This window comes from Drosophila miranda (genome assembly GCF_003369915.1).
Source record: "Drosophila miranda strain MSH22 chromosome Y unlocalized genomic scaffold, D.miranda_PacBio2.1 Contig_Y2_pilon, whole genome shotgun sequence".
NCBI lineage: Eukaryota > Metazoa > Arthropoda > Insecta > Diptera > Drosophilidae > Drosophila > Drosophila miranda.
Window position 1 is genome coordinate 28,738,740 of NW_022881614.1, and position 144,179 is coordinate 28,882,918.

Here is a 144,179-nt window from a genome sequence, read left to right on the forward strand (position 1 = left end):
GTTAACGCAATATATAACTCTTTATTGCAAGGAATGGGTCTTAGTTCATCTTTTATTGACGTAACAAATAAATGTATATCATAAAGAGACAAGTTATGAAAAACTACCGGGAAAAAGGGATCGCTTAATCTAAATGTCTGTTTACACAGCTTATGAATAGGACCTACATATTGTCCTGTAAACTGATCAAAGAATTTTTCTCGATCATCATCAGAAATTTGTTTCTCGCAGGCATAGCAATCACCGTGTTCCTGATAATCCTCATCCCAAATGTTAAACTGATAGATTGGTTTTTTATAGGACTTCCAGTACTTCTCATAAAGTCCATCGGTTTTCATCCTAAGTGCTTGACAAAATTTTTGGATACAATCCGGTCCTGAAATAACGAAATCATAATGTTTATGAGTTTATTGCCTTTGCTGGAATGTTAAAATATTTACCTTCGTATGTCCACATCTCATTTAGATGTTCATTGTATTTATGTACAATATAAAATGATGCTGCACATGCTGTATGCCTCTGTGCCATAGTAGTTGATGATTTTGATGGATCATTAAGATTTATATGGTAATTTTCCAAAACTGCTTCGATGTCAGCATAAATTACTACTGGTGGAGATAGTTTTTTAGAAAAACTTTTGAATACAGTTTTGGTATTAGGTTCAGGATACAAAGCAGCAACTTTTCCACACTCTTTAGAGTCATGTATAGTATTTGTTGTACTATAAAATTGCAAGCAGTTCTCGCAATAATATGCAGTATTATGGGATTTACTATGTTGTGAATAACATAATTTTCTCATGCGCGTTATATATGCATAATGCATCATTTGCATATTATCACTATTAATTCCAAGCAAGTTTATGGGGTGAGTCCGAATTTTCTTAGTCCTCACTGTGGGTCCCACAACGTTTTTTCCATTCTCATCGACTTCATAAACATTGATGCTAAAATCCTCATTTGCTGATTCGAATCGCTTGATTCCTTTGCTTGTTATTGGAAACTCAATTCCGGAAAAATTTAATCTTACTCCTTCATAATAAATGATGTCTTGCCGTATGTTTCCGCATCGATAGGATGATGGTATTGTTAACTTATCTCGGTAAATTTTTTTTAATGCTGCTGTTTGATATATAGTTTTAAGGTGTTTTTCATAGGCCAATGATGCTAAAACACACCACTTGAGACAAAAATCATCGTCATTTTTAACATTTATGAGTGCATTTCGTGACTTAATTTTTTTGGGAGCTTGGATAAACCTGTTTGCAGCGATATGCTCTAGTTTTATCATGGTAAGTTCAAAATATTTAAAACACTTTATTGCCCAACCTGAATCCTTCTCCTGGAATTCACTGCTGAGAGCTATCAAATTTTCTATGGTATCATTTAGATGATCATCAATCAGCTCGTTTTCATATATTGGTTTGTATGGAGTAATGAAATGCTTCATTGTTTCTGTTAAGCTTTCATCATCAGTGTTTTTAACGTATAATCCATATACTTTTAAATTGTATTTTATGGATCTGTACTCACTCATGCAGTGACGCAATAAATTGATAATATCATTTTTGCAATCATGAAAAAACTCTTTTAAATCAATCTGTTCACTTTTATTTGAGTGAACACGATATGATTTTAAAGGAAATCGCGACTCCGTTGAAATTAAAATAACGTTTTCATTTTCCTCTAGTTGAGCTGCTCTTGCATTCTTATGTTTGTCCGACATCATATGGCGTCTTTCCCTAGACGAAGGGTAACTTTCACCGCAAATTGAACAGTCAATAATCCTTAGTTCCATCGGAGTATCCAATCGAGGCCGTTTTGAAGCTCCTGACGTTGAAGGACCTTGAAGATCACTTGAATTAGATCCTTTGCTCATAAGAATCTCAAAAGCATTCCTAGGTCCCAAGCATGCTTCATAATGACTATCAAACTCTATTAAGTCGATGGACTTAGAGCAAAGATCACACACCACATTATTACGATAATCAGAGCATCTCTCATAATGAGATTGAAACTCTGAAAAGTCAACGGAATTATCACACATGTTGCACTTAACTTTTGATGCCATTTTAAGTTTTTTTTTTTTTTTTTTTTTTTTTATCGAACTAACCACTTTCACTATTGAAATAGGACTAAGGGTTTCCTTTTTAAATAGTATCTTTTTAGGCCCCCAAACACCTTCTTAATCTTTTATATCCAAAACAAACAGTACCTGCTCACAAACCTGTTTCAAACGATTCCTACTGGGTCAATCTAATAATATGAGGGAAAGGTTACAACCTCTATTCTACCTGAAATCCACTTATTCTTTTTATGTAATCCTCACTTGGAAGAAACCTGTTTAAAACGAATCCTATGATTCTCTTGTAATAAGAGGAAGTGAAATTCAACCAATCAAAAGTAAAACAGCAAACATTTAAAATAAATAGTGGTTAAATGTGTTATATTTATTATATACATATGTTTATATTATTTTTAGAAAAATACATAAAATATTCTTATTATATAAATATGTATTCGTATTATTAAAATTTCGCCTCAGCTAATTTTACCGCAGCAATTAAGTCATCATCATCTTCATCCCGAAGTAGTTCCTGGAGTTGAGATCTTTTATCATCATCCTGATTATCTACTAAATCGAAAATGTTGTCATCATCCGGGAAAATGTATGATGGATTATCATTATTAGGCGTTGCATTCCTTGGGTCATCGTCGTCATCATCCCATTTAATGTCACTTAACCAGGTCAAGTTGCTCTCGAGATAGGTTTGGGTCTTAATCCCAAAAATCAAGGACAGGTCTACGGAGCTCGGCTGAGAGTCCAGATTTATGGTCGATTCCGGTTGGGAATCGATAAAAATGATTTCAAGGTCATCCATCGTTGTTGAAAGATTACTAGTTTATGTACTAGCTGTTAGCTGTGAGTAGTTATTATATAGGCATTTTGCTATGGGACAGTGTTAGGTACACAAAGGAGGAATATAAATTATAGAGAAAGTAGAAAGGTTCAAGGGCATCGAATCCGTTTTTCAGGAAACACTTAAAAAATACCTCTAAACTATCACATTAGATTCATTGCAAAGGGATGACCTACCTGTTTGAGGGTTGTTTGAATCGCAACACGGGACCAATCGTAAAAACAGGTTCATTGACAGTAAGAGGGAGGAGAGAGAATATAAATGAGCGAAGGATCGATTTGAGAGGATTTTACATGGTTGAGAAACAGGATTGAGTTAATGAACAAGAATAACATTAACCATTACCACACATATACACACCTTAAGGCATCTATTTGTGAACGTTTTAATAGAACATTAAAAAATCGTATGTGGAAAATCTTTAGTATGCAGGGTAATCATACGTGGATTTATACCTTGCATGACTTACTAAAAGATTATAATAATTCATATCACCGTACTATAAAAATGAGGCCTAGAGATGTAAACAAACAAAATGAAGAGTTTATTTTGAAAACAGCTTATAATATTTGTAAGGTATTTCCTAAACACAAGTTTTCCATTGGTGATCCTGTTAGAATAAGTAAATATAAAGGTATTTTTACAAAGGGCTATGATCCAAACTGGACAACCGAAGTTTTTAAAATTTTAAAAGTAAAGTCTACTAATCCTGTAACATATGAACTGGAGGACTATAAGGGGGAAATGATCAAAAGCTCATTTTATGATCAAGAACTCCAAAAAGTTAAAGATGAAAATGCTTTCTTAGTGGAAAAAATACTCAGAAGGAAAAAAGAACAAGTTTTTGTTAAATGGTTAGGTTTCGATGAAACACACAATTCATGGATAGATAAAAAGAGTATATTAAAATAATTAAGCACGCAAAATATTTATCAGATTTAATTTATTTTTGTGTATTTTTTACATTGAAATATAGTTTTAATTATACACAAATTAAAAAATAATAATAATATAATGTTAAATTTACTTATTCCATATTTTGTGTATTATTACTAGCACCTAAAATATTTTTAATTTCATAGTGATTATGAGCTAATGTTGAAATACTATCAGGTAATATAAATCTATTGTCATCCTTATAATTTAGACTTATCTTATTTACAATTTCAGTATAAATTTTATGACCTCTACTTCTAATAACTCTCTGTTGTCCATAATAAGTTTTTTTATGTTTAATGCATTCAATATAATGAGTATGAGTTAATCGTTTCACTACTGACTTTTTTACGCCTTTAACCTTTTTTACGTTATAGTCAGTGTTATCATCTTTAGCAATTAAATATGAGTATGCTTTCGCTTTTAATCCTGCAAACGACGTCATTATTTTTCCTGCATTTTCGTCTTTCATTAATCCAAGCTCTTTGTTATTAGCGAGATTGATACCGAATCTGTTTGAGGCTAGGTAATTGGTTGTATCAAAGCGATTAGGATTGAATTTAATTAAATCATAAAAATCTTCTTCTGATGATATAATAAATGAATCTGTATCCATATAGAGTATTTTTGATGATGGACATTTTACAGAATGAAAATTATAGAAATAGTCATACATTAACCATTTTGAAAGTTCTAGTACACTAACTCCAATGTATATGGGCTTATCATAAAAAATTCGGGACTTAGTTGATTCAATGGCAGCCAAATTATCTCCAAAGATTTCAACACTGTGGAAATTATGTCTTGTTTTGCGTTGTCTAAACCCTGCTGAGTTTTGTCTTGAATCATAATGCTTAACTAATGCAACCTCACGACGTTTTTCTACATTCTCCATTGTTTTACCGTAAACGGCATTAACCATTAATTTGTAAAAGTTTATCTCAAAGTCATTGCTAGCTAATTTTCTAAGAGATGTATTGAGGTCAATATAAGGTTTCAGCCAACAGGACTGATTAAATGATAAAACTCTAGATATTTTTTCTAAAATCATACCTTGCTCTATACATAACTGTAGCTGCTTCAAATGGATTATATAGTTCTTTTTATCACTTAAGTCAGCTATTAGTTTTGTCTGCTTTCCTCCTGGTGGAATCTTATTTTCGGGGCAAAAAGGTAAACTATTATGCTTATTATGAATATCATCAGGATATCGCTAAGAACGTTGAAAGATGAAATTTCATCGTTACTTAGAAATTTAAAATTAGAAAATGGAAGGGGTTGACTCATAGCCCATCCATATAAGTTGTTGGCGTCAATATATGAAAGGAAATTTATGGGTTCAGTAGGCTTAAATTTATTATTTAAATATTTGTTATTTGCTGTTGCAATCCGTTGAGTACATTGGGTCAACCCTCCACGAACAGCAGTTTTTAAAAAATTATAAATGTCAGGATCACTAACAAGTTCTAATTCTACCCTTGTGTATTTTAACATTGCATCCCATGAAACTGAAGGAGCAGTAACATAATTAATGGGGTCTAACCTGTACACTCGGGAACAAAGAATCCTAAAATTCTCAAATACATCAGCAAGAATTAAAACATCGCTTTCCAAATATAATTTTAAATAATCTCTAATAGATTTGCAATTAAATGCGCTCCAAACCTTCTGAGCAAAGTTGTAGTCTTCAACACTACATTCCTCATCATTCAGTGAATTATAAAAATTATCTCGCGAAGGAAGCAGGGATTCATCAAATTTTTCAAAACTATCCAAATAATCATAGGGAAATACTCCCTTTCATCGTAGCATATCAAATTTTTCACCTTGATATTTAGTTTTCAAAATTTTAAAATTCGCTATGTTCATATAACTAGCGAGTTTTTCTAAGCTTGAATTTAAAAATCTATTTGAATCTATATATCTAATTTTATATTGATGAAGATAAGATTCATCGAGCTTACAATTTTGAGTTAACGCAATATATAACTCTTTATTGCAAGGAATGGGTCTTAGTTCATCTTTTATTGACGTAACAAATAAATGTATATCATAAAGAGACAAGTTATGAAAAACTACCGGGAAAAAGGGATCGCTTAATCTAAATGTCTGTTTACACAGCTTATGAATAGGACCTACATATTGTCCTGTAAACTGATCAAAGAATTTTTCTCGATCATCATCAGAAATTTGTTTCTCGCAGGCATAGCAATCACCGTGTTCCTGATAATCCTCATCCCAAATGTTAAACTGATAGATTGGTTTTTTATAGGACTTCCAGTACTTCTCATAAAGTCCATCGGTTTTCATCCTAAGTGCTTGACAAAATTTTTGGATACAATCCGGTCCTGAAATAACGAAATCATAATGTTTATGAGTTTATTGCCTTTGCTGGAATGTTAAAATATTTACCTTCGTATGTCCACATCTCATTTAGATGTTCATTGTATTTATGTACAATATAAAATGATGCTGCACATGCTGTATGCCTCTGTGCCATAGTAGTTGATGATTTTGATGGATCATTAAGATTTATATGGTAATTTTCCAAAACTGCTTCGATGTCAGCATAAATTACTACTGGTGGAGATAGTTTTTTAGAAAAACTTTTGAATACAGTTTTGGTATTAGGTTCAGGATACAAAGCAGCAACTTTTCCACACTCTTTAGAGTCATGTATAGTATTTGTTGTACTATAAAATTGCAAGCAGTTCTCGCAATAATATGCAGTATTATGGGATTTACTATGTTGTGAATAACATAATTTTCTCATGCGCGTTATATATGCATAATGCATCATTTGCATATTATCACTATTAATTCCAAGCAAGTTTATGGGGTGAGTCCGAATTTTCTTAGTCCTCACTGTGGGTCCCACAACGTTTTTTCCATTCTCATCGACTTCATAAACATTGATGCTAAAATCCTCATTTGCTGATTCGAATCGCTTGATTCCTTTGCTTGTTATTGGAAACTCAATTCCGGAAAAATTTAATCTTACTCCTTCATAATAAATGATGTCTTGCCGTATGTTTCCGCATCGATAGGATGATGGTATTGTTAACTTATCTCGGTAAATTTTTTTTAATGCTGCTGTTTGATATATAGTTTTAAGGTGTTTTTCATAGGCCAATGATGCTAAAACACACCACTTGAGACAAAAATCATCGTCATTTTTAACATTTATGAGTGCATTTCGTGACTTAATTTTTTTGGGAGCTTGGATAAACCTGTTTGCAGCGATATGCTCTAGTTTTATCATGGTAAGTTCAAAATATTTAAAACACTTTATTGCCCAACCTGAATCCTTCTCCTGGAATTCACTGCTGAGAGCTATCAAATTTTCTATGGTATCATTTAGATGATCATCAATCAGCTCGTTTTCATATATTGGTTTGTATGGAGTAATGAAATGCTTCATTGTTTCTGTTAAGCTTTCATCATCAGTGTTTTTAACGTATAATCCATATACTTTTAAATTGTATTTTATGGATCTGTACTCACTCATGCAGTGACGCAATAAATTGATAATATCATTTTTGCAATCATGAAAAAACTCTTTTAAATCAATCTGTTCACTTTTATTTGAGTGAACACGATATGATTTTAAAGGAAATCGCGACTCCGTTGAAATTAAAATAACGTTTTCATTTTCCTCTAGTTGAGCTGCTCTTGCATTCTTATGTTTGTCCGACATCATATGGCGTCTTTCCCTAGACGAAGGGTAACTTTCACCGCAAATTGAACAGTCAATAATCCTTAGTTCCATCGGAGTATCCAATCGAGGCCGTTTTGAAGCTCCTGACGTTGAAGGACCTTGAAGATCACTTGAATTAGATCCTTTGCTCATAAGAATCTCAAAAGCATTCCTAGGTCCCAAGCATGCTTCATAATGACTATCAAACTCTATTAAGTCGATGGACTTAGAGCAAAGATCACACACCACATTATTACGATAATCAGAGCATCTCTCATAATGAGATTGAAACTCTGAAAAGTCAACGGAATTATCACACATGTTGCACTTAACTTTTGATGCCATTTTAAGTTTTTTTTTTTTTTTTTTTTTTTTATCGAACTAACCACTTTCACTATTGAAATAGGACTAAGGGTTTCCTTTTTAAATGGTATCTTTTTAGGCCCCCAAACACCTTCTTAATCTTTTATATCCAAAACAAACAGTACCTGCTCACAAACCTGTTTCAAACGATTCCTACTGGGTCAATCTAATAATATGAGGGAAAGGTTACAACCTCTATTCTACCTGAAATCCACTTATTCTTTTTATGTAATCCTCACTTGGAAGAAACCTGTTTAAAACGAATCCTATGATTCTCTTGTAATAAGAGGAAGTGAAATTCAACCAATCAAAAGTAAAACAGCAAACATTTAAAATAAATAGTGGTTAAATGTGTTATATTTATTATATACATATGTTTATATTATTTTTAGAAAAATACATAAAATATTCTTATTATATAAATATGTATTCGTATTATTAAAATTTCGCCTCAGCTAATTTTACCGCAGCAATTAAGTCATCATCATCTTCATCCCGAAGTAGTTCCTGGAGTTGAGATCTTTTATCATCATCCTGATTATCTACTAAATCGAAAATGTTGTCATCATCCGGGAAAATGTATGATGGATTATCATTATTAGGCGTTGCATTCCTTGGGTCATCGTCGTCATCATCCCATTTAATGTCACTTAACCAGGTCAAGTTGCTCTCGAGATAGGTTTGGGTCTTAATCCCAAAAATCAAGGACAGGTCTACGGAGCTCGGCTGAGAGTCCAGATTTATGGTCGATTCCGGTTGGGAATGGATAAAAATGATTTCAAGGTCATCCATCGTTGTTGAAAGATTACTAGTTTATGTACTAGCTGTTAGCTGTGAGTAGTTATTATATAGGCATTTTGCTATGGGACAGTGTTAGGTACACAAAGGAGGAATATAAATTATAGAGAAAGTAGAAAGGTTCAAGGGCATCGAATCCGTTTTTCAGGAAACACTTAAAAAATACCTCTAAACTATCACATTAGATTCATTGCAAAGGGATGACCTACCTGTTTGAGGGTTGTTTGAATCGCAACACGGGACCAATCGTAAAAACAGGTTCATTGACAGTAAGAGGGAGGAGAGAGAATATAAATGAGCGAAGGATCGATTTGAGAGGATTTTACATGGTTGAGAAACAGGATTGAGATCGAAGTTAGTTCACATTATCACCGATAGGTGGCGCCACCAAGTAGTAAAGGATAAGGGACGGCTGTATATTTAATATAAGTAGCTTAATTAATTTTTATGTCTTCCTATTATAATTTTATTCTTTGTGTGCTCCTGTATATATCTCCATTAATTTGTGTTCTCTTACCATTCAACCCTCTATACTTATAAAATATCCTATAAGTATTTATTTAACTTGACCAGTTAATAACATAGCAGAAATTGTTTCCCAATTCAATGTTAATAAAATATCTTATAAGTATTTATTTAACATGATCACGTAATAACATAGCAATATGATGCACATTTACATTCAACATGCGCCAAGCTGCACATTCTTAAGCATATGTTGCTGCAACATGTTGCGAATTTGGTAATTCAGTCTAAAATATGACCGTCCCTTATCCTTTACTACTTGGTGGCGCCACCTATCGGTGATAATGTGAACTAACTTCGATCTCAATCCTGTTTCTCAACCATGTAAAATCCTCTCAAATCGATCCTTCGCTCATTTATATTCTCTCTCCTCCCTCTTACTGTCAATGAACCTGTTTTTACGATTGGTCCCGTGTTGCGATTCAAACAACCCTCAAACAGGTAGGTCATCCCTTTGCAATGAATCTAATGTGATAGTTTAGAGGTATTTTTTAAGTGTTTCCTGAAAAACGGATTCGATGCCCTTGAACCTTTCTTTCTACTTTCTCTATAATTTATATTCCTCCTTTGTGTACCTAACACTGTCCCATAGCAAAATGCCTATATAATAACTACTGCTATAATGACTCGATCCAATTTAAATCACACCTTTTTATACGATTTGTCTGGGGTTTTTATTTATATTCAGCTATTGAATTCCTCCACTTAGCATACTAATATTAACAAATTTGTTTGGGTCTGAAACAGTTTTCTGTTGGTGGGATCAAGGGGCACAGCTGCAAAGCATTGCTACGCACAACCATTCCTTCTTATTCCGCCGACACTCATTATTGTTGAATGGGATCCAATCCTTGGACACCTTGGGATCCGATACCATGTGTGGCAAGATACCTTCCTCCTACATCCGACACCTCTCATGCTTAAAACGATGGCACTCGAAGAAGTACTGAAGTTTTCGTGAGAGATGAAGTATAAACGGAGCAGAAAGATAGTGACTTTTAAAGGTCCTATTGCTACCAATGCGAACTTCGACATCCACTTGTCTACTGCCCCAAGAATGTGGTATGGCTATAAATATATATAACATATATAAATATTGAAGTGTAATACAGTTTAGCTAAGGCTATAGCGGATGCGCTTTAGTTCGGGCCTTTTAAACACCGAATAAACTCATTAGATCTCCATGGATGCACCCGTAATCACCTGAAAGCAATGATATATAGCATGATTAAGGAAGACTTCACCAAATTTGTTTAAAAAGGACATGTCCATTTGGCGTGTGATTAGTAGCACCGAAATGTTTGACGCACTTGTATCTGGCCGGTGACATTTTCTGGCCGCAGCTGTTGTGCTCTGCTCCGTTCTGGGGTGCGAGGGTTGGAGGTCGCTCTCCAGATTCACCCACCTCCAGTGCGAGTCGTATGGCGAGTCCTTTGTGACTTTCTCGAAATGCAAACTCAATCTCCTCGGCAGGGGACGCGCGGGAGTCAATATACACTGCCAAATGCACAAGACGCGCGTTACAAACGCGTGGGTGAGTCTAGAATCCTGATTGTGGCCGAGAGCCTTGGGGTTATTTGGGGTTTGCCTATGACAGATGAATTGGAGCATGTATCGTCGCTACAATGGCTGGCGTCCATTTCTGTACAACGTCAGCAAGGATTTCTGCCAGCTCATGGCAAATGTGAACGATGTTTCTTTTGAAGGACTTGTCATCAATGCTATAATGACTGGATCAAACCTAAGCCACACCTGTCCATACAATGTGGGTGTTAGCATATCATCAACAAAGTGAAACAGTTTTAATTGGATCCATTTATTGCCATCATTTAGCATGATATCATACTGGATAATTTGGAATTCACAGACGGTTTGCTGAGAACTTTACCACTCCCCAAAGGCGACTATAAGATCCAACTACGATTTGCCACTGAAAAAACGTGGAGAGTGCAAGTGTCAGTGTTTTTCGCAAGAGGTTCTGTATTTGATATAAATTTGGACATATGATATGTGCTATCATATGTCCAAATTTATATCAAATACAGAACCTATCGTTTAGACTTGTGAAGTTTAATGGAAAATTAATAGATATTTACATTTTAGCTAAGCTTTTGCTGACACTACGCATAGTCATTAGGCAGTCGTAATCACTTCAATATTTGTTATTCGCATTGGTTTCGAAGTCACTAAACTATAGCTTCATTACCCGTAATGTGTAATCGGTTTTTGGTTGAATGGAAATGGTCTCGGTACAGCGTCAACTAGAATCTGTCTTTGGAAGGACTTGCCATCAATGCTATAATGACTAGATCCAACTTGAATTATACCTGTCTCTACGATATGAGTTAGCATAAGTATCATCCATAGCACGACATCTTACTAGATAATTTGGAGTTCGGCGAGGAGTTTGCTCGTATGATATTGCATACTCTTGTGCTGTAGAAAAATACATGAAGGTGGCTTTGATTTTATTTTGAGCACACATTTGGGCCGCTATATCTTCGGCGTAGTACCTGCTGTTCAATCAAAATCTCGATTTTATTGAGAATTTTTTGGATGAGGGGGATGTTTTTCTGATGTCAATCAGTTGGCAGGACTATCCCAATGAAAAAGACGTAAAGCTGTCTAGGCTAGACATTAATTCCCCTTCTTGGACGTTGAACGAATTCCCCTTGAGATTCGGTATTCGGGGGCAAACAGGGCTAGATCGGCATACATTTCTGTAATCCCCTTTTTCCTGTTTTTGTGGACTACACAATACATAGATTAGTATAAAAGTTACGTTCCTAGGGACATAAATAGTACGAAATTTAGCTTAGACGTAGATGCAGATGCTAATGCATATGTACTATATGAATACAATATGTAGACTTAGAGAATAAAGCGGATCTGCATGCGTATGAAATGAAGGTGCTGCAGTGTGATAAATATGAAATGTCGTGTGGTAGCCAGGAGAGGCAGCCAGTTCAGTCAATCCTGCACACAATGAACGCACTTCTGCACTGGCTGTATGTTTTTACACAGTTTTCTTGTTGCTTAATCGTTAACTAACTATACTATGATGCTATTTATAGTTATGGATGTGTGTATCTAGGCTTAAATATGTATATGGCGGCGTCGTTCGTATTTACAGTTCTCGTAATTCGATCGTTCATTCATTTGCAGGTGCCGCTTCACTGTTAACACTCGAACTCGTTGGCCGTGATGGCGCTCAGATCCTTCATGAGACCCTCCAGATTGGCCATCTTCTGGTTGAGCTCCTCTGTGGATGTGCTCGGTGCCAGTCTCTGGATCTCGACGGTCGAGTGTGACACCGACCCGCCGCCCTGCAAGCGATTTGGCGTGGCGGCCGAGAACGATGGCTTCTTGTAGGGCGACTGGTTCTGTGGACGTATTGTTATGGCAGGAGCTGAAAGAAACAAGGTCGTTTGAGCGTCAGTGGCGCCACAAGATCGCCTTTACGGACCAGATACTCACTGTGCTTGTTAATGGGCGTGGCTCCCCCAGTGGGCGGTGGCCCTGGAACGATGAAACTCTTGAGCGGATGCCCGCGCTTGGCACTCTCGATGGTGGACACACAGCCATTGCCAGCGGCTCCATTGCCGGCATTGCTGCAACAGTTCAACAGGGAGGAGAGAGCAAAGACAAACAATTAGATCTAGTTAAGGTTTTGTTTTGTTTGTGCTTTATATTGCTAACAAATTCATTTGATTCGAACGAATTATGGCCCTAGTTGTGGGCCAGGGCCCTCCTGGCGATTACTCGACTGACGCTGTTGCCCTGGAAGTAAAGCTTGCGCGCGTTCTGAATCTGCCTGGCTTTCACGGCCAGACGGGTGTACGGCAGACGGTCGCTGGCGGACATAATGCTCCACGTGTAGCTGGCCAGTTCGGTAACGGTGGCCGAGTCGCGCATGCTGAACACCCCTCTGGCCTGGTGGTTGATCAGAATCTCGTCCAGGCGGAACTTGTTCATGAAGTTAACAAACGGCACCGGCGACGACATCAGCATCAGCTGGTGGTCCACGCGACGCTCCAATGTCTGCCGATTGAGCTTGATCATCTTCATCGACGGCTCTCGCACCAAATTGACCGTCACACGGGAATCAATACGTCCCCATCGCGATCTCGTGCCCATGCCTCTGCTTCAACTATAACTATATATCCCCAAGCTCGCAAGACCGGAGACACAACAACTGTTTCGAATTTAGATGAGAATTTTGTGGTGCTTCTGAATTGCTCTGAACTAAATTGAATCGAGTGCTTGACTAGATTTTGGGTGTGTGTGTGTGTGTGTGGGGTGGGTTAACTAACCAGAAGCTGGCATCGTAGCCCCCGTAGCGGTGCTCGGGCGTTTGGGCCAGCTAGCCCGGATACTGCGGGCGCTCCATCGTAGAGTTCATCGAAGTGGCTGCTGGCGGGGAATGGCGTTTGATGATCCGGACAAAGAACCCAATGGTCTGCTACTCACTCATGTAGCCGGGCACGTAGGAGCGCTTGTCCAGCGAGTTGGTCACATGCCCAGGCACTCCGCCAGGCGTCTCCACCTCGTACTTGCTGTGGACCACCGAGCGGGGCAGGGTCAGGGCCCCACTACTGGAGGCCCCATCGCTGCAAACGGGCGTGACCGTGTGCGTCTGCAATGTTCTTCAGCTCCATCTGTTCGTGATGGATCCATAGATCTGGGGGCTTTGGCACTCCCACGTTGTTCTTTTGATAGCTGCAAATCGAAAAACAGGTCAGAAAGTGGGACAGGGTCCGTAGCTCTTAGGACTTTACCTCTTTTTCGTATGCTCCGGTGACGATTGGGGCTTGCTGCGGCAGAGAAATAGAATGGCAAAGAGGACAACCAGCAACACCACGACCGTGGCTCCGATGATGTACAGCAGCTGCTCGTTGTCGATGCCCTTGGCAATGGTGTCCGCCTCCTGCATGATCACCGCAGCCGTGGTCGTGTAGGACACCAGAGCGGAGAAGGGGGCATTGTTGTTGCCCTGCTGCTTGCTGGTGCGCGCCTGCACCTTGAAGTAGTAGGTGGTGTAGGGCTTCAGGTTGGACAGCATCAGCATGGTCTCCTCGCCGGTGAAGGCCTCAATGGACCAGTCGCGCTTCGTGGTGTCCGTCGTGTAGTAGATGTTGTAGCCGGTGATCTGGCCCACCGTGTGCTTCGGCGGCATCCACTGGATGATCACCGTGGGGGGATTCTCCTCGTCCAGGCGCACAGTTACCTCCCGCGGCGGCGTCACTGGCACATTCTGGTAGGTGCTGTTCAGCACCGACATGGACCAGGCGGACTCGCGGCGCCCCTTCACCACCTTTACGGCGAACTCGTACTGGGTGCTCGGCCGCAGGTCTTTGATCATGCAGTTGAGATCGGTGGTGTTGTGGTAGCGATAGCGACTGGATCCCGTGATGCCGTAGCTGACCGTGTAGTGGCGGTTGTCGGTCACGTGCTGGTTCTTGCTCAGCATCGTGTCGATCCAGTAGACAACGATCGAGGAGCTCGACATGGTGATGGCCCTCAGGCCCACGGGCACCTCCAGCGGCACCGGCACGTCGATGGGCTCCTCGTCGCGGGTCTTGATGTTGTCGTAGATCGGCGGGCCATCGCCCATCACATTGCGCGCCCTCAGCGAGACCACATACTCCGTGTTCGACTCGAGGTTTTTGAGCACGTGGTAGCGCTCGGTCTCCTTCAGCTCGATGGTGTTCTCGTCGGGTATGCCTCGGCCCCAGCCCAGCACGTAGTTGCGTATCTTGATCTCCGGCTGCTGCGGCGGACCCCAGTGCAGGCCGATGTTCTCCGCTCCCGGATGTATATTGATCCAAATCGGTTTGCCCGGCACCTGCGTCTCGTCCAGATCGTTCTCCAGCGTATTGACGCGATACCACTCCGTGAACGGCCCGGATCCATTCACCGTCATGGCCGCAATCTTCACCTGGTACTCGGCAATGCGGTCCAGTCCGCTCAGCTCGAAGTAGCGTATGTTGGCCGGCGTGCTCTTCACCTGCGGCGCGTCCTTGAACTTGCGATACCGGATCTTGTAGCCTGTTATCTGGCCATTGCGATCCTCCTCGGCGGGTGGCTCCCAGTGAACTGTAATAGACTGCCCAAAGAGACGAAAGGGTATACTCACGCTGGAACTGGTCACCTCCAGGGTGACATTGTTGGGCGGCTCCGACGGCGTTGAGGAGTACGTCTTCACCTTGATCTCGGCCGAGGGATCGCCCATGCCGTTCCGATTGAAGGGCACCACACTGATCACGTAGTCCGTGTAGGCACGCAGCTCGGTGAGCAGTGCCTCCATGGCGGTGCTATCGTGGTACAAATCAGCTCCGCTTTCGTTCTGAAACGGGTTCAAAGGTTCGATTAGCCTGTGGTCTGGGGCGACTATGGCATCGGGTGCGTGTTCCACCTCCGAGTAGTAGACGCGATACTTGAGTATCTCTCCGTTGGTCACTGCTGGCTCCTCCCAGCGCACGTAGATCTCGCTGTGACTGCGCGCATGGCCCTCAAAGGCCCGCGGCGGTCCGGCTATGTTCACCTCCGGCTGGGTGCTGACCTCCAGCGGGGCAGAGGACTCGCCGCTGCCGAAGTTCGTGCTGGCCACCACACGGAACTGGTACGTCCTGCCCGGCAGCAGCGATTGGATGTTCACCTGCAGGTCGTCGTGCGAGTTGGTCACCATTTTCTGCTCCCTAAACAGAAACAGAAACGGAAAAGAGTTTTAATTCCGCCAAAAGGATGCCAGCCGTCTGTCAAAAGCAGGAAGCAATCAGATACCCACCTCTCGCTGTTGTTCATCTTGTAGTAGACCGTGTAGTAGACCACTTCCCCGGCATTCTGCAGGGGCTCCGCCCAGCTGAGGGTGACGAACCGCGGCTTGACTATCTGGGCCGCCAGGTCGCGGGGCTGGCTGGGCAGACGGGCCAGGAGTCCGCTGCCCAGACTTTTCAGTGGCACTCCACTCCCGGCGGCGGCATTGGCGCTCGCTTCCTGCTCGCTTGAATCTGAGGGGGACGCAAAATTGAAGGATGGGGGCAATGGCAATTGCAGCTTCTGTTGTTGCTGTGGCTGGGATTTCTTGTGCTTGTTGCTCTGCCAGGAGGGCAGTATTTTCTGGGGATCATCGCCGTGCTTGTAGGCAGCGATCAGTGCCTCCTTCGTCTCGTCATCGTCGTACTCGTCGTCATCGTCGTCGTCTTGGTCGTTGTCATTGTTGCTGTTGCCCCTGTCCCCAGCACTGCTCTCCCGCCGCAGGGCGCTGGCCTCGTTCCGCCCAAAGTTGCGATCGTTGAGCGGCTGCTCGGGCCGTGAGGCCTTCCCCGAGTGCTGCAGGCTGTCCAGCAGGGTCTTGGAGTACAGGAGCCGCGTGGTCGTCCCACTGTCCTAGGCGTCGTCGTCCCCGTCCTCGTCCTCGTCCAAGTCCTCGGTCGAGCACAGGCTGGCCCCCGATTTGGTGCGCAGCGGCTGCTGCTCTCCCGAGCTGTACGGTCGTCGTCGTTTCACTGGACTGCCGGAGGTCTGCAGGGACTTGGTGGACTGGCCTTGGGGTTTGCGTTGTTTGATTTTCACTTTTGGGACGGGATTCGGGAATGGATGTCGCGTCGAGGAAATGATAAGCCAAGGAAAAGTGTCGAAGGAAACGGAAACAAAGAAGAACAAATAAAACAAAACAAAAGTTAATAAATTATATTGACAAAATTCATTTTATATCACATTTCTTTATTATTAATTGCTACCGACGATTCTCCTTTGCGATCCGATGGGGAGAGCGCACCAGTAACGCCTGGTATCAACATCATCGATAATAATCGATTGTTTTTGGTTTGGAAAATATCGGTTCCGTGAAGGCTTTTAGGCTTTCTTTCCGACCAAAAATCTGTGGCCTTAATTACAAAACAATTCGGAAGGGCCCTAGAATATTGCACTCGTCCTCAAAGCCTTTTAGTTTAAAGATATGATCCCTGATGCTCCACGGAGTCCGAGAGACATGAGCAGGAGCCTCCTTAAAGGTGGCACATATTTTTCATTTATTTATTTTAATAATCTTTTGTGGATTCTTGAGAAATCACACGAAATGTATCTCAAAAAATCAAAAATTTACAGGATTAAAACGAGGGGGAACGTTGTGAGTTGCTGCGAACACCGCAACTCTACATTTATACCCGATACTTAGTCAGTATGGATCTCCTCCGGCAGACGCCGCGAATATTAAACGACACGACAAAGAGTGCGTGCGAGAGAGACAGAAAATCAGTCTGAGCGTGACGTCGGACGCTGCGCAGCCACTGCAAATTGATTTGTTCCTTTTGGCTATAAAAATGTGTCTGATCTGATCCAGATTCAGCAATCTGATAGATATGGTTATACTCTACGATTCTGCGTTTTTGGTTTTCTCGTATCTTTGAATTTGTGGATGGCACAGATTTTCGTCCTTTGTGGGGGCGGAAGTGGGCGGGGCAAAGTTTTGAAATATACTTGTAGCAGTGACATATCACAGAAGTTCGGATATAAAACGTCGTTGCTCTAGCTCTCATAGTCTTTGAGCACTAGGCGCTGATAGGGACGGACAGACGGACAGACAGACATGACTCAATCGACTCGGCTATTGATGCTGATCAAGAATATATGTAAAGGACAGTGTATCAAGCAGTTAGCACTATCCCATCTAAATTAACATTTGAACTTAAGATACCATCGATAAGACCTAACCGATATAACCAGACTTAACCGATGTTTAAAAGACCTAACCGATAAGGGGTTATCGATACGGGAGTCGGTTGTTGGAAGTAGAAGCAGAAAGTTGAACAAAAAGTCGGAAGAACAGACTCATTAATTGCACATCTTAAATCATACACTTTGTACTCTTTTTCGAAAAACACTATTAATAAACGATACATTATTATTAATCTTACATTTGGGGGCTCGTCCGCGTCGAATACAGAGCTCGGAGTGTATGAAAAAGAAAAACAGAAGAAAGCAGAAGCTGATGCAAGAAGAGGATTGTTGAAAAGTTGTTAAAGTTGTTGTTTGTAGCTACATAAAGTTGTAAAGTTGTTGTTGGTGGCTATAAACATTAAGTTGAACAATCCAAATTCTGTGAGCCTAACAGAAGACACGGAGTTTAATAAAAGATCGGTCGTTTACCTCGGTTGGAAAATTGTGAAATTCATTGTCGCGCCGCAGCGTCGCCTTGTCCGTGCGCAGTACGTACACAAGCAGAAAAAACACGCACAGACACGTTGTGTGTGATACACACTTATAAACAGAAAAGACAAGCACTCGTCGGGTACACAGACACAAGTCGAAAAGAGCCGCAAAATGATGCAAACACCGCCGCCGTTGCACTGGAAAGAGAGAGAGAAGGAAGAAGCTGTACCAGGAACGTCGCGCCCGAGTGCAAACGAGATGGAAGATTTAGAAAATGCAGAAAACAATACTGATGACAAGATTGATCAAATGATAAAGTTGCTAAGTTTGAAACTGCTTTGCGATGAGCAACGAGAAATGAAGATCGCTCCAGATAATTTTACAAAAGTTGTGAGCGATTGTGATGGAAAATCGGTTCCCATAGAAAAATGGTTTGAGATATTCGAAAAAAATGCCGACGCATATGAGCTTACTGAAAAGCAAAAGTATGTGCAGGCCAGAGGAAAAATGTAGCGAGCAGAGTTGTCGTCGTGAAGAAAAAAGATGGTACACTTAGAGTTTGCGTAGACTACAGTAAGTTAAACAGCATGGTATTGCTGGACTGCTTCCCAGTCCCGATCATGGAGGAAGTCTTGGAAAAGCTGCAGTCGGCTAAGTGGTTTACCATAATGGACCTTGAAAACGGATTTTTCCATGTGCCTATGGAAGAGCAAAGCAAGTCGTATACGGCCTTTGTTACAAAGGAGGGATTATTCGAGTTTAATAAAGCGCCTTTCGGATTCAAGAACTCGCCAGCTGCGTTCATTCGGTTCGTAAGCTATATTTTTCAAGAATTAATCAACTCTGACATTATGCAGCTTTATATGGACGACATAATTGTTTACGCCGCGTCGCCCGAGGTATGCATGAGGAAGACGAAGTTGGTCCTGAAGACAGCTGCGCAGTTTGGCCTAAAGATCAAGTGGAAGAAATGTAGCTTCATGCAGCCACGCATTAGCTTTCTGGGCCATATCATTGAGGACGGGAGAATCTGGCCCGGCAAAGAGAAGACAGCAGCTGTCAGTCGGTTTGCTACGCCCAAAGACATTAAAGCAGTTCAAGCATTTCTGGGACTCACAGGCTTTTTCAGAAAGTTCATCCCTGGCTATGCACAAATTGCCCGGCCGCTCACGAATCTACTCAGGAAGGAAGCAGTTTTCAACATTGGCGAAGCAGAGCAACAGTCGCTACAAACCTTAAAGAATCTGCATGTAATCGCACCTGTATTACATTTATACTCACGAGAAGCGCCAACGGAACTCCACACGGATGCATCCAAGGAAGGTTTCGGAGCAGTTTTGTTGCAGCAGTTTGATGGCAATTTCCACCCGATTTACTATTGGAGTAAAAAGACTACACAAGCCGAGTCCAAACGTCACAGTTACTATTTGGAGGTCAAAGCTGCATACCTCGCACTCAAGAAGTTTCGTCACTACCTGTTGGGGATCAAATTTGATCTTGCCACTGACTGTGCGGCGTTTAAGCAGACAACAACGAAAGCAGATATACCCAGAGAAGTTTCCCAGTGGATTCTGTATATGGAGGACTTTACATTCAAAGCAGTACACCGCCCAGGGGACAGAATGAGACACGTGGACTGTCTCAGTCGTTTTCCGCAGACATGCATGTTCGTGACGACGGAGCTAACAGCTCGGATAAAGAAAGCACAGCAGGATGACGATTTCATCAAAGCCACAGTTGAGATCCTGAAGCAGCACCCATATCAAGACTACAAGCTTAAAGGAGGTCTTCTCTTCAAATCTGTAAATGGCAATGACGTATTGGTGGTTCCAAGGCTGATGGAAAGGGAAATCATTCAAGGATCGCATGAAGTTGGTCATTTCTCCACAGCGAAGACAATGCACTCAGTTCAGCAGCAATACTGGATTCCGCAAATTGAACGGAAAGTAAACAAGTTGATTACTAATTGTATCAGTTGTATAATTTTCAGCAAAAAGTTGGGCAAACAAGAAGGCTATCTTCATTGCATTGACAAGGGTGACACACCACTATACACGCTGCACGTTGATCATTTGGGACCAATGGATGAGACAGCCAAGCAATACAAGTACATTTTTGCTGTGGTAGATGCATTCTACAAGTTTGTGTGGCTGTTCCCAACTAAGTCAACAGGCCACGAAGAAGTTGTGAAGAGACTGAGCGATTGGTCATTTGTGTTTGGTTTTCCAAGCACATAGTCAGCGACAGAGGAGCAGCGTTTACATCCAACGCATTCAGCGAGTTTCTCAACGAGAACTAAGTCGAACATGTGTGTACAACGACAGGTGTGGCGAGAGGCAGCGGTCAAATTGAGCGGGTGAACCGTTCAATTTTGGGTATCATCGCAAAGCTCTCAGCTCAGGAGTCAACGAAGTGGTACAAGCATGTGCCACAGGTCCAGATGGCGATTAATTCGCATGTGACCAAGCGAAACAAAACATTGAGAAGGCGCAAGAGGTGTACAAGCGCAATTATGATATAAAACGACGACCTGAGCACGGCTACAGACTAGGAGACATGGTCGCGATCAAGAGGACGCAGTTCGTCGCAGGACGCAAGTTGGCCAGCGAGGATCTAGGCCCATATGAAGTCACCAAGGTAAAGCGGAACGGTCGCTACGACGTCAGAAAGGTTGCTCAAGTCGAGGGGCCAAATATCACAGCAACGAGCAGTGACAATATGAAGCTATGGCGTTTTGTCTCAGAGAACGATGATATATTATTATCTGGGACAGATGAAGATGAGCAGGAGGGCCGAATGTAAAGGACAGTGTATCAAGCAGTTAGCACTATCCCATCTAAATTAACATTTGAACTTAAGATACCATCGATAAGACCTAACCGATATAACCAGACTTAACCGATGTTTAAAAGACCTAACCGATAAGGGGTTATCGATACGGGAGTCGGTTGTTGGAAGTAGAAGCAGAAAGTTGAACAAAAAGTCGGAAGAACAGACTCATTAATTGCACATCTTAAATCATACACTTTGTACTCTTTTTCGAAAAACACTATTAATAAACGATACATTATTATTAATCGTACATATATATACTTTATGGGGTCGGAAACGATTCCTTCTGGACGTTACACATATCCACTTTTACCACAAATCTAATATACCCCAATACTCATTTTGAGTATCGGGTATAAATATACAAATACAAATACACAACACACACACACACATGAAATCAATTTTGAGTATCGGGTATAAATATACAAATACAAATACACAACACACACACACACATGAAATCAATTTACAAAAGCAGGAGGACAATGAAAGGACAATGTTTGTACAAATTGAAAGGTCTGGAGGTACGTGGAGCTAGGCGTTCAATTTCGTAGAGTCATTTTACAGGCCGAATCCGACAGCTGGACAAATACTGGACACCGGGCTGGGAGACTACATATAGAAGGGGGATAGGAGGATAAGGGGATAGGAGGGGTGGCGGGGGGCCCACTTACCTCCTGGTGGGACGACGCGTAGCCGGGCCGCTGCCTGGACACTGCCAGCGGCATTGGTGCCCACGCACTGGAACATCCCGGCATCGGAGTGGAGGAGTCCCAGGATGCGCAGGTTGTGGTCGGCCACCAGCTGCATGTAGTCGTTGGGGGTGACAAGGTCGCCGTTCTTCAGCCACCTGATGACGGGCTTGGGCTTGCCCCAGATGGCGCACTCGAGCTCCAGCTCCTCCTTCTTGTGGGCGGTCTTGTCGCGCGGCGCCTGGATGAACTTGGGCGGCACCTGGACCTGCACCGTGGCCTGGGCGTCCAGGCAGTCGACGGTGTTGCTGGCCCGGCACTGATAGTTGCCCGAGTCGATGTCCTCGGCGCTGGAGATCTGCAGCGAGCCCGTACCGATGATGGAGAAGCGCGAGTCGAGGTCGTTCAGGTCGAGCTCCTCGCCGTTGCGCAGCCACTTGATCTGCGGCTTGGGCACCCCGTTGGCCACACAGTCCAGGGTGACGGTGTCCCCCTCGCGGACGGTCTTGGGCGACGGCCCCACTAGGAAGGAGGGGGCCACCGCATGCTCGCCGCCCGGCTGCCCGCTCGCCGCCTTCTTGATGTTCAGATTGGTCTTGCTGCTCAGGCGGGTGACGCTGCCCGAGGTGACGTTGCACTGGTAGGCGCCGCGATCGGAGGCAGCCACCTCATCGATCTCCAGGGCCCCGTTGGGCAGCACCACCATCCGCAGCTTGTCCAGGGGCAGGGGCATGTCGTCCCGGAACCACTGCACCGAGTGCCGCACGCCCTCCTGCCAGCTGGCCTCGCCCACCATGCACCGGAAGTAGGCCGTCTGTCCCGGCAGCAGGTACGTCTCGATGAAGTCCTGGTTGAGGTCCGGCTGGCGGGCAATCGCCACCAGCGCCGGCCGGCTCAGCACGCTGCCCACCCCCTCGGCGGTGAGGAGGCACTGGTAGGCGCCCGTCAGTCCGCGGTTCTCCTCCACCGAACTGATGTACAGCGATCCGTTCTTCAGCTGCGTGCGGAAGGTGTCCCCCACGATGCCCAGGTCCTGGCCGTCGGGTCCCCGCCATCGCACGGTTGCAGGCGTGGGCGTGGGCGTGGCCTTGCCCTTGCCACGGGCAGGCGCACTGCCGGAGCACTGCAGCAGCACCGAGTGGCCCTCGGGCACAACAGCATCCTGGGGCTCCAGGGTGAACGAGAGTGCTGAAACAACAACAAAGACACATTAATGGGGGGTTGGCTCATCAGGAAAGTAAAAGGGGGGCGAGCACGGGTCGGGTCTGGGCTGGGGACACGCCACTTGAGGCAAGGCAGGGCAGGGCAGGCATCCTGCAATCTGTCAACTTGTAAACACGCTTCAATAATTGATGCTGTGCTGCAAAAGCCAACTGGATGGATGGATGGATGGACGGATGGGCGGGGGATGCCACGAGGGCATGCAAATATTTGCATTTCCACTTTGGCCCCGACTCGGCTCGTTGGTGGTGGCTGGTGGCTGGTGGTTGGCGGTGGTGTGGGAAAAGGTAAAAGGGGAGACGCAAGGGAGGCCGCCTGGGCCTGCCGATGAATAAGCTTCTAACATGCTTCACTGTTGGCTCACAAAGAAGAAGCCCAGCGAGGCCCAGAGAGGTGGTTGAAAGTCGCTTCGCAGTGCCGACACTTTTAGCCAGAAAAGAAGAAATCTAGCTTGCTCGAAATTAAAGCCAGAGCTCAAAAGGCTTAAAAAACCAGAAGAATATTAAAAACTAAACAAGTGCATGTATTCCAGAAGTAACGAGGGGGAACGTTGTGAGTTACTGCGGACACCGCAACTCTACAGTTATACCCGATACTAAGTCAGTATGGCTCTCCTCCGCAGACGCCGCTAATATTAAACGACACGACAAGGAGTGCGTGCGAGAGAGACAGAAAATCAGTCTGAGCGTGACGACTGCAAATTGATTTGTTCCTTTTGGCTATAAAAATGATCTGATCTGATCCAGATTCAGCAATCTGATAGATATGGTCATTATCTATGATTCTGCGTTTTTAGTTTTCTCGAATCTGCAATATTGTGGATGCAACAGATTATCGTCCTTTGTGGGGCGGAAGAGCGTGGGGCGAAATTTTGAGATATACGTTTTATAGTGACATCTTAAAGGAGTGTGTGTACCAAATTTGGTTACTCTAGCCTTAATAGTCTCTGAGATTTGTGGATGCCTCAGATTTTCGTCCTTTGCGGGGGCGGAAGGGGGTGTGGCGAAATTTTGACACAAAATGGTCAAGGTCCGATATCACAGGAGTGTGGATACCATATTTGGTTGCTCTGGCTCTTATAGGTTCTGAGATCCTTGAACTCAATTTTTGCAATTGGCAAACCGACCATGAAACCTGTGTGTTAGGAGAGACAGAGCGAGAAAGAATGAAATTGTTTTCTTGATTTTGGCTATAATAATAATACGATCCAATTCAGATTCTCTACAACTTTACGTTTTTGGTTTTCTCATATCTTTAAAATTGTGGATGCCACAGATTTTCGTCCTTTGTGGGGGCGGAAGTGGGCGGGGCGAAGTTTTGAAATATTTTTGTAGCAGTGACATATCACAGAAGTCTGGATCCAAAACATCGTTGCTCTAGCTCTTATAGTCTTTGAGCACTAGGCGCTGAAGGGGACGGACAGACGGACAGACGGACGGACGACGGAAAGACAGACAGGCTCAATCGACTCGGCTATTGATGCTGATCAAGAATATATATACGTTTATGGGGTCGGAAACGATTCCTTCTGGACGTTACACACATCCACTTTTACCACAAATCTAATATACCCCAATACTCATTTTGAGTATCGGGTATAAAAACGCAGAATCATAGATAATGACATATCTATCAGATTGCTGAATCTGGATCAGATCGGATCATTTTTGTAGCCAAAAGCAAGAAATCAATTTGCAGTGGCTACGCAGCGCCCGACGTCACGCTCAGACTGATTTTCTGTCTCTCTCGCACGCACTCTTTTTCGTGTCGTTCAATATTAGCGGCGTCTGCCGGAGGAGAGCCATACTGACTAAGTATCGGGTATAAATGTAGAGTTGCGGTCTCCGCAGCAACTCACAACGTTCCCCCTCGTTTTTTTTGACATATTCCATAATTACTCCAGAGAGAGGAATTTCTGGCTATTAAGGCTGGCGTTTGGCTCTAAATCAAATGGAGACATCTCTTGCAACAATTTCGAGTTTTATGGCCCGGCCTCGGGCGGAGAGCAGAGAGCCAGCAGGGTGCTGGATCCAATTAAAAACTTTATTGCTCGAATTGATTTTTATTGTGCACTTCTTTGGCATCTGCCGGTGGGAGGGAGATACAGAAGGGGGGAGCGGGAGGAGGGGGTGTCTAGAGATTGATCCATTTTTGAAAGTCCAAAAGGGAAAGAACCAGGGGGGGAAGAGAGGAGAAAGTTGGGCATACAATGAGGTTATCTGTGCTCCCAAATACGAAAAATTTTATTTTTTTATTTCTTATTATATTTCTCTCTTCCTCTCTTTCTTCTCTGGCTATCTATCGGATGGTTTTAATTATGAAAATGTGGAATGGCGACCACCACGCACTGATATCCGATTGACTCCAATAAATAAAACCAATAATTCATATAATTGTACACAAAGGATTCGCATTCAAGTGGTTATTGTTATGGAAATGTAATTTGCTTTTGGCCTCATGAAAGCAGACCCCAATTATGGCTGTGCTTTCATTTATCCTTTTTTTGCATTTGTGGTCTTTGAACCATTATTGGAGTGGGTTCTCAGCTATGGAAAGAACTTGAATAATACTGAGAAATATCTTTATTTTATCTTTGGATCATTTACTATTTTAAAATAATTTTTAAAGAACATTTTTAAGCCTTTAATCATTTAAAAGCAACCCGTAATGTTAGTCCCCTCTCTCTCTCTCTCTCTCTCTCTCTCTCTCTCTCTCTCTCTCTCTCTCTCTCTCTCTCTCTCTCTCTCTCTCTCTCTCTCTCTCTCTGTTGCTCTTCTTCCAAACAACGAAGAACCTCCGGCCTTTACTGGACGAGGAAGAGGGGTCCTTCTGGCCATCCCAATTCTGCCAGCTGATGGACAATATAATTATCTTCAATTCAAATACATTCAATGCCAACACTTTAGTACAACAAATTCTGTAACATTTTTCTTTCAAAAAATTGTAAAATATAGTGCAATAAACTCAACCTTTTAAAAATTAGCCAATCTTATAAAAAATTGATTAATATATCGGCTATAACTAATTTTCTTTTGAAAATCACGATGGAAAAGCTCTGAAAATAGCAGTAACCTGGAATCTCGACTCTATATCTCTATATCTCGACTATAGGGCTTTCGTCTGGCTGTTGCACGAATCTAATATGCCCCGTCAGAAGGTAAGAACATTCTCTAGCCGTCTGCTGGTAAATACTACCACTGGGAACCCCCACCCCCCTGATTTTTTGTTTGCCAAACTGTCGTTCGCCTTCGTTTCCTTTGTTTCCTGCGGCAAAAAGAGTCACAACAAAAAAGTACAAAACCCTTTTTGCAATATTTGCATTATGCACCAACCATTCCGTCCCCACATCCCACCATTTCTTAAAAAAAAACCCACTCGCAGGCAAATTAAAATTTAAGAACAGAATAAATATAAATGCACGAAAAATATTGCATTTAAAGAGCGAAAAAGTGCTTTATTAAGAGCGAAAATTTAATGAATTGAATATGAATTAAGTCTAGGAAATTCTGAAATTGTTCTGTGGCTTTTTGGGCCTCAATTGCCGTTCATTGAATCAAATTAAACAATTATAATTTAGTCAGATTTGTGCGTTCGCTTTCGTAGAAATTCCAACTTTTAAATGGAAGAAAGAAGCAACGCAACGAGAGAAATGCCTTAATTGAGTTTAATTGTTGCCACAACGGACCTACAGCCGGTCTTTGGGTCGAGTCCAGTCACGCAACATCCATTTACAAAAGATTAACAAATTCAAAAACGAAAAAACAAAAACCAACAAAAAAACGGTGGGAGGCTTCGATGCAACAAGAAAAGAAGCTGGAGACAAGAAAAGAACGTAGCAGATACAAGATACAAGATACATGAATATTTATGATATTCCAATGAATTTGCATATTTTACGATATTTCTCTGTGCGTCCGGGCAGGAGGAGGAGCGGAGGGGTGGAAGGGGGGCCACCAGTGGCGACAGTTTGTTGTCTACTATGCAAATGTTGTCTCTCCCGCTGCCACATGCAACACGGAGTCGATAAAAATTAGCAGTTCACAAGAAAAAACGAGGGGGAACGTTGTGAGTTGCTGCGGACACCGCAACTCTACAGTTATACCCGATACTAAGTCAGTATGGCTCTCCTCCGGCAGACGCAGCTAATATTAAACGACACGACAAAGAGTGCGTGCGAGAGAGACAGAAAATCAGTCTGAGCGTGACGTCGGGCGCTGCGAAGCCAGTGCAAATTGATTTGTTCCTTTTGGCTATACAAATTATCTGATCTGGTCCAGATTCAGCAATCTGATAGATATGGTCATTATCTATGATTCTGCATTTTTATTTTTCTCAAATGTGCAATATTGTGGATGCAACAGATTTTCGTCCTTTGTGGGGGCGGAAGGGGGGGGGCGAAATTCTGAGATATACGTTTTATAGTGAGATCTAACAGAAGTGCGGATACCAAATTTGGTTACTCTAGCCTTAATAGTCTCTGAGATTTGTGGATGCCCCAGTTTTTCGTTCTTTGCGGGGGCGGAAGGGGGTGTGGCGAAATTTGGACACGAAACGGTCAAGGTCCGATATCACAGGAGTGTGGATACCAAATTTGGTTGCTCTGGCTCTTATAGGTTCTGAGATCCTTGAACTCATATTTTGCAATTGGAAAAACCGACCATGAAACCTGTGTGTTAGAGAGAGACAGAGCAAGAAAGAATGAAATTGTTTTCTTGATTCTGGCTATAATAATTATACGATCTGGTTGAGATCTTACATTCTAAAACATATAGTCATCCTCTACGATTCTGCGTTTTTGGTTTTATCGTATCTTTAAAAATGTGGATGCCACAGATTTTCGTCCTTTGTGGGGGCGGAAGTGGGCGGGGCGAAGTTTTGAAATATTTTTGTAGCAGTGACATATCACAGAAGTCTGGATCCAAAACATCGTTGCTCTAGCTCTTATAGTCTTTGAGCACTAGGCGCTGAAGGGGACGGACAGACGGACAGACAGACAGGGCTCAATCGACTCGGCTATTGATGCTGATCAAGAATATATATACTTTATGGGGTCGGAAACGATTCCTTCTGGACGTTACACACATCCACTTTTACCACAAATCTAATATACCCCAATACTCATTTTGAGTATCGGGTATAAAAACAGAGACATTGTAAACATGGCACATCTCGTAGATTGTGGCCGCTGGATGAATGGAAAATGCTTTTCGAAACTGGATCAACTTGGTCTGCTCTCCCCTCCTCTCCCCTCCATGGCATAAAGAGCTAATTGCACTCACATTTGCGTTGCCGGGAAAGCCAATCAAATTACCATATGGCCAAAAAAGCCAGAGAAAACTCCCTAAAAGGAGGGGAGGCTGCAGCGGCACGCAAAAGACGCGCACAATTAGGCAGAAATTTCCACTGAAACGAGCCATCCAGCCAGCCAGAAAGTATCTTAAATGAGAGGAAAAGCAACAGAAATTTCGCATATCATTGGGCCACGATCGGTGGAGGGGCGTAGCGGGGGGGGAGCAGGCCATTAGAGGCAGCTAATGGTGGCACCTTTTAAGGTTAAACTGGGCAGGCGGCCAGGCCAGAGGAGTCTCCTCTCCGACTGCTTATCGCCTGGCCAAATTTATGCACAGCCGGCAGACTAAGGGCTAAGCAGCGCGAGAGAGATAGAGAAGGAGAGCTATCTAGACCAGGATACACCCAGCCCTGATTGCACTGCTTGCTCCCCTATAACAGTCATGGCAGAAATAATAGGAACGGCATTGACTTTTAGAGCAAATTTAATCCATGAAAAATCCCAGACAAATCTTTTTAAAAAAGAACCTATCCATGGCCGTACCGATTTGTTGATTTCTAGAGCACTCCCAGAGCAAACTTGTTATCCTTATTGTGTGGATAATGTTTCACCGTCTAAGACCTCTCTCATTACCATTCATGATTCCAGGGTATGTATTTTTAAGCGAAAATCGCCATGGAAATATCTAAAGACTTTGCAGCAGCTCGGCTGCATTTGCATTTGCATTCGGGCCAAGAGACTCTTGCCACCGCTCCACTATCGAAATGTTGCATCGCACGCTCACGCCACATCGCCACATCGCGGCGTTGAAGGAGCCCCAGAGGAGCAGCAGCCACAGCCACAGCCTGGCTGTGGTCCCCCTCCCCCTCGCCATCGATTGGCTTGACAATGTTGATTTTCCGTTTGGTTGGACCCTCCACCCCCTGGCCACAAAATAAGAGGAAAAAACGCAAATGTATGCAAAGAGAAAAGAAAAATAAATAAAAATTTTGCAACGCGAAACGGAAACTGCATCGAAAACGACTCCAGCGTGACCTCTTTTCCCTTTGCCCCATTCTGGCGCACTCCCCCGCACTCTTAAAGCTGCCACCTGCCTTGTGCGTGTCCCTCCCAACCCCCCTCTGCTGGTCGCCAGGAAATGTCCGCAAAGGCAAACGCAGCAGAAAAAGAAGGCAGCGAAAGTCGTATGAATATTTAATTGGCGAGTGACTAACGACCTACGACCTACGACGGGGAATATAGAGAAGCTCTAAATCCTTTATTCAATTTAACGATTTTAACGATGAATGTTGAAATGCTCTGCCACCAAATTGGATTCAAGAAAACACCTTTTACCTGCCACTCAATGAGCTCCGGTCCGCACCGCTCCATTCCGGCACTTTTGGCGCTGTCCCCCCACCACCCCCGCGCCACCTCGTGGCGTCGATCGATTGTCACTTTTGTTGCCTTGATTAACACCTTATGCGACACTTTTTCTTTTTCTTTTGCCACTAACGAGGCCGCAAAATGGCCAGACACTCTTGGGCGTGAAAACCTTTTATGTGGAGTCGCGGGGCGGCAGACGGGCCACAGGATGGGGCCGTGACACTGAGAGCAATACGGATTTAAATTCAAAAAGCACCAGGATGAAGTCTAAGCCGCAATCTCGCCAATCCCCCACCCCTCCCACACACATACACACAGAGATAGGAGAGTATACAGCCTGCACAAATATAATTATAAACGTCTGCCCGGCCATTAGGTGGCAGAGCCGGAGCACTTGCTACTCCACCCACAGCTTCCAGAAAGTGGCTGCGACCCACTCCGTGCAGGATATATATAGCGCCTCCCTTTGCCTGCCTGTCTGTCATTTTCATGGAAATTGTCGCATTCAAGTGAAAACATCAATGGACATTGAGGCAGGGGATGGACTTGGGGGCTGCCATGAGCTTTGATTCCGATTCCGATTCTGTTTTTTCCTCGCAACGAGTTGGGCATTTCGATTGGCCACGCCCAAAAGGCAATCCACTTTGATGACTTTAGTGCCCCCGCTGCATGCACATTTCAATTATGCTAATTACAAGCAGCCATCGAACACCTAATGGCCATGGGCGAGGATTTGTGCCCTACTTGGTAAGGGCCCTGCCCTGCCCCCAAAAACCCGCAAGGGAGACTCCACTTGCCTGCCCTTCCACCTTCTGTGTCTGTCTTTCCCCTTTGTTTTGTCATTGAGGCATTGCGGTTCGGCTGTTAATTTATGGGGCTCTGCCTCCCCTTACCAGGACAGAACTCCTTCCGTTCCGCCAAAGATGCCCAAGCAAAAGGTTCCTTTTCTTGGAGTTTCTTTTGCGCAAAAAGCAGACACTACTCCTGATGTCCTGTCCTGGCATTGTCCTCACAATGAAGTGCTCAAATTACAGGCGGATACCCTAGATCGTGTACCAGCATGTCTGCAGCATAAAGCTGTCTACAACAATCCGATAATAAAATTTTATTATGCAGAACAGAGAGAGATTTCTTTTCTTTCCATTCCTCCTTTTTTTGTTCCAGAATAGTTTTCGTGTTTAGCCCGCAAAGTGTCATAGAGTAGATGTGGGATATGTAGGAGAATAAATCATTCCGTGTTGTTGCCTGCCCCAAGGCCTGTGGCGGGGACAAAGACTCTGCTCTGCTCTGCATACAAATTGAGCGAGAAGCCGAATCTCTGCTGGTGCCGCAGACGTTGCAAGGTAGCCGCTCTACAGTCTACAAATTTGCAGCCTTTTAAACTGCCTCCGGCCTTAATAATGCTTTAGCCATGTAATAAACGCAGATTTTACTGCTCGAGTTTTTGGGCAAACAATATCTCAAGGAGCCAGAGCCAACTCCATTGCCGCAGGAGAGTGAGTGGCTTAGAAGTGAGCTCCTTAGAGGCCATGGATACGCGTGCTCCTCAACATAATTAAAGTTTTATCAAGCCACGCAGTCATCTGCCAGTCTCCCAGAGGAAGCGAGGAGGGGTTCTAGCAGGAATGCAGCTGCCTCTTGCCTCGACAAACATCATCTTTTATTCAATTTGTTGCCGCCGTTCCTGGGCTTAGGGCCCTGGGTCCCAGCATTTCTCTGCCACAACTGTTGCCCATTCCGTGTATATATATAGGGGAGGGGGGTATGTATCATCCTCTCCATTACCATCGCTATTCATCATCGTGCAATTGCAGTTATGTCATTCTGGTTCACGCTTTTGTCGGGCGTCGTCTTCGATTTCAATCCATGTGCAGCAGCTTATTGAGCCGCTCCCCCCTTTGTTCAGCGCCCCTCTTATTCCCAGTTTCCCCGCCTTCGAGTCTTGGCTTTTGTCTCGTTCTTTTGTATGTGTGTACTTTTTCCCTGGAAAATCCATTGAACAGAGAGCCTTTAAGCCTTCGCCAGTTTATGACGCGTCGGTTTCAATGAGTTAGTGCCTGCCACCGATGAGGAGGATGTGGCAGCTGCTGTTCGAGTGCAGATTAAATGGAAAATTGCTTGGAAAATACAAGAAAGACTCCAGTTAACTCGACTCGCAGATTACTCAAGCGTTGCCGTTGAAGAAAATCAGAAATAATCAATCAACGATTAGGTCTTAACCTTCGGAATGGATCGAACATTTACCTGCAAATAAAGGAAGCGTAAAGAGGGATAAGTAAATGCTGCGAAATTAGGACTATATTTTGTAGATTTTAATTCAAAGGTAAAAAAAATCCCTTAATGAGTCCACCGTATCACTCCTACGAGTGTATTCGTGGCAGTTCAATAGTTTCGAGCACAACGAATCAATCAATCAATTTTACTTTAAAGTTCAAAAATAAAATTATACTAACAAATTCGCTCAAAAAAAGAAAATAAATCAAAATAATAGAACCAATAAATAAAAATAGTAGAATAAATAATTATAATTTAAAAAAGTAATAAAATACAAATCTTGTAAAAACAGTTATAAGTATAAGCTTCTCTAAAAATATTAAATGATATTTATTAGATTGAAGTAAATAACACACAAAATCTACACAGATTCGTAAGGTGACTAGCGCCATAAACATAAGTGTAAAATTGTATCATGAAAATATAAGAAACAATAAATTAAAAAAAAAAAAAAAAAATAAATAAAAAAAAGAAAATAAGAGAATTATAAAGATCTAAAGCACTCAAAACATGCGAGCGATAAGTGGAAATAATCCTTAATTACTGAAGGAATTGCTGAATCCCTCTGCCGCCTTTGCCACAGCCTCTGCCCCTGCCACCCAGTGAATGGTTCTACAAAATTGTTTTTGCACTTTTGCTGGCAGAAAACTGATTTCTAATTATCCAAAAAGAAAGGTTAAAGGAGGTTGTTTCGAAGAGTGTCCAAAAGGAACGAGTGCAAGGTTCATGCAGGGTACTCGAGTGTCCACAAACACATACATACATACATACCTACATATGTACACATGCATAACCTCGATTTGTGCATAACATAACCTCAATTCCTTTTATGTTAACAGGCCTCCCTCCCACTTCCCCCCTCCCCCCCGCGTTGATTGCTGGTCAATTTTATTCGCCACACGGGTACGAGCACAAGCCCCAAAGACCATTCGAATTTAAGCGAATACAAACGAGTAGTTTGCATGACCGCCAAGACGAAGGCACAAGTCAATAGGGAATTCGGAGTCCTGGGTGTGGTGCCGCAACCGCAACCGCTACTGGAACTGGAAATCCGTAGCCCCCGCATTTAATTGCGGCAATCAAATGGGTTTTACGGGGCGTGGTCACCTGGGAAATTTACCGCTGCCTCGCCATACATCATTTCGTTTGACACATGATGTGGCAGTCTCTTCTCCTCCCCTCCCGACCCGTCTTATTTGCAAAATGGCCGACACTGTTGTCTAACAAAATGGCCGCCCTGTCGCATCCGCCTCGCTCCCGCCTCGACCCCGGGCCCTCCCGCACAAAGTTCATTGGTTTCTGAGCGGCATTTTTCACTTGTTCTGGCAAATGACTTTGGCCACATGCTGGGGCTCCTTAACAGTGTCTCCCACGCCACCCCTCCCCCCTTCCCGCCCGACGGGGAAAAGTCTCTAAGCTGGGGCTAAGTTGGTCGCTTTTCCGCTGCCGGCGTTGCCTTTGCTTTGTCCTTTGGCATCCTGGCTACGACAACGGTTGCCGGCTTGTTGCTCTGCGCAACTTTTGTATTATGAAATTGTAAATGTAGCCAGGCACCCACCCACCCCACCCTTCCCCCCAGGCATGCCATAGGGAGGACAAGAAATGTACACTGTGCAGCCTCACACGCATCAGAGGCATCCTCCACCGACTAGAATCCTCTTCCGATAGTCCTTTTCGATAGATACATCGATGTTTTGTGGGACACAAACATCTATTTTTCGCATTTATTTACTTTAATCTAATAAATGTCTCGAATGCCCAAGAACAGTCCAAAAAAAAAACAAACATGTTGTTCGGAGCAGAACCCAGCCGATTAGCTGCTTGCCAAATAGCACCTAATTCTTGGCCCTCAGCCGCTTATTTTGTTTGTTACTTATGTCTATGTCACTCATTTGTTTGTTAAAGCTCTGCTCTTGCTTGCCCTGCTAAACGATCTCTGCCAGCTCGCTCTTCGCTATCTCCGCTTTGCGTCTGCCTACCGACGTCGGCCGAGCGAAGCTGCGCTTAGCGATCGGAGCGGCAATGTAAAGGGCAGGCAAGCCACACTTGCAATTTGGATGTCACGCATTAAAGAACATATCGTAATTGTATTTCTGCGCCGAGTTTTATTTAATTCGAAATAATTAGTCGGCCGACTGGGGATAAAAAACATTATCTCCACATAAAATTTGGTGACCCCGACGTGATCTCTGAGTTGCAGTGTCAATTAATAATCATTCGTGATCGACATTCGTTAGCCCTAGCAAATTTTCGGCGGTTAAGCACAATTCGGTGCTAAACCACACTTACATACACCTACATACACGCATTGCTGGCTATTAATTTCTCTGTCGCGACAATTCGGTCAGTGCAGTGCGGTAGGCAGTGCAGCGAACTCACTAATACACACAAGCGGAGTACAAAGCGGAATCGGACAGCTCGCACAGCTAAGGCATTAGCTGTAATCCCTTTGCTTTCGGTTCCCACGTTTATACGTATACAGGGTGTCTTTTTCGGTCGTGCTGAGTGACTCTTTTAAAACCTCAACATGGCAGCACCTGAGCCTACCAATGTCGCGAACGCAGCAATGCCGAGTGATGTAGATTTCTACAAGCACAAGGCCGAGTCCATCGCGCGCCAACTAAAGGCCATGGATCGCTTTCTCACCAAGGAAGAGCTTGCCGAGTTAGATGAGGCAGAACTTCAAGCTCGCTTAGAGCAGATCGAGCGAATGAATGCGGATTTCGATGCCGCTCAAACGAGCCTTGAAAGGCTGGATTTCCTGCAGTTAGCCCATGATGCCCGGCTGGACTTTTCGAATGTTTATGTCAAGGTTAGGTCCAGGCTGTCGCGGGAGTTGATGGCTGCTCGCACGGTAAATGTTGCCAATTCAACGGCTCGGCATACTCTCGAGGGGAATTCGTCGTTGTTCGCCTATAATAGTATAGGCCGTTCTCGAATGCCCGAGTTGCAGCTTCCGCGATTCGGTGGGAGCTACATGGATTGGCCAGAATTCCACGCGATGTTTTCGACAATGGTGCACAAAGACCATCGTATACCAATCATCGAAAAATTCCAATATCTTCGTGGATGTCTAGATGGTGCTGCGCTGGATACGATTCGTTCCTTGGAACTTTCTGAGGAGAATTACGACAGGCGTTGAATTTCCTAATGTTGCGATTCGATAATAAACTGTTACATTTTCAGGCACACGTCAAGGCTATTTTCGGGCTGCAAGGGGTGGAGAAGGGCTCGGCTATCGGCTTGCACGCGCTCAGCGATAAAATCAATTCGCACTTGCGTGCACTTTAGACCTTGGCGACCCCGCAGGAGATTTCCGATGGGTTGCTGATCTTCATCATAGGCACGAAATTGGACCACAAGACCAAGGAGAAATGGGAAGAGAACTTGCCGACGTCAGGATTGCCTCGGTGGTCAAGCATGGCCTCATTCTTGGAAGCAAGATGTCGGATGCTGGAAAATTTGGGATCGGCTATGGTAACAATTCCTAGCCAGCAGGTGGGAGAAAGTAAACCTAGCACCCTAATCACCTCCATTAACGATCATAATAGCTCAACATGCAAGTATTGCAAATCCTCCGATCACTACATATCCCGATGCCAGGCATTTATAGATCTCCCTGTTTTTTCTCGATACAAGGAGGTGAAGAAGCGCCATTTATGTCTAAACTGCCTCAACAAAGGCCATTCATTGCAACGCTGCAAGTCAGGGGCATGTAGAAATTGCCAAGCCAAGCATCACACACTGCTCCACATGCAGTCGGGCGCTGACGCTGAGTTGCTGTCGCCGAGCACGGAATCGACCCAGCATGATCCTGCAAGTGCCCTAGTAGCAAGCAAATATATTAGCCCTCCCCCTAGAGTCAAAAATCTCTGCCTAGCCAAAACGTGCTGCTAGCTACTGCAATCGTATATATCAGGGGCCGTTTTGGATCGCTTATTCCATGTCGTGCCATTTTAGATTCCGCTTCTCAGGTTAACTTTATAACATCGAGACTCGCCAATCAGCTGCAGTTAGATCCTCACCCGTCTCACGTTAAAATCGCCGGTATTGGAGAGTCAATTCTACCATCCAGCAAGGCTGTGGACATCGTGCTGCAATCTCAAGACGAAAGCTATCGCGGTTTCCTCTCTGCAATTATCACTGCCTCAATCACAGGAATGCAGCCTAACTTCGGCCTAGACGCAAAGGATTGGCCAATGCCAAATAATCTAAAACTGGCTGATCCTAGTTTCGCCAAGCCCCAGCGTGTCGATCTGTTGATAGGTGCTGGTTTGTTTTTCGAATTAATGTGCGTTGGACAGATTCGACTGTCAGACCAATTGCCAACATTGCAGAAGACGAAACTTGGCTGGATAGTGTCAGGAAGTATTAAAAACTCTGAGAAAGCCCGTGCGGCGCTAGCAGCCGTTGAAGATCCCCCTGTCATCTCCGCTTGCGAGACTAATTTGTGCGATATTGTAAGGCGGTTTTGGGAAGTCGATGGAGATTATTCGCCCTCATCAATTTCGGAGGAAGATGTTCATTGCGAACAGCATTTCGTCACAAACTGCATTCGCCTAAAGTCCGGAGCTTACTCCGTGCGTTTGCCAACCAAATTCAGTCTAGAGGAATTAGGAGAATCGTATCAGCAGGCGCTACGTAGATTTCTCAATTTGGAGAGGAAGCTAGCAAAAAATGCACAGCTTAAGGCAAAATATATGGAGTTTCTCCAGGAGTATCGTGATTTAGGACACATGTCGCCAGCTTCGCGGCAGTCAGACCTCCCGCAGTACTTCTTGCCTCACCATTGCGTCCACAAGCAGGATAGTACAACCACCAAATTACGCGTAGTGTTCGATGGATCTGCCAAAACAGCGTCTGGAGTATCACTGAATGATGCGCTAATGGCTGGACCCACCATCCAACCTAAAATTCTGATAACTCTGCTTCGTTTCCGCTTTTTTAAAGTCGCCTTGTGTGGCGATATCTGCAAAATGTACCGCTGTGTACGCGTTTCCCATCCCGATACGCACGTGCAGTGCATCCTATGGCGCAATGACCCGAAGGAGGAGATTCAGGTGTTCAAGTTGGAGACTGTTACTTACGGAACCAAACCTGCCGCTTTCTTAGCAATTCGTGCTATGCATCAATTGGCAAATGATGAAGAGTTGCGCTTTCCGCTTGGAGCTGATGTTGTTCGAAGAGATTTCTATGTCGATGATCTCATATCTGGAGGGGACAGCATTGATTCTGTCATCAAGATTCGTCAGCAGGTAAAGGAGCTACTTTCGAAAGGATGTTTTCCCATACGTAAATGGTGTTCCAATGAACCCGCTGCTTTGGAAGGCGTATCGGAGGCGGATCGCGAAAAGTTCCTTACCTTTCATGACGGGACTGAAGTAACCAAGGCGCTTGGTCTAGTTTGGGATCCCACCACGGACAATCTTCTGTTTAGCTTCGCTCACGTCGGAACCGCTGCAGGCCCAATATCGAAGCGTTCGGTCCTGTCTACACTAGCTAGGTTCTACGATCCTCTAGGGCTCATCTCTCCCATCATCACAAAAGCTAAAATATTTATGCAGTCGCTATGGAACGAAAGCCTAAAGTTGAATTGGGACGAAAGCCTGCCCCAGGATCTACATACGACTTGGATTGAGCTGACTTCGCAGTTGTCGATGGTTAAAAACTTTAAGTTTCCACGTTACGTGCTTCGGCAGCAAGCCAGATTAGAAATGAACGCGTTTTGTGATGCGAGCCAAGCAGCATATGGCGCCTGTGTATACATGCGTTCGGAAGCTCTCGGCATTGTGCAAAGTCATCTCTTATGCTCTAAATCCAGAGTCGCGCCCTTGAAAAGTATGACTATCCCCAAGGGATTATCAGCTCCATTCCAAATACATTGCTGGTCGGATTCGTCCATAGCCCTTGCCTGGATTCGAGAATCACCATTGAATTTTAATATATTTGTTTCTAATCGAGTTCAGCGGATTCAGGAGCTCACCGCTGGAATGACTTGGCATCACGTGCCCACAAAGTTGAATCCTGCCGACATCATATCACGTGGATCCACGCCCGCTGAACTAATGGATAGCAGCCTTTGGATCTCTGGACCACCATTCTTGCGTCTTGAGAGCTCAGAGTGGCCTGCAGGCTTGCAATTGCCGACCGATGTACCAGAACGTCGTCATGCAGCATTGGTTGTTTCAAACGAAAGGGATGTATCGTACGATTGCAAATTTCAAAACTCATTCGGATCCATGCAGCGCGTCTTTGCTTACATATATCGATTCTACATTCTCAAGGACAAAGGCATAGCGCGGTCGAAGGGTCGACTTACCGTAATCGACATCAAAAATGGTACGCATTTGCTCATAAGGGCAATACAGCAGCAACAATTTTCGGGAGAGATAAGGGCCCTCGCCAGCAAACAGGCCCTACCCCCAAAAAGCACGATGGCCTCACTGAATCCCTTTGTGGATAGCTTTGGATTGCTGCGTGTTGGAGGCAGCCTCCAAAATGCCGAATTGGACTACGACGCGAAGCACCCGATCCTGCTTCCTAAGGGACATCCTGTCACTGTCTCTATTATCTTCTTTCACGAAAGGTTTCTCCACGCAGGAGGTCAAGGATTGCTCGGACTGCTTCGGCAAAAATTCTGGCCTATTGGTGGACGCAAATATGTTGCGGGAATCATTCGCAAATGTGTAAGATGCTTTCGTTTGAAGCCAGTGCTGAGGGAACATATCATGGGAAACTTGCCGGCGGATCGCGTAAGGACTAATCCAGCATTCCACACAACGGGCGTTGATTTTTGCGGACCCTTTTATCACAAGTCGGAAGTCAGAAGCAGGCCTCCTATCAAATGTGACATCGCTGTCTTCGTATGCTTTAGCACCAAAGCAACTCATTTGGAAGTCGTTCGGGATCTATCTACAGAATCCTTTCTGGCAGCATTAAGGCGTTTTATAAGTCTACGTCCCAAACCTCGAATCATCTGGTCAGACAACGCAACAAATTTTGTAGGAGCAACGAGGGGGAACGTTGTGAGTTGCTGCGGAGACCGCAACTCTACAGTTATACCCGATACTAAGTCAGTATGGCTCTCCTCCGGCAGACGCCGCTAATATTAAACGACGCGACAAGATGTGCGTGCGAGAGAGACAGAAAATCAGTCTGAGCGTGACGTCGGGTGCTGCGTAGCCAGTGCAAATTGATTTGTTCCTTTTGGCTATAAAAATGATCTGATCTGATCCAGATTCAGCAATCTGATATATATGATCATTATCTATGATTCTGCGTTTTTAGTTTTCTCGAATGTGCAATATTGTGGATGCAACAGATTTTCGTCCTTTGTGGGGGCGGAAAAGGGTGGGGCGAAATTCTGAGATATACGTTTTATAGTGAGATCTAACAGAAGTGCGGATACCAAATTTGGTTACTCTAGCCTTAATAGTCTCTGAGATTTGTGGATGCCCCAGATTTTCGTCCTTTGCGGGGGCGAAAATTGGTGTGGCGAAATTTGGACACGAAACGGTCAAGGTCCGATATCACAGGAGTGTGGATACCAAATTTGGTTGCTCTGGCTCTTATAGGTTCTGAGATCCTTGAACTCATATTTTGCAATTGGCAAAACCGACCATGAAACCTGTGTGTTAGAGAGAGACAGAGCGAGAAAGAATGAAATTGTTTTCTTGGTTCTGGCTATAATAATTATACGATTTGGTTGAGAACATATAGAACACTCTAGAACATATAGTCATCCTCTACGATTCTGCGTTTTTGGTTTTATCGTATCTTTAAAAATGTGGATGCCACAGATTTTCGTCCTTTGTGGGGGCGGAAGTGGGCCGGGCGAAGTTTTGAAATATTTTTGTAGCAGTGACATATCACAGAAGTCTGGATCCAAAACATCGTTGCTCTAGATCTTATAGTCTTTGAGCACTAGGCGCTGAAGGGGACGGACGGACGGACGGACGGACAGACGGACAGACAGACAGGGCTCAATCGACTCGGCTATTGATGCTGATCAAGAATATATATACTTTATGGGGTCGGAAACGATTCCTTCTGGACGTTACACACATCCACTTTTACCACAAATCTAATATACCCCAATACTCATTTTGAGTATCGGGTATAAGCAAGCGCAGGCTTGCTTGCCCTGCTAAACGATCTCTGCCAGCTCGCTCTTCGCTATCTCCGCTTTGCGTCTGCCTACCGACGTCGGCCGAGCGAAGCTGCGCTTAGCGATCGGAGCGGCAATGTAAAGGGCAGGCAAGCCACACTTGCAATTTGGATGTCACGCATTAAAGAACATATCGTAATTTTATTTCTGCGCCGAGTTTTATTTAATTCGAAATAATTAGTCGGCCGATTGGGGATAAAAAACATTATCTCCACACATGTCGTGGGCACAACTCGGCACAAAGAAAGCCCGCCCAACGCTGCTTTACACTCGAACCTATTGTTGGACAGTGTTATTACGCATCAGTTCTGTCAGCCCAGGGAGGCTGTCCGAGCGGGGGGTAGGAAAAACCGATTTTCAGTTGGAAAAGCGAAGAAAAACAGCAGAGTTTTCACCCCCTTCTCCATTTGGTTTCTGGTTTGTGTGCGAGTGTGCGAATGTGGCATAAATAACTAAACTCGCATCTTTTGTTCAAAGTTTTTGCGCATTACTTATCGAAGGAACTGCGATTAATTCGAGTCAGACGACAGACGGGTATCTGCATCCTTAAGTTTCTTTTGTCGGTTACTGGTGTCTCTCCCAGCCAAGGATATCTGGGCAAACCTCAGGGTCGCACATTTTCAAGATACATTACAAATGATACTCAAATACCGCTTAATCGATTGCACCTTTCAGAATCCACTCGAGTGCCACTAATATTTCTAGAAGTCAATCATTTCCTGACCTACTATATCTCTGTTTAATCCGAAATTAGAGGTCAGTGTCGTTGTCCCTGACCTCTGGGTCTCACACCCTCTCAAATCTAAGGATTTTATGGATTTTATTGAGTTTGTTACTGATCTTAATAAGATTTTATTCTATTTTTAGCAGGGAAAGGTGCAACCCTCAAACCCCAATTTTTAGTCCCTGTTCCACCCCCAACAGATGGAGGGTGGGTGCAACATCCAGCTGAGAGAGAGAGAGAGAGAGAGAGAGAGAGAGAGAGAGAGAGAGTCGAGAGTCTCATAGCAAATCTTAGCCCGACTTAATACGGGGATTATCATCCACATTAATATCCATGTAGGAGTAAATGGTCCCCCTCCACACACCCTCGCTGATTATTTTGATCTTGAACATGTAGCTGCCCTTGGGTAGAGGGACTTTGGCGAACATTTGATCATCCAGAACAAAGTCTTTCAGGATAATATCGTGCTGCAAAGAGCCAGAGCAAAAGGAGAGTCACAAAATCCCATGGAGAGTGCAATCGTGGCACTCACGTTGATGGGGCAAGTGTGGTTCTTGTTGATGAAGGGCCGCAGGGCCCCGTAGAAGTAGTAGAAGACGTTGAGGGGATTCGGGTGCTTCATGTAGTGGCAAAGGTCCACGGTGACGTTGAACAGGAACGGATGGTAGCCGGAGAGCTTTTGAAAGACACTGAAATTGATGGACACCTTCCGAGCTGGTAGTTTGAGCAATTTCACATGGATATTGGCTCCGATAATGCCACGCCCCAGCACCTTCAGGCGGCAGACAAGCGCCTTCGCATACGACGGATCCCGCGTTTCGCATTTAATGTTCGTTTGGCGTGTCCTGATGTCCCCGAAAGCAGCCATTAGAGCCCCCGCCAGGAGCACCGATATCAGTGGGAACCTCATGCGTAAAGCGTTGTTCCCGAAATGAATGCCTCCGATCGCAGAGAGGTATCAATTGACCCGTTGCAAAATCATTAGTAACGAATCGTGATCGTTGAACTGTCACTAAACGCCCTTCGATCGGATATCTAACCATTCAGGTACCCGTTTAAGTTAATAAACAAAAAACCTATGATACACATTGTTTGGTTGCGCAGGCAATGGCCTGAATAATTGATAGATTATAGCCATACTGATTATGTGGTGGAGCAGTATGGTAAATCGCTATTATTGTCCAACGTACATGGTCATGCGCATATGTACCTGCGTTTGTACATATGTACATATATTTATATTCTCGCACACGGCAGCAGCCCAGGCGGCTGTTCTCTCTTGTCTTTATCTCATCTCGCGCCTTTCTTTCCTTCCTTCGCTTTCGCTTTCGCTCTCTCGAGCTGTCGCGCTCTTGTCGAAGCTTCGGCTCGGCCTGCCTGCCCTTGGACTTCGTCTTGGATTCTAGCTCATGCAAGCCGACACCGTCTTAAGCCGACCGCCCGCGTCCGCAAACGACATCGGCTTTGTATCGATCGAAGCCAACTGACTCGTCGTGCTCTCTTGTTGCATCTCTCTCTATCGCTCAAACACACAAGCGTTCTCGTTTCTCGGCCCTTCAAACATCGTGTAGTCCCCCGCAAGCGATCCGTTGCGGTTATTCTTCGCGTGTTGCTCTTGAACGAGTCCCCTCCCTCTGCTCATGGACCTAATTCTGGACATCGCGCTGGATCTCGAGCTCCCAGTATTGGCTCGGTGGAAGGAACAATGGCCCCCGAATCAGATCAAATACTGGACTGCATTGTCCTTTACTTTTTAGGCTACATTCATCCCCCTTCAAGGGGTTGTTTTCCTCTCTACTTGTTTTCCATGCGCTTTGACAAACCGTAATCCCTGGACTGTAAAAATACGGATTTAATTCCATTTTACATATTTTATGGCCCTCCCTCCGAAGGGAAATGAGAAATAGTTCTCCACAGTGCTAAAGGCCAGTTGTTAAATTTTCAATTTTATCTATGAATTTCACAGTCGGCTGCTATGCCATGCCCCATGCCCCATGCCGCATGCCGCATGCCTCTCCCCACCGAATGTTCGTTTGATGTTCGTTTTTGGAGAACGGAGGGACGTGGTGTCAAAGAACTGGAGCAGAAGAATATAAATTTATGATTTATCGAAAGCATATGCCGTGCGCCCTCTACAGGAAGTTCCCCTCAAATGCCACTCGAATGGGGAGTTTTTTTCCAATTTTACAATCGCTGGAGCATGTTTTGAGTAGTTCTTTAGCGTTTGTGTGCATATAAGGAGATCAGATCGGATAGCAGCCCCACCACTACTCCCCCGACTGCGCACCGCAGAACCCCGACAGATGTCCCAGAGAACAGTCCAGAGAGTCCTGTGGGATGTGCCCTGGAGTCGGATTCGAGTCAAAGTCAGAGTCAGAGTCAAGGATAAGAGTGGGAAAGTCGGAAAAACTTTCGAAACAACTCAAGTTCTGTTCTACGCGCTCTGTATATCCAGTATTTTTGTTATAATTAAACAGAAATTAGCAGGGAAGCCAAGGCGGAAGTTCAACAGCTGTGACCTAGGTGTCGGAAGAGCAGAGACAGAGCGGGCCCTAAAAATAGCTGAAAATTGAAAATTAATGTCTGCGGCGCTGCCCGCGTGACACTCCTCTCTCCTGAGTTATGTGTGGGTTAAGTGCTGCTGACAGATTATGCCAATGGCAGAGAAAGATGGGACATATGTACATACAGACGTACGAGGGCGGTCCGAAATGTTTCCATCCATGAACTACGCTCTGAATCTCTTCCTAGATCGAAGCGGAAGATATATTCCTCAAAAGAGGAGGCTATACCCGTTGTAAGCATCCATTTGTAGGGGCTGAATAGGTGGGAGCATCGCCTTGAACAGTGTACTGACTTCGAATGAGAATAATAAAATAGAAACATTTCGGACCGCCCTCTTCTGAGAGAAGCAGATAGTGGCTGCGTTTAGTGACAGTTCAACGATCACGATTCGTTACTAATGATTTTACAACGGGCTAATTGATACCTCCCACCGATCGGAGGCATTCATTTCGGGAACAACGCTTTACGCATGAGGTTCCCACTGATATCGGTGCTCCTGGCAGGGGCTCTAATGGCGGCCTTCGGCGGCATCAGGACACGCCACACGAACATTAAGTGCGAAACGCGGGATCCGTTGTATGCGGAGGTGCCTGTCTGCCGCCTGAACGTACTGGGGCGTGGCATTATCGGAGCCAATGTCCACATTAAGGTGTCCCAACGACCGATTCGGAAGGTGTCCATCAATTTCAGCGTCTATCAAAAGCTCTCCGGCTACCATCCGTTCCTGTTCAACGTCACCGTGGACCTTTGCCACTACATGAAGCACCCGAATCCCTACAATGTGTTCCACTACTTCTACGGGGCCCTGCGGCCCTTTATCAATGTGAACCACTCTTGCCCCATCAATGTGAGTGCCCCGATTGAAGCTGCCATTCGATTGACTCTACTTTTGCTCTGGCTCTTTGCAGCACGACATTATCCTGAAAGACGTCGTTCTGAATGATCAAATGTTCTCCAGAGTGGACGGGCCCAAGGGCAACTACATGTTCAAGATCAAAATAATCAGCGAGGGTGTGTGGAGTGGGACCATTTACTCCAACATGGATGTCAACGCGGAAGACAATATCCGTATTATTCCCTCGGGATAGGATTATTCTGTACAGCATTTTTGGAATATAGCACGAAATTTTGAACTATAAAACTCTCTTTCTCTCTGTCTCTTGCTCTTTTTGATCACAGCTGGATGTGGCATCCACCCCCTCCCCATTTGTTGAGGGTGGAATATTTTGTATTTGAACAGGGTTTTAGGTTGCACCTTTTCCCTGCCACAAAGAAACTATCGGGCGGCTATCGGGGACAATCTTCAGTGACGTCCCATTTCGAATCGGATGGAGAGCTATAGTTGAGGGAATGATTGAATTTTTGCGAAAGATGCGATCGATTAAGCGGTATTCAAGTATCATTTAACTTCAACAACCACCGATTTTGTTGCATAGTGTTTATTGGTGGCTTTGTGGCATTGCTCTCGAAGTAAAGAAAGAGAGAGAGGGAGAGAATACTTTAATGAACATGTGCTGAGAGGGAGCAAGAGGGAGATGCAGGGAGCTGGGTAGCTGGGGAGAGGAACAGCTGTTGTGGCCTGCCAACTTTTCCCAAAAACAATATTTTCCATGTTTCTGCGTCTGTTTTTATTGCTGCCTTTGGTGGTTGCCTAACAAATTAATTTCACATTATGTTTGCTGGCTGCTCCACCTCCTCCTCCACACCTATTATCGCTCTCCTCTTCCCATACGATATAGTCCAGCTTTACAGTTAATTTGGCTCCGGTTACATGTGAGAGTGCACGCATATGTATGTCCATGTCTCCCTTCACATCGCTTTGGCAGCAATTTCCAATTGATATTAATGTTTTATGGTTTCAGCAGAGACCGCACACAGACACAGACAGTCGTGCCATAAAGAGAGATAGATAGATAGATAGATAGTCGGAGAAAGAGATAGCTGAGGGCTCGAACAACAGGTGAAGGAAACGTTTTGTGCCTTCTTCTAATGCCAATTTGCTATCGAGTTTCCTGAAAGTGACAAAAGAAAATACCAATCCTCTTCTGTCGTTCTCCCTCTCCCTCTTCCACTCCTTTTTTGGCTCTTTGTCTCGCCTTTGGCCACGGCAAATTGGACATTCTTCTTCAAATTTCCTGTTTATGCTCCATAAAATCCATTGATGCGTTTAATATTGGCAACTTGGCTGTTCCGTCCGTCCGTCCGTCCGTCCGTCTGCCTCTTTGATGGGGCGCTGTGCCAAGGAAGTGGCAAAGGAAGGAACAACGTGCCATGTACGTGGTCTGGCATTCAAATTGATTGTTGGGGTATGCACGAGTGGAGGAAACGTCTGGCATTTCTCTACCAGCAATTCCCTGTTTGAGTCATCGTCGTTGATGGCGCACAGCTGTTGAATAGTCGCTTTCGTTTATCCTTGACATCTTTGGGTATCCAACGAAGGCAGAGCTCCAAATGTTGGGGAATGCCCGAGAATGGTAACAAAACAACAACATACATGTCGTGTGCCTGATGACCAACCAACATTCGGCACATATTCGGCAGCTCTGGGATTTTATTTTTATAATTATGCAATCCCAAGTATGGCTTTGTGGTGTAGGAGCGGGGGAGATCATAATTATTTATTTTTAATTTGTTTCGCATATCACTTGAAGTGGGCTCCGACCTGGTCCGAGTCTGCGATTATGCAACTTCTGTGTGTCTGTATGGCAGGAACCTGGAAAATGTTGCAGAAGCAGCGGCAGCCGCCGTAGTGGGGCATCCCACGCATGGTGCATGCCCCAGGCCCCAGGCCGACAGGCGCCTGCCCACATTCGGCGGCGGCATGCGGGGGAAAGGGGCGCTGTTAATTGAATTTTTCGCCAAACTATTTGAGAATATAAAATAATAATAACAGATATCCCGAAAACTGTGCTGGAAAACAGGTTCAGTTCTCCTTCGATCCGATCCGATCTGATCCGAAATTTATGTCAATTTCCGAAAGTGTTAATTGCTCTTGTCGTGGATTTATGTGCGGGGCACTACTTGATCTGCTCTGCGGTCCGACAGTCCGTCTCTGCCACAAGTGGGGTTACTTAGTGGGGCAAAGGGGGGGAGTCAGAGGACCGCAGGCCAGGGGTTGCCCGATTTACATTCAAATGCAATGAATATTCAAGCTATTTATTATGACATTAAGTGGATAAAAATAGAAAATATAATGGAAAATGGCAATCAAAATAAAAAAAAAAACCAAAAACAATTATTTTCTTTTGCTGGAACACCCACAGGGGGCAGTGGTTGGGGGAGTGCCAAAGGGGGGAAGAACCCTGATAAGACTGAGCCCCGACTTTGTGCGCTTTCCTTGGCAACAAATTATGAAAATGAAAAATGCCATCAGAGCAGCGTAAATCATCCGATTTTGACACGCAATATTATTTATCGCCTGGGTCGGCCCCAGAAAAGACAAAAAAAAATAAAAAGGGGGAAAACAGACATAACTTTCGACTGTCAAGTGCATATCAGGTGGCAATAAAGGGATAGATACTAGCGAGAGATACATACATATATTTTGGGCAGAGTTAAGCTAGTGGAATGGAGGAATGAAGGAATGCCCTGGCAAAGGGTATTACCTTGTTTTTCCTAAGCTTGCAAGGCGGAAAATCTTCGAAAATTAAGTAGATCGTAAAGAAAGATGTTGTTAATGATGTTGTTTGTAGGGAAAATTATGTGTTCAATGTGTTTTTTTTATTTTCTTCTTTTTATTATTATTTATAATTTTTTTTATTTATATTTTTTTTTAGTATTATTTTTTTCTTGTATTATTATTTGTTATTTTTTTTTATTTATTTATTTATTACTATTATTATTTATTATTGCATATTAATATTTTTTTAACATTTTTTATTTTTTTATTTATAACATATTACTATTTTTTTTAAGTTTTCTTTTATTATTATTTTTTTATTTATTTATTTATTTTATTTATATTTATATTTTGTTTTCGTTGAATTTATATTTCAGCCCCAGATATCCAGGGTATCCCCGAATGTTTCTGAAATTGAGGGAAAAACTGAAAACATTTGCCATCTGACTTCTGCCCCGAGTTCCCTTTTTAATTCTCTGAGTTTTATGCCATTTTATTTTAGCTCGAGTGCTCCCAACAGATTCCAACCCCAACCCCAGCTACCCCCCTAAAGCCCTCGACGTCTCGACGTTTGGCTCCGTCAAAACAACATTTCTGTGGGTTGGGCAAACCGCAAAGAGTCAATAATAAAGTTTGTATAATAAAGTGATGCTGTTGAAAGCCGCGTTAGATGAGGGGGAGGATGAGGTTGAGTATGAAAGAGAGGGTGTGCTGGCTGATGAGGGAAAATTCTCTGTGTGGCAAGCGTCTGTTGCAAAATCGAAAAAATATTGTGCGTCCAGGGCAGGAACAGGGACAGGGACAGGGGCAGGGGCAGCAATAATGGACTGGGCCAACACAAGAGTCAGCTGAGCGGAGGGCGAGAAAAATCGATAAATGCTTCGAATGTACGAATTATGTGTCTGTGTCCCTGCCTCCCTCCCTGCTGCTTGCCCCGCGCCGTGGATAGCTGCCATCGATGTGTTGTATCTTTGAGATTCAGCGTCGACTGCTGTGCCTGCCCGTGCAACGGGTTAAGTTCAAGTGGCAGCTCCCAGCACGAGATAGTGAGAGGAGCATTTTCGCATTTAATTTTTGCACCGCAGTCGGTTCTCGGATTCGGCGCCCACACGCAGTCCGATTGGATTTATCCGCTGTCCAGAGCGACTGCGGCGACTGGGGCGACTCTGCCCACACACAGCAGCAATCGACAACAGCCAGGGACCACCGCTGGCCGGGCGGCAAGACAATGGACGCACGGCGACCAGTCGTCCCCAAAGTGTTGGAATGTTTTTGGCCAAACTCATATGCAAATATGTTACGTCGCCGGGTTCCAGGGCGAGGGTGTAGGAGAGGGAACCCAGCTTTGCGGATGCCGCGTGAATCCACGACTCACATCCAGCATCGCCGGGTCCCCAGGGGAGAAAGGTATGGGAAAGGGAAGCCCAGCTTGGTGGATGCCGCATGATCCACGACTCACATCCACTTCGCCGGGCCCCCATGGAATAGGGAAGAGAGGGGGAGGGGCTTCAACCGGTGGGTTGAGGTGGGTGTCTTTATTGTGGGGGAATAAACGACAAAAATTTACTAGCTACCATGTGGATATCGATACGCATTTAACATTTTGGGAAACTCCTACTCCTGAGCTTACCCCTGCCTACTGCACCGATCTATCCCCCCAGAGCTCACATATGTGAGGTGGCTCACCCTTGTTTTCCCTTCCTTGGGTCCTTATATATTTTTTCACTTCTCGCGGGGTCGGGCACTGTTTATTTTTCCCAACCGTTCTGGTTCAGCCCTTGGAGATCACTCCCGAGCCTGGCTCGCGCTGGCCCGTGCCAGGCCTCTGCTTTTCTTTTTGCAGCTTCTCTTCCGCTTCGCTGCTGCGCAGCTTTCGGCTGCCGGCCTCGGCTCGGGGGTGTTTGCATGGTTCGCCGTCGGCTCTCTCCCTCGGCTGCGTGGGCGTAAGACCGATCGACGGCTTCTCTGCCGCTTCGCTCTCTTCCCTGCTGGCTCTCTTTGCTGCGTAGTATGCGTCTCTCTTTCGTGTTGGTTCTCTTTTGTGGAGGCTTATGCCTTCACACTCCCTTCCTACTTCGGGGTGGGGCGCGGTGAAATGCGCACCAAATTTCCGCTGATGGACACGCGGAAGCGTTGGCCGTCGTGGTATTCTAGGCTGCGGACCCGGCTGCGCCCGTGCCGCGCCGCGTTTGCCTGAGCGCTGGCGCCTTCCAGCAGGCTTTGCGGGATGCGGCGGTCAGGCGTGCTTACCCGCCAGGCGACTGGGGCGATTGGCCATGCCTGTTCCTCCTGCAACACGTTCAGCTCGGGCATCTTCTCGAAAGCTGTGAGCAGTACGCCCGCCTCTGCCTCTTCCAAGCCCAATGACAGGTCGCGGTCCTCCTTTGGGTGACTCGGGTTTCCTGGTTCGGCCTCTCGGGCCGTGCAGCCCGTCGGGTCCGGGTTTCCCTGATCGGTGCGTTTTCTAGTTTCTGGCTATTTCTTACTCTAATCCCTTAAGGGGAGTTAAGCTATCTTAATGCGTGTGTACGCGGTTGCCCCTTGTGGGGCGAGGACATTACGGCAGCGCACTACCATAAGTGGCCCTCATGAACTCGAGGTTTTCCTGGTGCTGGGTTCGTCCTCATCGTTGTCTTCGTTGTCTTCTTCGTTTCCGCTGGTGAGGGTGTGCTCGTCGTCGTCGCTGGTGAGGGTGTGCTCGTGGTCGTGGTAGGCCTTGAGGTCGGCTAGTCCGGCCGTTCGTCGTTGTCTTCCCGGATGCTTCTGGAGTCGTTCTATGGTGGGGGAAATAAATTTTACTACTTTGTAAGGCCCCTCATATTAGGGAGCCAGTTTGGCAGCGAAGTTGTCTGCCGCTTTGGACAGGTGATGTTGGCGTAGCATCACGAGCGTCCCGATCGTGGGTCTCCATTCGCGTCGACGTAGGTTGTAGTTCCTGCTCTGCGTCTGTGATGCCTGCTGGGTATTTTCCTGTACGATGGCGAAGATTTCCTTGAGTCGCTTGGCCTTGTCGGTTGTGATCTCTGTCACTTCGCCTAGTCCTGGGGTCGCCTCTTCGTACAAGGCTCCAGGCAACCGAGGTTCCCGGCCGAGTACGATGAATGCTGGGCTGAAGCCTGTGGTGTCCGATGTGCTGCTGTTGATGGCTAGGCTGAGTTCGGGCAGCAGCTCGTCCCATGTCCGCTGGTCTCCATCGATGTACTGGGCGATCATGGTTTTGATCGTCCTGTTGGCTCGTTCCGTGGGGTTTTGTTGTGGGGTAGAGGGCTTGCTGCCACGGCGATAGGTCCTCCAGTTCCAGGGCGGTAATGGTGGCCAAGATCGCGTTCTCGTAGTCATCCGAATCGGCTGGGCGAAACGGGTTGCGTTCCCGAGCTATCTCGGCGTCGCCTAATGGCTCCAGTTGGTAGTCCGTCGTCGGGGTTTCTGTGATCTCGTCCTGTGGTATCGGGGTTCGTGGCTTGTGTGATGTCTGTCGTGTTGGGTGACTACGTGGTGACTCCCGGATTGATGAGCTGGCCCTGGATTGATCCCGCGGGGCCGCAGCTATCTTTGCTGCAGTATCCTGGTGATTCCTGGGTCCTGTTGCTGACTCCCGGTTCGACGAGCTGGCCCTGGATTGATCCAGTGGAGCCGTAGCTGTCTCTGCCAAAGTCCCTTGCTTCCTGCTGTGTCCTGTTGGTGACTCCTGGTTCGACGAGCTGGCCCTGGATTGATCCAGTGGAGCCGTAGCTGTCTCTGCCAAAGTCTCTTGCTTCCTGCTGTGTCCTGTTGGTGACTCCTGGTTCGACGAGCTGGCCCTGGATTGATCCAGTGGAGCCGTAGCTGTCTCTGCCAAAGTCCCTTGCTTCCTGCTGTGTCCTGTTGGGGACTCCTGGTTCGACGAGCTGGCCCTGGATTGATCCAGTGGAGCCGTAGCTGTCTCTGCCAAAGTCCCTTGCTTCCTGCTGTGTCCTGTTGGTGAATCCTGGTTTGACGAGCTGGCCCTGGATTGATCCAGGGGAGCCGTAGCTGTCTCTGCCAAAGTCCCTTGCTTTCTGCTGTGTCCTGTTGGTGACTCCTGGTTCGACGAGCTGGCCCTGGATTTATCCAGTGGAGCCGTAGCTGTCTCTGCCAAAGTCCCTGTTGTGTTGCGTTGTCCTGTTGGTGTCGGGATTCGTGCCGGGGAGCTCGCCATGGTTGGATCCATCGGTGTCGCAGTTCTTTCCGTCGTAGCTTTCTTCGTGTCCTGTTGTGGTGGCGTAGTCCTGGGGTTGTTGCTTGATCTTGTCGGGTAAGGTCTTGTTGTCGCGGCGGTTGGATGGTTCGTGGTTGGCTGTGGGGTGTTGGTCTGGGGCTGGTCTCGGATGGCAGTGGAGTCCGCAAACGTGACGGCCCGTGGGCGTGGCTGGGCGGGGTATCGTCCCGGCGGGTTTCTGCTGCAACTTCAGCTGTAGATATGCCCGTCCACAGTGGATTCTTGCGCGGATGCCACAGATGAAGTCGAGTCCCAAGATGAAGTCGTCTAATACCGTGGGGAGTATAAGAAGAGACACTTGTGTTTCTTGTTGATCCAGGCGCACGGTGACTGCTATCGCTTGGTTGATCTCCTTCCTGGTTCCATCTGCCAGGCGGATCCTGGTCCTCACCTCTCGCCTGTTCTTGGTCGTCCCTATCTCCTTCGCCAGCCGCTCACTGATGAAGGATCGTGTGGCTCCAGTGTCGAGGGTGGCAGCAAATGCTCTCCTATTGACGTCCACCAGGGCAGCGATCCTTCCCGACTTCGTATGGTGTCTTCCAGCCACTGGAAGTATCTGGGGGGCAGGAAGAATTCTAGGAATTCTTTCCGAAAGTCTGTCCAATTCTGTCCCTGCATCTGAAAAGTTCGGAACCATCCTTCGGCCTTACCTGTAAGGAGACCGGAGATGGCTCGCGGCAACTGCTCGGGGCTCCCGCCGTATGATTCCACTCGCTCCTCGAGCCTTTCGATGAACGCTAGTGGGTCCGCGTGGCCGTCGAAAGTAAATCCCCATTTCCGGAGTTTGTCCGCCAGTAACGAGTACGAGATCTCACCCCCTCCGGGGCGTGAGACCCGATGTCCCTGAGGAAAACGTGGCTGTTCTCCTTCCGTGGTTGTCTGGTGGCTAGGCGTGCCCAGGGGTCCAGTGGTAGTGGGTCCTGGCTCGTGGTTCTTGCTGGACGCCTCTAGTCTGATTCCTTGGAGTGGTCCTTGGGCAGCTCGTTGTGGTTGCTCGTCCTGGGCGGCCGGTGTCGCGGTTGCTGTCTCGCGGTATCCGTGGGTGGATCCTTGGCTCGTGCTGGGCAGCTCGGGTATAATCAATCGCAGTTTTGCTCCCTCCTTGCTGTCTTCCACCTTCGTCCGGCTCCCTGGCCCGGGTGACGAGGCTGGGCTCCGGTGGTCCCTGGGGCTCGGTATGTTCCCAAAGTGCGTAGCCAATTCATCCAGCCTTGCCTGCACGGCTTCGGGGTGCCCAGGGCGTGCGATGAATGCGGTGATCCGGCTCCGTAGATCCTCCACAGACCCAGTTTCTCCTAGTCCAAGCTCCTTAGCCAGGCTCTGCAGCTCGTCCTTCCTGCGGGACGCTATTCAGCGGATGTTCATCCTGATCCTGTTCCACTAATCGGGGCACCGGTGTGAGTCGTTATCAGCACGGTACTGGGTCGGGGCTCCTGTACTAGGATACACAGCACTGAGGTGGGCGGTCCTGTTCGAAGGACACGCGGCACGGTACTAGATCGATGATCCTGTACTAGGATACCCAGCCCTGGGTTGGATGATCCTGTCGAAGGATACGTGGCACGGTACAGGGAACGGTTCCCTGTGGAAGCTCGGTAATAACTCTCTCTGACTGCTCGGTGGTAACTCCCTGACTGCTCGGTAGTGACTCCCTGACTGCTCGGTGGTGACTCCCCCACTCGTGTTCCTGCTCCGCCTTATATTGTCCGTGGCCATTCCTTTGTGACCGAGGGCTCCTCTGCCATCTAGCTGTTCCTCTGCCTTCTGTCCCCCGCTGCTCCGTTGTTCTACCGCTGCTTCGCTGCTTGGCTTCTCTGTCACTGTCCCGATGCTCTGTCGCGGCGCCTTCTCCGCTCTGCCGCTGCCTCGCTGCTCTGTCGCTGGGACGCCGCTGCTGCTTTGCTGCTCTGTCGCTGCGCCGCTGCCGCTGCTTTCCTGCACTTCTCCGCTCCGCCGCTGTCACGCTGCTCTGTCGCTGCTGCTTTGCTGTTCTTCTCCGCTCTGCCGCTGGCTCGCTGCTCTGTCGCTGCTGCTTTGCTGCTCTTCTCCGCTCTGCCGCTGGCTCGCTGCTCTGTCGCTGCTGCTTTGCTGCTCTTCTCCGCTCTACCGCTGGCTCGCTGCTCTGTCGCTGCTGCTTTGCTGCTCTGTCGCTGCTGCCGCTTTGTCGCCGTCCGCGGCCATTTTCTCCCGGCACGCGGTGTCTTCGGCGTCTCTCCCCGTCTCTTTCTACTGCAAAGGTGGCTGGCTGCGTGGTTTTCCGCGTGGTTTTCGACGGCGCGTCTGGGACACGTGCCGGCGGCTGTTGCTTAGGGGGGGTTTTAGGGAAACCAGCCTCAGCTGTACACAAGTCGAGGGATCAAAGATTGGTGCTGGCTATTCGCCGGGGCTCTGATTTTGGGCTGCTAATCCCTGATTTGAAGTTTTCTGCTGCTGCTTAGTTCCCTTTTCACTTTTCACTGCTTTTCACTTCTCCCCTATGCTCACCGACTCTCCCCTCGTGTGTCCCTGCTCGGGCGCCATCTGTAAGGAAGTTCTCAGGCCGAGGTACAGCTTCTCAGTCTGTCCAGGGCCCGGTCCTTCCCCACTAGTGTTGGGTAAACATCCTTCAATTTACTGAATAAGTTCGTTCGTTCATTTTTATGCAGTGAACTAAGTCGTTCTTTTAGTTCGTTCCTTTTTGTTCATCTTATTCGTTCTTTTTCGTTCATCGTTCTTTTTTGTTCATCGTTCTTTTTTGTTCATCGTTCTTTTTTGTTAATCGTTCTTTTTTTTTCATTGTCCCTTTAGTTCGTTCCTTTTTTTTCTTTGGCCTGTTTTGTTTATCGGTCTTTTTGTTCTTAGTTCAATTTTAAAGTCTCATATCTAGTTTTAAGCTTATATGTAAATAATGCACTACAATTCATTGACGTTTTAACTTCTTAAATTTATTTTAATTCGTACTTAGTACTTGATATCGTTAGGACACAACCAACAGTTTCAATTAAGTATCTCGTTTTCCATTTTTTATGTTTTAGAAGTCGGGGCTGAAAAGGCTTTCAACCTTATTGGGCGTCAAAAGCGTTCGTCTTTTGCGGACTATTTCTCCTGCTGCAGAAAATAGGCGCTCACATGGCACCGACGTGGCCACCAAACAAAGACGTTTCAACGCATATTCGTATAGTCGTGGATATACATTTTCTCGCTGCGTCCACCAGATCAAAGGGTCCTGCTTTCTATTGATGTTCTCTTCTGCTAGGTATTTATCTACCTCTCTAATGGCAGCAGCCGTGTTACAGCTTGGCTTTGTTATTTGGTTATACTGCTTGTCAGACTCGTCCCAAATGCCACTTTTGGTTGGCGACGTTTTGACGGTTTCGATTTGTGAAGACAGATCATCAGCAACATTATCAACCAATCCCGTTTGAGCGATCTTACATTGTAGAGCTGCAACTGTTTTTTCATAGCATTCATCGGACCTAAAACCCCGTTTTTTAAATCTTGGGTCTAGTATGGTGCTCTCTGCATACAAAATATTATTTTCCAAATCCCCAAAACGTACGGTCAACTGCTCTTTGAGCTTTTCTACGACTGCCCGTAGAAAATCATCTTTTGGAATAGCTTTGGCTATGGATTGATGCAGCAATGTGGCCATTATAATAACATTTGATAAGGTGACATTTTTCTCTGCTGAAATTTCAGTTGTTATTTCAGAAAATGGCTTCAGCACTGGCAATACACCATCAATAATTTCCCATTCTGCCTGGGTCAGTACTAGTTCAGGGCGTAGAAGGGAAATGACCACCATAACTCCATCTTTTAAAATAGACAAGCGCTGAAACATTTTGTATGTTGAGTTCCAACGTGTAGGCACATCTTGTGTCAGCTTAAGGTCGGGAAGATTTAATTGGCTATTAATTTCTTTGAGCTTCTTGAATCCGGATGAGCTGCGATTCAAAAATTCTACAATTGCCTTTGCTTTGACCCTTACACTGTCAATTGGTCCCAGTGCTTTCTGTACAATGATGTTCAAAGTGTGGGCGAAGCATGGAATATGGCGCCAATTTCCCAATTTTATCGCTGATACGATATTGGCAGCATTGTCTGATGCAATTGCAGTAATTTTATCTAAAATTTTCCAATCAGCTGCAACACTCTGAAGAAAAGAGCAAAGATTGAGGCTTGTGTGCCTCTCACCGAACGCTTCACAAGCTAGCATATGCGAAGATAGTTCCATATTCGTCTTGTCTATGAAGTGTGCGGTTACAGCTATGTAACTCTCATTGGTGAGCGATGTCCATCCATCAGTTGTGAGACAAACTCCAGATGCAGATGCTATCTTCTCTTTCACATTGGCAATTAACTCACTGTGTATATTTGGAAGTAGCACATTAGACAGCGTTTTACGTGTGGGCAACTTATATCCAGGGCAATTTGAAACGTCCTCTATCAGCTTCTTAAAATCCGGCTCCTCCACGATCCGGAGAGCATGATGGCCTTTGGAAATCATTCGCACTAACTGTTTGTCTAATTGCTCACTTTTACGCGCTGTCGGTGGCTTCTGAACAAATGCAGTTATTTCTTGCTGCGATGTTGTGGCGGCAGAATAACTGGCTTCAGTACTTCCTTGTCGTTCAATTTCATCGAGAGAAGCTGGGTGTTTCAACTTCAAATGCCGTGTTAAATTGCTCTGTGAACCTCCGGCTATACTCAAATCCGACTTGCAGTACTTGCACTTTGCCTTTTTGTCATCTATGGCATCGAAGTGATTCCATAAAGCACTAAATTTACGTTTAAGCGACATTTCAAAACAGTTTAAATTTCTTTTCAACTTTCTTGCCAGAGTCCGCCACAACAAAATGTGAAAAGAGCTGCCATACCAACTCAAAAATAGCGAACAAAACGAAATGAGCAAAACAAAAAGAGCTCAAACATAGCGAACATGAGGAACAAAAACGAACGAAAACGAACGATGAACAAAAAAGAACGACAGATGAACAAAAAAGAACAATGAACAAAAAAGAACGAACGGAAAAGAACGATGAACAAAAAAGAACGATGAACGAAAAAGAACGAATAAGATGAACTTATTCAGTTCGTTCACTTCCATGAATAGTTCATTTTTGTTCGTTCGTTCATGAACAACCCAACACTATTCCCCACAGCAAAATTTGTTGTGTGAGGACCTAAGGGGAGAGCCGTTCGCAGCGAAAGCGCACCCGTGGGGTGGATCGAGGCGTGGGTGAACCCGTGCTTGGGGAGCTGCAGAGACGTGCGTTGGGGGTCATGCGTGGCGGGAAAGGGGTGTTTGGGTCAGGGGTCGGAAGGGTAGGGGAGCCCAGCTTAGCAGATGCCGCATTATCCACGACTCACATCTGCGTCGCCGGGTCCCCTGGGCGAGGGTGTAGGAGAAAGGTATGGGAAAGGGAAGCCCAGCTTGGTGGATGCCGCATGATCCACGACTCACATCCACTTCGCCGGGCCCCCAGGGAATAAGGAAGAGAGGGGGAGGGGCTGAGGGACTCCTACGGGCGAAAGTTCTAAAACCGGTGGGTTGAGGTGGGTGTCTTTATTGTGGGGGAATAAACGACAAAAATTTAATAGCTACCTTGTGGATATCGATACGCATTTAACATTTTGGGAAACTCCTACTCCTGAGCTTACCCCCTGCCTACTGCACCGATCTATCCCCCCAGAGCTCACATACGTGAGGTGGCTCACCCTTGTTTTCCCTTCCTTGGGTCCGGCGGCCTGTCCTCGTCACGGTGGTCACGACTTATATATTTTTTCACTTCTCGCGGGGTCGGGCACTGTTTATTTTTCCCAACCGTTCTGGTTCAGCCCTTGGAGATCACTCCCGAGCATGGCCCGCGCTGGCCCGTGCCAGGCCTCTGCTTTTCTTTTTGCAGCTTCTCTTCCGCTTCGCTGCTGCGCAGCTTTCGGCTGCCGGCCTCGGCTCGGGGGTGTTTGCATGGTTCGCCGTCGGCTCTCTCCCTCGGCTGCGTGGGCGTAAGACCGATCGACGGCTTCTCTGCCGCTTCGCTCTTTTCCCTGCTGGCTCTCTTTGCTGCGTAGTATGCGTCTCTCTTTCGTGTTGGTTCTCTTTTGTGGAGGCTTATGCCTTCACACCCTTCAATCAATTGTTTATTTACGCGCAAAACAAACCGAAAATCTTAATTAAAATTGAAATGTCAAAGGAAGAATGCGAATCTGATTAGGGGGCAACACGGAGGGAGAACTGTTGGACATATAACCTACCAAGAGAGCTGCCACAACAAGAGGCAACTTTTATAAATAGAAAGCGCTTTTTTGGTGGATGCATTGCATATCCAATTGATGGACGGCGGAGAGGAGGGGAGTGGAGGGGCTAGGAGATAGGGGAGAAGCAATAAATCCGTTATGCACACACACACACACAGATGCACTCATACATATTTATGACAGCACGCACAGAGAGTGCGCCCCAACTGCAGGTCGAGCCCCGAGCTTGATTCCAAAAATTGACCCCCGAAAAAGTTATCTATAGATCGTCGGACGTCTGTTGTGTGCGTGCGTGTCTCCCCCTCTCTGTCTCCCTCTCCCTCTCTCTCGTTGTTGATAAATGAAAATTGAGTGCAACGTAAAAGCGATGTCCGATCCGATTCGAAGTTTGAGCTGGTGATAAGGCAATCAATAAAGCAAACACAACATTTATCTCGTTGTTGATAAATGAAAATTGAGTGCAACGTAAAAGCGACGTCCGATCCGATTCGAAGTTTGAGCTGGTGATAAGGCAATCAATAAAGCAAACACAACTCGAGGAGGTTTATTGAACAACAATCCTCCCCTCATCCTCCTTGTCGTGGGGCAAGCCCCCTGGTCGAAACGCAGTTAAGTGAATTTTCATTTATTTATTTATTTTTTTCTGTTGGTGGAGTCCGCTTAGATTTTTGTTTATTTCTTGCTTAATGGTGATTTATGTTGCATATCGGTACAGTACAGTCTGGGCCCTGCTCGAAAGTGGGCTTTTGGTGAATTGCCAGTCGAATGACGGGAATGAGTTGACTTATGAATCAGTTACAATCACATTTTGGATACCGATAATGCGGTAAACATTTGCAAACGACTAACGGGGGACTGTTGGAAACAGACTCCCTAAGGAGAGAGAGAGAGAGAGAGAGATAGCACAAACTTACCTGAGTGCAGGTGAACTGTGTGGGGGAGAGTGAACACACACACACACGCACCGGATTGGGTGTCAAGTTAAATATTTGTTGGAAAATATTTACCCAAAACTAATGCCATTCCTCAAAGAGAGTGAATGGTAGGGAGAGAGAGAGAGAGAGGAGACGAGACGAGACGAGATTTGAAAGGGAATATTTGTGCGGGTAAACAAATGACAAACGTATGATGATGATGATGATGGTTGATGGCTGTCCCTGAACTTGTACTCCTCCTCGATTCGAATTGAAATTCATTCTACATACGAGAGCTCCAACGATTCTGATCTCTATAAATGATTTGATTGACATCAATAATTGCCTGTGTACATGCACATATGTATGTATCTATGTATCTATGAGTAGGGTTACCGAGAGGCAGCAACGACAGTGTTTGCATAAAAAATAAACAGAGCTTTCCTGATTGACATTGAACGTTCCCAGCCGAAGCATAATTAAATGCCTTTGCTTCGTCTCCGAATACCCTGTAGTCTAAAGAAGGGTAAACGCTAAAAGATGCATAGCTCCATTTAGCTTCATAGGAATATTTTGGACTATAAAGTTTAGTATATCATTCTCAGCTTTCCGGTGTTCTTTCGGGATTTTCCAAGCTGTTCGCGAATAATATGCTCGACGGATTTGATTTTAGTGGACCGCATTTATTTTGTTCTTGTCCAGTTCGATGTCTATTTGGTACTGAGAAAATGCCGTCGCAGCGGCGGTAAGAATATGTGTGTATACAAATTTTCGTCTCTTCCATTCTCATCTTGTTCTCCTTTGCTGATGGTTCTTCGCTTAGCGATGGACTTGTTATACGTTCCTCAACATCCCGGCCCCCCCTGAAACAAAGTTTCGGAACGGGGCAATACCGCGATTTTAGTAATTGGTCGGGTTAATTCTCCAGATGCGGTCTTAAGCTTGACAGCTCGAACCAGTTCGTCCTTTCCTGGATAGGCTTCTATAACTCTTGCGATGTGCCATGAAGCCGGTGGGCTGTTGGACTCCTTAGCAAGCACAACGTCTCCGATCGAGATATTAGGGTTAGACGTGGTCCACTTTGGACGCTGTTGAAGAGTGGTCAGGTACTCCTGATGCCATTGTTTCCAGAAGCCTTGGTACATGGACTGGATACTCTTCCAGTACCCCAATCGACCCACAGTAATGTGACCCAAGTCAGCCTCCGGTATAGTGGTGAATGGTCGTCCAATTAAGAAGTGAGCCGGCGATAAATAGTTGACCTCAGTATCCGGTGTGTAGCATAGAGGACGTGAGTTGACCACTGCGCTGACTTGCGCATCTGCTCAAATGTAAGCATTGAGGTTCCGACGACTCGTCGAAGGTGCAGTTTAACAGATCGAACTGCCGATTCCCATTTTCCACCCCAATGAGGTGAGCCAGGCGGAATGAATACCCATTGTATGCCGTCATCCGCCAGGGTATGAGTAACCAGGTCGGTGTGTTGCTGTGACGCCAGTAGGGTTTGCATTTCATCAAGAGAGCGTTTCGCGCCCATGAAATTTGTGCCGTTGTCACTGTAGATTTTGGCACACTTGCCACGTAGAGATATGAAGCGCCGCAGTGCAGCCAGGAACGTTTCAGTGGTGAGATCCGTGGCAAGTTCCAAATGTATTGCCGATGTGACCAGGCAAACGAATAGGCATATATAGCCCTTGCTTATACGTGGCTTGCGAACCTTGCCATCCTTGAGAAGGATTGGCCCAGCATAGTCGCAACCGGTGTTGACAAATGGCAGTGCTTGTGTGATACGAATGCTGGGTAGATCAGCCATTCGTTGCTGTGATGTATGCTGTCTTTGTCGAAAGCATGCCAAACATTCGTGCGTGATTTTGCGTACGAGGTTACGTGCGCCAAATATCCAGAACCTTTGCCGAACAATTACGAAGAGTGCAGAAACACCAGGGTGGAGGTTGACCCGGTGCTCGTGTTCCAAGATCAGTTTCGTGATGCGATGAGTCTTTGGCAGCAAAACTGGATGTTTCGCCTCTTCTGGCAATTGAGAGTGATGCAATCGTCCGCCGACCCTGAGTAGATTGTCTTTGTCAATGATTGGTGACAGTTTCACAAGCTGGCTTCTTGGCAAGTAGCAATTGGTAGTCATCTTGAAAGCAGGTTTGCGCGTAACGCAAACACAGAATCCGTGCAGTCCGTATCTCATGAAATGTTAGAGATTGGGAGCTCCTGTCCCGAGATGGATGTTTTGTGCGTTGAATGAAGCGAAGGACATAGCCAATAGTGTGCACCAGCTTCCACCAGGAGGAGACTCGGGCTATTAGTTCTTCCAGCGGTTATCCAATTGTGATTCGGCCAATGTAGACAAACAATTGGTTTTGACTTCGTTTTGTATGCCAGTTTCTGAAAGAGTAACGTAAAACTTTGAGTTGTTCAACTTTACCAAGAATTGATCGTTGTCACGGATCCATGAAGGACCAGTCCACCACAGCCGAAAGTCGATGAGATCGGCAGCCATGAGGCCTCTGGACGCACAGTCAGCTGGGTTTGTTTTGGAGTCCACATGACGCCAAGCATGGCATGGAATGGAATCCAGAATTTCCGAGGTTCGATTCCCAACAAACGTCTTCAGCTGGGCTGGTGCATATGATAACCACGATAATACAATTGTAGAGTCGCACCATGCAAATACAGTTGTATCTTTGTGTCGTAATCCAGCCTTAATTGATCGTATGAGTTGGCTCAGAAGAAGTGCTCCGCAAAGCTCCAGGCGTGGCAAGGATTGCTGCTTGAGTGGAGTCACCCTTGTCTTTGCAGCCACTAAAGATACGGACACAGAGCCGTCGTCGTGTATTCCTCTGCTGTAAACTACCGCCGCGTATGCCTTGATAGAAGCATCGGAGAATCCGTGCAACTCGATGTTGTCTGCGTAGTTGACAACCAAACGTGGTAGTTGAAACTGCTGCAATGTGTCGAGGTCAGCGCGCCACTTCAGCCAATTGTCCGCCAGTTTTGTTGGAAGTGGATCATCCCAATCCAGATTGAGTAACCATAGTCGCTGAAAAGGAATCTTGAACTGAACCACGACGGGTGCCAAGAGTCCAAGTGGGTCGAATATCCGTGAAACATCGGACAAGTCTTGTCTTTTTGTGCAGTTAGGATTTGCAGATAGACCCACATTGTATGTTAGCGTGTCCTTTCCAGGATGCCAGTAGAGTCCCAGAACCTTTACTGGTGACCATTGAGTTGGTTGTGTGTAGGCGTCGGTATCCTCCTCTGCTATGCCTTTGGTATTGGATACCCATTTCCCGGTTCCGCAGTAGCTCATCCTCACTGTTTGATCCAGTAAGAACATCGTCAAAGTAGAAATCTTCCAGTAGGATTTTTGCAGCATTCGGAAATTCATGATGATGATCCGAAGCCAGTTGTTGCAACAACCGAACCGCTAGGAATGGCGCACATGAAGTTCCGTAGGTGACGGTACATAGTTGAAAGTGCTTGATTGGATCGCTTGGATCTTCCCTCCAAACGATTCTCTGAAAATCTCGATGCTTATTGCAGACCCATATTTGGCGGAACATGTTCACAATATCCGCTGAGAATACGAATTTGTACATTCTGAAGCGCAGGCACACAGCAAACAGATCGCGTTGAATGCTCGGCCCTGTAAAGAGAGTGTCGTTCAAAGTCTTACCATTGGCGTCGCGGAATGACCCGTCGAAAACTACTCGGAGTTTTCGACCCAACACAGGGTGGTGTGGCATGTAGAAATGTTGCCCAGAGGTGATTTCTTCCGTGTGCAGTTGTCGCATGTGTCCCAAAGTCTGATATTCTCGCATGAAATGTATGTATTGTATTCGTAGCTGCTCATTCTGTTGCAAGCGACGTTCAACCATTTGGAAACGCTGTAGAGCTCCTTGTAGAGTATCTCCAAATTCCGGGTGTGTGGTGTGGAATGGAAGCTCCACGATATACTTCCCATTTGCATCGCGAGTGTGTGTGGTGAGAAAGTGTTTCTCGACCTGTTCATCTTCGGGTTCAAGTTTGGTCGTGCAGTCGACGTTCTCCAGCTCCCAAAACTTCTGGAGCGAAGCATCTATATCCAATGTTGTTGTTAGTGAAATTGCGTTGCTTGCTTGGGGTGTCATGAGTGCCGTAATAACCCATCCAAAAATTGATGAAATGGCGATAAGATTACCCTTGCTGTCATACATCTTCCTTCCTGTAAATGTAGACCATACGTGTTCGCTACCCAGCCAATTGAAGATCACTAAACACATCGAGTGCCGATGCATCAATGTTTTGCCTTCCCATTGATGAAGTGATTCTGCCAAGTACATGGGCGTTTACAGTCAAATAATCCTCAGATATTCGGGACTTGATGTGAAGTGTGCTGAATTCCCTTGTGGTGTCGGCTTTTACTGAAGATATTCCCGAAACAAGGATGCGTGATTGTGAACGTGCCAATCCAAGAGCGTGAATGCAACGTTCCGATATATACGAGAGTTCTGAGCCAGTATCCAATAAGACGCGACATGTTATGTAGTCCCCATTTGCGTTTTTAACATAAACCATGGCCGTGGGTAATATGCTTCTGTTCAATCCTTTTGCTTGAGTAGATTGTGTAGTGCCTTGCGCACATACAATCGATGGTGTGCCCTCTGCTTGGGCAATGTGACTTGAAGTCACCGAAGTGTTATAATGCGCGTTTGAATTGCTCTGATTATCCCCTTTTGTTTGCGCAAAGGTCACGATAATACCCGATGTAGTATCTGGTAAATGGAGTAGTGAATGGTGATGACCTTTGCATTGTTTACATGTGTGTTTTGATTTACACTTGTTGCTCAGATGACCAGGCTTCAACCGTCTTCTTATTGGTTTGTTTTTTCTCTCTCTCTCTCTCTCACACACTCTGTTATTATACCCGATACACAAAATGAGTATTGGGGTAAAAGTGGATGTGTGTAACGTCCAGAAGGAATCGTTTCCGACCCCATAAAGTATATATATTCTTGATCAGCATCAGTAGCCGAGTCGATTGAGCCCTGTCTGTCTGTCCGTCTGTCCGTCCGTATTAGCGCCTAGTGCTCAAATACTATAAGAGCTAGAGCAACGATGTTTTGGATCCAGACTTCTGTGATATGTCACTGCTACAAGAATATTTAAAAACTTCGCCCCGCCCACTTGCGCCCCCACAAAGGACGAAAATCTGTGGCATCCACAATTTTAAAGATATGAAGAAACCAAAAACGCAGAATCGTAGAGAATGACTATATCTTTTAGACTGCAGAATCTGAATTGGATCGTATTATTATTATAGCCAACATCAAGAAAACAAATTAATTTTTTCTCGCCCTGTCTCTAACACACACGTAGCATAGCCGGCTTTGCTTACAGTAAAACAGTAACAAGATCTCAGAGACTATAAAAGCAAAGACAACCAAATGTGGTATCCACACTCCTAATATATCGGACCGAGACGAGTTTGTTTCAAAATTTCGCCACACCCCCTTCCCCCCCTGCAAAGGAGGAAAATCTGGGGATATTCTCTCTCTCTCGGGATATTCTCTCTCTCTCTCTCTCTCTCTCTCTCTCTCTCTCTCTCTCTCTCTCTCTCTCTCTCTCTCTCTCTCTCTCTCTCTCTCTCTCTCTCTCTCTCTCTCTCTCTCTCTCTCTCTCTCTCTCTCTCTCTCTCTCTCTCTCTCTCTCTCTCTCTCTCTCTCTCTCTCTCTCTCTCTCTCTCTCTCTCTCTCTCTCTCTCTCTCTCTCTCTCTCTCTCTCTCTCTCTCTCTCTCTCTCTCTCTCTCTCTCTCTCTCTCTCTCTCTCCCATATGCCTCCACCGTAAACTTCCCAGCCGTACTGTAACGCTGAGCAATCCAAGTGTTCACGTGTTTCTTTTCTTCTACTCTTTCGCAAGCAACTTTCAGCAATTCCGAATCTATCGACTACCGAACTTATGATTGCGATTAACCTAGCAGAAGTAGAGCGTTTATTTTAGGGATCGTTACCCATTACTCAGCCTATTTGGACCGGTGCGATCAAGGAAGGGTGGGCATACCGAGTTGCAATGACACCGCAAGCAACTCCCGCTCGAATAAGTTCCGCTGACTCATCTCCCTACACTGTCATTTCTCTGTAAATTTCTTCCGTCTGAACCTTGAACCGCACGCGAAACTTCTTTTTATTGTCTTTGCTCCCAATGCTCGACCTCGTGACGCGATCTCTCCCTACTCTCCCCCACTCTACCCGACTAACCATGACACCGGCAACAACGCGTGCATGGATCTCGATCATACTCTCCATCTCCTCGTCTACCGTTTCACATCCTAGCCTCCTGCTTCGTTATCTGTTACAACCTCAATACGGAAAGCCCCTGAGAGCCGCAAAGCAGCATCCAAGCCACTGCTGGCCCAAACACTGACTTCCTATGCAGACTCAAGTGCTTGGCCACTCTGGAGCTGCATCTTCAAAGTGTCCGGATAATTTGGCTCCTCATAAAGATGGCAACCTAATGGCTCCACCAGCAAACTACAAGCCAAAGTGATCTGAACACCAACTGAAATCATCCCGGGCTGGTCGCATTTTACTCTACTTTATGGCAAATGTCATATGGCTCCCCGCCCCCAGACAGGTCCCCCCACGACAGACGCCTCAATTTGAAGACGCCCCCCAGCTGTGGCTGCTTCGGCGGATAATTGCCATTAACCAGGAAACTCCACACATGGACATGGCGCGTCATAAGCCGCTGCCACATCTAATCCAGCGACTGCGATTGCAATTGCAATCGCTTCCAGTAACACAACTGCAAACAGCAGCAAATGTTGGCCCCGCTTTGGGTTCAGTTCAACATCACGATGGGCATGCGAAGAGGGGTAAGGGGCTGGGGGCCGGGTTTATGATATATGCAGCACTTAGTACCTACTTAGGTTGCGCGGACGCGGACAGCAGTTGAGATAAGATCATGCCCAGCTGGAAGACAGAGAGGACCAGAGCTGCTTGGCTTAAAGCTTGCGTGGTGTGGCAGGAACTGCAAAAAAGTCTATACGAGAATAGCATTCTCTTGCCCTTTAGACTTCAGATTGGGCTGGGAAATGCTTTAATTTTGTGAATTTCCCCTTTAAGCTTCTTACATCATTTACATAATATTCCCATTGCGGCTTTTTCAATTATGAGTTGAGTGCTAAATGCTAAATGAGTTGGGCGAAGAGCACTCCCAAAAGTACTGGGAAGCAAGGAAGAGCCCCCTATCCTATTTGCAGAGCATCCATCCCACTGTGCAATAACCGCAACCGCAGGCAGAAACCACACGACGACCGACGACCAACGACCAACGACCGACTACCGACGACCGACTGCCGTGGCTCTGCATCCGCCTCGCGTCGCGGCTCGTAAGTGCCATAATGTTCGTGCATTTTGTAGATAATAATAAAATAATAGCTACGCTACGAACGGCTGCCTGCGCTGCTCATTCAGCTAGAGCCAAAGAGTACTCCGAGTGCCCGAGACGATTGGCGCTCGGATCAGATCGCATTCGATTCGATTCGATCGAGAGACGGAACAGAACGGAACGGATCGGAACAAAACGAAACTCTCGTCGTCTGGCCCCTTGCGACCGTCGCGTCGTTAGTCTTGTGGCCTGTTGTAACAAATAACTTTTGGCTGGGCCCCCGATCAGCTCTGCCCCTGTCTCTCAGACATTGTCGTCGCCATTGTTGTTGTTGCTTTTGTGGCAGTGGCTAGTCTGGTCGAAGCTCGGCTCGTTTTTTCTATGGCAATTGCAGGCCGCTGCTAGATTAGCTCCGAAGATATGTGAGTAGTGGAGGGGGACCGCTTCTCCGTCGCCAATCAAACGATCGATCTACTTTAAAGGCAGTCATGGCCGCAGTTTATCTCGGGGCACACTGCCCAGCATTTTGATGACCGATAATCCCCCGTCGAATGGAAGGGGACGCTGCGCTGGGGAGTAGTCCAGTGCCCGGTGGAGTTTGGAGCTGGCCAAAGCCAAGACCAATTCCATTTGCTTGCCAACCAAAGCCAAGCGAGCGACTTTTTTTCAATTAATGTGGCCCATGGGCACACGGGGAAACCTGAAACCCGAAGAGCAACGCGAGAATAACTAAACGAGAGCGTATAAGAGGCGCCTAGTGGATGCTACGACTAGACGATATCCCTTAGCCAAGCAGCATTTTTCCGGTATTCTTAATCCTGGGCATCAGATAACACCGAGGCTTCCCTCCGAGACTCCAATCCAGCATACCCATCCCATACGCCGAACCGAGTACCCGAGGTACAATAATGCAAAAACTTTTGTTTACTTTGTTGCTTGTTGTCTGTCGTTGTCTCGCGCCTTGAGAGAAGGAGCAGAGAACGAATAGAGAATGAGCGGGACCCGGCACTCGGGGCTGGCTTATCGCTCGCTCCACTGGGCTCAAAATAATTATGAAGCTCGTCGTTTTGCTTGTTTTGTAATTGAGTTCTTTTTCCAGCAAAGGCGTGGCACTAGTGGCACTGGGAAGATCTTAGGCCTAGAGCCGGGTAGAGCCTCCTGGCTGGCACTTTGGCTAAATGACTGCATTTAAAAAAACTGTTGCCGACTTCCGTTTCGCTCTCGTTGCCCACTCCCTGGCACTGCGAAAGGTGCGATTCGAGGCGTGGAGGCAGATAATTTCTGATATTTTATAGCTTCAGTCTGGCGACGGAGGAGCCGGACTCTGACTCCTAAGAGGTGTGAGATTTACGAACTGGAGTGGGGACGGGGGACCCCCATATGACGGCACAGAATGCAAATCGCCATTTCCTGGACTCCCGCTCTCAGTTCTGCTGTGGCATTCGCAAGGTGTGTTACTATATGTGTTCCCAAGGATCTGTCTTTCCTCCCACTTCCTCTTTGGTTTCTTGAGATCACCTGGCTCTCTCTGACCAAAGTCTCGAAGTTTGTTGAACTTTGAGGATTTTTGGGTCTGCAGCCTCACTTTCGGTCGCTTGTTGCTGTTGTGCAGGGGCTGTGGCGGGTTCAAGTGAATTATTCATGTTGTCATGTCGAATTGCCAAAAGGAAGAAGCTTCGAACGAAGTCCGAAATTGCATTCTGCCAGCAGCAGGTACGCATCCAGCAGAGGTGGGAAAGGGACGACACTCGAGGGACGGAGGAGGGCTTGCGGGAGTTTTTACTGGTCTTGTGTTCGTCTCTGTTTTTTTGGGTGCAGCCCCCCTGGCTTTATGTAAATCTGTGATGACGAATGGGTCCAGTCCATCCATCCATCCATACATCCGATAAGTGCCAGCCAGTCAGAGTGAGACATTTCCTCTATATCGAAATTCTTTGGGCATCCTTTTAGCGTCTTAGTCATATTTCCATGTGGATCGGTGCGCAAAAAGATCAGCAGAGTATTTTCGCTTGCACTGTCAGCACTTCTGCGCCCTGTCCTGTTCCTGTGTTGCCGCCTTTGTCTCTCTGTCTCTCTCTGCCTGTCTCTTTACCAGCTCATAATTGAAAGACATTGCTTCGGACCGTAATTAGTCTGCATTCAACAGTGAAGAAGAGTGACCTCATTTCGTCTCCATCCAACCACCACTCTCTCCGATTCTCCGGCTCTTCCTTTGTGGCACATTACGACACATCGCATAGCACTGCCCTGGGCCCTGGGCCATATGGAAATGTTTATTTTGTCAAGCGCACCCTCAGAGGGAAAAGAAAAGCGAAGCTGGGAGAAAATCGTGTATGACAAAGGGGTGCGAAATTAGAATAACATGTCGCTCAGCCCCATATATATGTCCCATATTGTACATTGCGTCACGTAATGCGGTAACTCGTCCGGGACACGAAACAATTACCACAGTTCTCAAAGAAGACCAAAGCGTACAAATATGACCAGAAAAGTGAAAATAAAGCAGGAAATAATGGGAACAGGACATCAGCACGTGAACTTGTAGATTCCGTCTGGTTCCAGGGTATGCTTGGATTCGAGAGTAGCTCCCAGTCGAGCCACAGAGACTCCATTGTGTGGCATTGTGTCACCTGCCTGTAGGTACAAGCACATTTATATGTCCTTTGTCCCGCTGGCTCACACACCCATGTGGATAGGTGAATATTTTTAATTACCGCGCGAACGCATAGACTTGGTGGGCAAAGCTTTTAATTAAATCTGGGGGAAAGTGCCTCGACCTATGACATGCCATGACCCAAATTGTTTCAAAGATTCCGGTTTTTCATTTTCATTCCATTTGCATGGGACATGCCCCATCAAATAATTTGTATGTGGGGTTCCCTTCGAGCTTCTGGCATTGATAAATACCAGTCCTGATAAGAGAGTCCAGCCCGTCCTCCTCTGCTCCGTGTTTCGGCTTTAGGGGTGGCTTTTTCCGGCTTCACAGGAGGTCGAAATTTGTTTGCATTATTTTCGCATTTTGTGGGGATTTTCCCTGTTTCCCTCACTCATTTCGGTTTTGTTTGCTTTTTTCCCCTGCCAACAACTAAAATTCATAAAAGATACTGAAATATGATAAGCCCCTAGGCCAGAAGAGCACAACCTTCTATCAATCACTAAATTGTGAATTGTGCAGCTGCCAATGGTTTCCAGTTTTATAATCCCTGCCTGGACCCGAATATCTGACCTGAAACTGTTGCAGGTCCCAATCCTAATTGATTTTCGGTTTACCTGTGCCTGTACCTAGACGCCTGGGCCCAAACACTTGTTGGTCGGGCAAACTGTTCCATTTTTTGGCTAATGATAATGACTCCTGTGCCCCGTTTTCGGTACTCCATTTTGTGTGCCCTCGAATCTGAAATTTCAACTATTAGCAGCTCTAGAAAAGAACCCCGATTCGGTTTCAGTTTAATTCCACGAGTGGAAATACTACATACAAGTTTCAAACGGATTTACATTCTAGATCTTCCTGTCTGTCAATATATTTTGTTTCAGATTTGTTTCTGGAATGCAAACTTTTCTTGTATATTGGCATGTTCTCGACACAATCAATCGTATAATTAATAGAAATCTCATCATCTTAATCTTACCACAGTTCTCAAAGAAGACCAAAGCGTACAAATATGACCAGAAAAGTGAAAATAAAGCAGGAAATAATGGGAACAGGACCTCAGCACGTGAACTTGTAGATTGTAGATATGTGAATTCCAACTTTTACGCAAGTCGAAGCTACATTAAAGATGCCATGCCTCGACCGTGTTCACGTGTTTCTTTTCTTCTGCTCTTTCGCAAGCAATGTAACTTTCTGCAATTTCGAATTGCACAAGCAATTGCTGTGCACATTAAAGATGCATCCATCCGTCCCTTGTTTTTGTGTATTTAAGCTGAAAACCATTCGAATATATTTCTATTTGTGTAACGTAATTCCATTATTCTATATAATTAGTTGACTCTAGTCTAATAAGATCTTTCATCATGATATTTTTATATATATATAATTAATCTTCATTGCAGCTTATTTGAACATATTATCCTTATTACTTTAGTAGCCTTTATACATGTAAGATTAATAATAATGTATCGTTTATTAATAGTGTTTTTCGAAAAAGAGTACAAAGTGTATGATTTAAGATGTGCAATTAATGAGTCTGTTCTTCCGACTTTTTGTTCAACTTTCTGCTTCTACTTCCAACAACCGACTCCCGTATCGATAACCCCTTATCGGTTAGGTCTTTTAAACATCGGTTAAGTCTGGTTATATCGGTTAGGTCTTATCGATGGTATCTTAAGTTCAAATGTTAATTTAGATGGGATAGTGCTAACTGCTTGATACACTGTCCTTTACATTCGGCCCTCCTGCTCATCTTCATCTGTCCCAGATGATAATATATCATCGTTCACTGAGCCAAAACGCCATAGCTTCATATTGTCACTGCTCGTTGCTGTGATATTTGGCCCCTCGACTTGAGCAACCTTTCTGACGTCGTAGCGACCGTTCCGCTTTACCTTGGTGACTTCATATGGGCCTAGATACTCGCTGGCCATCTTGCGTCCTGCGACGAACTGCGTCCTCTTGATCGCGACCATGTCTCCTAGTCTGTAGCCGTGCTCAGGTCGTCGTTTTTTATCATAATAGCGCTTGTACACCTCTTGCGCCTTCTCAATGTTTTGTTTCGCTTGGTCACGCAGTTCTTGGCGCTCGTTGTTAAACTGCGTAACCAACTCCTCGTTGAGCACCTCCAATAGTCGACTTTCAGCTTGTCTGTGCATCTTTGTCCCAAACATGACCTCGAATGGCGACGACTTCAACGTAGAATGCACATGAGAATTAATCGCCATCTGGACCTGTGGCACATGCTTGTACCACTTCGTTGACTCCTGAGCTGAGAGCTTTGCGATGATACCCAAAATTGAACGGTTCACCCGCTCAATCTGACCGTTGCCTCTCGCCACACCTGTCGTTGTACACACATGTTCGACTTTGTTCTCGTTGAGAAACTCGCTGAATGCGTTGGATGTAAACGCTGCTCCTCTGTCGCTGACTATGCGCTTGGGAAAACCAAACACAAATGACCAATCTCTCAGCCTCTTCACAACTTCTTCGTGACCTGTTGACTTAGTTGGGAACAGCCACACAAACTTGGAGAATGCATCTACCACAGCAAAAATGTACTTGTATTGCTTGGCTGTCGCATCCATTGGTCCCAAATGATCAACGTGCAGCGTGTATAGTGGTGTGTCACCCTTGTCAATGCAATGAAGATAGCCTTCTTGTTTGCCCAACTTTTTGCTGAAAATTATACAACTGATACAATTAGTAATCAACTTATTTACTTTCCGTTCAAGGTGCGGAATCCAGTATTGCTGCTGAACTGAGTGCATTGTCTTCGCTGTGGAGAAATGACCAACTTCATGCGATCCTTGAATGATTTCCCTTTCCATCAGCCTTGGAACCACCAAAACGTCATTGCCATTTACAGATTTGAAGAGAAGGCCTCCTTTAAGCTTGTAGTCTTGATATGGGTGCTGCTTCAGGATCTCAACTGTGGCTTTGATGAAATCGTCATCCTGCTGTGCTTTCTTTATCCGAGCTGTTAGCTCCGTCGTCACGAGCATGCATGTCTGCGGAAAACGACTGAGACAGTCCACGTGTCTCATTCTGTCCCCTGGGCGGTGTACTGCTTTGAATGTAAAGTCCTCCATATACAGAATCCACTGGGAAACTTCTCTGGGTATATCTACTTTCGTTGTTGTCTGCTTAAACGCCGCACAGTCAGTGGCAAGATCAAATTTGATCCCCAACAGGTAGTGACGAAACTTCTTGAGTGCGAGGTATGCAGCTTTGACCTCCAAATAGTAACTGTGACGTTTGGACTCGGCTTGTGTAGTCTTTTTACTCCAATAGTAAATCGGTTGGAAATTGCCATCAAACTGCTGCAACAAAACTACTCCGAAACCTTCTTTGGATGCATCCGTGTGGAGTTCCGTTGGCGCTTCTCGTGAGTATAAATGTAATACAGGTGCGATTACAAGCAGATTCTTTAAGGTTTGTAGCGATTGTTGCTCTGCTTCGCCAATGTTAAAAACTGCTTCCTTCCTGAGTAGATTCGTGAGCGGCCGGGCAACTTGTGCATAGCCAGGGATGAACTTTCTGAAAAAGCCTGTGAGTCCCAGAAATGCTTGAACTGCTTTAATGTCTTTGGGCGTAGCAAACCGACTGACAGCTGCTGTCTTCTCTTTGCCGGGCCAGATTCTCCCGTCCTCAATGATATGGCCCAGAAAGCTAATGCGTGGCTGCATGAAGCTACATTTCTTCCACTTGATCTTTAGGCCAAACTGCGCAGCTGTCTCCAGGACCAACTTTGTCTTCCTCATGCATACCTCGGGCGACGCGGCGTAAACAATTATGTCGTCCATATAAAGCTGCATAATGTCAGAGTTGATTAATTCTTGAAAAATATAGCTTACGAACCGAATGAACGCAGCTGGCGAGTTCTTGAATCCGAAAGGCGCTTTATTAAACTCGAATAATCCCTCCTTTGTAACAAAGGCCGTATACGACTTGCTTTGCTCTTCCATAGGCACATGGAAAAATCCGTTTTCAAGGTCCATTATGGTAAACCACTTAGCCGACTGCAGCTTTTCCAAGACTTCCTCCATGATCGGGACTGGGAAGCAGTCCAGCAATACCATGCTCTTTAACTTCCTGTAGTCTACGCAAACTCTAAGTGTACCATCTTTTTTCTTCACGACGACAACTCTGCTCGCTACATTTGAAGACGACTTGCGCACGATTCCTTGCTCGATCCATTCTTCGACTTGCTTCTTTACGGCACTGGCTTCGTCTGTTGATAAACGACTCGGTGAGTGATGAAACGGCTTGATTAATCCGTCGGGAACTATCTTCAGTTGGATTGGAGACTGCTTTGCAACTTCTGTGGGCATTTGGTAACTGTTTCTTATCATCTGTTCAACGTCTTTTCGATATTGCGGCGGAGCTACAAAGGATGACTCTTCAGTTACATTATACATAAGAGCATGCTCATCTGTTGGCACAGGATCTGCGTCATGCTTCAAAAACGTGTATCCTTGCATATCAGCGACGAAACGGAACTTTTTAATGAAATCATGCCCCAAAAGTGCGTCGAAATCAATCTGGCTACTGGGGACTACTAAAAACTTCTGTGTGGTCTGCAACTTATCCACGGTAACTTCTGCATTAAAGTATCCAACAGGCTTTGTTGATATCTGACCCAGACCGCGCAACATAGTTGTGCACTTCAAAAGTTTAACGTTTTTCATGGTCTTCAACATACTCTCTTTGATTAGGGATACATCTGGCTCTGTATCCACAAGACAGTCAACAACAATGCCGTTTATTTGAATTTTTTTCATGCGACTGCGATCCAAAATGACGCGAACTTTATCAACTTTATCAGCTTCATAAGGACAGTTACGCGAAATGTGACCATTCTGATTGCACTTAAAACACTTCGTTTCGGCTTTGCAGTCTTTGCGTTTGTGTTCTCCTGATCCACAGTTATAGCAATATTCTTTTTTACCGCTTTGCCCACTTTGCTGCTTGAAACTCGTTTTATGCTGTTCGTTATTGCCCTTCTTCTCCGATATGTTCAAACGATCATAGATATCGAACTGTTCTTTCAAGGCCCTGAAGGTCTTACAGCGATACATGGCATACTTATACTCGTTTCTTATGTCCAGACCGTTCACAATATGGCTTATAACAGCCGCGTGTTCAACATGTCCGACTGCTGCTATTTTTCTCATCTGCAGCAAGTACTCGTGCATCGACTCACTACTCTTCCTCTTTCTTTCTTGCAGCAGCTTATGAATGTCTGCACTGTGATAGCTACATGTGAATTCATCCAATAATACGTTCTTGAGTTCCTCATAGTATAATGTTATGGCTACGGGCTGGTTAAATCTTGTTGGCAATGCAGCCTCAGCAGGAAAGGGAATCGGGGTTAGTGCACTATACTGCGCTCTGGGCTCAGCTCGCCGGATGGGGTCGGGGTCTTTCCTATCCCTATACTTCCTTGTTCTCGCCATATTATAAAAATTTAAGTGCACTGACACAGAATCTACTTTGATCAAAACAAAAAAACAAATGTAATCAATCCCCGGTCGGCATAGATGGCAAGAAGGAATCCGGTAGTCGCGTATTTAATTTAGTGATCCTAGGTGTAGGAGATCACTAGTTCCTCTATACCCTCCCTCCCTTCGGCAATGCGTGGAACGATGTTGGCATGGCCCCTAACGTAACTACCGCTGCATTATTACACTCGATGCATCATTGGCATTATGTACTTATACAGAATGGTTGTTATTTATTCCAAATTCATGTTAATTCAAAATAGTTCTATTAATCAAGATTCAAAAGATTCATATATAACAAAAGGTTCATTAACTTAAGAATATAAAATACAATTCATAGCAAAACTGAGCCTTTTTACTCACGAAGGTCAACATTTCCATTCAATACGAAATTAATGATCATTACCAAATTCAAACACTTTCCTTGACGAGCTCGTTGGGCCCAATGAACTGCTTCGGTAGCTGTGGAACAATATTAATTATATAAAAATAGTAAAGAATTAAAGAATGATATTTTGGCCGACATTGCCAGAGTGAATCAAGGCTTAACATTGAGTGGATTAGGAATGGACTTAAGACATATGATAAAGAAATTAATTCTATAGGAAAGATATTCCTTAATATAACTGTATATGTTTATATGATTTTTCATTTAAAGTCAAATTTAATTGAAGTGCAAACACAAGAATGCAAGCAAAAGAAAAGAACAAGACAAAGCAAAGAGAATGTCGATGATCAAATTAATGCACGTTTATATGTGTGTGCATACGCACGCATATGTCCGAATTCTCTTCGAACGAAAGCTCGCTCTTGGCGTGTGAGCTATCACGCTCTCCCTTTCATTACGCTGCACCGCTGCTATACCCTGCTATTTCTCGGGTATGTTCGTACTCACGAATCGATGATCACATGTTGTCCACGACCCAGGTCACCCTAAATTCCGATTCCTGATCTTGTATTCACATCTTCTGCACAATTTAGGTGACATAAATTTCCACTTTAATTCCTAGGCGTTGTCGATTCCGCATCAAGGATGTTGAGTTGCATCTCGCAAGATACGCTTATAGGGCATCGAAAGGTCGATACAGATCGTCCGTACAACGGAAACGTTGGTAATTCGAAGCGGCCAAAAATAAGACACTGGAGGTTGCGTGGGGGGGTTAGGCGTGAGAGCGCCAAAGCACGGCAGACCTCCAGTGACCAAGAGATTCTGTAATAGATTCGGAATTCAGTGAATGTACCAAACCTGCTTTCCTCTATAATCACCTTCTTTTTCTCTACGTAGCACTTTGCACTTTCACCACACAATATAGCTTGATCTTGCTTTTTAGTCGATTCTCCGCCGACTTGCAGTTATGTAATTTGGTATGTATTATGTAATACAGGGACACGTGAACTTCCACTAGAGTTTGGCACTATTGGCACAGGCACAACCGAAGTGTTTTGGGAGAAAAATGGAATTGATCCGCGTGTTCACCGTCGCAGTCGGCTTAAGCGGCATAGACGAGCTTTAACGGGACCCTTCCATGGAATTCGGTCTCGAGAGACGAAAAAGAACATTCGAGCAATTAAAGCTCCATATTCGAAGTAGCTGTTTTTAAAGCCTTGGTGTTCGAACTAATCAAGTTGGCGCGTGATTTGAATCTGCTTTATATCTGGGAAATTATTAGGGAATTTAATCTGGGTTTGCTTCACTGGCCACTACACTCTCCACCACCAGATTATGTCCCGGAGTGATCGACAGGGATCGTAATCGAAAAGAAAAGAAGGACAGTGAATTAGCGGGTTTGAATATCCTTTACGTGGTATACTCCCATTTTCTTTCCTTTCTCGTTCGATAATGCGTAATAAAAAGGACTTAGCTTTTTCGTTACTGTTGCTGTCACAAACACCTGCGCTAATTTATGGCTGAATTGTTTAGACGCGTTGCTTTGGGAGAAATTGCGAACGTAAACCTGATCTCCGACGTTGAATTGTATGTTTCTACTCCTCAAATTGTATACCCTCGCGTTGGTTGCATGAGCCTTTGCATTGTTGACCTTTGCTGCATACCTTGCCAACTGCAGAGCATCGGGGTAATTAACTCTAGAATCATCTGATAGCAAGTTAAGTTTCCTGAGCAATTCGTAATCCTTGCCATTCAAAATCATGTTTTGCCCAAACGTAAGGAAGTAAGGAGAATATCCGGTGGTTGTATGTAGACTGGACCGAATAGCACCGTTAATCTCATTCAGTCGTTGATCCCAGGTAGTGTGATCTTTCCCCACGTACGCACGGATTGCCGCCAAAACCGATCGGTTTAAGCGCTCGCTTGCATTCGCTTGAGGCGAATAAAAAGCGGTACAAATATGTTTAATTGAAAATCGAGTTAGAAAAGCCTCAAAGAATCCTGATCGAAATTGAGAACCATTGTCCGTTAAGATGGATTCCGGCACTCCAAACGTAAAGAAAATGGAATTTTCTAAGTACTCGCAAATCTTTCCGAAGGTGAATCGTTTCACTGGACAGAGGAAATGGAATTTTGTACAATGATCCACGATTATTAATAATCCGATATTCCCTGCCTTTGAACGAGGGTATGGACCTAACAGATCCATGTAGAGTCGTTGAAACGGTCTCTCTGATTGCATTGGCTTTCCCAATGGTGGTCGTAATACTATATTGGGACTTTTGGTCTGTTTACAAATGACACAATTATTCACATACTCTCGGATTTGAACCAACATCTTGGGCCAGAACAGGTATCTCTTAAGTTTTTCAACGGTTTTACCCATCCATGTGATGCGCTAGGAGAATCATGGGCTTGTTTGATAACACTACTGACTAGGCCAGAGGGTACCCATAATTTCCACGACTGGTGGTCAGATTCAGAATCTCCAATCGAAGCTTCGGTGCGTTTGTATACATAGCCATCTGTTATTTTTAAATCTGGAAGTTTCTCTTGGTTCTGCTGAATGCGTTGAATTAAATCCAGATATTCCAACGAAGTGAAATGCTCGGACTCTAAATCGATGATCGGCCCTAGATCTATAAACTCATCTACTGACGATTCATTTTGCCTTGACAGAGTGTCAGCAATAACATTTTGTGAACCCTTCCGGTGTTCAATGCGAAAATCAAAACCCTGTAACTGTATAGCCCATCGCGCGAGCCTTCCAGACAAATCCTTTTGTCGCATCAACCACTGCAATGCTGCATGGTCGGTTATTACTAAGAATTCCTGGCCTTCTATGTAAGCTCGAAATTTCTTAATTCCCTTAATAACTGCTAGACATTCTAGTTCTGTAACGAAATAATTCCGTTGAGCTTTGGATAACTTAACCGACATGTATCCAATTGGCATTTCGAAGCCTTCTTCAATCTCTTGAGCTAGGACGCACCCGAGACCAAAAGAACTAGCATCACACAATAAGATGAATTTCTTAGAAAAATCAGGAGTTCTGAGGATTGGAGCTGATGTTAATCTTCGTTTCAATTCTTAAAAAGCATTGGTTGCGGTTTCATTCCATATTAAGGAAGTATTCTGTTTCTTAAGCATCTCGGTCAATGGATAGCTCACGGAGGCATAATTCTCGACGAAACGTCGATACCATCCGGATAAACCGAGAAACCGTCGTAACTGCTTTACCGTTGTTGGAATTGGGAAGTCGTTGATTGCCTGAATCTTAAATGAATCAGTCTTGATCTGACCATCCGAAATTATGAATCCGAGATATTTAATCTCTCTCATGCAGAACTTAGATTTTCGAACGTTGATAGTGATATTCGCTTTTCTTAAGCATAGTGCGATTTCTTGCAAAAGAATCAAGTGGGAATCAAAGTCATCCGATAGAACAAGCAAGTCATCGAGATATACAAAAACTCGATTCCGTAAATGTTGGGGTATGACATGGTGCATTAAGCGGCATAAGGTCTGAGGTGCATTTGTCAGACCAAATGGCATGACCTTATATTGGTACAGTGGATGATTCGGAACGGTAAACGCAGTATACGGTCGTGATGGTATTTGCCAGAAAGCATGTTTCATATCAAGACCAGTTATATACCGCGCTGGAGGTAAGCGGCTTAAGATCCCGTCAATATGTGGTAAGGGGTAAGCATCCTTCCTCGTGTATTTATTGATCTCGCGAGAGTCTAAACACAACCGAACCTTATCACCTTTTTGATCAAGAACACAATTACTACTTCAAGGACTGCAAGAAGGTTCTATGATATCGAGAGCTAACATGGTATCTACCTCAGCAAACATAAGTTTTTCGCGCGCAGGGGAGATTGGCCAGTGTCTTTGTTTAATCGCCTTAGCATCACCTACGTCGATCGAGTGCGAAATAATGCTGGTTCTGCCCAATCCGTCTCGTTCGTACGAAGGAAAAATTTCGACGACACCTTGCAGTCTCTCCTGCTCTTTACTAGAAAGTTTGTGTAACTTGGGTAAGCTTTCCTCATCCTCCGTGGGACCTATATCTAACTCAGAGACACTTTCGCTCATGAGTCGATCAGCAAGTTTAAATTTCCTAAAAAAGTCAATTCCTAAGTAAACCTCTTGGGTTAAGTTTGGTATGATGAAAAAATCTATACTTTCCGTGAGACTACGATATGTAATAGTCGCTGTGAAAATGGTTTGGTTCCGCTGGCTGTTTTAACCCTTCCCGAACACTTACGTGATTTCGGATGGTTAAGGAGAGCACGGGCGGCATTGTTGCCAACGCAACTAACCGACGCTCCAGAATCTAACAAGGCGTTGTAAACCTTGTCTTCAATCGTGATGGGTGTGTACAGACGATTATCTCCCGTACTGAATATGGAAGCAATTAAGCATTGTCGAGTGCTAACAACTGTTTTCCAAAATTTTCGTAATCGAAGGGTAGATCTTTTAGATTTTGTACAGATTTTTGATATGGTACAAAGATCGCCAAATATCCTATTTCTAGCTTTCTTGTAATTTGACAGTCTTACATGTAAGGGTAAATATCTAGTTGGTCGTTTATCCGATAAAAATCCTGAGTCCATAGCGGTTTTAGCTAAACCCTCATCTATAGTCTGACTGATGCTTTCGCTATGTTTCGGTACGGATGTGCCTACAGGGGGTTCGTTGACACATCCCGCAGCCGGTTTTCCGAAGGATGGCACTTAGAGCAACGTGGCTTGTAAACATTCTTGGTTCCACAACCGTAACAAAATATGCTTCTAGGTTCCACACAATCATCCCATCTATGCCCTATCTTATCACAATTCCAGCAGGACATCTTATTACGCATGATCGCTGATATTATTGGTTCAGGCTCCTCAAGGTGTTCCCTCTCCGGAGAGATCTCGGAGATGTTGCGCCGGTTTACAAAAGGCGTTTTGTAAGAAGGGTTTCGAAGTTCCGAATAAAATTGTTCGTGCTTTTTAACCTCTAAAAGTAATTTCTTTATCGAAGTGATATTCAAATGTAGTAACTCGTGATGAAGTTTACTTTTCGAATTGTCAATCAACAGCTTAACAAGGTCGCATTCTGGTAGGCTACGCTCGAGTCTATTCACCAACTCTTCTATACTATTCTGATAGGAATCAAAAGGTTCATTTTCCCCTTGCTTTCGTTTCGCGATTCTACGCCATATGTCGACATCAGTGGCAGCATCGTCATATTTATCCCTAAATGGCAGACAAAAAGTCTCCCACGCGAACTCTTCATGTTTACGATGGAACTGCCAGAACCAATCACCTGCTTTTGCGGATAACAATAAGTGCAAATGATCGCAAACCAGCTGGAAACTGTTTCCCAGGGTCTGTGCCGTCAAGGAACGTACCCGGTAAATAAATTCTGTGGCCGATAGACCGTCCTTACTACCGTCAAACTTTACTTTCCAGTTTTGAATAACATGTCCTACCTTTTCTGGTGAAATTGAAACTGAAGAGCGATTGCTAGTATTCCTTAAGTCTGCCTCTTGGCTTGCTCTACTCCTAACGTCTGCTGGTACATGCTGATAATTCGAAGCTTGCTCCGCAAGTCCCGATCTCAATTGAAACGAACTCAGCTGATGGCTCAATGCTGTCTCTATATGAGCGGTTAGCTTCTCCAACAACGTCTTTTGTTGGGTGCCCATCATTGACCTTACCAAATTAACAATTTCACTTTTATCCATGGTGTTAGATGAATTCAGCGATTGGCTAGTTGGGTCTGTAGGGGTAGGATTTCCCTCCCTTTGCTTAGATCTCGTTACTATATTTGACTTGGGAATAGCGACTCTGCCTCTACCTCGAAATCTACTTCCACTTGGCCCTGGCGCATCGAGGGGAATTCCTTCAGTGTTCGAATCTCCTACCTCTGCAAGGTCCGCGTTATTTAATTCCGTCGCCAAATCAACATTTCCCCGAACTAACAATTCTGTAGTGCATAGTCCGCGACAGGTTGGACAACTCGGTGAACTCTTAAGCCACTCGGTCAAACAGGAATGGTGAAATTGATGTTGACAAGGTGTCGTGGCAAACAATTGATCTTTCTCAAGTTTATCGTGGCAAATGCGACAATAGCCATGCTGATTTAATGCAGTTTCAAAGCTATTATCTTTACTGGCCATATTTCCTCTTAATTTTATTATTATTTTTTTTTTTTTCAATCAGCAAAATATTTTCTGTCTTTTAAATGGATATTAAAGGTTCCTATTAGACTATGTTTGATACTCGTCGGGAACTCAAAGTTTCTCTAAGACCCGCCATTCCAAGTACCGAACAAGTCATGTTCCTATAAAGTTGAAAGTGGTCGTGCGTCTGGTTGGGTCGATCAATACAAAATCCTGAATTGCAATCGCAAATTCCACAGCTCAGATACACGGCACTAACATCATTATTCTACTAAAATATTTTCTTCAGACATCTATACAGTTCACGCCGTCATTTCTTGGTAGACCAATCCCTACTCAGTCGAATTGAAATCTCCATTCCAAAAGCTGACTACACGTCTACACGATATACCGAATTTTCTAATTAACAGGCTAATGGATGTATTAACAGAGCTTAACCGTGAAGCACGAAGGTTACTCCAACCGTTCGGAATTATCCTCATCTGGAAATAATCGTATCTTTTCTACACTTTTCCGATTATAACACGTCGTTTCGTCTTCGGCCCCACGTTGGGCGCAATTTTATAATGTTACGGCTACGGGCTGGTTAAATCTTGTTGGCAATGCAGCCTCAGCAGGAAAGGGAATCGGGGCTAGTGCACTATACTGCGCTCTGGGCTCAGCTCAGCCGGATGGGGTCGGGGTCTTTCCTATCCCTATACTTCCTTGTTCTCGCCATATTATAAAAATTTAAGTGCACTGACACAGAATCTACTTTGATCAAGACAAAAAAAAACAAATGTAATCAATCCCCGGTAGGCATAGATGGCAAGAAGGAATCCGGTAGTCGCGTATTCAATTTAGTGATCCTAGGTGTAGGAGATCACTAGTTCCTCTATACCCTCCCTACCTTCGGCAATGCGTGGAACGATGTTGGCATGGCCCCTAACGTAACTACCGCTGCATTATTACACTCGATGCATCATTGGCATTATGTACTTAGACAGAATGGTTGTTATTTATTCCAAATTCATGTTAATTCAAAATAGTTCTATTAATCAAGATTCAAAAGATTCATATATAACAAAAGGTTCATTAACTTAAGAATATAAATACAATTCATAGCAAAACTGAGCCTTTTTACTCACGAAGGTCAACATTTCCATTCAATACGAAATTAATGATCATTACCAAATTCAAACACTTTCCTTTACGAGCTCGTTGGGCCCAATGAACTGCTTCGGTAGCTGTGGAACAATATTAATTATATAAAAATAGTAAAGAATTAAAGAATGATATTTTGGCCGACATTGCCAGAGTGAATCAAGGCTTAACATTGAGTGGATTAGGAAAGGACTTAAGACATATGATAAAGAAATTAATTCTATAGGAAAGATATTCCTTAATATAACTGTATATGTTTATATGATTTTTCATTTAAAGTCAAATTTAATTGAAGTGCAAACACAAGAATGCAAGCAAAAGAAAAGAACAAGACAAAGCAAAGAGAATGTCGATGATCAAATTAATGCACGTTTATATGTGTGTGCATACGCACGCATATGTCCGAATTCTCTTCGAACGAAAGCTCGCTCTTGGCGTGTGAGCTATCACGCTCTCCCTTTCATTACGCTGCACCGCTGCTATACCCTGCTATTTCTCGGGTATGTTCGTACTCACGAATCGATGATCACATGTTGTCCACGACCCAGGTCACCCTAAATTCCGATTCCTGATCTTGTATTCACATCTTCTGCACAATTTAGGTGACATAAATTTCCACTTTAATTCCTAGGCGTTGTCGATTCCGCATCAAGGATGTTGAGTTGCATCTCGCAAGATACGCTTATAGGGCATCCAAAGGTCGATACAGATCGTCCGTACAACGGAAACGCTGGTAATTCGAAGCGGCCAAAAATAAGACACTGGGGGGTGCGTGGGGGGGTTGGGCGTGAGAGCGCCAAAGCACGGCAGACCTCCAGTGACCAAGAGATTCTGTAATAGATTCGGAATTCAGTGAATGTACCAAACCTGCTTTCCTCTATAATCACCTTCTTTTTCTCTACGTAGCACTTTGCACTTTCACCACACAATATAGCTTGATCTTGCTTTTTAGTCGATTCTACGCCGACTTGCAGTTATGTAATTTGGTATGTGTTATGTAATACAGGGACACGTGAACTTCCACTAGAGTTTGGCACTATTGGCACAGGCACAACCGAAGTGAATTGGGAGAAAAATGGAATTGATCCGCGTGTTCACCGTCGCAGTCGGCTTAAGCGGCATAGACGAGCTTTAACGGGACCCTTCCATGGAATTCGGTCTCGAGAGACGAAAAAGAACATTCGAGCAATTAAAGCACCATATTCGAAGTAGCTGTTTTTAAAGCCTTGGTGTTCGAACTAATCAAGTTGGCGCGTGATTTGAATCTGCTTTATATCTGGGAAATTATTAGGGAATTTAATCTGGGTTTGCTTCACTGGCCACTACAATAGGTGCACACGCATTCAGCTTCAAGGAAAAGCTTAGCTGCACCGGTCATTTTTCCTCTGGCCTGCACATACTTTTGCTTTTCAGTAAGCTCATATGCGTCGGCATTTTTTTCGAATATCTCAAACCATTTTTCTATGGGAACCGATTTTCCATCACAATCGCTCACAACTTTTGTAAAATTATCTGGAGCGATCTTCATTTCTCGTTGCTCATCGCAAAGCAGTTTCAAACTTAGCAACTTTATCATTTGATCAATCTTGTCATCAGTATTGTTTTCTGCATTTTCTAAATCTTCCATCTCGTTTGCACTCGGGCGCGACGTTCCTGGTACAGCTTCTTCCTTCTCTCTCTCTCTTTCCAGTGCAACGGCGGCGGTGTTTGCATCATTTTGCGGCTCTTTTCGACTTGTGTCTGTGTACCCGACGAGTGCTTGTCTTTTCTGTTTATAAGTGTGTATCACACACAACGTGTCTGTGCGTGTTTTTTCTGCTTGTGTACGTACTGCGCACGGACAAGGCGACGCTGCGGCGCGACAATGAATTTCACAATTTTCCAACCGAATTAAACGACCGATCTTTTATTAAACTCCGTGTCTACTGTTAGGCTCACAGAATTTGGATTGTTCAACTTAATGTTTATAGCCACCAACAACAACTTTACAACTTTATGTAGCTACAAACGACAACTTTAACAACTTTTCAACAATCCTCTTCTTGCATCAGCTTCTGCTTTCTTCTGTTTTTCTTTTCACACACTCCGAGCTCTGTATTCGACGCGGACGAGCCCCCAAATGTAAGATTAATAATAATGTATCGTTTATTAATAGTGTTTTTCGAAAAAGAGTACAAAGTGTATGATTTAAGATGTGCAATTAATGAGTCTGTTCTTCCGACTTTTTGTTCAACTTTCTGCTTCTACTTCCAACAACCGACTCCCGTATCGATAACCCCTTATCGGTTAGGTCTTTTAAACATCGGTTAAGTCTGGTTATATCGGTTAGGTCTTATCGATGGTATCTTAAGTTCAAATGTTAATTTAGATGGGATAGTGCTAACTGCTTGATACACTGTCCTTTACATACATATATATCTACCCTCTTAGCGGCCATGAGAGCTTGTAGGAAAGTTTAATGAATAAACTGTTTGTAATGAATTCCCGTTAATTGTTGCCGTTATTAAGGATCATGTGGCGCCGAGATGACGTAACCTAGCAGAAGTAGAGCGCTTATTTTAGGGATCGTTACCCATTACTCAGCCTATTTGGACCGGTGCGATCAAGGAAGGGTGGGCATACCGAGTTGCAATGACACCGCAAGCAACTCCCGCTCGAATAAGTTCCGCTGACTCATCTCCCTACACTGTCATTTCTCTGTAAATTTCTTCCGTCTGAACCTTGAACCGCACGCGAAACATATTTTTATTGTCTTTGCTCCTAATGCTCGAGCTCGTGACGCGATCTCTCCCTACCCCACCCCCACTCTACCCGACTAACCATGAGACCGGCAACAACGCGTGCATGGATCTCGATCATACCCTCCATCTGCTCGTCTACCGTTTCAGATCCTAGCCTCCTGCTTCGTTATCTGTTACAACCTCAATACGGAAAGCCCCTGAGAGCCGCAAAGCAGCATCCCAGCCACTGCTGGCCCAAACACTGACTTCCTATGCAGACTCAAGTGCTTGGCCACTCTGGAGCTGCATCTTCAAAGTGTCCGGATAATTTGGCTCCTCATAAAGATGGCAACCTAATGGCTCCACCAGCAAACTACAAGCCAAAGTGATCTGAACACCAACTGAAATCATCCCGGGCTGGTCGCATTTTACGCTACTTTATGGCAAATGTCAGATGGCTCCCCGCCCCCAGACAGGTCCCCCTATGACAGACGGCTCAATTTGAAGACGAATCTAATCCAGCGACTGCGATTGCAATTGCAATCGTTTCCAGTAACACAACTGCAAACAGCTGCAAATGTTGGCCCCGCTTTGGGTTCAGTTCAACATCACGATGGGCATGCGAAGAGTGGTAAGGGGCTGGGGGCAGGGTCTATGATATATGCAGCACTTAGTACCTACTAGTGTTGGGTAAACATTGCTCATTTTGGTGAACATGTTCACTTGTTCTTTTTTAGTAAGTGAGTCAACTCACTCATATTGCTCACTTGCTCTCTTAGATTGCTCAGTTACTCACTTGCTCAGTTGCTCACTTGCTCAGTTGCTCTGTTGCTCACTTGCTCAGTTGCTGACTTGCTCACTCAGTTGTTCACTATTCATGCACAGATGGTTCCAAATTTCACTATACTTTCGAATTAGCGACATACAGAATATTTGAAAGAGTAAACAGCTTTGCCGGTAATACAAAAAGTGTGAAGTAAACGCAAATATGAGCAACAGCTGACAGATCGCAAAATGCCCTTTGAGGAGCAAAATTGCGCAAAAAGTGAGTAAAGAACAAGTGAACAAAAATGAACAAGTGAACAACAAAGAACAAGTGAGCAAAAAAGAACAAGTGAACAACAAAGAACAAGTGAACAACAAAGAACAAGTGAACAACAAAGAACAAGTGAACAAAAAAGAACAGCTTGGAAGGACATGTTCAGTTGCTCACTTAAGTGAACAACTCTTTTTTGTTCACTCACTCATGAGCAACACAACACTAGTACCTACTTAGGTTGCGCGGACGCGGACAACAGTTGAGATAAGATCATGCCCAGCTGGAAGACAGAGAGGACCAGAGCTGCTTGGCTTAAAGCTTGCATGGTGTGGCAGGAACTGCAAAAAAGTCTATACGAGAATAGCATTCTCTTGCCCTTTAGACTTCAGATTGGGCTGGGAAATGCTTTAATTTTGTGAATTTCCCCTTTAAGCTTCTTACATCATTTACATAATATTCCCATTGCGGCTTTTTCAATTATGAGTTGAGTGCTAAATGCTAAATGAGTTGGGCGAAGAGCACTCCCAAAAGTACTGGGAAGCAAGGAAGAGCCCCCTATCCTATTTGCAGAGCATCCATCCCACTGTGCAATAACCGCAACCGCAGGCAGAAACCACACGACGACCGACGACCGACGACCAACGACCAACGACCGACTACCGAAGACCGACTACCGTGGCTCTGCAGCCGCCTCGCGTCGCGGCTCGATTCGATTCGATCGAGAGACGGAACAGAACGGAACGGATCGGAACAAAACGAAATTCTCGTCGTCTGGCCCCTTGCGACCGTCGCGTCGTTAGTCTTGTGGCCTGTTGTAACAAATAACTTTTGGCTGGGCCCCCGATCAGCACTGCCCCTGTCTCTCAGACATTGTCGTCGCCATTGTTGTTGTTGCTTTTGTGGCAGTGGCTAATCTGGTCGAAGCTCGGCTCGTTTTTTCTGTGGCAATTGCAGGCCGCTGCTAGATTAGCTCCGAAGATATGTGAGTAGTGGAGGGGGACCGCTTCTCCGTCGCCAATCAAACGATCGATCTACTTTAAAGGCAGTCATGGCCGCAGTTTATCTCGGGGCACACTGCCCAGCATTTTGATGACCGATAAGCCCCCGTCGAATGGAAGGGGATGCTGCGCTGGGGAGTAGTCCAGTGCCCGGTGGAGTTTGGAGCTGGCCAAAGCCAAGACCAATTCCATTTGCTTGCCAACCAAAGCCAAGCGAGCGACTTTTTTTCAATTAATGCGGCCCATGGGCACACGGGGAAACCTGAAACCCGAAGAGCAACGCGAAGAATAACTAAACGAGAGCGTATAAGAGGCGCCTAGTGGATGCTACGACTAGACGATATCCCTTAGCCAAGCAGCATTTTTGCGGTATTCTTAATCCTGGGCATCAGATAACACCGAGGCTTCCCTCCGAGACTCCAATCCAGCATACCCATCCCATACGCCGAACCGAGTACCCGAGGTACACTAAAGCAAAAACTTTTGTTTACTTTGTTGCTTGTTGTCTGTCGTTGTCTCGCGCCTTGAGAGACGGAGCAGAGAACGAATAGAGAATGAGCGGGACCCGGCACTCGGGGCTGGCTTATCGCTCGCTCCACTGGGCTCAAAATAATTATGAAGCTCGTCGTTTTGCTTGTTTTGTAATTGAGTTCTTTTTCCAGCAAAGGCGTGGCACTAGTGGCACTGGGAAAATCTTAGGCCTAGAGCCGGGTAGAGCCTCCTGGCTGGCACTTTGGCTAAATGAATGCATTTAAAAAAACTGTTGCCGACTTCCGTTTCGCTCGCTCTCGTTGCCCACTCCCTGGCACTGCGAAAGGTGCGATTCGAGGCGTGGAGGCAGATAATTTCTGATATTTTATAGCTTCAGTCTGGCGACGGAGGAGCCGGACTCTGACTCCTAAGAGGTGTGAGATTTACGAACTGGAGTGGGGACGGGGGACCCCCATATGACGGCACAGAATGCAAATCGCCATTTCCTGGACTCCCGCTCTCAGTTCTGCTGTGGCATTCGCAAGGTGTGTTACTATAGGGTGAGGCATTCCCAAGGATCTCTCTTTCCTCCCACTTCCTCTTTGGTTTCTTGAGATCACCTGGCTCTCTCTGACCAAAGTCTCGAAGTTTGTTGAACTTTGAGGATTTTTGGGTCTGCAGCCTCTCTTTCGGTCGCTTGTTGCTGTTGTGGCAGGGGCTGTGGCGGGTTCAAGTGAATTATTCATGTTGTCATGTCGAATTGCCAAAAGGAAGAAGCTTCGAAGTCCGAAATTGCATTCTGCCAGCAGCAGGTACGCATCCAGCAGAGGTGGGAAAGAGACAACACTCGAGGGACGGAGGAGGGCTTGCGGGAGTTTTTACTGGGTTTCTGTTCGTCTCTGTTTTTTTGGGTGCAGCCCCCCCAATCCTAATTGATTTTCGGTTTACCTGTGCCAAACTCTTGTTGGTCGGGCAAACTGTTCCATTTTTTGACTAATGATAATGACTCCTGTGCCCCGTTTTCGGTACTCCATTTTGTGTGCTCTCGAATCTGAAACTTCAACTATTAGCAGCTCTAGAAAAGAACCCCGATTCGGTTTCAGTTTAATTCCACGAGTGGAAATACTACATACAAGTTTCAAACGGATTTACATTCTAGATCTTCCTGTCTGTCAATATATTTTGTTGCAGATTTGTTTCTGGAATGCAAACTTTTCTTGTATATTGGCATGTTCTCGACACAATCAATCGTATAATTAATAGAAATCTCATCACTTAATCGTAATTGCTGCAGCTGGATTATTTTTGTCGCTTCTGGCCCTTTCTTTTTAGTGCCTGCTTTTCGTTTCCTATGCAATAGTTTCTGCCGTGGGATGGCCATGAAATATTAATTTTTAAAGCCTTCTGCTTATATAGATCATAAGATGTGTTTCAACACCCATATAGCTGCAACTGTAAATAAAGCTAAGGGTGTTTTAGCGTTCATCAAGCGTTGGTCCAAGGAGTTTGACGACCCGTACGTTACGAAACAACTGTACATCTCGTTAGTACGTCCTATATTGGAGTATTGTTCTTGTGTGTGGAGCCCGCAGTATAAAGAGCAGCAGGCTGTTATTGAATCCGTGCAAAAGCAATTTTTAATTTTTGCTCTTCGGAACTTTAACTGGGACTCGGGTAGAATCTTGCCACCCTACCGGTCTAGGCTAAATCTTATTGACCTGCCGTCGTTGCACCATCGCAGAATATGCAATGGCGTAATGTTCGTGCACAAGCTCCTTATTGGGACTGTTGACTCCCAAACTCTCTTGGGTCAGATTGACTTGGCCGTTCCATCCAGACCTACCCGTACTTTTAGGCCTATCCGTCTACCCATATGTAGGTCTAATTATGCTGATCATGAACCTTTTAGGGTTTTATGCCATAATTATAACTCCCTCTGTCTAACCCTATCCCCTGAACTGTCTCTTAAACTAATTGCATGCAATATTTATAATCATTTAAATTTAGCTAACTTTTAACTTATCTTTTTCTGCCTTTAGTAACTAAGTACCATTATTAACAGATAATTTGTTAATTTAATAAATAAATAAATAAATAGCAAATAAGCTTCGAGTGCAGTTTCATATTTCTTGAAGTGCAGTGCAGTTTATTATTTTTGATGTCGAGGCTTCGCATTTCTTGTAACGAAGTGCCTGTTTATCGCTTCAAGAGAAGCTCATTAGGAATGTTTGAAATTCAAGCGCTGGCGAGGAGATAATTAATTGACAGCCCCTCCCGTTAGGGTGTCGCCTTATCTATCGGTGGAGAGCAATAAGGGGGAATTACCTAAATGATTGCCCAAGGTTGTTTCTCATGTGGCTCGATCTGGGCCTGGCCATATGTCTGCTGGTATGTATGTACGTCAATTGCGAAAAGCTAGCGAAATGTCATATACTGGGGACTCTTATCAGGCTGTTAACACAACTCATCGAACTATGAGTAGTTTTTTTTCAGCCCCAATACATGGTTTCGGGCACGTCGACCAGACTTTACGTCAACAGGAAATAGAGTACGTGTAGTATAGTAAAACGTGTAACACACTCCTACCTTGACTGCCAATTGAAGGCTGCAACAGCTGCAGCTGGATCAGGAATATACTCAGAGTCCACGTTGTTATCGTCGTGTGGGCCATGTTAATGAAATTGTTTCGACTGCTAATTTACGGGAGCGGTTACGTTACGCGGTTATTTGAGGGCCAGAGAATTTTGTTTACGATCCCGCGGCGTTTTGCTCGCACTGCATTTTGGCCGTTGGGGGTTTTAATTTGATTCTTTTCTTACATTCACACACACAGGAGCGGGTAAACACGCACAGAAACTCACTCCACTTTTGTTGTGTATTCTTTGGCGAATCTTTCGCGTTGCTGCGTTTTCTCAATCAGATTTACGTTTACGTTTGTTTTGCCGGCTCTTTGCACCATGCAACAACAAATTTAGTTATTTTTGTTGTTCCCCTGCATTTCTGTGCAGCAACAACAACACAAAAAACTACATCAACAAATTGCACGCAAACACAAACACACACACAGAGAGTAGTGTTGTCTCGCTCTAACTATCACTTGAAGATACCGCACACACATCTTATAGTTTCGCGTGATTTATTCACTAATTATCAATCTCGTCGTTTTCTTCAAGAAAAACGCATTTTCCTTCAGCAATTCCCCGACGCAGCATGCGCGGAACGACCTTGCTCAGTTTTTTTTCGACGCCGAATGCAGTGTGAACGCAGACTTCTCGATGAAATATACCGTCCGACCCTCAGAAATATACCAAAGTATACGGTCTCATTTAGCTATATAGCAAATTTAGCCATGCCCACATAATTTTATCCGATTAATGAATCAATTTTCTACTGAACTGACTTATTTTAACCACTTGCTTTTATTGCATTTCGCGTAAAAAGAGGTTTTAGCGAAAAATGAAACGTAATAGAACGTAAGAGAAAAATCGATCCACTTGCTAGATTTCTTTATTCCGTTGAATAATGCTGCCTATCTAAAACCTTTAATTCTGCCCACATAATTTTATCCGATTAATGAATCAATTTTCCACCTGATTGACTACTTTTAAGTACTCTCTTTTATTGTATAGTGTAGAAAACAATGTTTAACCAAAAAAAGGTCAACAAAAAAACAGTGGCAACGTAAGTGAGTATGTAACGTAAGTGAGTATGTAACGTAAGTGAGTATGAAATGTCACGCCAACCGGAGTTTGGGCTCAGCTATACCCTAATTGGTTAATATACATATGTATATGAAGAAACTGTTTTTCCAAGCTGTTTAAAAACGCAATTAATATAGAAATTATCTCAGATTGTTATGTTTTAGACATATTAAGGCAAATGATTATTGTCTTGTAAATATATCGATCCCGATACCCATTATTGGTGTCTGTGAATAGACCACTACCACTAACCATACAGTATATAGATGTGCCAGTTCATACAACGAAAGCGTCACACACGTCACGCGTTCAGTACCCCAGAGTGACGTCATCATGAGAGAGAGAGCGCAGAGAGAACATCTTTGCATGTGTTAGTACACACGCAATATGTTTCGACAAAAATATGTGATTGCATGCTTTTTCAGATTTTTTTGAACTCTCTCAGGTCTGGTTCTGTTTTGCCACCAGAATGTTTTAGTGTATGGGTGCACATGCATTCTCACGTACTTTGCGTGAGTGTGTTTAGTATTGCTGGCCGCTAGAACTGAAATTTGAGTTTGGTTCTTGTTTTGGGTCTTTTGATGGACTGACCTACCGCCACAAAATAAATGAAGAATGGGCAGGGGGTGGGGGTATGGTACACTAGGGCGCGGGAAATGAAATAAAAGCTGTTATTTGTTTGATTTATACCACAAAATATAAAATATTACAATAATAAAATTACACATTTATTTCCTTATTTTAAACAGGTTTATTAGGTTAGGTTAGGTTAGGTTAACCCGGACGGCCCTCAGCGGGGCCACGCATAGGCCAATATGGCCCTTAGTTATCCGGATGGGGGTGTGTATGAACCGTCGCGGGAGTGTTAATGTGGTTTTAAAAAGTCCCCGAGAATCGAGGTGTTTTTAGCATAGGCCAGCAGTTCCTGTGGCGTCCTTTTGGAGGCATCTTCCAGTGATGCCAACACTGGGGCGCCCAGGTATCTCCTCCTTGCCCTTGAGAGAGCCGGACAGTTGCAGATGAGATGTTCCAGGGTTTCGATAGCCCCAGGTTCCTCACATTTCCTACGACTGTCTCTGTTGGTGATGCCTAGCTTTGCTGCATGTGCAGCAGCCAGACAGTGACCTGTTAGTATCCCCACTAGCAATCTACAGTCCTTTCGTGGTAGGTGCAGTAGGTAGTGGCTAAGTTTCTCGATGCGCTCCTTGCACATTATCTTCGAGGTTCTGCAGGTGGTGGTACTCCTCCACCTGCTATCAGTCTGTGCTCTAGCCTGCTTCTCTAGATCGCCTTGCAGCGTTCTGAGGGAGACAGGCACGTTCTCGGTTCTCCTATTCTCCAGCCCGACGCCTTCCTTAGCTAGTACGTCCGCCGCTTCGTTTCCTTCGATGCCCTGGTGGCTGGGAACCCAATAGATCCACACTGTCTTTGTCGTGCTTAGGATGTCTAATGCCTCCCTGCTCGCCAAGACACTTCTGGAACTGACCGCGGACGACTGCATGGATCTTGGCTGTCGACGAATAGGTTGACCGACTCGTGTGCTCGTTCTGTTAGGAGAGCGACCTCCGCTGCCTTCCCGATGGCAAAAACTTCTGCCTGGAATATGCTGCATTGGTCCGGAGCTTATACGACAGCCTTATCTCAGGGTCTGTACAGTATAGGCCCGCTCCTACTCCTCCTTCCATCTTGGAGCCGTCTGTGTATATGTTGAGGTGCTCAGTTTGGTCCCTTCCAATTTTCCAGTCTTCAGGTCCCAAAGATGTGGTTGTTTTGACGTCAAGGCTAGTTTGGGGGTCATGTAATCAGTTGATCTGGTCATGTCCCTGCCAATTGAACTGTGCCCGTATCCTTGTATGGATAGGTTTCCTGATGCTATAAGGCGTTGTGCTGCCTTTCCCGCAATCAGGCGAGCGTGAATGTCCAGGGGGTCGATTCCGAGTATAGTTTCGAGTGCTTTTGTTGGGGTTGACCTCAGCGCCCCTGTAATACAGAGCAGAGCCTGTCGCTGAGTCTTTTCCATAAGCTTATGGTATGTCTTCTTTTCAATAGCCTGCCACCCCACTAAGGCTCCATACAGCAGAATTGGTCGCACCACCGAGATATAGATCCAGTGCTGCTGAGCATCTTCTTGGATGCATAAAGCGCAATGGTAGCCTTCTTCACCCTTTCCACTGAATTGGGCCTCCATGCCAGCTTGCTGTCCAGAACTGTGCCTAGGAATTTCACCTGTGATTTTGGAGTCAGCCTAGTTTGGTCAATTTTCGTGGGGGTCCATATCGGTACCTTGTACCTCTTGGTAAAGAGGATGAGGTCCGTCTTGTCCGCGTTGATACTGAGTCCTACCTCTTCCGCCCACTCACGTATCTCCCTGAGTGTACGTTCCATTATGGAGCTGAGGGTCGATGGACATAGACCCGTAATAAGTATGCTTATGTCATCTGCATAGGCTGTTATTTTTGGGGCCTTTCTTTCAAATCTCTTAATGAGGTCGTCGACCACCAAATTCCACAGTAGTGGCGATAGGACTCCACCTTGAGGTGTGCCTCTGTGTGCCCCCCTTACCATGGAAGCGGTGCCCCACTCCGATTGCACCCGTCTACAACTTAGGAGGTTTTTGATCCAGACGTTGATTGCATGTTATTCGCTTCTAGGCGACTTGTTATTGCGGTTGTTGCCACGTTGTTGAATGCTCCTGAGATGTCCACAAATGCTCCCAAAGCATACTTTTTGTTGTGAAGGGCGCTCTCGATGGTGGCTACTAGCGAGTGTAGTGCCGTCTCCACTGATTTCCTCCCCTTGTGAAGGCGTGTTGGTTTATTGACATCAGTCCCCCTACCTCATTCCTGATGTGTAAATCCAACAGCTTTTCTAGTGTTTTTAGTAGAAAGGAGGTAAGGCTTATCGGTCTGTAATCCTTGGGACTCACGTGGCTGCACTTTCCTGCCTTAGGGAGGAAGACAACCCTCGAGGTTCTCCATTGGATGGGCATATAGCCTGTACTTAGGCATGCTGAGTATATTGAGAAGAGCCATGGGGTAATAACCTCTTTGGTCAACTGCATCATGGCTGGGAATATCCCGTCCAGTCCTGGTGCTTTTATGGCCGCGAAGGAGTCTATGGCCCAGTGGATTCTCTTAGTGGTTAACAGACCTATTGGGGGGTGCTGTTCCTCAGTTGCTAGGTCCTGATGCTCCTTGGCGTCAGTGACCTCGGTGCATCCAGGCCAGCGCCTCCATTAGTGCTGTTAGGGCTTCTTTACTGCCCTCTGTCCACTGTCCGTTGTCTAGTTTTAGTTGGCTCTGTACTGTAGGCTGCTTTGAGAGCAGCTTCCGGAGCCCAGCGGTTTCGGGCACTTTCTCAATGTTGGAGCAGAAGTTTCTCCACGAGTTCCTTTGTGCCTTACGTATTTCCTTCTTGTAGCTCCTAAGTAGGCTTTTATATTCCTCATTGACAATCTCTTCGTTCGCTTGTTTGGTGATCTTGAAGAATTCCTTGAGTTTGTTCCTTTGGAGAGAGAGATCTCGGTTCCACCAGAGTGGCTTGGACCTCCTCTTCGTTCTCGAGGGTTTGCACGATGCATGGTAGGCGTTCAGTAACTCGTTGGATAGGGTCTTTAGGGACTTCTCTATATCCTCCGCGGATTTCACTGAGCCCGGATTCGCGAGCTTCGAAGTAACAGTCTTTTTAAACTTTACCCAGTTTGTGTTTCGGGGGTTTCTATAGACTGTTATCTTCGAAGAGTGTTTGAATTCGCAGTTGAACTGAATGTACTTATGGTCTGAGAAGGATGGTCTTTCGAGGACTCTCCAGTCAGATACCAAGGTACTCTTTCCCGTGACAAGAGTTAGGTCTAGCACGTTTGACGAGGTGGGACCCACGAAGGTGTGTTCCTCCCCCACGTTTGCTACATCTAAGTTAGTGGATAAGATAAAGTCTAGGAGTGACTCACCTCTATCGTTGGTGTCAGGGCTTCCCCACACATTGTGATGGGCGTTGGCGTCTGCACCGATGAGGAGTTGGAGATTTTTGGAGCCGGCTTCTGTCACCAGACTCCTAAGTTCTTCCGGCGGGGTGGGCCTGTCGTGTGCCATGTAGCAGGAAGCTGCCATTAGGCGCTTTTCCTCGCTCTCCAGCATCACCACCGTCAGGTCGTCCGTGCTGTAATGAGCATGGATTCCCTTCCGTACGAGTACGGCGGTTCTGTTCCTGCTTACCGATGTAAAGTAGAGAAGGCTGTAATTTGAGGACTTTAGTCCGGCCGCAGAGTTGCCTGACGCAATCCACGGCTCCTGGACTAAAGCTATGTCGGCGGGCCCTTGCTCCATGGCAATGAGGAGCTCCGCCGACGCTACCTTGCTTTTATGGAGATTGAGTTCAGCACCCTTAGTGTCATGGGTGGCTAACTCAACCTCGCACGACGGGTTGACTATGATTGTCAGGTCACCGTCACCGTCTTCCTCCTCCTCCGAGTCGTCCAGCGCAAGACCCTGGGCGGCCTCCACTATGGTCTCCAGACCTAGGTCCTTCTCGACCTCGCCTGCCTGGAGGGTGTGCGCATCTTTATCCTCGGGGTGGCGCTTTTTCAGCCGTAGGTATGCGCTACCTACGCCCCACGCCATCTTCCCGAACTTGGGATACAGGATGTCCTCCGCCACCTTGCTGATCTGGAGGATCACGTGCTGGCCCCCCTCGTTGGGTAGTGGGCTACCGGCATGCAGAACCTTCCAATCAGCCGTTGGCACGTCCGGATTTTGCCTCCGCAGCAGCTTCCGTGCTCGCTCCCCCTGGACAGCAATGGGGAAGAGCACCTTCGCCTTTGGTATGGACGGGATCAGCTCCCTGTCTACCACCTCCAGCTTGGCCCCCTCCCACAGAGCTTCCAGTAGGGGCACCTTCTGCACCAGCCACTGCCACGTTGGGTCGTCATTGCACTTGAGGATTTTGACCCCGTTCAGCCATCCCGCTCCATCGAACGTGGGCATGGGAGCTAGGGTCCTCCTCCATTCGCGAGAACAGTGCTTCGACGAGCTGCGCGTGGACTAACTTCCACTGCGCCGCCGTCATCTTCCCGTTCTCATCGCTGCGATCGGTCAAGGCCACAATGAGATGTCTCTTGGACACCTCGCTCATGGCATTCTGCCTCGGCTTCCTCGTCTTCGGCTGGGGGTGGCCACCTTGGGCCCGCGTTGCCGCTTGCTCGCCGGAGTGTCTTTGGCAGCACTCTCGATCGAGCGTTGCCTCTTGGTGGCCAACATCTCCTCCACCTTGTTGGCGAATCCACCGTTTGTTGCCTTCATCTGCGGCAGCTGCGCGTAGTATTCGCGGCCCTCCTGTACCCGTTGCTCAGCCCAGGCTAGCTTGGACTTCTCCTCTTGGGAGATATCCGCCTTGCCCTGGAGCCGGCTCAGTAACTTGAGCTTTTGCCTTATACTGAGCTTTTGCCTTCATCCCCTCCCTGGAACGCTTCGGCCCTTCCCTACGCAGGGAGCTGGTACCTGGCTTTCCTCTTCGGTCTTGCTAAGGGATAGCACGCTCTCCAGGTCCGAGGCTGCATCGACAACTGCACCCGCGCGGCTCACCCTGCAACGCGTCGTTTTTGTGGCAGTAGTATAACAACTGACATGACCTGCTCCCGCCATGCCCGAGGTGTGACCGCTGGCGACACGCAGAGAGGATTGCTCCTCCCCGTGCGTTTGGGTTGACATCCCAACCCGTGTTTGCTCCTTATCTACCTCCATATTTGGCCCGAAGGTCCATACCGGCTAATGTTTTTCGGGGGGACCTCTAGCCATGGCCTTGGTTCAGTTCCCCCGACTTTAGATCGGGAAGACGATGGACCATAGCCTTAGCTAGACACTGCATTACCCCGGGCAAGGCAAGCGACAGTGCATTATCCTCGCCCGGGATAATGCAGTGTCCATTGCCCAGCCGGTACCCTCGTGGAGGGTTCAGCTAGAGGGTTTTTGCCAGCCAGGTTTATTATAAATTATAAAAATTATGCAAACGCCGCACTATGGTCCGAACGACCACTTTTGTTGGCCAAAACCTAATTTTTAAAAGTCACAACTAAAACTTGGTTTTGATCACTCTGCATTAGAAAAAGATGGACCATTAAAGCTGCGTACCAGAAATTTCCATAGATGGCGCCACATTCGCAAAATCAGCTGTGCAACCCAACTGTTTTTATAGTAAAGCACGTGAAGGGAAAAAGTGCCAAATTAATAACCATTTTAGATCTCTCAAAAATTGAAAAACGCCAAGAAGTGATGAAATTTTTTTGATGAATCTTAATCTGTCGAGTTCTTACTACGTGTTTTGAGTTTTTAACTGTCTCTAGTAGTTGTGATGTCTTCGCAATTGAAGGTTAAAGTGAGGCCTTCAACATGTGCCAACTTGTAATGAAAACTAATTTTTGAAAAGGTGTACAGAGTGAGTCCTACCAGTCCCACCCTGAAACCTTTTGTGTCTCGTAGATTAATAAATTCTTTTTGAAATGTATATAGTAAGAAATGCCACTTTTCACCACAATTCTTAGAATTTGCATTAATAGAGCATAACCTCAAATTCGAAAATGCAGAGTTGTTTGCCGTATGGAATCCAGAGAAGGGTAAAATTATCAATTAATTGAAAACGGATCTTAAGTCGACATATCATAAAAAATTAATAAAGCTTTTGAAGATACCAGCAAGAAAATTTGTTATCGCTTGGCAACATACCGGAACAAATGCAAGTAAAATTCAAAGATGTTTGAACGAAAATATGTGGATTGGCCACAAGCCTTTATTTCACTACTATTATCTTTATGCCCAGAGAATGCTAACTAAGTTCGTAAGGCTTTACCAGTCGGAAAGCCGGCACATATCTCACCTAACGAGGCGTTAACCTTGCTTCTAGACAAGGATCTCAGCAATAATTTACGGAAGCCTTTAAACGATTTTATTTTTATTTAAATCAAAATTTTTTTTAGGCATGCAACGCCGTTTTCTTAAATAAAATATGCTTATGTAAGATATGAATATTAGTTTATAAGATTTGAATATTATTTTAAGATTTACTCATCGATAGTATTATAAGAAATACCAATGTACTGCCAACACACATTCATTCGAATACGACGATCAAGAAAGAAGAACATATAATAAAACCGTGCTATTAAAAGTTTACATATCAGATGTGGGGTTTGCCAAAAAAAAAACTCTGTGATGAACTATGCAGACATAAGAGCGAAAATCAAAAGTGAACTTAGCGACATATTGCGTAGGCAAAACGTATATTTTGGGAGTACATTGGTATTTCTTATAATACTAATACTAATACTAAAAACTCAAAACACGTAGTAAGAACTCGACAGATTAAGATTCATCAAAAAAATTTCATCACTTCTTGGCGTTTTTCAATTTTTGAGAGATCTAAAATGGTTATTAATTTGGCACTTTTTCCCTTCACGTGCTTTACTATAAAAACAGTTGGGTTGCACAGCTGATTTTGCGAATGTGGCGCCATCTATGGAAATTTCTGGTACGCAGCTTTAATGGTCCATCTTTTTCTAATGCAGAGTGATCAAAACCAAGTTTTAGTTGTGACTTTTAAAAATTAGGTTTTGGCCAACAAAAGTGGTCGTTCGGACCATAGTGCGGCGTTTGCATAATTTTTATAATTTATAATAAACCTGGCTGGCAAAAACCCTCTAGCTGAACCCTCCACGAGGGTACCGGCTGGGCAATGGACACTGCATTATCCCGGGCGAGGATAATGCACTGTCGCTTGCCTTGCCCGGGGTAATGCAGTGTCTAGCTAAGGCTATGGTCCATCGTCTTCCCGATCTAAAGTCGGGGGAACTGAACCAAGGCCATGGCTAGAGGTGCCTGGCGGCCAGGCATAAAACGCTAGGGGGTGGTCCCCCGAAAAACATTAGCCGGTATGGACCTTCGGGCCAAATATGGAGGTAGATAAGGAGCAAACCCGGGTTGGGATGTCAACCCAAACGCACGGGGAGGAGCAATCCTCTCTGCGTGTCGCCAGCGGTCACACCTCGGGCATGGAGGGAGCAGGTCATGTCAGTTGTTATACTACTGCCACAAAAACGACGCGTTGCAGGGTGAGCCGCGCGGGTGCCGTTGTCGATGCAGACTCGGACCTGGAGAGCGTGCTATCCCTTAGCAAGACCGAAGAGGAAAGCCAGGTACCAGCTCCCTGCGTAGGGAAGGGCCGAAGCGTTCCAGGGAGGGGATGAAGGCAAAAGCTCAGTATAAGGCAAAAGCTCAAGTTACTGAGCCGGCTCCAGGGCAAGGCGGATATCTCCCAAGAGGAGAAGTCCAAGCTAGCCTGGGCTGAGCAACGGGTACAGGAGGGCCGCGAATACTACGCGCAGCTGCCGCAGATGAAGGCAACAAACGGTGGATTCGCCAACAAGGTGGAGGAGATGTTGGCCACCAAGAGGCAACGCTCGATCGAGAGTGCTGCCAAAGACACTCCGGCGAGCAAGCGGCAACGCGGGCCCAAGGTGGCCCCCCCCCAGCCGAAGACGAGGAAGCCGAGGCAGAATGCCATGAGCGAGGTGTCCAAGAGACATCTCATTGTGGCCTTGATCGATCGCAGCGATGAGAACGGGAAGATGACGGCGGCGCAGTGGAAGTTAGTCCACGCGCAGCTCGTCGAAGCACTGTTCTCGCGAATGGAGGAGGACCCTAGCTCCCATGCCCACGTTCGATGGAGCGGGATGGCTGAACGGGGTCAAAATCCTCAAGTGCAATGACGACCCAACGTGGCAGTGGCTGGTGCAGAAGGTGCCCCTACTGGAAGCTCTGTGGGAGGGGGCCAAGCTGGAGGGGGTAGACAGGGAGCTGATCCCGTCCATACCAAAGGCGAAGGTGCTCTTCCCCATTGCTGTCCAGGGGGAGCGAGCACTGAAGCTGCTGCAGAGGCAAAATCCGGACGTGCCAACGGCTGATTGGAAGGTTCTGCATGCCGGTAGCCCACTACCCAACGAGGGGGGCCAGCACGTGATCCTCCAGATCAGCAAGGTGGCGGAGGACATCCTGTATCCCAAGTTCGGGAAGATGGCGTGGGGCGTAGGTAGCGTATACCTACGGCTGAAAAAGCGCCACCCCGAGGATAAAGATGCGCACGCGAGGTCGAGAAGGACCTAGGTCTGGAGACCATAGTGGAGGCCGCCCAGGGTCTTGCGCTGGACGACTCGGAGGAGGAGGAAGACGGTGACGGTGACCTGACAATCATAGTCAACCCGTCGTGCGAGGTTGAGTTAGCCACCCATGACACTAAGGGTGCTGCAACTCAATCTCCATAAAAGCAAGGTAGCGTCGGCGGAGCTCCTCATTGCCATGGAGCAAGGGCCCGCCGACATAGCTTTAGTCCAGGAGCCGTGGATTGCGTCAGGCAACTCTGTGGCCGGACTAAAGTCCTCAAATTACAGCCTTCTCTACTCAACATCGGTAAGCAGGAACAGAACCGCCGTACTCGTACGGAAGGGAATCCATGCTCATTACAGCACGGACGACCTGACGGTGGTGATTCTGGAGAGCGAGGAAAAGCGCCTAATGGCAGCTTCCTGCTACATGGCACACGACAGGCCCGCCCCGCCGGAAGAACTTAGGAGTCTGGTGACAGAAGCCGGCTCCAAAAATCTCCAACTCCTCATCGGTGCAGACGCCAACGCCCATCACAATGTGTGGGAAAGCCCTGACACCAACGATAGAGGTGAGTCACTCCTAGACTTTATCTTATCCACTAACTTAGATGTAGCAAACGTGGGGATACGATATGCCAACACACATTCATTCGAATACGACGATCAAGAAAGAAGAACATATAATAAAACCGTGCTATTAAAAGTTTACATTTCAGGTGTGGGGTTTGCCAAAAAAAAAACTCTGTGATGAACTATGCAGACATAAGAGCGAAAATCAAAAGTGAACTTAGCGACATATTGCGTAGGCAAAACGTATATTTTGATCAAGATGCCAACATACACCAATTACGTACAGCAGTAAAAAAAATCATGGAAGACACGCATGAGCTAGGAAATACGGCGCCAAGCGCAGACGAGACTATGCAGGCAGACATTTTTGCAGTCCCGGTTGAGCGCGAGATAGATAGAGACAACCGTAGTGCACAACACGCAGTAAAAGCGGCGCCAGAAGAATATGGTGAAAATTTGCAGAAGGCTCGAGAAGCATTCATGCCGCGACAAGACAACGCTTGTTCGAAATTGACCATGCGATCAGATGAATACGAAGAAGAATCGCGCCGTTTGCAGCAGTTGGAACAATTGTACGTTTCTCGCAAGCGCTTAGCTGATCTCAAATTAAGCATATTGAAAACGGAGAAAGAGGCTATGGAGTTGGAAACGCCGAGAGATTGCATCGACTTGACACACATTGAGGCGTTGATGCGTCCATTTTCTGGAGATGACGACCAGGCTGTAACCAGTTGGATAAGTAACTTTGAGGACATTATGAATTTCCATGGTGTATCCGAGTCCAAATGCTGGATTTTAGCGAAGCGGCTGCTAGGCGGATCGGCGAAGGCGTACATCGACCATGTGGCGCCTTTGACTTGGCAATTGATGCGAGCAGAATTGCTCAACGTCTTTGAGCAGAAAGTGACAGCGTGGGACATTGGAAAGCGACTGGAGGCACGGAAAATTGCAAATAATGAAAGCGCATTGCAATATTTCGTCGCAATGTGCAAATTAAATAACTGCGGTAGCGGATTGTGTTTTTTAAAAGTTTTTATTTTACTTCTAACTTCACTGATATAGATTTAAGTAGAGGGTCACAAAGGATTCCGGGCAAAGGGTTTGCGCGATCTTAATTTTTAGCTCGACTTTGCGGTGTCGCTTCTGGATCAAGACTGACTTGAACTTTCTGATCTTTGCATCGTTGATCCCTTTCGGGAATAGTTTTTCTATAAACATTTCAATTGATTTCGCCATCCCGAGTATTGGATTTCGTCATCCAAAGAGAGAACTGTAAAATGCCTAAAGTGCAGGATCTGCAGAAAGCCGGGAGTGAGATTGTTTATGAGAAGCCGGGTGTGGGCAAACATTGGTTTTCCATTTAGGCGAGTGTCAAAGATTGGGATTGCGGCGGGAGCCCTTGAGATTGTACATCTTAGAAATCAATTAGGCGGAGGCCCAAGATTGAAATTGTTTTCGTTTTGGAAAGCCAAAGATTGTTTACAACTCGTATAAGAGCTCAATAGAATTGGGTACGTTAACTCCCCCCATTCTTAAATGTTTCGTCCCGATACATTTTGAAGTTCTGATAGAGCTCTAATTTCTTCTGACAGTATTTGAATGTTGCTTTCCACTATTTCTTCTGACGGTATTCTTATTGATTTAATAAGTACAAATTTGGTTAATTTATAGCCGAAGTAAAATAACATTATCAATATCAAAATGATTAAGAATAATGTTGGTAATGGTAAGGCCGTATTACCTAATGTTATAAGGGGATTTAAAATATTAACATTATCAAAAGAAAATTGCTTATCATTCGATTGTATATAATCAACTAATTCAAAATCGCTATATCTATGATGCGATATATATCTTAGAATTTTACCCTTATCATTTATGTGGGTTATATTATTTATTACAATTGTGTTGTTGAATATAAGGAGATACGATCCTAACAAAGTAGTATTGTCTACGATATTTTTGCCTGAAACTAATATGGCACCATCCTGAATGATGTCTATTTCTTTGTTTTTTTCCCTTTTTTTAGTGCAGTTGGCTTTAAAGCCATTAAGTAAATTGGTGAAACAGGTCTTCTTTAAATTTATTTGTGCGTAATTGTTAAAAGTTTCACTTTTAAAATTATTCATTAAATAGTATTTCTCCTTACATTCACAAACTTTTTCACTTATAACTAACATTCCATCATTTTGTGAGATGGCTCTTGCATGGTAAAACTTGCAAATATCTTTAATTTGAGGATATTTTATGTAAATGATTATTAAATCAGCATTTCGAATTATTTTAACCGTTGCAATGTCCAGCAGATCAGACAGTTCAACAGGATGTTTTTCATGCTTATAAATGTCCTCTATTTCGTTTTTATTTAAAATTTTTGTATTGAAAATGTTTACTTTTAAGAGGGTTATGGTATCAACTAAATTTAGTAGGTCAAAAGTTATTAATTTTAAACGATGCTTTCTCAGTATCGTTTCTTCATTGATAATGACATTTTTTAATGAATTTGATAGCAATTCAATTTCTTTGAAAAATTTGGAATTTATTACAAATTGTTTATTATTATTTTCAGTTAATTCATTTACTTTATTTTGTATTTTCAAAAAGTCGTCATGATCAGGGCTGCCTGCTATCCATTTCCAAATGGTACCTAATTCATTTATTCCCCTTTCGTTCCGTTTTGGAACTAATTCTGAAATCATTAATTTTAATAGACTTAAGTCCATTGATATTTCCCACTCATCGTCTGAATTAATTGCTTTGTTGACATATTTGGATTCTTTATCAATTATCTCTCTATAAAAACTCAAATTAGTAATATGGAAAAGTTCAGCGTATGTTTCATAAGTGTAAACGTCTCTGTCGTCTTTGAGCAATAGATAGTCACTATGCGTATAGTCAATTACTTCCGAAGTCGTCAATATAACAAAAGTCAGTATTAGTATATTCGCATACATTTTCTGGAAAAAAAATATTTAATATTTGATGTTATCTTTATGTATAATTCTGCTTCTATTGTTGATTATAATTTTATTCGGTCGATTTTCCTTGACTACCTGCTTTTTGTATCGGGATTGAAGTTTATTTCTTTCCCCGAATTTCTTTTCATAAACTACTTCTCCTATTTTATAATCTTTTTCTCTTCTATCTTTGTTATGTAGCTTAAGCATTTTGGTCTGAGCTTCCTTAAGTAATATTGGATTATGCTTGTGTTCTATTTTGTTATACAATATGTCATATGGCATTTGATTGGTCGTTGAATGTATCGTCAGGTTATATTTCAGTGCCGCCCTTATTATTATTTCTGAATAATCTGTTAGATTTAGTTCATCCTTGATGCACCGCGCTATTTCTGTTAGTGTGGAATGTACCCTTTCTACCTGACCATTTGAGGTGCTGTGTCTGGGATCAGCATAATAAATAGTTAAGTTACTTCTTTGTATGAATGATCTAAATTGTGCTGAAGTAAAGCTTGGTTGTCAGTCATTAAAGATGTTGCTAACGGAAAGTGTTGCAAAATTTCCATTACCTTATTTTCAATGTTTAATTTACTTTGAATTTCCTTGACCACCAAGTATTTGGAATAAGAATCTATACAAGTTATGAATGTTAGGTTTTGGGCATAGTATATGTCTAAGTGTAATTGATCTCCTTCTTTTGCTGGAATGGGAGCTTCCCCAATTGGAATTTTTACAGGGTGTCTGTGATATTTGTTTTTGTTACAGATCTCACAATTTTTTATATATTCTTTTAATTTTTTGTGCAGGTTTGGCCAATAATACAGCTTAGTTATTTGCTTGTAATTTTCGTCTAGTCCTCTATGGGCTCTGCAATGTGTTTCTTCTATAATTATAGCTTTATCTTCTGAATTTACTACATCTTGGAGGAACTTTCTCGTGAAGAGAAATTTATTTATGAAGTTTTCCTTTAGCTTATTTTGGATAAGGTATAAATCTTCTAAAGTGCAGTGTATTCCTGTGGTTAAGTGAGGCTGAATAAATTCTTTTAAAATTATTAGCAGATTGTCTACCGTATCAAATTCAATAATATGTCGGTATTTTCATAAACTCTTACTAACTCATGAACTGTGAATCTCCCTTGCGCTAATAGTAGCTGCTGTTTAAATTGGTTTAGAGGCTTGCTAGTCTCTTGAATGACGTTTTCAAAACTACTCTCTGCTGAATGCTGAGTATTTATGTCTGATTCTGATTCTGTCTGGTCGACATCACTATCTGTCATATGATTTATTTTAATCCGAGATAAAGCGTCCGCTACTACGTTAGTTGAGCCTGGCTTATAAATGATTTTTGGTGTGAAACTTTCTATGAAGTAATACCAACGTTTCATTTCAACATTTGGATTTTTTTGCGACATTGCAAAGGACAAAGGTTGGTGATCTGTATGTATTTCAATTCCACTCACTCCGTATAAATAATTTCGCAAATTTTTTAATGCCCATACAAAAGCTAATAATTCCTTTTTATTAGTAGCATATAGCTGCTCGGTTTTACTTAAAGTTTTAGAAATAAATGTTATGGGATTCCCATCTTGCGACAAAACTGCACCTATTGCTATGTCCGATGCATCTGTGGTTAATGTGAATTTTTTATTGTAATCTGGTTGTACTAATTCAATATGTGCTATTAAACTGTCCTTTAAATTATTAAATGCTCCAATTGCTGGTTCATCCAGCTGTATTAATGTTTTCTTGGATGCCCTTCGTGAAACTTTCCCATGTACTCCACTGAGATATTTTGTTAATGGTTTGGCAATTGTAGCATAATTTCGGACAAATTTTCTGTAATACCCTGTTAGTCCTAAGAAGCTACGTAGCTCTCTGATATTTTTAGGAATTGGATAGTTTTGTATTGTGGAGATTTTGTCTGGATCTGTTTTAATGATATTTTGGGAAACAATGTATCCCAGAAATTTGGTTTCCAATTGAAAGAATTTAGACTTTTCTAGGGAAATTTTCATGTTAGCGTTTTGCAATATCTGTATTATATGAATTAGATCTTTATAATGTTGTTCTATAGTTTTTGAAAATATTATTATATCGTCCATATAGACGTGACAAGTTTTCCCAACTTGTTCTCTAAGTATATCGTCCATTGCCCTTTGGAAAATTCTGGGAGCGTTCGTCAATCCCATAGGCATTGTTAGAAATTCATATTTGCCGTTATTTATGGAAAAAGATGTTTTTTCAATATCTGATTCCCTCATTAAAATCTGATAGAAACCTGACTCTAAATCAATGGCCGAGATATACTTTGCTTTACCTAAATTGGCAAGGATTACTGAAGGATCTTGCATAGGGTATCTATCCGGTATGGTGTTTTCATTAAGTTTCTTAAAGTCTTTTACTAATCTATGTTTAGGAGTTCCGTCCTCATTTACTCCCTTCTTTGGTACTACTATTACCGGTGAATTATATGGGCTTTTACTAGGTCTGATTATACCTTCATCTAACATTTTACTTATTTCGTTATTAACGAAATCGTTAACCGAATAAGCGTATGGATACTGCTTGCCATATACCGGTTTATAATTTTCAGTGTTAATCTCTCCTTTTATATCCGTTCTGAACGGTAACTGTAAATTTATATTGGCATGGTCTTCTTCGATGATAGATACCATTTTCTCTCTGAGATTTTCTAAATTGTCCTCTTTGTAGGTTATTGTGTTATACAATTTCATTTTTTTCAATTCAGAATTTGCATGATTTTAAATGTCGGATATTTCTACGACGGCGCGTTCAGGATTTTTGCATCCCAAACTTTTAAATTGTTCATTGTCGGATAATTCAACGACGGCGTGTTCAGGATTCTTTAATCCCAAACTATTCGAACTTTTAGTGTCGGATAATTCAACGACGGCGTGCTCAGGATATTTTAATCCCAAACTATTAAAACTTTGGATGTCGGATAATTCAACGACGGCGGGTTCAGGATATTTTAATCCCAAACTATTGACGGATAATTCTTCGTCGGCGTGCTCAGGATTTTTTGATCCCAAGCTATATAAACTTCCTTCTACCTTTACTGAATCACTTTTCATTTCTTTTTCTTCTTCAAAATATTTTTTTTATTATATATTCCTTCAACGGAAGGATGGGTTTTCCTTCTATAAAGGTTAATTTGTTTAAAGAAAGGACCTCGTCATATATTAGTTTCTCCTCATTGTCTTTATAACTTAAATTCCCCTTTCCTGTATCAATAACAGCTCCGATTTTCTTTAATAGGTTAAATCCTATTAGTAAATCTGCATCCATTCCATCTATTTCATAAAACACTTGTTTTGTGTTGAAAATAGTTATATTATGGAAATATTTAATTATTGAAAACCCTTTCACTGTAGCAACTTTCTTATAAATTGATAATTTTTTTTTATTTTCGTAAATTCCCTTTTTTATATAACAGGAAGTTGCTCCCGTATCTATCAAAACTTTTAATTCTCTGTTTATTTTTTTATCTACTCTTTTTAAGTAGGGCAGACCTACTTCGGGGGCTGATCTAAAAAATGGTCCTCCTCAATGTTATTTATCCGCATTGCTTTATTAGCCGGTTGTTCCGACATTTCGTTTGGCTTTCGTTTCTGCGCCTGATTTTCGTTAGACTGATTATTCGGTACTACGTTTGCCCTAAAATGCTGAGCTTGGTTATAATTGTTATTATTTCTCCTATAATAACCGTTAGTATTCTCCCGATAATTTCTAATATTATTATTTCCCCTGAATTGATTGCTGTTCTGTCGGTTCTTGATTTGTATCGATTCGTCTACATCCATTGGTTCTGGGGCCTGATTTTGTTGTCTATTACCCAAGAAATAGGGTTGTCCCCATGACATGTTATTCCTCTGAAGATCCTTTTTTTGGTCGAATGGTGAACTATTAGTCCTTGGTTGTCGTTGGTTGAATCTTAATGTATTGTAGTTATTATTCCCTGAATTTCTGGGGCCACTGAATTGGTAGGCAAATTGGGCCCGAATGTTATTTGATTGCAATTCCTGTACCTTTGCCCAGGCATTCGGTAAATCTGGGGGATTCAATGAAAATAGGATTTCTGCAATGCCGCCGTTTAGGCCAGTGACAAAAATGCGTAAGGCATTGTCTCTAATTTTCTTATTTGATTCTTTCGTGATTTCACTGTCCTTTCCGTGAGTCATTATTGTCTTATTTATTAACAAGGTCATTTTCTTGTTAACCTCGTTATAGAAATCTATTATTGAAAGGTTCCCTTGTCGGGGAACGCTTAACTCCTGTTCTATTATGTAAATTGGTCTCTTGTCACTGTAAACAAAGTCAAGTCGTGAAAGTATGGCATCAAAATTTAAAACTGTCCCGTGGTTGGTCAGTGCGTCATGTGCTGGTCCTGTTATTTTGTTTCTCAAAATTGTTAAGGCAATATAATATTGCTTACTTCCTTTCTTATATAACTTCACTGCAGTTTCTGCAGCTTCCCTCCATCCTACGTATTGGTTTAATCCACCATTGAAAATTGGTAGGGATTCTATTACCTTTAATGTGGTGTCATCTTTTATTGTCTCGTCTATTGCTTCTGCCTGATAATCTGATACCTGATCGGATTTAGTTTCTATTTGTTGTTTTAAATTTACAATTTGCTCCTGTACTTGTGAAATTTGAAGTGCTATCAATTGTTTGACCAGATCTGCAGTGAGATCGGTCCTTGTTTGTGAGTTAATAATTTTTAGTTTTTAAAAATCTAAAGTTAGTTGATCCACCTTAAATTTTTCTTATATGTTTTTTTTTATAATCTAATATAACCTAATTGAACTTATTAATACAACTTTTGCTCACGAACTATCCGGTAGGGGTCGTCCTTCTTAGTTTGGCTGACAGATCTTCGAACGGGTCTTCCTTCTTGATTTGGCTGACAGGTCTTCGAGCGGGTCTTCCTTCTTAAATTTCTTTGTTTAACTGGGTCTTCTGGGGGTCTTCCTTCTTTGGTTTAGCTGATAGTTTCACTTTCTTTGTGTTTTGGTTTGGTTGGTTTTGTTTAAAAACTTTGGTTTTTTTGGTTTTTTGTATTTTTGAATTGTCTTGATTAGCTTTTGTATTTATTTGTATTTTGTATTGTATTTGTATTTGTATGGTATATTGTATTTATTTTTGCACACCCTAAGCTCCGGTTTGTTTCCTTTTAATCTCACTTTTTCTTATCTTATATCTCACAGTCACTCCGCGTTTTTATATCTGAAGGATTTATTCCATTAATTAATTGTCCTTCGGGTTTCGGCACGACGCAACACTTTTATTATTCGGTGCTTTTTATACAACGTCGCCCCACGTTGGGCGCCAATTAAATAACTGCGGTAGCGGATTGTGTTTTTAAAAAGTTTTTATTTTACTTCTAACTTCACTGATATAGATTTAAGTAGAGGGTCACAAAGGATTCCGGGCAAAGGGTTTGCGCGATCTTAATTTTTAGCTCGACTTTGCGGTGTCGCTTCTGGATCAAGACTGACTTGAACTTTCTGATCTTTGCATCGTTGATCCCTTTCGGGAATAGTTTTTCTATAAACATTTCAATTGATTTCGCCATCCCGAGTATTGGATTTCGTCATCCAAAGAGAGAACTGTAAAATGCCTAAAGTGCAGGATCTGCAGAAAGCCGGGAGTGAGATTGTTTATGAAAAGCCGGGTGTGGGCAAACATTGGTTTTCCATTTAGGCGAGTGTCAAAGATTGGGATTGCGGCGGGAGCCCTTGAGATTGTACATCTTAGAAATCAATTAGGCGGAGGCCCAAGATTGAAACTGTTTTCGTTTTGGAAAGCCAAAGATTGTTTACAACTCGTATAAGAGCTCAATAGAATTGGGTACGTTAACTTACAGCATAGCGTCGCAAGCAGACATGGCCACGAATTCGTTAGTACAGACGTTAACCAGAAAGTCAATTAGTCCTAAGATAGCACGGTGGTCCCTAGAGTTAGAGAACTATGATTACTCCATTATGCACAGACCTGGGGCCAGTATGGCGCACGTTGATGCGCTGAGCAGACAAGATCAAGTGACGAATATGTTAGAGGATGGTTATAGACTCAAATACGGTTTAGAAAAGTCTAATTTAGAAAAAGATGAGAGTAGAAAGCAATATACAAGGAATAGTGTAAGTAGAGACAACACTGGTAGTGAGCATAGAGGTACCGTAGAGAACCCTGTGATTAAGTGAAGAGAATTAAATATCAATAGAGAGCGTAGTAGTACCGTACAGAACCCTGCGATTGAGTGTGGAGAATCAAGTGCAGTAGGAAGTAGATTGGGAAATAGGTGCAAGTCTGATGATAGAGAGAACCTTGGTGGTGATTGTAGAGATAACATAGAGAAAAGTGAATATAGGGAAGAGGATGGATGGAAGATTGAAATTAGAGATTTGAGCCAATGTAGAGAAAGCGTTAACGATGTGGTGGGGGGAGTAAAGTACATTAATAGTATGAATTCAGATAAAGAGAAAAAATGTGTTGAGGATACAGTAGAGAGGGACAAGTTAGAGTTTCAGGACGAAAGATTACTAAATTCATTGATAGTTGGGGTAGTAGGTGCAACGCCAGAAGATGTTGATTTGATATTGCAAACAGAACAGATGCGAGACAAGGAAGTAGTTAGGATTCGAAAAATGCTAGAGGATGGAATTGAAGTAGATTTTGAAATGATTGATGGTATTGTTTACAAGAGGAGTTGTGAAAACAAACTATGTTTCTATGTACCAATGTGTATGGAAGAGCAGTTGATAAGGCGGTCACACGAAAAAATAGGACATCTGGCCGCAGAGAAGTGCGTGAGTGACCTTTTGAGGACCTACTGGTTTCCGTCAATGAGAAGTAAAGTGGCAAGTTTCATCAGAAACTGTCTACCGTGTATACTACACTCGATGCCTAAAACAATCCATAACAGAACGCTCCATAGTATCCCAAAGTCGTGTGTTCCTTTTCATACCCTACATGTTGATCATTTGGGTCCGATGCCGAGTATAAGATCTAAGCGAAAACACCTCCTTGTGGTAATAGATGCATTCATTAAGCTTGTCAAATTGTTCCCGGTTAATAGTACCAGCACGCGGGAAGCGAAGGATGCCTTAAGTAAATATTTTGATTTCTATAGTCGCCCTACTAGGATAATATCAGATCGTGGGACCTGTTTCACCTCGTTAGAGTTCTCTAGTTTTCTGCAGGAGAGAGGGATAGAGCACATTAAGGTAGCTACAGGTGCACCGCAGGCAAATGGCCAAGTGGAGCGGGTGAATCGTGTTCTTACTCCTATGTTAGGAAAACTGTTAGAGCCCCTTGAGCAAGCCGATTGGTATAGGTTGATGAGCAAGGTAGAGCACGCCATTAATAACTCCGTTAACAGCAGTACGAAAAAGACACCTAGCACATTGTTATTTGGAATACCCCAGAAAGGACCCGTTGTAGATGAATTAACCGAATACCTAGAGGAGAAGTTAGCGTCAGAACTTAGAGAGTTGGAAACTATAAGAGAAATAGCAAGTGAGAACATACGGTTGTCGCAGAAAAGAAATGAGAAGATGTATGCCCATAAACATAGAGCCCCATTAAAGTATGAACCTGGTGACTATGTAGCAGTCCGGCATGTGGACACAACACCGGGGATCAATAAGAAGTTCGCACCAAAGTATCGAGGACCGTACAGGATCAATAGAGTATTGGATAATGATCGTTATGAGGTTGTCGACATTGAGGACTGTCAGTTGACGCAAATGCCACTCCGAAGTATATTAGAACCAGCAAGGCTTAAACCCTGGGTAGAGTGCAAGGATAAAACTATGGTCTCATGTTGTTAATCGATGAAATAGTATGTTAAGTAAGACAATACCGAATAAGAAATGTTTAACCAACTGTATGCCTTAGTGTGTAGATCGTGGGCGATCTGTAGTCAGGTTGCCCGAATGTAAGATATGAATATTAGTTTATAAGATTTGAATATTAGTTTAAGATTTACTCATCGATAGTATTATAAGAAGTACCAATGTACTCGATATATCGATACTTGTCGAGGACAAGTATCGATATGCCAACACACATTCATTCGAATACGACGATCAAGAAAGAAGAACATATAATAAAACCGTGCTATTAAAAGTTTATACTTAATACTTTTTTTCACTATAACTAATAATTTAAATATGCATTATGTAAACTTTTAATAGCACGGTTTTATTATATGTTCTTCTTTCTTGATCGGCGTATTCGAATGAATGTGTGTTGGCATATCGATACTTGTCGAGGACAAGTATCGATATATCGAGTACATTGGTATTTCTTATAATACTATCGATGAGTAAATCTTAAACTAATATTCAAATCTTATAAACTAATATTCATATCTTACATTCGGGCAACCTGACTACAGATCGCCCACGATCTACACACTAAGGCATACAGTTGGTTAAACATTTCTTATTCGGTATTGTCTTACTTAACATACTATTTCATCGATTAACAACATGAGACCATAGTTTTATCCTTGCACTCTACCCAGGGTTTAAGCCTTGCTGGTTCTAATATACTTCGGAATGGCATTTGCGTCAACTGACAGTCCTCAATGTCGACAACCTCATAACGATCATTATCCAATACTCTATTGATCCTGTACGGTCCTCGATACTTAGGTGCGAACTTCTTATTGATCCCCGGTGTTGTGTCCACATGCCGGACTGCTACATAGTCACCAGGTTCATACTTTAATGGGGCTCTATGTTTATGGGCATACATCTTCTCATTTCTTTTCTGCGACAACCGTATGTTCTCACTTGCTATTTCTCTTATAGTTTCCAACTCTCTAAGTTCTGACGCTAACTTCTCCTCTAGGTATTCGGTTAATTCATCTACAACGGGTCCTTTCTGGGGTATTCCAAATAACAATGTGCTAGGTGTCTTTTTCGTACTGCTGTTAACGGAGTTATTAATGGCGTGCTCTACCTTGCTCATCAACCTATACCAATCGGCTTGCTCAAGGGGCTCTAACAGTTTTCCTAACATAGGAGTAAGAACACGATTCACCCGCTCCACTTGGCCATTCGCCTGCGGTGCACCTGTAGCTACCTTAATGTGCTCTATCCCTCTCTCCTGCAGAAAACTAGAGAACTCTAACGAGGTGAAACAGGTCCCACGATCTGATATTATCCTAGTAGGGCGACTATAGAAATCAAAATATTTACTTAAGGCATCCTTCGCTTCCCGCGTGCTGGTACTATTAACCGGGAACAATTTGACAAGCTTAGTGAATGCATCTATTACCACAAGGAGGTGTTTTCGCTTAGATCTAATACTCGGCAACGGACCCAAATGATCAACATGTAGGGTATGAAAAGGAACACACGACTTTGGGATACTATGGAGCGTTCTGTTATGGATTGTTTTAGGCATCGAGTGTAGTATACACGGTAGACAGTTTCTGATGAAACTTGCCACTTTACTTCTCATTGACGGAAACCAGTAGGTCCTCAAAAGGTCACTCACGCACTTCTCTGCGGCCAGATGTCCTATTTTTTCGTGTGACCGCCTTATCAACTGCTCTTCCATACACATTGGTACATAGAAACATAGTTTGTTTTCACAACTCCTCTTGTAAACAATACCATCTATCATTTCAAAACCTACTTCAATTCCATCCTCTAGCATTTTTCGAATCCTAACTACTTCCTTGTCTCGCATCTGTTCTGTTTGCAATATCAAATCAACATCTTCTGGCGTTGTACCTACTACCCCCACTATCAATGATTTTAGTAATCTTTCCTCCTGAAACTCTAACTTGTCCCTCTCTACTGTATCCTCAACACATTTTTTCTCTTTATCTGAATTCCTACTACTAATGTACTTTACTCCCCCCACCACATCGTTAACGCTTCCTCTACATTGGCTCAAATCTCTAATTTCAATCTTCCATCCATCCTTTTCCCTATATTCACTATTCTCTATGTTATCTCTACAATCACCACCAAGGTTCTCTCTATCATCAGACTTCCACCTATTTCCCAATCTACTTCCTACTGCACTTGATTCTCCACACTCAATCGCAGGGTTCTGTACGGTACTACTACGCTCTCTATTGATATTTAATTCTCTACACTTAATCACAGGGTTCTCTACGGTACCTCTATGCTCACTACCAGTGTTGTCTCTACTTACACTATTCCTTGTATATTGCTTTCTACTCTCATCTTTTTCTAAATTAGACTTATCTAAACCGTATTTGACTCTATAACCATCCTCTAACATATTCGTCACTTGATCTTGTCTGCTCAGCGCATCAACGTGCGCCATACTGGCCCCAGGTCTGTGCATAAAGGAGTAATCATAGTTCTCTAACTCTAGGGACCACCGTGCTATCTTAGGACTAATTGACTTTCTGGTTAACGTCTGTACTAACGAATTATAATCCGTGATTATTTTGAAGGACCTATGCTCCAAATATGCTCTAAAACGCCTCAATGCATAAATTATAGCCAATGTCTCTAGTTCGAAACTATGATAACGTGATTCTCTTTCTGTTGTTTTGCCGGAATAATAGGACACAGGGTGCATCTTCCCATCATCTTGTCTTTGCATCAGTATTGCGCCATAACCGTATGAACTTGCGTCTGTATGTAATTCCGCTTCTCTATTTGGGCTAAAAATGGCTAATACCGGAGGATTTGCCAGCGCATTCTTAAGAGTTTCAAACGTCTTCACCTGTTCTCTATTCATGGGAAACGGACCACCTTCTTTTAACAACTGCACCAAGGCTTAGCTGTCGTCGCAAATGACAACATGAAACGTCGAAAATACGAAAAGAATCCCAAGCATGAGTGCAGTGCTTTTACATTTTGAGGGACTGGGTATTTTTTCAAGGGCTCAATATGGGAATCACTAGGAACTATTCCGTTTTGATTAACTTTATACCCCAGGAAATCGATGTTTCGATTGACAAACCTACACTTTTTTAGATTTATCTCTAAATTTTGCTCGCTAAACCGAATGCATAGTCTTTTTAATATATCCATGTGTTCTTCAACTGTTTTAGTCGCTACTAATATATCATCCATGTACACTACAATGCTTTTGTTCCTAATAAAGTCTCTCAAGAGCTCCGAAATAAATCTCTGAAAAATAGCGGATCCATTTTTTAACCCAAAGGGCATTCTCAAGTACTCATACTGTCCTTGCGGTGTCACAAACGATGTATACGGAACTGATTTTTCTTCTACGCCTATTTGATGATACCCACTTTTCAAATCTATAATGGAAAAACAGCACTTGTTTTCTAAAAACTCAAGACAGTCCTCAATAAGGGGCAATGGGAAATTATCTTTTACAATTCGTTTGTTCTGACCACGGTAATCGACACACATTCGAAGTTCTCCTGATTTTTTTTTTACTAGGACCAACGGGGAAGCATAAGGGGACCCACTATGACGGATTACTTTCTTTTCTAACAGATCATCTACTATTTCAGCTACTTTCTCTCTCTCATGGTAGAATAAACGACGCGGAGTACAATGAAATGGTGTTGTTTCTGTTACACGAATCTGCATCTGATACTTTGGTGGTGCTTTAAAGTCAAATTCTTTGTGTAAATAGTATGTCTTAATAACTTCCCTACACTTTTCTGCAAGAGTGAGGCCAAATTCGAAACCTACGTTAATATGTTCCTCTTCATCAATCTCTACCGACGCACAAAAGTTACTGAATTCGTCGCCTTGATTCATATTCTCGATGGCCATTTTGTCATTCCTTGAGTTTTCTTGTGTCTGATTTTTAAATGGATTAGAACGTTTGATTAGCTCGCTTCTTTCTGATTGATTACCATCTAACTTATCATATAGTCTTATGTTAATATTATTTTTACGTTCGGTGAATAAAGACGCGCAGGTTAAACTAATAGCTTTTTGCTTTAACGAACGTAATGATGTGTGTTGCTTCGCATTGATATTTTTCTTATGAACTAATTTTACTTCAATAACTTTAAGGGCATCGCGTCCCAACAATACCGGCAAAGGCAGCATGTTATCATCTACGATGTTTAATAAAACGATATATTTTTTTTTTTTTTTTTTTTTTTTTTTTTTTTTTCCCTTATGTGTGGACGTTGACATGCAATGACTGCATCTTTCAAGAGGCGATGCAGTTACTGCACCGTCAAGTGGCCCGTGTGACACCAGCAGAAGGCTGTTACGCGCGGATCCCAGGCAAAACGCAGCCCTCCTCCCGCCCAACCGACCGAGGGGCGCTGCCGCATGACGCGCGGTGCGTAGCCGAACCAAACGCGAACATGCAAGAAAGATAGCTATTAGACTAACATTCGAGGATTCTTTGTGCAAAATTCAATATGGCACTTAAATTTTCCCCATATGGGAATTGGTTGTCCTCCTAGTCCATAGTATTTCCTAACTTCATTATAGGCTTCAACTATAGCCGACTTCGGTATCAAAGACTTATGAATAAAACTTACAGGGCTTCCTGTATCAAATAGACTAAAAATACTGACGCCTCTTTGTTCACCAAACGGAAGTCATAAAGTGATTAACTGGACAGCCGCTAAATCGTCGTTGTTTTTTTCTCCTGGTCGCTCATCATCTTGAACTGCAGCTACCCTAGTGGCCATCTTTCGTTTCGGGCACTGCGAATATAGGTGGCTGGTACTCCAACAGTTAAAACATGCCCCATCCGGTCTCTTTGGCTGACTGCATTCCTTCATAACGTGCCCAAATTGCCGACAGTTGTAGCAACGCATTGCGCCACCACCTTGCTGCTGCCCAACTGCCATACTCACATTTAGTTTTCCCTTTGTCATACCTTCGCTACGAATTGCTACGACGCCAGGAGCTCTTCTGACCTTGTCATAGGTGACCATCTTGTCACGCAACTCGTTGAGTGTGCTGCAATATAGCATGGATGCTGCCATGCCCGTCTTGTCCTGCAGTCCCTCTACGATGAATTTGACCACATCGCTCGTGGCCATGTCTGCTTGCGACGCTATGCTGCACATTGCGACGAAATATTGCAATGCGCTTTCATTATTTGCCATTTTCCGTGCCTCCAGTCGCTTTCCAATGTCCCACGCTGTCACTTTCTGCTCAAAGACGTTGAGCAATTCTGTTAGCATCAATTGCCAAGTCAAAGGCGCCACATGGTCGATGTACGCCTTCGCCGATCCGCCTAGCAGCCGCTTCGCTAATATCCAGCATTTGGACTCGGATACACCATGGAAATTCATAATGTCCTCAAAGTTACTTATCCAACTGGTTACAGCCTGGTCGTCATCTCCAGAAAATGGACGCATCAACGCCTCAATGTGTGTCAAGTCGATGCAATCTCTCGGCGTTTCCAACTCCATAGCCTCTTTCTCCGTTTTCAATATGCTTAATTTGAGATCAGCTAAGCGCTTGCGAGAAACGTACAATTGTTCCAACTGCTGCAAACGGCGCGATTCTTCTTCGTGTTCATCTGATCGCATGGTCAATTTCGAACAAGCGTTGTCTTGTCGCGGCATGAATGCTTCTCGAGCCTTCTGCACATTTTCACCATATTCTTCTGGCGCCGCTTTTACTGCGTGTTGTGCACTACGGTTGTCTCTATCTATCTCGCGCTCAACCGGGTCTGCAAAAATGTCTGCCTGCATAGTCTCGTCTGCGCTTGGCGCCGTATTTCCTAGCTCATGCGTGTCTTCCATGATTTTTTTCACTGCTGTACGTACTTGGTGTATGTTGGCATCTTGATCAAAATATACGTTATGTCGCTACGCAATATGTCGCTAAGTTCACTTTTGGTTTTCGCTCTTATGTCTGCATTGTTCATCGCAGTTTTTTTTTTTTTTGGGCAAACCCCACACCTGATATGTAAACTTTTAATAGCACGGTTTTATTATATGTTCTTCTTTCTTGATCGGCGTATTCGAATGAATGTGTGTTGGCATATCGATACTTGTCGAGGACAAGTATCGATATATCGAGTACATTGGTATTTCTTATAATACTATCGATGAGTAAATCTTAAACTAATATTCAAATCTTATAAACTAATATTCATATCTTACAATTATTAAAAAAAGGGGCGGTGCCACACTCATAGTGCGACGGCGCACTATGGTCCGAACGACCACTTTTGTTGGCCAAAATTAATAACTCCCGAACGGAACAAGATTTTTTCATTTAGTTTTTTGTATTGGATATATATAATCAATAAGAAGTGGAGTTAAGAAAAAAAAATGGGTGGCACCTCCCCTTTTTTTAAGGATGGCATTTCTTACTATATACATTTCAAAAAGAATTTATTAATCTACGAGACACAAAAGGTTTCAGGGTGTACACCTGTTCAAAAATTAGTTTTCATTACAAGTTGGCACATGTTGAAGGCCTCACTTTAACCTTCAATTACGAAGACATCACAACTACTAGAGACAGTTAAAAACTCAAAACACGTAGTAAGAACCCGACAGATTAAGATTCATCAAAAAAATTTCATCACTTCTTGGCGTTTTTCAATTTTTGAGAGATCTAAAATGGTTATTAATTTAGCACTTTTTCCCTTCACGTGCTTTACTATAAAAACAGTTGGGTTGCACAGCTGATTTTGCGAATGTGGCGCCATCTATGGAAATTTCTGGTACGCAGCTTTAATGGTCCATCTTTTTCTAATGCAGAGTGATCAAAACCAAGTTTTAGTTGTGACTTTTAAAAATTAGGTTTTGGCCAACAAAAGTGGTCGTTCGGACCATAGTGCGTCGGCTCTCGACTTTTTTGTTTATTATAACTAAAACAATGATGTATCTAAATATACAATATAAGGAAAAATATATATATACTTAAATAAATATGCATAAATATAAATGGAATTGGTTTTACATATATTTCAAATCAATTGTCAATCGCGCGCTTTCCAACGGGAATCTGCAAAGCAAAATTTAGATGCCGGTCGCACCTTGAATACTCTCATGGACAATACCCATAAATTTTCTAATTCAATTATAAAATATCTTATGTACATACATATGTATATAAATATTAAAGTTTATTACATTCGTATATTTTATTTTGATATATTTAATCGGCATTTCGAGACAAAGTCTCACAAATTCAATTTAAAAAGAAGCATAGTCCAAAAATGTATAATTTTAACGTCAAAAATAGATAAATAGACTGGTTTAAATTTTCCGATCCGTGCTTTGTACACCGAAATCATCTGCTCAATCAGTTTGTATTGATTTTGATTAGAACAAATTGTCAATGGTTAACAGATAGGATGATAGGGAATCAAAATGCAAAATCATACGAGAAGAAGCTCAAAATTTGGCGGCAGTAGGATTTTTTATTTCATTTTATAAAATGTATGTAAGTTAACGACAAAGTTGCGAAAACACCAGCAACCGACACGAGCCGCTCCAGATCGCCAAAACTGCTGGATCAGCGTCTGGACTATATCCGCCAACGGCGAGGGATTCCGAGAAATACCTCGCCACGGCTGAACCATGATGCAATTATACAAGGTGGTCTCGTCGGCAAAAGTTAGTCCCTTAACGTATGCTAGCAATAAGTGCGAGTGAAGGGCACATAGTATAGTGAGTGTGAGTGAGACGGTATATGTTGATGTTGATTAACCCTTAACAGGCCCGTGGGTTTTAAAATTAATTAATATTTAAATTTTATGCAGCCATTAATCATTTTTCTTCAACATTTTTAGTTATATTAAAATGTTCTTTTACATAATATATAAAGATTACTTCTAATTCTGTGGTATTTTTTTTATATGCTTTTTATAATTTTGTTGTTGTCGGGACATAAGGGTTAAGAATATATCAAAAAATTCGTCCGTGAACAACCTTCATCATCAACAAGCAAGCATGCACTGACGATAAGGGACAACACGAACGAACTTCGGCTCCCGACGAGACCACCTTGTATAATTGCATCATGGGCTGAACTGCTGTCGTTGCATCGCTGCAACATTCCGCGGTCGCGAACCCACAGTAAGAATAGGGCCTCAAAATATATTGAAAAGTAGTCTTTAATTATTCGTCAAATAAAGAACACGGACTTCGTCCGCAAGAAAACTCAATACGTTGAATTTATTAATATAAAAATTTAACTTGTATAAGTTTATTATATTTTGCTTATTTTTTATTTTCATTTACATATATGTATGTACATATATCTAATAGATTTAATTTTAGGCGGGGAACATGGATGTGACTTAATTACATAAAAGTCTTGAAATTAAGTCATATCAAGTCGACTCAAAGGTCAAATTAATTTTTGACCCCATTTAATATATAATGGCCTCCTCGTGGTGTTCCCTGGGTACCGATCTTCAATCGGGAGCCAATTTGAGCGGCGACTTTAAGTACATATGTATGTATGTATTTACGTATATATATGTAGTTACATATATGAACATTCTTAAGGCATATCCTCTATTTATAAAAAGAAATATATATATTTATGCAAATTTATTTAAGTATATACAGTCAAGGAAAAAGTCAACATACAGCACCGATTTTTCAATATTTCGGGTTTTCGCAATGAAAATTAAAAAAGTTGGTATGCCATTATTTGGGACACTTAAAGTTATTATTATTTCAGAAAAAAAAACTTAAACAAAAATTATGTATACTCAAGTTACAACGAAAAAACATAAAATGTTCACGGAAAAAAGTGTACATACAGCCTCTATGCTGTACATATGTACAAGTTAACGAGTGCTCCTCGCACATTGTTGTGTAACATAAACAACCGCAAATGAGTTGCACTCAAGATGCCAAATCAGCGAACTTCAGTTCAGCGCCCTGAATGTGACGGTCAACCGGCGGTAATCTGATATCTTGCACATGCCGCAAGATCAGCATTATCGCTTATGCCAAGTCGGCTTACCGACTGTAGCTTTGTAGCTCTAAGTACATATATTTTGTAGCTTTGCATTCTTTGGCAATTAAATACTTTTGATTCAGCTTATGCCCCAGCTTGCTGGTGGCTCCTAGTTTTAGTTCTGTTCTTATAACAAAAGCTAACTCTTGTTAATAAACCTTGCTCCGGCAACCAGCCGTAAACACTTTGAATTATTAATTCTATACCACTGTACCACAAGTCCAGTGATAAGAGAGACAGTTATCTCTCCAACATAATCTTCATAAAGGATTCTATACCACGGAACCCGCACGAGGACCACGCATCAAGCAGCTAAGGCTACTTGGACATACGGACAACTTAATTTACATATATATATTTTTTTTATATTGTATATTTAGATACATCATTGTTTTAGTTATAATAAACAAAAAAGTCGAGAACCGACGGCGTTTGCATAATTTTTATAATTTATAATAAACCTGTTTAAAATAAGGAAATAAATGTGTAATTTTATTGTTGTAATATTTTATATTTTGTGGTATAAATCAAACAAATAACAGCTTTTATTTCATTTCCCGCCCTAGTGTACCATACCCCCACCCCCTGCCCATTCTTCATTTATTTTGTGGCGGTAGGTCAGTCCATCAAAAGACCCAAAACAAGAACCAAACTCAAATTTCAGTTCTAGCGGCCAGCAATACTAAACACACACACGCAAAGTACGTGATAATGCACGTGCACCCATACACTAAAACATGCTGGTGGCTAAACAGAACCAGACCTGAGAGAGTTCAAAAAAATCTGAAAAAGCATACAATCACATATTTTTGTCGAAACATATTGCGTGTGTACTAACACATGCAAAGATGTTCTCTCTGCGCTCTCTCTCTCATGATGACGTCACTCTGGGGTACTGAACGCGCTAGCCAGTGTGTGACGCTTTCGTTGTATGAACTGGCACATCTATATACTGTATGGTTAGTGCCACTACCTTCAAAATATCATTGAAATACCTTTAAAACAGAGACTGAATAGTTTGGCCTATATTGGTGCATTAGATGACAAACATTTTCTCAGTTCTATAACATGCATTTCCCCAGGGTATGAGAAATGTTGCTCAATCCGCGCCATGTTGCGGAACAAAAATACCGAAAATGTATCATATTCCTCGGTTTTGATCTTCCGTGCAATATAGCTAACTAAATAGAACATTTGACTGGTTTATTTTAAACACTTGCGTTTGTTGCATTTTGCGTAAAAAGAGGTTTTAGCGAAAATGGTAAAAAAAATCGCGTCCTTTCCGTTTCAAAACTGTTTCAGTTACCAAAACCTTTTCCGTTAATGTGCTATTTATTTGAACCTGTGGAAAATTGCACCCAACCACATAAAAAAAAGGTTTATATGGACATATATTATATGAGGTGTATATCAAATATCAAAAGTAACTTATCATTACCAATTTGCCAATACTTCCCGGTGGGTTCACCTGGTCAATGGTTGGGAAATGACATATGTCGATCCAAGTTATTAATTAAAGTACATAATTTAAATGTATGAAATGAGACTCATTGCTGCTACCGATTCATACCCGATTCAAAGAAACCGAAAAGGAGAGCCTTAACCGAGCAGCATGTTAAGTTGGGATGTTAAAAAAAACTGTTAACAGAGGATTGGTGCGCGCGCAATGTACAGAAATTGAAATGCTGGAAACTTATCAACTTTGGTAAGTGAATTTTGTAATTTAAAGTTAGTTTTAGTGGGGTTTTTGTTCGCATATGTATGTGCTCCTTTGAGCTGTAGTTTTATGTGACTGTTAGTGGAACATCGAATTTCACTCAGGGAAATGTTAAATGTTAAAGCAATAAAAATATCATACCAGGCTCGACAAATTGACGATGGATGGGATGGGACGGGTGGGGGGCGAGGTGTGGCAGTGAAATGATAAATTTCACATTAAATGCCAGACGTTTAAAGGAAGCGGCCATAAAAATAAACGATATGGTAGGGCAATCAGACAGACCTCAAGAGAATGATTGGCCGAGGGGTGGGGTGGAGGGGGCATGTAGCAGTAGAATAAAATAAAATTCACTCTCGGCGGTCCGAATGGAATGGACTTCATTAGCGTGCCATGGTCCATCCCGAAAGTGGGTCAAGTTTCTCGTGGATTTATCAAATTACCCGAGTACCAGAGATTTTCGTTGCTAATTGCAGGTTTTTCGAAATGACTCTCGGCAGGAGGGGCGGAGTGGCATCCATGGAGAAGGGTGGAAAACGAAACCTCAAATTTTCAGTTTTAATTAATACTAGTTCGCCTGCCAGTCTGTCTGTCTATCTCGGTCTCTGTCTCTGTCTCTCAATTTGTTTCGTTAGTTTGAGGCGACAGCAGGAGCAACTTCCGTGCGGCTTAAAACGCCCTCAAACCGCCAGCGTTGAGGAGCGAGAGAGGGGCGTGTACGCGACGGATCCCCTTCAAAGCTGTTACGCGCTGACGCGAAACTTGAATTAAAATTGTGAGAGAAGAGATTTATATTGGTGGGGAGAAAAAAAATATCAGACCAGTAAAAATGTTAAATTATTTTTATCATTTGTGTTTTTAAATGTATTGCCAAGCAATTGCTCTGTATCAAGAGATTCTTAGCTAATATTCCCAGCTAATAAACTCATGGACTCCTTTATAATTATTTATATTTTGTACTTGGGAAAAAACTTTCTTTCTTTCACTTGAAAATCAATCGAAAACCGCGCACACCACTTCCAAGCGGCTAGGCTTAATTGCAACCGACAGGAACCGCAGGCAGCTGATTGAGTTGCAAGTTGCAACAACAAGAACACGCTCAATGACAGCCACACAACCAGATTTCAATTGAGTTTAGCGGCTGGCCGGCTGGCTCTCCCAGACGCCAAGGCCGATGCTGAGGCAGCATATCTTTGTATGCAGATGGGTACATATACATATGAACTTGTGTGTGCGTCTCTTATTGCACATAAATCAAAATCAACTTGTAAATTTAATATGTCACCGTGTTTTTCGTTTTTGTCTTATTTGTTCCTTTTTATACCCGATACTCAAAATGAGTATTGGGGTATATTAGATTTTTGGTAAAAGTGGATGTGTGTAACGTCCAGAAGGAATCGTTTCCGACCCCATAAAGTATATATATTCTTGATCAGCATCAATAGCCAAGTCGATTGAGCCCTGTCTGTCTGTCCGTCCATCCGTCTGTCCGTCTGTCCGTCCCCTTCAGCGCCTAGTGCTCAAAGACTATAAGAGCTAGAGCAACGATGTTTTTTATCCGGACTTCTGTGATATGTCACTGCTACAAAAATATTTCAAAACTTCGCCCCGCCCACTTCCGCCCCCACAAAGGACGAAAATCTGTGGCATCCACAATTTTAAAGATATGAGAAAACCAAAAACGTAGAATTGTAGAGAATGACCATATCTTTAAGACTGCGGAATCTGAATTGGATCGTATCATTATTATAGCCAGCATCAAGAAAACAATTTCATTTTTTCTCGCCCTGTCTCTCTCTAACACACACGTAGCATAGGCGGCTTTGCTTAGAGTAAAACATTAGCGCCTAGATCTCAGAGACTACAAAAGCTAGAGCAACCAAATTTGGTATCCTAATATATCGGACCGAGACGAGTTTGTTTCAAAATTTCGCCACACCACCTTCCGCCCCCGCAAAGGACGAAAATCGGGGGATATTCAAAAATCTCAGAGACTATTAAGGCTAGAGTAACCAAATTTAGTATCCGCACTCCTGTTAGATCTTACTATAAAACGTGTATCTCAAAATTTCGCCCCACCCCCTTCCGCCCACACAAAGGCCGAAAATCTGTTGCATCCACAATATTGCACATTCGATAAAACTAAAAACGCAGAATCATAGATAATGACCATATCTATCAGATTGCTGAATCTGGATCAGATCAGATCATTTTTATAGCCAATAGGAACAAATCAATTTGCAGTGGCTACGCAGCGCCCGACGTCACGCTCAGACTGATTTTCTGTCTCTCTCGCACGCACTCTTTGTCGTGTCGTTTAATATTAGCGGCGTCTGCCGGAGGAGAGCCATACTGACTTAGTATCGGGTATAACCGTAGAGTTGCGGTGTCCGCAGCAACTCACAACGTTCCCCCTCGTTTTAAATATTTTTCCTGTGGCGCTTGCCAGAGAAGAGATCCGCTCCTCCAATGATTTATGCTTATGTATTTTGAGCGCCAATGAATTGGCGAAAAAAACAAAAGAGAGAGAATGCTACCATGGAGGGCATCGACTATGAGATACCCATTACTTCAGCGGCATATTTTTCAAAACACCAATGGGCACGTTGCTCGTTCCAACAGCTCCTCCTGCTGCGGAAACCGCAATTCTACATTTATACCCGATACTTAGTCAGTATGGCTCTTCTCCGGCAGACGCCGCTAATATTAAACGACACGACAAAGAGTGCGTGCGAGAGAGACAGAAAATCAGTCTGAGCGTGACGTCGCCGCTGCGTGGCCACTGCAAATTGATTTCTTGCTTTTGGCTACAAAAATGATCCGATCTCTTCCAGATTCAGCAATCTGATAGATATGGTCATTATCTATGATTCTGCGTTTTTAGTTTTATCGAATGTGCAATATTGTGGATGCAACAGATTTTTGTCCTTTGTGGGGGCGGAAGGGGGTGGGGCCGAAATTCTGAGATATACGTTTTATAGTGAGATGTAACAGAAGTGCGGATACCAAATTTGGTTACTCTAGCCTTAATAGTCTCTGAGATTTGTGGATGCCCCAGATTTTCGTCCTTTGCGGGGGCGGAAGGGGGTGTGGCGAAATTTGGACACGAAACGGTCAAGGTCCGATATCACAGGAGTGTGGATACCAAATTTGGTTGCTCTGGCTCTTATAGGTTCTGAGATCCTTGAACTCATATTTTGCAATTGGCAAAACCGACCATGAAACCTGTGTGTTAGAGAGAGACAGAGCGAGAAAGAATGAAATTGTTTTCTTTATTCTGGCTATAATAATTATACGATCTGGTTGAGATTTTACATTCTAGAACATATAGTCATCTTCTACGATTCTGCGTTTTTGGTTTTATCGTATCTTTAAAAATCTGGATGCCACAGATTTTCGTCCTTTGTGGGGGCGGAAGTGGGCAGGGCGAAGTTTTGAAATATTTTTGTAGCAGTGACATATCACAGAAGTCTGGATCCAAAACATCGTTGCTCTAGCTCTTATAGTCTTTGAGCACTAGGCGCTGAAGGGGACGGACAGACGGACGGACGGACGGACGGACGGACGGACGGACGGACGGACAGACGGACAGACAGACAGGGCTCAATCGACTCGGCTATTGATGCTGATCAGGAATATTTTTACTGTATGGGGTCGGAAACGATTCCTTCTGGACGTTACACACATCCACTTTTACCACAAATCTAATATACCCCAATACTCATTTTGAGTATCGGGTATAAAAAGAAAAGCAGAGGCCTGGCACGGTCCAGCGCGGGCCAGGCTCGGGAGTGATCTCCGAGGGCTGAACCAGAACGGTTGGGAAAAATAAACAGTGCCCCGACCCCGTGAGAAGTGAAAAAACGAGGGGGAACGTTGTGAGTTGCTGCGGAGACCGCAACTCTACAGTTATACCCGATACTAAGTCAGTATGGCTCTCCTCCGGCAGACGCCGCTAATATTAAACGACACGACAAAGAGTGCGTGCGAGAGAGACAGAAAATCAGTCTGAGCGTGACGTCGGGCGCTGCGTAGCCAGTGCAAATTGATTTGTTCCTTTTGGCTATCAAAATTATCTGATCTGATCCAGATTCAGCAACCTGATAGATATGGTCTTTATCTATGATTCTGCGTTTTTAGTTTTCTCGAATCTGCAACTTTGTGTGGGCGGAAGGGGTGGGGCGAAATTCTGAGATATACGTTTTATAGTGAGATCTAACAGAAGTGCGGATACCAAATTTGGTTACTCTAGCCTTAATAGTCTCTGAGATTTGTGGGTGCCTCAGATTTTCGTCCTTTGCGGGGGCGGAAGGGGGTGTGGCGAAATTTTGACACAAAATGGTCAAGGTCCGATATCACAGGAGTGTGGATACCAAATTTGGTTGCTCTGGCTCTTATGGGTTCTGAGATCCTTGAACTCATATTTTGCAATTGGCAAAACCGACCATGACCATCGTCGAAATTGTGGATGCCACAGATTTTCGCTCTTTGTGGGGGCGGAAGTAGGCGGGGCAAAGTTTTGAAATATTCTTGTAGCAGTGACATATCACAGAAGTCTGGATCCAAAACATCGTTGCTCTCGCTCTTATAGTCTTTGAGCACTAGGCGCTGAAGGGGACGGACAGACGGACAGACGGACGGACGGACAGACGGACGGACGGACAGACAGACATGGCTCAATCGACTCGGCTATTGATGCTGATCAAGAATATATATACTTTATGGGGTCGGAAACGATTCCTTCTGGACGTTACAACATCCACTTTTACCACAAATCTAATATACCCCAATACTCATTTTGAGTATCGGGTATAAAAATATAAGTCGTGACCACCGTGACAAGGACCGGCCGCCGGACCCAAGGAAGGGAAAACAAGGGTGAGCCACCTCACGTATGTGAGCTCTGGGGGGGATAGATCGGTGCAGTAGGCAGGGTGTAAGCTCAGGAGTAGAAGTTTCCCAAAATGTTAAATGCGTATCGATATCCACATGGTAGCTATTAAATTTTTGACGTTTATTCCCCCGTAGGAGACCCTCAGCCCCTCCCCCTCTCTTCCCTATTCCCTGGGGCCCGGCGAAGTGGATGTGAGTCGTGGATCATGCGGCATCCACCAAGCTGGGCTTCCCTTTCCCATACCTTTCTCCCCTGGGGACCCGGCGATGCTGGATGTGAGTCGTGGATTCACGCGGCATCTGCAAAGCTGGGTTCCCTCTCCTACACCCTCGCCCTGTGGACCCGGCGACGCGGATGTGAGTCGTGGATCATGCGGCATCTGCTAAGCTGGGCTCCCCTCTCCCCTACCCTTCCGACCCCTGACCCAAACCCCCTTCTCCCACCACGCATGACCCCCAACGCACGTCTCTGCAGCTCCCCAAGCACGGGTTCACCCACGCCTCGATCCACCCCACGGGTGCGCTTTCGCTGCGAACGGCTCTCCCCTTAGGTCCTCACACAACAAATTTTGCTGTGGGGAAGGACCGGGACAGACTGAGAAGCTGTACCTCGGCCTGAGAACTTCCTTACAGATGGCGCCCGAGCAGGGACACACGAGGGGAGAGTCCGTGAGCATAGGGGAGAAGTGAAAAGCAGTGAAAAGTGAAAAGGGAACTAAACAGCAGCAGAAAACTTCAAATCAGGGATTAGCAGCCCAAAATCAGAGCCCCGGCGAATAGCCAGCACCAATCTTTGATCCCTCGACTTGTGTACAGCTGAGGCTGGTTTACCTAAAACCCCCCCTAAGCAACAGCCGCCGGCACGTGTCCCAGACGCGCCGTCGAAAACCACGCGGAAAACCACGCAGCCAGCCACCTACGCAGTAGAAAGAGACGGGGAGAGACGTCGAAGACACCGCGTGCCGGGAGAAAATGGCCGCGGACGGCGACAAAGCGGCAGCAGCGACAGAGCAGCAAAGCAGCAGCGACGGAACAGCGGGACAGCGGCGGAGCGGAGAAGAGCAGCAAAGCAGCCGCGACAGAGCAGCGAGCCAGCGGCAGAGCGGAGAAGAGCAGCAAAGCAGCAGCGACAGAGCAGCGAGACAGCGGCTGAGCGGAGAAGTGCAGGAAAGCAGCGGCAGCGGCGCAGCGACAGAGCAGCGGCGTCCCAGCGACAGAGCAGCGAGGCAGCGGGACAGTGACAGAGAAGCCAAGCAGCGAAGCAGCGGTAGAACAACGGAGCAGCGAGGGATAGCCGGCGAACGCAGAGGGATGGCCACGGCCAATATAAGGCGGAGTAGGAACACGAGCCACTACCGAGCAGTCAGGGAGTTACCACCGAGCAGGCAGAGAGAGTTATTACCGAGCTTCCACAGGGAACCGTTCCCTGTACCGTGCCACGTATCCTTCGACAGGATCATCCAACCCAGGGCTGTGTATCCTAGTACAGGATCATCGATCGAGTACCGTGCCGCGTGTCCTTCGAACAGGACCCCCCACCTCAGTGCTGTGTATCCTAGTACAGGATCATCGATCTAGTACCGTGCCGTGTGTCCTTCGAACAGGACCCCCAACCTCAGTGCTGTGTATCCTAGTACAGGAGACCAGACCCAGTACCGTGCTGATAACGACTCACACCGGTGCCCCGATTAGTGGAACAGGATCAGGATGAACATCCGCTGGATAGCGTCCCGCAGGAAGGACGAGCTGCAGAGCCTGGCTAAGGAGTTTGGACTAGGAGAAACTGGGACTGTGGAGGATCTACGGAGCCGGATCACCGCATTCATCGCACGCCCTGGGCACCCCGAAGCCGTGCAGGCAAGGCTTGGTGAATTGGCTACGCACTTTGGGAACATACCGAGCCCCAGGGACCACCGGAGCCCAGCCACGTCCCCCGGACCAGGGAGCCGGACGAAGGTGGAAGACAGCAAGGAGGGACCAAACTGCGATTGATTATACCCGAGCTGCCCAGCACGAGCCAGGGATCCACCCACGGATACCGCGAGACAGCAACCGAGTCACTGGCCGCCCAGGACGAGCAACCACAACGAGCTGCCCAAGGACCACTCCAAGGAACCAGACCAGAGACGTCCAGCAAGAACCACGAGCCAGGATCCACTACCACTGGACCCCTGGCCACGCCTAACCACCAGACAACCACGGAAGGAGAACCGCCACGTTTTCCTCAGGGACATCGGGTCTCACGCCCCGGAGGGGGTGAGATCTCGTACTCGTTACTGGCGGACAAACTCCGGAAATGGGGATTTACTTTCGACGGCCACGCGGACCCACTAGCGTTCATCGAAAGGCTCGAGGAGCGAGTGGAATCATACGGCGGGAGCCCCGAGCAGTTGCCGCGAGCCATCTCCGGTCTCCTTACAGGCAAGGCCGAAGGATGGTTCCGAACTTTTCAGATGCAGGGACAGAATTGGACAGACTTCGGAAAGAATTTTTAGAATTCTTCCTGCCCCCCAGATACTTCCAGCGGCTGGAAGACACCATACGAAGTCGGGAGCAGAAGCCCAAGGAATCCTTCCGGGATTACCTTATCGAATTACGTCTGATGATGCAGCGAGCCCAGTACACTCGGGAACAGGAACTCGAGCGGATCTACGAAAATCTCCGCCCGGAGTATCAAATGTACACGCGCAGACAGGATTTCCGATCCCTCACAGAATTGACCCAGCTCGTCTCTGCCTACGAAACCGCGCGGGACCGAGAAGCACTCCGCAGCATCGGGACTGCACAGAACCATCGACGCCGTGCCGCCTTTACCGGCAATGGAACCAACCCCCAACGGGGCAACTCACACGAGACGCCCGAGAAAACTGAGATCGCCAACCGAGGAATCGGCCAGGAGGAAGAGCAAGCGATCGATGTACAACGAGCCAGCCGGAACTGCGGGGAAAACGGCCATTTCAGTGGTGCGTGCACAAACCGACAGAAGCTGTTCTGTTGGGAACGTGGCCACCGAGGGGTCTGGACCATCAACTGCTGCAGGAAACCCGCGTCGGGAAACGGATCGGGTCTCCGCCCAACTGGGACATGGACGGAGGCGCGCACCCAGGAACAGGAGAAACCCACCCATTAAGCATGACCGGAGGAAGGATCGCTGCCCTGGTGGACATCAATGGGAGAGCATTTGCTGCCACCCTCGCCACTGGAGCCACACGATCCTTCATCAGTGAGCGGCTGGCGAAGGAGATAGGGACGACCAAGAACAGGCGAGAGGTGAGGACCAGGATCCGCCTGGCAGATGGAACCAAGAAGGAGATCAACCAAGCGATAGCAGTCACAGTGCGCCTGGATCAACAAGAAACACAGGTATCTCTTCTTATACTCCCCACGGTATTAGACGACTTCATCTTGGGACTTGACTTCCTCTGTGGCATCCGCGCAAAAATCCAACCATCCAACCGCCGCGACAACGAGACCTTACCCGACAAGATCAAGCAACAACCCCAGGACTACGCCACCACAACAGGACACGAAGAAAGCTACGACGGAAAGAACTGCGACACCGATGGATCCAACCATGGCCAGTCCCCCGGCACGAATCCCGACACCAACAGGACAACGCAACACAACAAGGACTTTGGCAGAGACAGCTACGGCTCCACTGGATCAAGCCAGGGCCAGCTCGTCGAACCAGGAGTCACGAACAGGACACAGCAGGAAGCAAGGGACTTTGGCAGAGACAGCTACGGCTCCACTGGATCAATCCAGGGCCAGCTCGTCGAACCAGGAGTCACCAACAGGACACAGCAGGAAGCAAGGGACTTTGGCAGAGACAGCTACGGCTCCACTGGATCTATCCAGGGACAGCTCGTCGAACCAGGAGTCACCAACAGGACACCGCAGAGAGCAGAAGACTTCGGCAGAGATAGCTGCGGCTCCGCTGGATCAATCCAGGGCCAGCTCATCGAACCGGGAGTCACCACGTAGTCACCCAACACGACAGACATCACACAAGCCACGAACCCCGATACCACAGGACGAGATCACAGAAACCCCGACGACCGACTACCAACTGGAGCCATAAGCCGACGCCGAGATAGCTCGGGAACGCAACCCGTTTCGCCCAGCCGACTCGGATGACTACGAGAACGCGATCTTGGCCACCATTACCGCCCTGGAACTGGAGGACCTATCGCCGTGGCAGCAAGACCCCACGCCGTGGGCAGGCAAGTTTCTGGAAGAAGAATTGGCGAAATTCGACGGACTAACTGGAGTCTCCCCCATCGCCGAACACACGATAACAATGCGAGACAACAGGCCCGTGAAGCAGCGCTACTTCCCGAAGAACCCGGCCATGCAGAAGATCATCAACGCACAGGTGGACGAGCTGCTCCGGGACGGAACGATCGAACCATCCCGAAGTCCCCACAGTGCCCCAATCGTTTTGGTAGGAAAGAAGACCGGAGAAATGCGAATGTACGTGGATTATCGCCAGCTAAATGCCCGCTCGGTGCCTGACGCGTATCCGCTGCCACGGATTAACCACATTCTCGAAAGACTACGCCACGCTCGCTACATCTCCACGCTGGACCTCAAAAACGGATACTGGCAGATCCCGGTGGCCAAGAGCAGCAGAGAGGCAACAGCATTTACCGTCCCCGGCAGAGGACTCTTCCAGTGGAAGGTCATGCCTTTCGGCCTGCACTCAGCCCCAGCGACGTTCCAGCGAGCCTTGGACAGCGTCATCGGACCCACCATGGAGCCGTACGCATTCACGTATCTCGACGACATCATCGTCATCGGAGCCACACTAGAAGAACACATCGACCACCTTCGCGAGGTCCTCAGGAGGCTGCTAGAGGCGAACCTCCGACTAAACCGAAACAAGTGTAGTTTCTTCAGGAAGAGTTTAGTCTACCTCGGCCATGTCATCAGTGAACAAGGCATCCACACGGACCCAGACAAGGTCAGCGCAGTCCAGAAACTAGCACCGCCCACCACACTGAAAGAACTGCGACGCTGCATCGGGATGGCATCCTGGTACCGACGTTTCGTCCCCAACTTCGCCACGGTGGTCCAGCCCATGACCAACCTGCTGAAAAAGGATCAAAAGTGGGAGTGGACAGACGAACAACATCAGGCATTCGAGACTCTCAAGGAAAGACTCACGCAAGCACCAGTCCTGGCATGCCCCGACTTCGCCGAGCGATTCGTACTCCAAACGGACGCCAGTTCGTATGGCCTCGGAGCAGTGTTGACACAACAGATCGACGGAGCAGAAAGAGTCATAGCCTACGCAAGCCGTCGACTACTCAAGGCAGAGGAAAACTACTCGGCCACCGAGAAAGAGTGCCTTGCCATAGTCTGGGCAATCAGGAAGCTCCGATGCTTCCTGGAAGGATACCACTTCGATGTAACCAACAGGACGCATCGCCCGCTGGGCCTTGGAGCTCCAGCAATATCGGTTTGACATTCACTACCGTCGAGGAAGCCAGAACGTTGTGGCTGACGCCCTCTCGCGACAGCCAGTAGAAACCCTGCAGCGAGTGGACGGGGACCGGGACCCCTGCCCCTGCCCCTGGCTGCAGAAACTCCGCAAGCGGATCCAGGAACAGCCGGAAGGGCATCCGGAGTTCATCATCGAGAGCGACCAAATATACAAACGAGCCAGCAGCAGAACCAGCGAAGAAGACCCTATCAAATGGAAACTATGTGTCCACGACCATCCGACAGAAGGACACCTTTGGATCAGGAAGACAGCGGCACGAATAGCCCAGAGGTACTACTGGCCCGGACTGCACCGAGATATCGCCCGATATATCCGGCAGTGCGCCAAGTGCTAGCAGTACAAGGTAAGCCAAACCAAACCAGGAGGGAAAATGCACACTCGCCAAGCCCAGTACATCGATGGAGACCAGCGGAAATGGGACGAGCTGCTGCCCGAACTCAGCCTAGCCATCAACAGCAGCACATCGGACACCACAGGCTTCAGCCCAGCATTCATCGTACTCGGCCGGGAACCTCGGTTGCCTGGAGCCTTGTACGAAGAGGCGACCCCAGGACTAGGCGAAGTGACAGAGATCCCAACCGACAAGGCCAAGCGACTCAAGGAAATCTTCGCCATCGTACAGGAAAATACCCAGCAGGCATCACAGACGCAGAGCAGGAACTACAACCTACGTCGACGCGAATGGAGACCCACGATCGGGACGCTCGTGATGCTACGCCAACATCACCTATCCAAAGCGGCGGACAACTTCGCTGCCAAACTGGCTCCCAAATATGAGGAGCCTTACAAAGTAGTAAAATTTATTTCCCCCACCATAGCACGACTCCAGAAGCACCCGGGAAGACAACGACGAACGGCCGGACTAGCCGACCTCAAAGCCTACCACGACCACGAGCACACCCTCACCAGCGACGACAACGAGCACCCCCTCACCAGCGAAGACGAAGAAGACAACGAAGACAACGATGATGGCGACCCCAGCACCAGGAAAACCGCGAGTTCATGAGGGCCACTTATGGTATTGCGCTGCCATAATGTCCTCGCCCCACAAGGGGCAACCGCGTACACACGCAGTAAGATATCTTAACTACCCTTAAGGGATTAGAGTAAGAAATAGCCAGAAACTAGAAAACGCACCGATCAGGGAAACCCGGACCCGACGGGCTGCACGGCCCGAGAGGCCGAACCAGGAAACCCGAGTCACCCAAAGGAGGACAGCGACCTGTCATTGGGCTTGGAAGAGGCAGAGGCGGGCGTACTGCCTGCTGGAAGGCGCCAGCGCTCAGGCAAACGCGGCGCGGCACGGGCGCAGCCGGATGCGCAGCCTAGAATACCACGACGGCCAACGCTTCCGCGTGTCCATCAGCGGAAATTTGGTGCGCATTTCACCGCGCCCCACCCCTAAGAAGGAAGGGAGTGTGAAGGCATAAGCCTCCACAAAAGAGAACCAACACGAAAGAGAGACGCATACTACGCCGCAAAGAGAGCCAGCAGGGAAGAGAGCGAAGCGGCAGAGAAGCCGTCGATCGGTCTTACGCCCACGCAGCCGAGGGAGAGAGCCGACGGCGAACCATGCAAACACCCCCGAGCCGAGGCCGGCAGCCGAAAGCTGCGCAGCAGCGAAGCGGCAGAGAAGCTGCAAAAAAAACGAGGGGGAACGTTGTGAGTTGCTGCGGACACCGCAACTCTACGGTTATACCCGATACTAAGTCAGTATGGCTCTCCTCCGGCAGACGCCGCTAATATTAAACGACACGACAAAGAGTGCGTGCGAGAGAGACAGAAAATCAGTCTGAGCGTGACGTCGGGCGCTGCGTAGCCACTGCAAATTGATTTGTTCCTATTGGCTATAAAAATGATCTGATCTGATCCAGATTCAGCAATCTGATAGATATGGTCATTATCTATGATTCTGCGTTTTTAGTTTTCTCGAATGTGCAATATTGTGGATGCAACAGATTTTCGTCCTTTGTGTGGGCGGAAGGGGGTGGGGCGAAATTTTGAGAAACACGTTTTATAGTAAGATCTAACAGGAGTCCGGATAGCAAATTTGGTTACTCTAGCATTAATAGTCTCTGAGATTTTTGAATATCTCCAGGTTTTCGTCCTTTGCGGGGCGGAAGGGGGTGTGGCGAAATTTTGAAACAAACTCGTCTCGGTCCGATATATTAGGAGTGTGGATACCAAATTTGGTTGCTCTAGCTTTTGTAGTCTCTGAGATTTAGCCGCTAATGTTTTACTCTAAGCAAAGCCGCCTATGCAACGTGTGTGTTAGAGAGAGACAGGGCGAGAAAAAATGAAATTTTCTTGATGCTGGCTATAATAATAATACGATGCAATTCAGATTCCGCAGTCTTAAAGATATGGTCATTCTCTACAATTCTACGTTTTTGGTTTTCTCATATCTTTAAAATTGTGGATGCCACAGATTTTCGTCCTTTGTGGGGGCGGAAGTGGGCGGGGCGAAGTTTTGAAATATTTTTGTAGCAGTGACATATCACAGAAGTCTGAATCCAAAACATCGTTGCTCTAGCTCTTATAGTCTTTGAGCACTAGGCGCTGAAGGGGACGGACAGACGGACAGACGGATGGACGGACAGACAGACAGGGCTCAATCGACTTGGCTATTGATGCTGATCAAGAATATATATACTTTATGGGGTCGGAAACGATTCCTTCTGGACGTTACACACATCCACTTTTACCACAAATCTAATATACCCCAATACTCATTTTGAGTATCGGGTATAAAAATATAAGTCGTGACCACCGTGACGAGGACCGGCCGCCGGACCCAAGGAAGGGAAAACAAGGGTGAGCCACCTCACGTATGTGAGCTCTGGGGGGGATAGATCGGTGCAGTAGACAGGGTGTAAGCTCAGGAGTAGAAGTTTCCCAAAATGTTAAATGCGTATCGATATTCATGGTAGCTATTAAATTTTTGTCGTTTATTCCCCCACAATAAAGACACCCACCTCAACCCACCGGTTTCAGAACTTTCGCCCGTAGGAGTCCCTCAGCCCCTCCCCCTCTCTTCCCTATTCCCTGGGGCCCGGCGAAGTGGATGTGAGTCGTGGATCATGCGGCATCCACCAAGCTTGGCTTCCCTTTCCCATACCTTTCTCCCCTGGGGACCCGTCGATGGATGTGAGTCGTGGATTCACGCGGCATCCGCAAAGCTGGGTTCCTTCTCCTACACCCTCGCCCTGGGGACCCGGCGACGCAGATGTGAGTCGTCGATCATGGCATGGCCTGGGGGCCGGCCTGGTTGGGAATGACAAACTAATTGATAGAGAGTGAGATGCTCGGCTGGAAAACTCCCAAATTTAATTTTCACACATTAAAATTAGTTTGAAAACTGGCCCCAGTCCCTCAGACCCCAGCCCCCCTTTTGGATAGAGACCTGTAAATGAGGCAATAGACACTGAGTAATGACAATTTCAGGCCCTGGCGACAGTTTGACAGCTCTTGGGGATGTGGATCTGGGTCTCGGTCTTGGTCTTGGTATTGGGGAAAAGGGCGGCGTACCAACATTTTTCTTGTGCCGCTTGCTTGGAGTACCACAAACATTTTGCGCCTGACTTAAGACTGCAACGGATGTGGTTGCATGTTGCATGTGTGGTAACGAAAGCAAAATTAGGCTGCACTTTGGGGTGCGCAGAGAGAGGGAGAGAGAGAGAGAGAGCCAGCACCGACCCGCGTGTAAGTATGATGTATGTGGGCATGTCTGGCTTTCGAGTGCATCGATCAAAATAAATGAGTTTGTCAGCCAGCAGCGACATGATTTGATAATTGGTTTTAAACGAAATTCGAAAGCTCCAAAGCTGCAGAGCAGAGCAGGAAATGGAAATGGAAATGGAATTGGAAATGGTTTTCTGGTTTTGACATTCAAACGATAAGTCAATGCAGATTTGCATGTCCTAATAAAGCATAATTAATACATTTGTGGAAAAATGGCAATCAAGGACAGAGAGGGAATTAATGCACCAGGAATCTATATACACCCATATATCTATCTTTCCCTTGCGTTGGTCTGTTTCCTTATACTGCCTAATGAATGATGCAATCAAGGGTTGATTGGAATTCCGCATAGGCTTTCCATCCATTCCGTATCTGAGGATATTCGGTGTTTGGTCTGTGGGTAATGGACTCATTAACGCAGCTGGCAGCTCCAAGGGGATTCGCTCGAATGCAATCTGGCTGCAGGCATCTGTTGCACATAGCACATTGCACATTGCATCTCATCTCGTCGTGTTATTGGCGGCGAAGCGTGCAGGGTGCACTTGTCGTTGCACATAAATTAAAGTTTCGCCCTTCTTCTGCCTGCGCTCCAAAAACACCACACCCCCTTTTGCATCCCTCTGTGCGAAATATTTGTCGCATGCCAAAAAATTTTACAAGCGACATCATTTTCCACATGTTGGAGCATCGCATGGGGGGTGTGCTGTCGTGATTTCATTTCACTCGGCAAAAAGTGACAGCTGCTGCTGTAAGAGCAGTAAAAACTGCGAAAAGGATATTGGAGAGGGTGGCAGGAATGGTCAAGTTCAAGTCCTTAGACACTTAGGACAGAAAGCTGAAGGCTGACGCTGTCTAAGCAGCTCCAGTGGAGCGTGACCAGACAGCAGTACCGGAAAGTGTTAAAGAAATGGAATTTGGGGGCAAAGCTTCGAGCAGAGCTGTAAAACAATTTTATTAATTAATGCAGTCTAATCCAAATCTATTTCGATGTAAATAGAAACGATTCCGACCCATTTTCTAGCCCCATTGTCCATCCCAAGCGTGAGCATGTAGTTTCCCTTCGGCAGTGGAACCCTCTTCAACATCTCGTCATTCAGAGTGCAGTTCCTTACAAAAACATCGTCCTGTAGGCGCGGGAATGGATTAGGTAGGGTGTGGCAATCGCTCCGATTGCCGTGGACACAAAACACTACAAATTTGTATAGATTTTGGGCTGGTTTCCCATTTGTGCGGCAATTATTTATGTATTTTGTGATTATCCAACCGAAACGTATAATACAAGCGTCGACATCTATTACCCGCATTACCCGAACTGTATTACTTATACACTCCTTCTCATCAGCTGCCATCGTTATGGCTTCTTCTGGATGCTGCTTGACAGCTCTCTTTTGGTATCTTTGCGCAACAAAATTAATTAAGAAGCCCCTGCACTTGTTAGGCAATAAATCCTTCCTGCCTGTCACGGCAGCACACGAAACTCCTCGGAGGCAGGAGCCTAAAAGGTACGCGATGAGTGGAAGAGAAGCTGTGGAGTGGTGTCCCTGTCCCTCCCACGCGTAGACGTCTCAGTGGAGCTCAAATCAGCAAGCGACTAATTTCGTTAGTGGATATTTACTGGAGAGTCGACAGTAGACTGACGCCCCAAAATAGATGTTGATTTTTCCAGCACATTTTTAATTAGGACTTGCATTTGTCTGTTTGCCTTTTGCATATTTCAACATAATTGAAAAGACAAACCAGAGAGGCGAAAGAGAACATGGAAATGTAAAAGGACTTGTTGACCAACTCAATTAAGAGGCATCAAAACGTGTACATGCGTTTGTATCCCAAAAATGATTTACAATTTGTGTGTGCGAAAGTGCATTAAAGTAACCCAAAGATAAACACAATGTATCCTTAATGACCATATTCCCTATATGTAAGAGGTATTCCGAACCGTGTGCGTGTGCCTATCTATATGTACATATGTACGAGCATGGCTCATCAATCATCCGCCCCGCTCTGTGCTCTGTGCTGGGCTGTGTGAAACTTTTAGCGAAAACGTTTAAACGTGACTTCCGACTCTCGGGGGAGTTGTACCTGAAACCTGACACTGAGCACTATTCGTGTGTTGTTACCTTCCCCTCTCCCCCCTTAAGTGAAATATTTATTACAGCGATATGTCTCTATCTAAGTCCACACGGAGGCGGAGGGGGCAGTGCAGGCATCTTGCGGTGGACAAGGTGTGAACTCTTTTAGCATTTGCCATATCTGCTGAGCTCTGCCCATTTAGGGGCCCGAAATTGTGGCTCAACGCAACATAAATCAATTATTTTTGAGTGCCGGGATGCCGCTCCGCTTAACGGGCTGCATTCAAATTCGATTCTCGGCCACAAGTCCAGTCCCACTCACCCACTCTCCCACATCGATTTCGTTCACATGGCTGCCTGCACTCGTAAGTTACATGAACTGAACCCTTTCCACGGTTTGGCTATTCGAACTGACCTTTGGCTGAACTTTTTGCATGCTGTAAGCCTTCTGGAGACAAACACGTTTTCGAAAACTCTAAAGTAAGCGTAATTTGCCCAAAATAGCAATAGCATTAGACAGCTATACGAAATTAAATATAGTATAGTATAGTATAGTGTTATTTATTTGAATTATTTAATTATTTCCAAATTTAAATATATTAAGTTATTTTTTGTATAAAGTGGCGCCGCCACATCGGAGGAAGGTAAAACTAAAAATGCCACAGGTGTCACTGCTGTGAGATGTATCAAGTAGAATGTAGCCGTAGACTGTACGTAAATACATACTACAATTACATTACATGTAACATCGATATATCGATGGATCGACCATCGATGGTCGCTCTGGCTCATGATTTCGCGGCGGTAGCTGAACGCCTGTTGAAAGTTACTTGAAAACCTATTCCTTGTGACATAAATACTAATTTTGGAATGGATCCAAATCCAAGATTCCCATAAAAAGACTACGAATCTTGCTACTGTGCGTATATTTCTATCTATTTGGTTACATCCTTGAAGATATCCTCATACCCAGGGAAATTATTCTGGCAGCTTGGAGAATAATAATAGTAAATAATAATAATAGGATATAAATAATATTTTTTTGTAACTCAGTAGATTACTGGGAGGATTTATATTTAGGTGCTCTCACTTTTCTTGTGATTTCCTTTCATTGTTCGTGATACTCGATGTTTATGTATGTACATATATACATACATATGTACACATGTACGTATGATCAATTTATGAAAATGAGTACTGAAGATTTCCTAAAATTCTGATTCTGATACATCCAGGTTCACTGACCTGAAATGTATGTACATACTTCTGTATAGAAAGATTATACAGGTATCGTATGCAAAATAATTTTAAATTAAATAATGTGTAATAAAATGAGAGGCGTCTTACGGTCTAAGGTTTTGTATTGATATGCCATACCGCATTTTAAAATAATGAATGATAATTGTTGCTGCAAGAAAAGTGCCGAGAGAGTACAGTGGGCAGTGTTTGACGTTGCATTGGCAAATCCTTATCAGTCAGTGTATGCCTTTTGGGCGCCCTAGCAACGCGCTCCATAGAAACGACACACAGCCAACAGCAACGCCACACAAAGGACCAGGAGCCGCCTGCCACCTACTGGTGGCTAGAAAATTGCTTCGCTCAGTTTGTTGTTCACACTACGCGGGCGAAGTTGTACGGAAAATGGCTCAAACGGCACGCATATCCACCGCCCACGCGTACGGAACGCGGCCGTCGCACGACTACCATGCCACCGCCATATCGCTGAAACATCGCTCCAAGTCGGCTAATCCTCCGCAATTACGTCCACTTAGTGGCATTCACGGGGCGACGGTACGGCCCCGTTATGTGCCGCCCTTTTCCATACAGTCGCAGCAGAAAAATACCGTTGTCATCAATGGGCCAATACACGAAACCACAGCGACAACGGCAAGTGCGAGGGGGCGGGCTCCAAATCCGAAATGTGCGTAGTGTAGTCCCGTCGTCTAGAGTCTAGACTCGACACCATCCATTTACTTACATTTTGTTTGTTTCCCTAATGACACCTGATTGTCGTGTAGGCCTAAAAAAGCAGCAAAAACCCATTTCCACGCTCAACCTAGGAATGGGCGGCTTCAATGCTGGCCCCCCAGGTACCGACTCTGGGCGTGGCACTCTGTTTCGAATGTACTTCGATCGCTGTGACTTGCCCATCAAAATGGAGTACCTCTGCGGTGGCGATAAGATTGGATGGACGGTAAGTGTTACGGGTCACTGAAGCTGGGATACACGGGGGTACTAGACCCAGATCTCAGTGACCTAGCCGATATTTTAGTTTCGCCTTAATTCCGTACACCTGCGCTTCCAATTATTTCAAGTGTAAGCTAAAGCTGCAGCTAAGAACACCAGCGTGCAAATAATATGCCATTGTCTATTTCCGGAGTCAGTAGAACAGTCGCACAGCTGACGGACCGGTAAGGAGAAGGAGAAGCAGAAGGAGGCGAACGATTCCGGACGGATTCAGATTGCTGACATTCAAAACGTCGCGCCGTCCATGTGTCAATCAGTCAGACCGGCACAAAATGCTAGAATATAATAGGTGTTGGTGTAGGTGAGGTGTAGGTGCAGGTGTATTGTGGGCGGAGGATCCACATTTGATGTGTGTGTGTGTGACGTGACCCGTTCTTGTTGTTTCAATGTCACAGGCCTTTGGGTGTCTTTTGGTTAGAGATATAACATGGATTCGCTTTTAAGTGGTGCGTTTGTTTATCCAGGCCAAACTGCCTCCGTGACGGCTCCTGTGCACATGAGTGATGTGTGACTGACATTACTACATACGAGTATATATCATTTGCGTCATTTGGGTTGAAGGTCAGGCCCATAAGAGTTCACGCAGTTCTGATAGAAATTGACAGCTAAAAAGATAAATGTGCAGTCCGATGGGTAGCGATACTGGTACCGATCGTCGCTGCTCTGATCAGTAGAATAACATGAGGTCCCGAGTCCCTACACGTTGATCAAACAAAATTATACTATACGTTAAGGTAAGACAGGGTGTACATTTTGCTATTTATTATAAAAAATTTCCATTAGCAAAGTAAACAAAGATACGGCATCTTAATAGAAATCAGAACTGAAACGTTATAGAACGTAACAAGCCTAGCGTGCACATTTTCACTTTCCGGGGAATTGTCGAACTTCGAACTTCGGCGTGAAGCCTTTTCCACATTCAGACTCTGAATCAATTCAAATCGAAATACTGTTCTGGTGTTTACCCCCTAGTTGGACATCGACAAGCTGGACTACATTCTCTATCTACCGCTCTCTTTCGATGGCCTGGCCGAGACGAAGCATCCGTACAAGACCTATGCCCGCCAGGGAGTGACGGATTTGCTGCGTGCGGGCGGAGAGAAAATACACACCGTAATACCGCAATTAATATTGCCTCTGAAGAGTGAGTACCTGGGGGCGAGGCGAGGGGTGAGGGCAAACTAGATTTGCCTGGCACGTAAATGCCTCGAACTTTTTTCGTTTAATTTGCACCTTAGTCGTTCACCGAACCTTCGCCTGGCTTCGTTCCATCCCGCCGCCATTTCAGACGCAGTGAGCACACGGAATTTGGAGGTAATGTGTACGACACTGAAGATAATACAACAACTGGTGAGGTCCTCGGACCAAGTGGGTCCGGCCCTGGTGCCCTTCTACAGACAATTGCTGCCAATGTTTAACGCATTCAAAGTGAAAAACTGTAAGTGCCCCTGACAGGATATCCATTTACCGAAATACCGAATTTCCCCTGCAGTAAACAGTAGCGACGAGATCGACTATGCCCAGAAGAACAACCTCAACCTTGCCGATCTGATTGATGAGACGCTCCAGGTGCTGGAGCTCCATGGCGGCGAGGATGCCTTCATCAATATCAAGTTCATGGTGCCGACTTACGAGTCGTGCTATTTAAATTGAGTGTGTACCGCCCTTATGCCTTGCTCTTCTTGCATCATAAGTATTTATTGTAATTTATATATTACAGCATCAAAGTAGATGTGATTAATTAAATTCAATTTTGTTACCAAGGATTACCTGTTTTTGGGGTTAATTTTTCATGCGCACGATAAGGGGGATATATAAGTAGTGTGTATATATATGTAGTTGAGTTCATATATATGTATATAGTTAAATATCCGCAACTCGAAATTTAGTTTTTAAAAAAGATTTTATTTTTAGTACTTAATTTCTTTATGTCACAAGATTGGTTGAATTCCCCGACTTAACTTTACGTCTGCTTGTCTCAAACGGAACTCATCTCTCTGCTGCTGTCTAGTTTCCATGAGCCCTTCTCTTGGAACTCCCGACCCTGGCTTCGGGCGTTGCTTTCCTCGGCTGCATCTTCGTGTCGGTGGCGTACGTGCCTGGATCGATATTTGGGGATGCGTCGGCTTTGATGAAAGGCATCCACTGCTGGCGATCGGTGTTGCATTACATGACGGAGCTAGGAATGTGATACTCCTTGGTTTTATGTCTAGCTTTGATTGGTCCTCATGAGTGGCGTGATTCTAAAGAATCGATTTCTCGAGAGTGGCGTGATTCTAATGTTGATGAAACAATGTGGTCCATTGTTTATATTATGGGGGGCCCTAGCTTGGAGTATGGGAAGAAACAGTTATTGATTCTTGAGTGGGGTCCTGTTACTTGTGTGGATGGGGTGGATGAAATGTACATAAACATAATGTGTATGGGATGTGGGGAATTATGGATATGTCACTCCCCCAACGTTTGTTATTAGCCTGTCCCTCGGCGATTACCCTCGGGTATAGTGACGGGGTGTCAAGTGCGGTGGCTGAGGTTGGTTCCTTTTCTGCTTCTATTATAGGGTTAATACATTTAACCGTGACTCTTTTAGAAGTTTTCTTAAATTTAACGGCTACATAACTTAGTAGTACTAATATAATTATGACAAATGAAATTAGTAGACTTATTTGTAATAGGTTACTATATTTGGTGTATTGCATAATTATTTCATTAGTTTGGACATACGACAGTGGTTTTATTTTAGTTATGTTGTTGTTGACATAAACATTCTGGGCAAAATCTAACATTGTGTTTGATATTGTAAATTCATTTAATTGGATTGAACAGTTGTAGATTTTTATAATGGTATTTCCTTCCGGTTCTTGGTTTACACAATTCTGGTTTAGCGTTGTTTTTGGAAGATTCCATGTGATTAGTATATTGGGTTCAATAAAGTTTATTTCAAAGTTTTGAAAAGTTTTGGAATATGGACATTTAGTGGGAATTTGCATTAAAATTCCTTTTATACAATTGTCATTGGTTTTCAATCTAGTTTCTTTAACAAATACTTCTTCATTTTTTATGTAGTACTTGTCGTATGTCATATCTGTTAACATGTTATTTAATTCGTCTGGATACGGAACGATTTTATAGATTGGTATTTTTGTAATGTCTTTGGGAATGTTGGAAATTATTAGAATTTCGTTGGTATCGGATTTTAGCCATGTGGAGGTTCTTATATTTAGTATTTTCTCAGAATTTATTTGTTCCAGGTAGTCTTGCTTTAATAATTTTGGATTAAATATACCGAGCCTAGTTAATTGTATACCTAGTTCTATATCTTCGATATATTCTGTGAAATGTTGTAGATTGAATATCAAAATTTCTATCTGTTGATTCCTGTCTTTTTCTTCATTTAGTTTGTTTATAACGTTTATTCCGCTATTAACTGCATCTATTACCACATTTAGTTCGTTCATTTGAATGCTATGGCTGGCTAAATTTTCTATTTTTTGTTCCAAATCGACTTTATCTTCCTGATCTAGTGTTCCAAAGAGATATTTGTAGGATGTTCCTACTATATTGATTAGGCCTCTTTTATTTCTTTTGGTTATTTTTAGCCCGTTCATTTCTCTTTGCAATTTGTCTACTAGATATTTTATTTGGATTATGTCCTGGAATTTAGTGGCTTGCATTAATAAATTTTGGTAAAATTCAATCAAAGACTATAC

The 144,179-nt window shown here is 44.7% G+C and overlaps 6 protein-coding genes across 7 annotated transcripts; 2 read left to right on the forward strand and 4 right to left on the reverse strand.

Moving 5' to 3' along the window:
- Nucleotides 1-11,753: 11,753 nt before the first annotated feature.
- Nucleotides 11,754-90,271, reverse strand: LOC117192384 (neogenin-like). Its single transcript, XM_033397052.1, is given in 10 exon segments — nucleotides 11,754-12,648; nucleotides 12,717-12,850; nucleotides 13,553-13,649; nucleotides 13,710-13,879; nucleotides 13,881-13,958; nucleotides 14,018-15,585; nucleotides 15,655-15,937; nucleotides 16,027-16,786; nucleotides 21,902-23,107; nucleotides 89,592-90,271. Coding segments are annotated over 10 exon segments (4,611 nt in total). The 5' UTR covers nucleotides 89,677-90,271; the 3' UTR covers nucleotides 11,754-12,418.
- Nucleotides 12,902-13,500, reverse strand: LOC108158410. The gene has a single exon (XM_017290679.2). The coding sequence runs from the start codon at nucleotides 13,374-13,376 to the stop codon at nucleotides 12,969-12,971; it is 408 nt and encodes a 135-aa protein (XP_017146168.2). The 5' UTR covers nucleotides 13,377-13,500; the 3' UTR covers nucleotides 12,902-12,968.
- LOC108158412 lies at nucleotides 40,424-41,870 on the reverse strand. Its single transcript, XM_017290681.2, has 2 exons — nucleotides 41,493-41,870; nucleotides 40,424-41,427 (listed from the first exon to the last, which is right to left on the reverse strand). The coding sequence occupies exons 1-2, from the start codon at nucleotides 41,868-41,870 to the stop codon at nucleotides 41,251-41,253; spliced, it is 555 nt and encodes a 184-aa protein (XP_017146170.2). The 3' UTR covers nucleotides 40,424-41,250.
- On the forward strand, nucleotides 43,995-44,613 carry LOC108158411. The gene is made up of 2 exons (XM_017290680.2): nucleotides 43,995-44,378; nucleotides 44,434-44,613. The coding sequence occupies exons 1-2, from the start codon at nucleotides 43,995-43,997 to the stop codon at nucleotides 44,611-44,613; spliced, it is 564 nt and encodes a 187-aa protein (XP_017146169.2).
- LOC117192385 lies at nucleotides 58,298-63,435 on the reverse strand. Of its 2 annotated transcripts, none has more exons than XM_033397053.1 (2): nucleotides 62,221-63,424; nucleotides 58,298-60,929 (listed from the first exon to the last, which is right to left on the reverse strand). In XM_033397053.1, exon 2 carries the CDS (start codon nucleotides 60,730-60,732, stop codon nucleotides 59,764-59,766), a length of 969 nt encoding a protein of 322 aa, XP_033252944.1. In that variant the 5' UTR covers nucleotides 60,733-60,929; nucleotides 62,221-63,424; the 3' UTR covers nucleotides 58,298-59,763. The 2 variants fall into 2 exon arrangements, with proteins under 2 accessions (XP_033252944.1, XP_033252945.1); XM_033397054.1 differs by having other exon boundaries at nucleotides 58,300-60,929; nucleotides 62,221-63,435.
- A 49,559-nt stretch (nucleotides 90,272-139,830) lies between the features above and the next one.
- On the forward strand, nucleotides 139,831-142,122 carry LOC117193680 (parkin coregulated gene protein homolog). Its single transcript, XM_033398415.1, has 5 exons — nucleotides 139,831-140,143; nucleotides 140,241-140,416; nucleotides 141,442-141,613; nucleotides 141,758-141,907; nucleotides 141,962-142,122. The coding sequence occupies exons 1-5, from the start codon at nucleotides 139,864-139,866 to the stop codon at nucleotides 142,120-142,122; spliced, it is 939 nt and encodes a 312-aa protein (XP_033254306.1). The 5' UTR covers nucleotides 139,831-139,863.
- The last annotated feature ends 2,057 nt before the right edge of the window (nucleotides 142,123-144,179 follow it).

Bases quoted from the DNA above. Each gene is read 5' to 3' on its own strand.
- LOC108158410 (XM_017290679.2), bottom strand. From the start codon at position 13,376: ATGGGCACGAGATCGCGATGGGGACGTATTGATTCCCGTGTGACGGTC.
- LOC108158412 (XM_017290681.2), bottom strand. From the start codon at position 41,870: ATGAGGTTCCCACTGATATCGGTGCTCCTGGCGGGGGCTCTAATGGCT. The intron at 41,428-41,492 runs GTGAGTGCCACG...GGCTCTTTGCAG, and splicing joins ACCACACTTGCCCCATCAAC to CACGATATTATCCTGAAAGA.
- LOC108158411 (XM_017290680.2), top strand. From the start codon at position 43,995: ATGAGGTTCCCACTGATATCGGTGCTCCTGGCAGGGGCTCTAATGGCG. The intron at 44,379-44,433 runs GCCCCGATTGAA...GGCTCTTTGCAG, and splicing joins CTTGCCCCATCAATGTGAGT to CACGACATTATCCTGAAAGA.
- LOC117192385 (XM_033397053.1), bottom strand. From the start codon at position 60,732: ATGAGATACGGACTGCACGGATTCTGTGTTTGCGTTACGCGCAAACCT.
- LOC117193680 (XM_033398415.1), top strand. From the start codon at position 139,864: ATGGCTCAAACGGCACGCATATCCACCGCCCACGCGTACGGAACGCGG. The intron at 141,614-141,757 runs GTGAGTACCTGG...CCGCCATTTCAG, and splicing joins ATTAATATTGCCTCTGAAGA to ACGCAGTGAGCACACGGAAT. The intron at 141,908-141,961 runs GTAAGTGCCCCT...TTTCCCCTGCAG, and splicing joins CGCATTCAAAGTGAAAAACT to TAAACAGTAGCGACGAGATC.